At 39.1% G+C, this 110,543-nt stretch overlaps 8 protein-coding genes across 8 annotated transcripts; 7 read left to right on the top strand and 1 right to left on the bottom strand.

The window, feature by feature from the left end:
• Nucleotides 1-21,519: 21,519 nt before the first annotated feature.
• On the bottom strand, nucleotides 21,520-25,587 carry OR52B6 (olfactory receptor family 52 subfamily B member 6; the record flags this gene model as incomplete). Its single annotated transcript, XM_081280358.1, has 2 exons — nucleotides 21,520-22,514; nucleotides 25,572-25,587. The coding sequence occupies 2 exons, from the start codon at nucleotides 25,585-25,587 to the stop codon at nucleotides 21,520-21,522; spliced, it is 1,011 nt and encodes a 336-aa protein (XP_081136484.1).
• A 12,396-nt stretch (nucleotides 25,588-37,983) lies between these two features.
• LOC308641746 (olfactory receptor 52H1-like) lies at nucleotides 37,984-38,928 on the top strand (the record flags this gene model as incomplete). The annotated part of the gene is made up of 1 exon (XM_081280357.1): nucleotides 37,984-38,928. The coding sequence occupies one exon, from the start codon at nucleotides 37,984-37,986 to the stop codon at nucleotides 38,926-38,928; it is 945 nt and encodes a 314-aa protein (XP_081136483.1).
• A 7,335-nt stretch (nucleotides 38,929-46,263) lies between these two features.
• LOC308642026 (olfactory receptor 52H1) lies at nucleotides 46,264-47,335 on the top strand (the record flags this gene model as incomplete). Its single annotated transcript, XM_081280627.1, has 1 exon — nucleotides 46,264-47,335. The coding sequence occupies exon 1, from the start codon at nucleotides 46,388-46,390 to the stop codon at nucleotides 47,333-47,335; it is 948 nt and encodes a 315-aa protein (XP_081136753.1). The 5' UTR covers nucleotides 46,264-46,387.
• Nucleotides 47,336-59,734: 12,399 nt separating this feature from the next.
• LOC308641745 (olfactory receptor 52D1-like) lies at nucleotides 59,735-60,823 on the top strand (the record flags this gene model as incomplete). The annotated part of the gene is made up of 1 exon (XM_081280356.1): nucleotides 59,735-60,823. One exon carries the CDS (start codon nucleotides 59,735-59,737, stop codon nucleotides 60,821-60,823), a length of 1,089 nt encoding a protein of 362 aa, XP_081136482.1.
• Nucleotides 60,824-66,357: 5,534 nt separating this feature from the next.
• Nucleotides 66,358-72,938, top strand: LOC308641744 (olfactomedin-4-like; the record flags this gene model as incomplete). The annotated part of the gene is made up of 6 exons (XM_081280355.1): nucleotides 66,358-66,426; nucleotides 68,357-68,509; nucleotides 69,365-69,589; nucleotides 69,784-69,949; nucleotides 70,322-70,481; nucleotides 72,218-72,938. The coding sequence occupies 6 exons, from the start codon at nucleotides 66,358-66,360 to the stop codon at nucleotides 72,936-72,938; spliced, it is 1,494 nt and encodes a 497-aa protein (XP_081136481.1).
• A 2,416-nt stretch (nucleotides 72,939-75,354) lies between these two features.
• UBQLNL (ubiquilin like) lies at nucleotides 75,355-77,154 on the top strand (the record flags this gene model as incomplete). The annotated part of the gene is made up of 1 exon (XM_081280611.1): nucleotides 75,355-77,154. One exon carries the CDS (start codon nucleotides 75,355-75,357, stop codon nucleotides 77,152-77,154), a length of 1,800 nt encoding a protein of 599 aa, XP_081136737.1.
• A 6,371-nt stretch (nucleotides 77,155-83,525) lies between these two features.
• On the top strand, nucleotides 83,526-85,554 carry UBQLN3 (ubiquilin 3; the record flags this gene model as incomplete). Its single annotated transcript, XM_081280625.1, has 1 exon — nucleotides 83,526-85,554. Exon 1 carries the CDS (start codon nucleotides 83,587-83,589, stop codon nucleotides 85,552-85,554), a length of 1,968 nt encoding a protein of 655 aa, XP_081136751.1. The 5' UTR covers nucleotides 83,526-83,586.
• Nucleotides 85,555-98,793: 13,239 nt separating this feature from the next.
• Nucleotides 98,794-100,341, top strand: LOC308641743 (ubiquilin-1-like; the record flags this gene model as incomplete). Its single annotated transcript, XM_081280354.1, has 1 exon — nucleotides 98,794-100,341. One exon carries the CDS (start codon nucleotides 98,794-98,796, stop codon nucleotides 100,339-100,341), a length of 1,548 nt encoding a protein of 515 aa, XP_081136480.1.
• Between the last annotated feature and the right edge of the window lie 10,202 nt (nucleotides 100,342-110,543).

The following is a 110,543-nucleotide window of genomic DNA, read 5'->3' as shown; positions in this document are numbered from 1 at the left end:
AACAAAGATGTATGTCCACCGAGAACTAAAAAATAAATTTTAAAAAAAAAGCTCTCTCCCTCTCCCTCTTAAAAAAAGAAAAACAACAATAAAACATTTAAATGGGTGTTATAGAGAAAGAGATTCACATAGATTTGTGAAACAATTGTTTTCTTCTCCACACAATTGATGCCAATGTGTAGATGGGAACTAGGAATAAGTAACTTTATTATTCAGGAAGTGTAGTACATCAAGTATTCTCTTGACATCTTTGTGTGTGTGTGTGTGGCGCTGGGGATTGAACCCAGAGCCTTGTGCATAAGAGGTAAGCACTCTACCGACTGAGCTACACCCCACAGCCCTCCTCTTGCATCTTAATGACGGACATTAAGAAGAATAGGTAAGTGAATTGAGACCAACGGTGTCAAGTAAGAAACCTGTTGTGACATTTAGGGGAGCACACTGAAGGGACATATTTACAGGGACAGAGCAGAGGGCCAAAGAAAAGCTCAAAGGAGCACTGATGTTAAAGGCAGAGGTATGGTCTGGAAGAAAGATGTGAAGGAAGGGTGATATCTAGCACAGAAATTGGTTCAAACTCTTACTGCATCAAAACTCTTTTGGGGACTAGGGATGTGGCTGAGTTGTAGAGCACTTGCCCAGCATGCATCAGACTAAAATTTTTTAAAAATCAAAAATCAAAAAAAAAAAAACCAAGAGAGATGAATAAATCAAAAAGTTGGTGAATGATGTCAATGAATATAGCTTAAATTTTTATTTTAACTTATAATTCTTCTGAGACTAGTTACTTCAAAATTCAAGTTAAAGATCCTACCGTACCTGCTGTTTTGAGCATCTTTTTTTTTTAAGAAAGTTTGAGTTCTACTAACAAGTATTCCTTGAGAGAACTTATTCCCTTGACATCACCCCACAAGGTTGAAAAACCCCATCTTAAAAACAAAACAATCTAGCAGCCCTAACTTTTAAATATGCTTTAAAAAAAATTTGTACTTAAAATGCAGCTTGTCACAGAGAAGATAAGGAAAGAAATTTGCTTTACAAAGAAACTCCCACAAGCTCAATTTGCATTTGTTTGCCTAAAGTTAAATTTCAGATTAGGTACTAAATAGGTACTGTCCTGCAATGTGTCTGCTAACCTACTTTTTAGGCAATACATATATATTCGGTGGGGTTTGATTTTATTTTTTTATAGGCTGTGGAAAGTACAATTGTTTGAACTTCGGAGAGATCTCTTGGGTGGCTGAGTAGAGGGGATTTGGAGGCACAAAATTCTGAAGTCAGAGAGAACAGTGGGTACACTATTGAACCAGTGATGAGAATATGCAGCCAAAATAGGCTGTTGATGTGGAATGATTATGCACAGTGACAGCTGCATATAGAAGGAGGAAAAGGAAGAATCTAAGAGAGATTCTTGTTAATTTACTGGGAGAATGATGAGGTCCTTCATTAATATGGGGATTTATGGAAAATTAGCAATTTAATGGCGAAAATATATATTTATTCTTTTTAAAATTTTTTTAATGTGGTGCTGAGGATCAAACCCAGTGCCCCACACATGTCAGGGAAGCACACTACCGCTTGAGCCACATCCCCAGCCCTATGTTTGCTCTTTAAAAAAAATCAAGTTAGCCTTTCCTGTTTATCTCCCAAGTGAAATTAATAAATTCTGAAGTCCAAGTAAAGTCTAGCCACAAGTATAGCTTTTAAGTCATAACATGTTATAACTTATGTAAGTTATAATACTTGAGGGTTAAAGTCACAGTAGGAGAATGTATCGAGCATTAGGAAACAAGGGTTGGAGAATAAGCACACAACACTCTTAAGTCAGAGATCATTTCTATATTCATTGTGTATAAGGACTTAGTACAATATAGAGAATATACTAGTTATGAAAGAAAGGAAGGAAATTATTTCCTTTTTAGGATTCAGATGCATCTAAAGAAGTAAAGTAGTCAATCTCCCCTGTGCCCTGGTGAATCTCAGCTTTTAGATGCTGGAGATCTTATTTTAAATTTATTTTTAAAATCTTTTTTATGACCTTTGTTATTCTCTGGATCATCTGCTTAGAACCAAAGCTGTTTTTATGATCTAAATCCTAAGACTTTCTGAAAGTTATCAGTATTTTGTGATTTCTGAACTTAACTTTTTTTTTTTTTCTTTTCTCCTACAGGAAGTGCATATTGTCCTTAAAAGGAATACATTCATGGGTGGGACTGGCATGAGGAGTGAGTCATTATGCCTGTGAGGTATGGTATAGCCCTTGCAAGAATCACTGAGCAGGACAGATGGGATATTGAGCAGCTAGTAGATAAGGGTCAATGACCTTGGTATTAAGGATTTATGATCAGCACAAATGAGCAGGTATCTATGGCAAGAGAATTTGGTGGGTTCTCAAGGACACCAAGTGTGGAATGAAAGAAATCTTAGTATTGGTGATTCTTCCAGATCTAACTTGGTTATTGGGGTATATACTTCATTGTCAGTCATACTCTGTCTGCTGGTCTCAGCATTAGGAGTTCTCTGACCAATTTGTTTCTTCAAATTCCAAATTGATTCTGGTATTTATAGCTCCCTAACCCTTATTTTCAATCATTGTTAAAGGAACACCTAGGATTTTGCTCTCAGGTCATATGTACCTGAGATAATAGGTTTTCTTTCTCTTTCTTTCTCTTTTTTTTTTTTTTTTTTTTTTAGATTTTATATAAATTTAATAGTTTTTTTAAACCATAACTTTGTACAAATCAGAAATAACTCAGGTTTATGCATTACAGTCTGTTCATGTAGATAATAGATTTTCTATAGTTTTTTTTTTTTTTTTATGCTTTCTCCTGTGGGATTGAGGGTATTTTAGTTAAAAACTGTTTTCTGACTGCTTCTAGCTCTTCCCTTAATCAAGGCGATTTGTCTTCTATGAAACCTTGACTTTAGTTCAAGATGCAAAGATTCTGAGTTTCTCTGGCCTATAGCAGATATTCAAAAGCTATTTTAAATCTAGAACACTGAACACTGCTTTGCTCCCTGGAGTGGAACCACTTCTGCAAGGGGCTTTGTACTGATTGTATGCAAACACTTCAAAAAAATCAAAGCAGAACAGAATGACTAAAATTTTTTAAAAATCAAAAAAAAAAAAAAAAAAAAAACAAGAGGGATGATGGGCTTTTATTAGGGGTATGAGCTGTCTGCAAAGTCTGACCAAGGGAATGGTAAAGAAAAGGTAAGGTAGAAGGTAGGACCAGGAGCTACATTGTCTCTTAAGCAGTGAATAACCTCCTTCCTTTAGTTTCCCAGCACCTCTATCAGAGACCTAAAAACCTGGGGCAAGGACAGGAAGATGGAGATTTCTGTTCTCTTTTGTACTGAGCATTTGCTGAGCAAACGTCTAGTCTGGTGAGGACTTGGAAAGCCCACTCCTCTGAACAAACTTTCTATTGGTTTTCTTTCTTGACATTTGTATGATACTTAGATTTCACCACAGTCTTTCAAACCATGATTCAATTTCTATGACAAGCCCTGGAAGATAAATTAGGCAAGATTTACTATCTTCTTTAAGAAAGGAGGAAGATGAATTTCAAAGAAATTAAGTTACTTACTGAAGTTTGTGGAGCATGTAAATCACAGCACTGGACCTCTGGCTGCAAAGTCAGTGCTCTTCCCCTCTCCAGAGGTGAGGCTTCTAGCTCAGGAGGAGTATGAGTTGGTAAAAGGCAAACAATAGTGAGCATCACAGCATCAGAGAGGGCAGAGGCATTAGGATCTGTCATCATAAAAGGGAGACCCTCATCTTGAAGCATCCAGATATTTGGACAGAGCTCCAAGGTGCACGATGAAGTTATGAGGATGATGCTGAAGATGCTAGAAGGTGAGGAGATGCCAAAGGGCAGAGAGGGAATGTGAGGGATATGGGTGGAATATATAAGAGGTAGCATCATGGAGTGGTGATTAGAGAGGAACTTGTTCAGAGAGGGAAGATCCAGTAATGCAAATGGGAAAATGCTCAGGTGTGTCTTTTATATCCATTAAATCAGAGTTGCCTGGCTGTACATTTAGATTTAGGAAAGTTTGAATGAGTATAAATTAAGGAGGCATTGGAGGAAGCAAAATGGAACTTACCATAATGGACCTCATGTCTATCTAGAGTTTTAAACTAATTAAATGATTTACAAGATTCCAGAAACATCATTATCAATAAAAGTGGCACGTGAAAAAAAAAAAAAGTGGCATGACCTAATCATTAGATTAGAAGAACTACCCATTTGGGAACAGTGTCAAAATTTGCTGGAGAGTCACCTAAATCCAATCCAAACATTAACCTTTTTTTTTTTTTTTTTTTTTGTTGTTGTTGTTGTTTAAATAGAATAAAAGAGGCATGATGAGAAACTAATGAGACCCTGTCATAGGGATTAAGAATAAAAATATGTCTTGATGGTAGAAATTATCAGATTTGAGACAAGAATCTATAAATAACTTCAAAAACAAATATTTGTAGTTTTCACTGTATAGATCTTTCACTTCTTTTGTTAGATTGAGTCTGAGTTGTTTTTTTCCCCCCCTGAGGCTATCGTAAATGGAGTAGTTTTCCTAATTTCTCTTTCAGTAGATTCATTGCTGATGTATAGGAATGAGTATAGGTATTGATTTCATACCTTGCCACATTGCTGAATTCATTTATTCTAGAAGTTTTATGATGGAAATTTTTGATCTTCTAGGTATAGAATCATGTCATCATCAACAAATAGTGATAATTTTAGTTCTTCTTTACCTATTTGTATTCCTTTAGTTTCTTTCTCCTGTCTAATTGCTCTGGCTAGAGTTTCAAGGATGATGTTGAATAGAAGTGGTGAAAGAGGACATCCTTGTCTTGTTCCAGTTTTTAGTGGGAATGCTTTCAATTTTTCTCCATTTAGGATGATGCTGGCTTGGGTCTAGCATATATAGCTTTTACAATGTTCAGGTATGTTCCTACTGTCTCTAGTGTTTCTAGTGTTCTGAACATGAAGGTGTGTTGTATTTTGTCAAATGCTTTTTCTGCATCTATTGAGATAATCATATGATTCTTGTTTTTAAGTCTATTAATATGATAATTATGTTTATTGATTTCCATGTATGGAAACAACCCTGCATCCTTGGGATGAATCCCGCTTGATTGTGATGCACTATATTTTTAATATATTTTTGTATGCGATTTTCCAGAATTTTATTGAGAATTTTTGCATCTCTGTTCATCCCCTGATGGTTTGAAGTTTTCTTTACTTGATGTATCTTTGTCATGGATAGGCAGAATTAATATTGTCCAAAAAAAACCCACATACTACCAGAAGCGTTATACAGATTTAATGAAATTCCTATTAAAATACGAATGACATTCTTCATAGAAATAGAAAAAGCAATCATGAAATTTACTTGGAAAAATAAGAGAGCCAGAATAGCTAATGCAATCCTTAGCAAGAAAAGTGAAGCAGGAGCCTCCATAATACCAGACCTTAAATTATACTACAGAGCTACAGTAACAAAGACTGCATGGTATTGGCACCAAAATAGGCTTGTAGACCAATGGTACAGAATAGAAGACACAGAGACAAACCCACGTAAATATGGTTGCCTCATACTAGACAAAGTTGCAAAAAAACATTCACTGGAGAAAAGATATACTATTCAACAAATGGTGCTGGCAAAACTGGAAATCCATATGTAGCAAAATGAAATTAAACCTCCATCTCTTCCCCTGCACAAAAATCAACTTAAAATGGATCAAAGATTTAGGCACTAGAACAGAGACTCTGTGCCTAGTATAAGAAAAAGTAGGACCAAATCTCCACTGTGTTGGCCTAGGATCTGACTTCCTTAACAAGACTCCTAAAGTACAAGAAGTAAAATCAAGAATCAATAAAGGTTAGAAATGATGGTGGAATGTGATGGACATTTTTATCCAAAGTACATATGAAGACACGTATTGGTGTGAATATACTTTGTATACAACCAAAGATATGAAAAATTGTGCTCTATATGTGTAATAAGAATTGTAACACATTCTGCTGTCAAATATAAATAAAAATAATTAATTAAAAATAAAGAATCAAGGGGATGGATTCAAATTAAACAGCTTCTTCTCAGCAAAGGAAACAATAATGTGAGGAGACAGCCTACAGATTGGGAGAAAATATTTACCACATGCACCTCTAATAAAGCATTAATCTCTAGGACGTATAAAGAACTCAAAAAACTTAACACGCACACACACACACACACACACACAAATTAACCCAATCAATAAATGGGCTAAGGAACTAAACATAAGCTTCACAGAAGAAGAAATACAATTGACCAACAAATACATGAAAAAGTGTTCAACATCTGTAGCAATTAGAGAAATGTAAATCAAAACTAGTCTGAGATTTTATCTCACTCCTGTCAGAATGGCAATCATCAAGAAGAGGCAACAATAAATGTTGGCGAGGATGTGGTGAAAAAAGTACACTCATACATCGCTGGTGGGACTACAAATTGGTGCAACCACTATCAAAAGCAGTATGGAGATTCCTCAGAAAACTGGGAATGGAACCACCATTTGACCCAGCTATTCCACTCTTTGGTTTATACCCCAAAGACTTAATCAGCATACTATAGTGACACAGCTACATCAGTGTTTATAGCAGCTCAATTCATAATAGCTAGACTATGGAACCAACTTGGGTGTCCCTCAATAGATGAATGGATAGAGAAAATATGGTATATATACTCAATAGAATATTACTTAGCTTTAAAGAAGAGTGAAATTATGACATTTCTCAGTAAATGGTCGGAGTTAGAGAATATCATGCTAAGCGAAATAAGCCAATCGCACAAAACCAAAGGCTGAATACTTTCTCTAATATGCGGATGCTAATTCACAATAAGGTGGGGTGCACTAGAGAAGAATAGCATTACCTTATATTGGGTAGAGGGAAATGATGGGAGGGGAGAGGAGGCAAAGGTATGTGGGGTTAGGAAAGATAGTAGAATAAAACAGACATTATTATTGTATGTATATATGTGACTACATGACCAATATGATTCTGCAACTTGTAAACTCAGAAAAATGAGAAATTACATCCCACCTATGTATGATATGTCAAAGTGCATAAATGCATTCTACTGTCATGTATAACTAATTAAAACAAATAAAACATAAAAAAACCAAAATTTGAATATGTAAATGAGAATAATAATAATAATTTGTCAAGTGGAGCAGCCCATTCCAAATTCCATAATCATGTTCTAATAAATCTATTCCCTCTCCCCAGAAAAATTCTTTCTGTTTTTCTATTTCTATGACTGCTCATCTCTTAAGTTGCTCTGATCTCTGGAATCCTTTTCCCAGAGCCACACACAAACATTTAGAAACAGGTTTTCCTACTTCATGGTTCTCACCCTGCCTTTACAGACTTCAAACATGGTTCCTGGGACCAAGGCTAACTAAGTCAAAGACAAACCCAACTGGAGTAGTCCAAGAATGGCCTTCCTATTGTGTGATCTGAATAATGCCTTAGGACAGCATGGTATTTTGGATGTCTTAAACTTTTTTCCCCAAAGTAACACATATGTTTATTGGATTCTTTTTTTTTTTTTTAAAGAGAGAGGGGTAGAGAGAGGTAGAGAAAGAGAGAATTTTAATATTTATTTTTTAGTTATTGGCGGGCACAACATCTTTGTTTGTATGTGGTGCTGAGGATCGAACCCGGGCCGCACGCATGCCAGGCAAGCGCGCTACCGCTTGAGCCACATCCCCAGCCCATGTTTATTGGATTCTTTGTTAAGTTGATTAAAAGAAAATAAATCTTCAGCATTTAAGTTTTGATTCTCAGGGTTTTCAATGCTGTCAACTCCACAAAGGATATGCAGGGCTTGGAAAAATCTTTTCCACTTTCCCTTAGGATGTGACCCATAGACGCAGAAAGGATGAGTTTCAGTCATTTGCTTTCTCCTCGATAATTGATGGAAGAGTATTATTTAATCCTACCTGCAGCAGTACCCAGGCTAACCCAGGACTTGGCTTGCCCTCGTCTCTAATCAGCTCATCCAGCTCCCTGTACAGTTGGATCAGTTGGGCGACAGCTGCTGTAAGGGTCCAGCGGAGAAAGAGACCACACAAGAGACTGGCTCCATGCAATTGGCAAAAGGGGATTTATTGGGGATCCATTCCAGCGCGCTGGGGCTCCGTGCTCACTCAAGAAGGGAGAGCAGCCCAGAGCCCAGAGCAGAGGTCAAGCAGAGCTTAAGTACACTTTTTGGAGAGGGTGGGGGGCTTTGCATGCATCAGAACAAATCATCATGAGGCGCGGGAAAATTGAACAACAACTCTGATACATGATTAGCACATTCATTGGCGGGAACAGCTTGGGCAGGGGTGATTGGTCACTTCTAAGTGGGGTACACATTTAAACTGATTGGTTCTGGAGCCTAGATGCTTACATGCCATGCTACTTGGAGCCCTTAGCTATTGAACAACCAGGGGACCAGAAGAAATATTTACTGGGCAGTTCAGGTATTGTCCTAACAGCTACAGAGATTACAGGTTCCGGGGGTAGCAGAGGAGTTGTAACAATGCCTTGTCTTTTACTTTTTAGTCCAGGCCTCGCCATTTAGAGACTTTACAATGCCCGGTCTTTTACACTTTAACTCAGACTTTTGCAGCTTAGAATCAGCTTAGAAATTTTACCTTTACACTGCCTCCAGAATTCTCAGACTCTCTACTCTTCCTACAACCACCTCTGCTCCTTCTTGTTTAAACGGTGTCTGGAACAAATTATGAAAGATCTATCGTCCCACAGTTTTTGCCAGATTCTGCAGTCAGCCTGAGGGAGAAGATATATTGGTCAAGGAGGAGAGGATTCATACCCTGGAGAGGTTTACAGAAGAAGTCTCTCCTCTGTAATCTGCTCTCCTTTCACCTTCTCACTTTACCCATGTGTCTCTAAAATTTCCTTCTGTACCATTTCTCTATGGTTAAGCTGGACATTCAGCTCAGGAAGGGGAGGGTAGAGGTCGATTCTAGAATGACCTTAGTTTCTGTACCAGCAAGTCCTGAGTATAAGTTTTTCTCTATATTGTGCTTACTTCTCAATTCTGAGTCTCAGGAAGTCCTAAGTCAATGCCTATTGCATCCTTCTCACCTCCTACCTACAGAGTCTTCATGGCTCTAAATGTGAGTTCTTTAGATAGAAGCAAAAATCCGGAAAGCAGGAACTGTCACTGTTCAAGGTTTCTTCTTATGTCTTTCTTAAATCCCTTGTTTGATGAGGATCCTTTCTCACCATATAGTTTCCCCAAAAGACAGAAAAGAAGAATAAGGATGGATGGTCTAATAAGGCAGGGGAATTCAAAGCATGGCTTGCTGAGCAGCTGCTGAGCAGTAACAAATTGTTACTCCTAAATAATGAATTAAGGAGCTTGTGCTTGAATGTAAATCAACAACATATCCAAATTTAACTTCGTTGTCTGTTTGTAATTTTTTTTTTGTAGCAACACTTTTTTAGTAAAGAAAATATAGAACTAATTTTCACTGGGTGGGAGCTCCAAATACCATTTGAAAGGGCATCTTGATAGCATCGATCTCTAAAAAGTCAGCATATTAACCCTTTGTCTTATATACTTTGAAATCAGACAGAATTGGATTCCACAACTCTCTGAAACTATTTCAAGAACCTACTTTAGAATGCCTTCTTCTTTATCATAGCAACCTTCAACTTCTGAATTCATTCTCTGTTCTGTCCTCTACTGTTCCAAAGCTGCCTGGAGGTTTTTCTGCAGGGAACAGTTATGTCAGTGTTCATTCAGGATTTAGTTCTATTGCTTACATATATTCCAGGATGGTTTGAATGAGGTGGGCCTTAGAATTAGATCTTTTTTTTTTTTTTTTTTACATGAGATCTTAGAAGAAACACTTAGCTTTTGCCCCAGAGAGTGAAATACCCAGCATTAACTCCACTGTGCCTGGGATCATGGGGAAAACAGGTTCTTACAGATAGAATGTCACCCATTTTTCCCATTGCCTTTCTCACCATGACATGCTCTCTGGACCCATAGGGCCATCCTTTGCTCAGAAAGCCCTGAAAAGTTTCAACCTTGATAGAATTCTTTATGTATGCGGGACTCAAGTAGTGAATAGCGTATTCCATAGGGACCACATATATTCCCTGATGCTTGCAGGATCTCATACAAGCTGAGCAAAGACTGTATTGTCTCCTCACATAACATTTATATTTCTTAGACTGGGTGTGTGGCTCAGTGGTAGAGTGCTCATCTAGCACTGGGTTCAATCCTCAGCACCACATAAAAATAAATAAAGATATGTGTCCACCTGAAACTAAAAAAGTATTTTAAAAAATTATATTTCTTTTCTATGTCCCTTTAGAACTGTCTGAGGTGTCTTCCCCTGTAAGTTTTTCACCATTGTTGATGAGGTTTCACTTTTAGAGTTACTCTGTTTTGGGACTCTCATTTAAACATATCAGAGGAGTCAAGAAGCAAAAGGAAGTCATTGAAAAATACACAAAAGGAGGGGCACTGGCTGCCCAAGAAAAGTACAAACCAACAGACAACAACAAAGGAGAGACTGAGGCAAGGCATTAGAAAGGAAATTAAAGGAAACTCCCCTTTCTATTCTTACATTTACCTTAACCACACTGCTGACATCAAAGTCCATCTTTTCCACACCAAACTTTTTCCTCTAAAGTAAGAAACTCCCATGGGCAACATTCTGCACCATCTATTCTTTCCTATCTGCCCCCCATACATTTAGGTTCTATGCAAATCTTGTGTAGGTAATAGATCATTCTTCCTGACTTACTCTCATTTTGCCCTCAGAATAGTTTAGCGTTTCTGGAATCAGACTGTGGGAAGCACAACATCTTCAGTGGAGAACTGTATTTGTCCAATAGAAGTTGAATAGTTCATCCTCTTAGACAAAGCACCTTGGTCCACTCAGTCTGCTTTGCCAAAATACCCCAACCTGGTGGCTTATGAACAACAGAAATTCACTTCTTACATACCAGAGACTGAGAAGACCAAGGTGAATGAATGTGCAGGCAGATTGGGCATCTGTGAGGACCTGTTCCTCTAGTGGTTACTCTGATTGCTTTTTAACCTGAGACTCTTCATAAACTATGAATCTTACTTAGGACCCTGCCCTCATGATCTAATCACCTACCAAGAGTCACACCTCTTGACTGACACCATTTTTTAGGGGGGTAGGGTTTCAACATATGAATTTGGGGAATTTGAATAACTAGTCCAAATATACTATACCTACATTTTAACAAAAGAAAAATTTTATCCATGTATTAGAAAAATGAAGACTGAAATTATGAAACAAGTTGTTCAAAATTTTATTCTAAATTGCCAGGTGCAATGGTACATTCCTGTAATCCCATAGGCTCTAGAGGCTGAGGCAAGCCTTGGCAACTTAGTGAGACCCTGTCTCAAATTAAATGTTTTTTTTTAAAAAGAGTTGCAGATGTGGCTCAGGGTTTAAATGGCCCTTGGTTTAATCACTGGTTAAAAAAAAATACACACACACACACACACACACACACACACACACACACACATATATATATATATATATATATATATATATATATATATACTAATTTAACGGCAAGTCTAGAACTGAATCTAAAATCCAACTCAAACTTGCAGTTTTAAATTGCTTTAATTCAAAGGTAAACAATAATTAGTGCACAGTACTGGGGGTAGGTACAGCGAGCAGATATACATTAAATCATACAAATAAATTAAGTTTCTAAATCATATGGTCATAACTATATTTGGTAAGTGATATCATAAGCATAATCTCCGGGTTAGAGAATGTCTTTTTTGGGAGGTGACATATAAGAAGAATATAAGGAATGAACAGGACTTTCCTGTGTGCAGGAGAGAAGGAACAGAATGTACCAAGATTTGTGGTGGGAAAAAATTCTATTCTGTGTTAGTAAGGGCTGACAGTGCCTGGTGTGTGAGGCAGGTGTGACACAGACTAGACATAGAAGTCACAACAGTCTTTGCCTTCATGGTAAGAATGATAAATAATTGGAAGCTTTTATTTTTTTAGAAGAGAGAGAGAGAATTTTTAATATCTATTTTTTAGTGTTGGCAGACACAACATCTTTGTTTGTATGTGGTGCTGAGGATTGAACCCGGGCCGCATGCACGCCAGGCAAGCATGCTACCACTTGAGCCACATCCCCAGCCCCTAATTGGAAGCTTTTCAAGGAGTGATGGTTTTAGATAGGCATTCTTTTTTTTTTTTTTTTTTTTTTTTTTTTGTACTGGGAATTGAACTCAGGGGCACTTGACCACTGAGCCACATCCCCTGCCTCATTTTGTATTTTATTTAGAGACAGGGTCTCACTGAGTTGCTAAGCACCTTACCATTGCTGAGACTGGCTTTGAACTCAAGATGTAGGAACTCCGCCTCCCTGGCACTAGGAATACTGGTGTGAGCCACAGAGACCGGCTTAGATTTGTATTTTGAAAGCCAAATCAGATAGTAGTCAAGGAAATTTGGAAAAGACCTGAGGGGAGAAAATTTAGAAATGAAGGGATCACTGAGGAAGTATATTCACCCAAACCTTAAGAATATAAGATATATTGGGGACAAGGAAAATGTTACAAGGAAAATGGAAAATGTAACAAGGAAAATGGAAAGCTAGGATGACTTCTGGCATCAGAATTGAATGTGCAAAAAATAAAAAATAAAAAAATAAAATAAAAATAAATAAATAAATAAATAAATAAATAAAACCAGAAAGGTACACAAGATTTAGTTATCATCATTGAAAGACTTTGATGGCTAACAAGAGAAGAACCAACTAATTGTTATAGTTAGCTTTCAGATTTAAAAAGATACATTGAGCACACAGAGAACTTATCCTGAACTTAATGATTTTGAGCATGTTTTCTAGGGGGATATGTCTCACAGAGTCATGAAGCATTTATAAAAGATAGCCAAAGAAACCTGGTCTGGAAAATACAAGGAAGAGATGCTTAATGACATGAATACCACGAATGTACAAGAAACCTGAGTGCACAAAGTTTGGACTTGTTTTTGATGTGACTGCCTTAGTCAAGGTTCTTCAGAGAAATAGAACCAGAAGATTACAAATATATATAGAAAGAGATTTATTTTAAGGTAGTGAATCCTGTGATTATGGAGACTGGCAAGTTTAAAACTGGTGGCATGGGCCAGCAGGCTGCGGACCCAGGAAGAGGTGATGCTGCAGTTTTCATTCAAAGGCGTTTGCTAGCAGAATTCCCTCTCCCTGGTGGGAGGTCAGTCTTTTGTTCTATTCAGACCTCAGAATAAGGTCCACCCACATTACAGACTGCAGTCAGCTTCACTCAAATCCCTCCTATTTAAATGCTGATATCATCTAAAATGCCCTCACCGGAAGATCCAGAATTGGCCACACACATAACTGGGTGCTCTGGGCAAGTTGACCCATACAATTCATCATCATAGTGATTAAAAACAACAGAAACCTTTTAAGCAATTATTTAATTTCCCTTTCCAATTCGGAGAGGGAGCCTGGAGGCTATGTATTGGGACCTGAGAAAGCAGGACTTGGCCTTGGCTACAGGAGAAATAAAACAGAAGTCTTATGCACCCACCACCCTAACTGAATTGGATTTATGTTAACATATTTTCTCCATTACTCCAATCTTTCCAACATTAAATGTATACTTCCATTTCCAGGGGTTTGAATGAGGGCCAACTGGGAGCTGGAAAGAAATTGAGTTTATCATTGTTAGCTGTTTAGGGAAATGCAAATCAAAACCAAAATGAGGCCTGGGGATGCGGCTCAAGCGGTAGCACGCTCGCCTGGCATGCGTGCGGCCAGGGTTCAATCCTCAGCACTACATACAAAGTGTTATGCTCGAATTCAGGACCCCCAAAGACCACCAGAGACCCAAGATCAAGACCACCAGAGACCCAAGATCGATGTAAGCAGCAAAGAGGTGTTTATTGCGAGCTAGCTCGGTCCTCCACGCGCACATACAGCAACTGGTGACGCTGAGAGGCCCCGAGCCCAGGGTTTGCAGCATTTTTATACATTTTTTTTGGAGAGGGCAGGGACTTCACATACATCATAGCAAATCATCACACACCGCGGGAAAATCAAATAACAACTCTAAAACATGATTAGCACATTCACTGGCGGGAACAAGTAGGGTAGGGGTGATTGGTCAGAGCAAAAGGGGTATTGGTTTGAACTGATTGGTTTGAGCCAAGAGGGGTGTACGTGCTGAACTACATGGTTTCCCAATATGTTATCAACCACCATAAACTCCTGGGAGGGTCATCTGGCATCCCAGGTATTTCCCTGTCTCATGCTGATTGGTGGCTGCTAGGGGGTTGCTATGGGTCCCCACCTAGCCTGACTGAGTCAGGGACACCTGGGGCAGCAGATCTCTCCTATTATTTGTAGATAAACAACTGAGCAGGGTGGGAATGTGCCTAGGAGTGCTCTGTGGGTTTTTCCAAGGACAAAGGTCATGTCCCTTTCTTGGACAGGCTTTGTTCTGAGGTAGAGGCTGGTTTTTCAAAAGAAAGATGTTGTGTCCACCGAAAACTAAAAAATATATATTAAAAATTCTCTCTCTCTTAAAAAAAAAAACAAAATGAGATACCAATTTATATCCACTAAGAAGGCTAGAATCAAAAAGACGGATAATAATAAGATTGGAAGAGGGAGTGGAAAAATTGAGATCTTCACACCTTCTAGTGGAAAGTTAATATGGTGTAATCACTTTGAAAAACAGCCTGGCAGATCCTTAAAAGTGGAAACATAGTTACTGTACTACTCATCAATTTCACTTCTTGGTTATTCTCTCATAACCAAGAGAAATGAAAACAATTCCACACAAAAAATTTGTAAACAAATGTTCATAGCAGCATAATAGAAATAATCGAAATGTGTACCAGTTAACATATGGATACATGGTAATACTAAAAGGATATCATCTGTGGGGTCGGGTAATGATAATGCTCTAAAATTGATGGTGTCAATGGTGGCACAGCTCTGTAAATAAAAATGGAATTGTATGTATTTAAAAAGTGAGTTGTATACTATGTAAATTATATCTGGAGAAAAGCTCTTATGTAGAAGAAAAGAAAGAAATCGCTCTCATCTCCTGGAGCAGAAAGGGAAGGGGTAATGTGGGCTGCTGGTCTGAATCCATCCTGGTCTAAGGGAATCCTCCTAATCCAAGGATTCAGTGCCTCCTCTCTCATCTCATTTAGCTTCCTGCAGCAGGCTCTGCTGGGCACTAGCCTTTTAACAGCCACCTCATGGTCCAAGATCAGTTCTCCTGTGCTGCCTCCCCAAGCTTGGGTCACACTTTAAACTGTCCATATTCTTACATTTCTTCACCAAACACCAGCAAATTCCTGAGGTTAGGTAGAGGAATCGAAACTCTCAGTAAAGAATGTGAGAGGTGCCCGGTTTCCATAGCTTTTGATGGTTGTGCAGATCTGGATGGGACAAGGAAAGATCCTAGGGTGGGGGAGGGGAAAGGAGACAGATGGGATGCAGAAGGGTCTTGAAGGGATTTAGGGGCCAGAAAAGCCTGCCCAGAGGGCCAAGTTCAAGTAGATCCAGTCATTCCCAGTTGTGCTTTGTTCAGGGATGCTGCAACACCCATCCTAGAGTGGTGGGAGGTTGAAGAAACAATTACCAAAGCAAGGAAAAGCTAGAGTTCAGTGGATGCCGGCGTTGGGGTTTTAACGTCAGTAGTGTTTGCTTTTCTCCCACAATTTAAAGCAAATAAACACAAATAATATATACATACACATACCCACATTAATAATTAGCAAGGAAAGTGAACTGAAGTATAACAATATGCTTACTAAATAGTAAGCGTTCACTAATTTTGGTTTTAAAACATCCCATCATTCCATGAGGTCAGTATATTATTGTTTTAAGGATTTAAATATTTTTATAAGTCCCGAAACCCTATCATTGTGTGCTTAAGGGGAAGAAAAGGCCTAGGGAGTACTTGACTATGCTCTGAAGAACAGAGAAGCTTCTTTTTTACCCAAAAGGAAAGAGGAATGTTGGGGGATGCCCCAGGAATCAGGAGAACACTTTCCTGCTCCGGAGAATACCAGCTCCCACCACTATGCCCCAACCTCCCCAGCCTTAGCATTTCCATCAGCTGCAGCAAAAAGCAGTGGATTCTCCTGCCACTCTGCTCATACCTCCCTCCAGATGATACTGCCACTCACTGCTTTGAGACCACAGGGAACCCTGAAATTATGCAGTTTATCTCTATTAAGTTACAGGAAGCTCAAGATTCAAAGGCATTGCTCGGATCTCCATCCACAAGGCTCTGTGTATCCCTATATTCAATTCCATATGCCATTCCTCTGCCACCTTTGATTTTCTTTACTGACTTAGCTATCAACAAAATTCCCTGTATGGCCAAAATCTTCTTGGAATTTTCCTTTTCCTTTCTTGGTCTAACTGACTTCTTGCTTTCCACAGGACAATTCTTTATTTCCCCCCACACTTCTTATAATGTCTTGTCCTGGAGTTGGGGTTAATTGTTCTCCCTGTAATATACCACTGATTTCCTCCCTTCTCTTAAAACAAAACATACCCTCCCCCCATATCTTTATTTCAATTCTTTATTTAACAGCTTTCACTAATTGTCTTTAGGCCAATTATCTGCTCATGGTTGACATTCCCCTTCTTTCCTTAGCAGTTTCTGTTCTGATTCTTAGTCTCTCTTTCCATAATTCTTTTATCATGATTCTTGATGACTTTGGGACTCTTGCTTATTCTGTCACTTCTAGTCATCATTTTCTCTAAAATGAATGTGTCTTTCATCCTCCTTTCAGTCTTTAACTCCAACAGTCATGCACCACCCCTATTATCACCAGTAATTACAACCTGCCAGTAATGTTAATTTCATATAGTTTACTATGTTTCTTTATCCGTTAAACTTCCCTCTGTACTATCATCACTCCAATGTTCTTCTAACCTGTGAGGATTTATAATCTACTGGCTCCTGTCACCTTCTCCTGTCCACAGCACCTCCACGGTGTCCACACTTGCTCCTGTTTGCTCAATTTAACTTTCAGTACTATAACCACTCTTTGCCATATGTATTCAAACACCCTATCATTCTCCATCTTCATTGGATTTTCCTTGCAAAATGTCAAGATTATTTAAATTGGGTATTTAAATTTCTCTCTTGTCATTCAACCCAGGTTGGAGACACATACACAGACACTTTTTCTTTTTTTTTGACACTTTTTCTTTTTACTTTAAATTCATAATCACAAACCTCAGGTGAGTCTGCATTGCTACTTAGTATCCTCTCTCCACTTCCTTATCTTCTCTCTCTTGTTAATTTAAAACCAAGATAAAATCATCTTAATGAGGAAACCATATTAGAATAAAATCATCTTAATGAGGAAACCATATTAGAATCAGCTCAAGTAAAAATGTGACTTCAAGACTAAAAAATTAAATCGTCTACCTCTCACATTAAAAAAAACAATCAAACAAAAAAACTTACTATCCCACTGATTTGTCAAGATGATTTCATAAAGCTCTTGAATAAGAAGATGTAACTTTCTAATAACTTTATTATTCAACCCATAAATACATTTAAGTGAGCACAACTTGTTCAATTCTTCAACAGATAGCAACAAATAATAGTTTATTCCTCAGAAAATTTTAAGCACCCTATTTAAATGTTCTTTGCTGTTTTCATCAACTCTAAACTGTTATCTTTATTAATCCTAATCAAGCCCTTGAATTGAAAGAACCATTTTAAACAAGACTTCAAATTTTTATAAATATTTCAACTTTGGCTTCCTTCTTTTGAAGACTGTATCTTACTCTGTTAAGATTAAACTCTGCTTTGTCTTTATTTTTATATGATTTATTTATTTATTGGTATCAGGTGCTTAAGCACTGAGCCACATCCCCAGCCCATTTTATTTTTTATTTTGAGACAAGGTCTTAGTTGCTAAGTTGCTGAGGCTGGCCTTGAATTTGTGATCTTCCTGCATCAGCCTCAGGAGAAACTGGGATTACGGGTGTGTACCATGGTTCCTGGCTGAAACTGAGGTTTAAAAAGGTTAAAAATATTCTACTGGGACAAACAGCTACCTAGTATGTAGTGAATATGGGTACTAAAATACTAACCCAAGTCTGTGTGCCAACAAAGCTTTTGAGTACCTGGGTAAAATTACCAAATTCTTACATTTCTAGTAAGCATTAACATGTAAATTTGGAATCCAGAAATTCAGACTCCATTTTCGATGTCTTATATATTTTTAATGCTACAAAATTTTACCATAATGACTAACTTTGTGAACATGATACTTTGTACATGTGGAGACATATCTGAAATATAATTTCCAATAAATGTGATTTGTAAGTTAAAGGAACAATGTATAAGAATTTTGTGAAATATTTCCAAATTGAAGAGAAATACAATCATATGTTCCAGCCATAAGCAAAGTATGAGAAGACCTGATTTCTGACATTATGGGCAACAGAAGGTTAATGCTTTTCATCTTTGCCAATCTGACAGGCAAGGAATGACATCTTGGTTGATTTTCTCTAATTGATGATAAGTTAGGATTGTTTACATTATGTCTTTTCCCTTTTTGTTCATCGAACTTTTGATTACTTTTTCCCTCTATGTTTTAAGGACCTCTTCTACAGTAGGACAAATGAGTCTTTCATTTGTAACATAATCTGAAAATGAGTCTTCCTAGTTTGTCATTGACTTTTGTTTCTTTGCTTATAATGCTTTTACATTTATTTTATTTTTTGTCATGAAAAAAAGGGAAACATTTGTTGTTTTTACTGGGAGATTGTAAAGATGTTTCTGTGGAAGAAACATATAAACAGAGAGCTGAATGGAAGAAGGGAGCTGTGTGTGTGTGGGGGGGAATCCTGTGAAGCTATGTCTCAGGCGACAAGAATAACAAGTATGAGCCTGAAGGGGAAAGGAGCTTGGCATGCTTGCAAAACAGCAGGAAAGCCTGTGTGTCTTGAGTGGCATGGCTGTATTTAAAGCAATGTCTGCCATTTAAAAAAATATGCTTAATTTTTACATATTAAAATAATATTTGACTGAATTCGGTTATTATAAACAATGAAGTAAAAAACATTTTTTCTGTTTTTTTAAATTATTTTCTTTTTCCTGTTTCTCCTTCTAGAAATGAAATCAGAATATTAGACCAGATAATCCATCTGCTTAACTGTGAGTCAGCAAATGAGCCCTTGATTAACAATAATTGAAACAACAATACAAATAAAGCTATCATTTATTTGTAGAGCATTTATATACCTGCCAAGAATTGTTTCAGGAAAATGTATATATTAATTTCTCTCTCATTAAGTCATTAAGAGAAAGGTACTATTAATTGCTTGCCTTTTAAAGATAAGAAGGTTGAGACAGAGAGGTGAAGCAGCTTGTCCAGAGTCATACAGTTAGTAAATGCAAGAGATAGAGTCTCTAAAAAGATTTAGAACTTAAAAACTGGCCACTACTCCTGTAGAGTTTTCTCATTCACACAGTAAGAATGCTAATATCTGTTCTTTCTAATTTTCATTATCATCATTATAAAGATGTGGAAAGAGCTTTGTGGGAAGAAAGAAGAAAAACTATACTGAACATTTATTGAATGCTTACTAAACAATAGGTATACAATGATGTATCATTCTCATCTCCTTTACAGATGCGTAGAAAAGTAAATTCACTGATGTACAAACTTTTAAGCTCATTGACCATGTTACTAGTATATCTGGGTTTTAAATTCACATCTTCTGGCACCTAGCACTGTTCTTTTGTCTATGTTACACTGAATCCCAGGACTTAGTATTCTCTCAAAGAAGAATGAATGGAGAGAAGAAATGTGACATTAAAAATTTTAATAAGAATTCTGTATACATACACACACATTGTGTTTCATGAGTAGTTTGTCCTGCTTTGGGCCATGGCAATAATAATATTGCAAAATAATATTTTCTCCTAAAGCATACACAGTTTAGACACAGGGACTTTTTTTTTTTTCAAAGAAAGAGTGAGAGAGACAGAGAGAGAGAGAGAGAATTTTTTTAATATTTATTTTTTAGTTTTTTTTTTGGCATACACAACATCTTTGTTTGTATGTGGTGCTGAGGATCGAACCCAGGCCGCACACATGCCAGGCGAGCACACTACCGCTTGAGCCACATCCCCAGCCCTGACACAGGGACTTAAGATACATTCATGAAAAGATTTCTAATAAAACAAGGAAGAATATAGTCATGACCAACAGAATAGTGATTTAGATGAAAGGTGGTGCAAAATCTCAAAAGGTGGATCTTTCACTATGTGAGGGAGTGGGAACAGTTGAGATATGAACTGTTTTCAAGGATGAGTTGATCTTAGGCTGAAATTCAGGCTAATCTGCTTTTTTTAAAAAAAAAAAAAGATAGAGTAGAGAGAGGAGAGAGAGAATTTTTTAATATTTATTTTTTAGTTATCGGCGGACACAATATCTTTGTTTGTATGTGGTGCTGAGGATCGAACCCGGGCCACACGCATGCCAGGCGAGCACGCTACCACTTGAGCCACATCCCCAGCCCCATAATCTGCTTTTCTTAACCTCAGAGAACAGCTGCTTAGGTAGAATCCTGGTGTTAAAAATTAGTGAATGTGAACTAGTTATTATATTACATATGAATGTTTATTGTTTCCTTAACTATTCCTTAAAGCATGCAGAAATCTGTAGCTATCATATTTGAGTAGGTATTTTGACTTCTAATTTTAATGATGAATATAATTTTTAAATACAAAGCATATTTGGATGGAAAAGAGTACTCGTTTCCTATTATCTAGACTCTGTCAGGTCACACCAGTTCAGGAAAACAGGTCACACTAATACAGGCTCTATGAGAGTTTTTGAAATTATATGTTGTGCTTAAAGTGATAAGCAGGTATGTCTATCTATGCATGCTGTTGTGTGTTGGTATTTTTGAATTGGGGAAGGGGGATTGTGGTGTCAGGGAGATGGTAAGAAACACAAATATCCTGTGAAACTATGTAAGCTTTTAGATATGACAGTTCTCAGGGGTTACCATGAGGAAGATTTTAAACTGATAAATAAATGTGAAAATTGTATGCAAGAAATTAAGAACATATTAGAGAATTACTGCAAGTTGATGCCATGAAAAGTCCTATTTGCATGGTAAATTTGTTGTAAGTTATTACATTAACCCTGGTTTGCTAGTTCTTATTGAAGTGATGGAAGATAAGAATGCATTTGAATATTAGAAGATAGTGGGATGAGTATTAAAATAGGCTTCTAAGAAAGGAAATCTGGTTTGCCTAGATAACATATTTAAATAAGTTGGGACATGGATTAGAATAACATGGCGATAATTGGAAACTGTAGAGATGAGGATGTAGTGAAAACAGGAGAAATGATACGTATTGAAAGGGATTAAGGTGAAGCCAAGTTTATAGCATTTATTTAAATTCCTTGGCAAGATTTGAAAACATCTGCTTAGCCCCTTCCAGAATTTGCTTGGTCCTCACTCCATAAATGATGGGATTCAGCATAGGTGGGATGACCACATAGAGGTTGGCCAGCAGGATGTGGACATAACGTGGGATATGTTTCCCACCAAACCTGTAGGCAAAGACAGAAAACAGTGCAGGGATATAGAAGAGCAGAATGACACAGATGTGGGATCCACAAGTGCTCAGGGCCTTGGACCGAGCTTCTTGAGAAGAGAGGTGGAAGACAGCTAGGAGGATGCGGATATAGGAAATAGCAATGAGAATGATGTCCAGGCCTGTGGAGAGAAGAGCAGCTGCCAGTCCATACCAGACATTGATGGAGATATCAGAACAGGACAGACGGGCAATGCCCATGTGTTCACAGAAGGTGTGTGCAATGACGTTGATCCGGCAGTAGTGCAGGCGCTTGAGGAGAAAGACGGATGGAAACATAATGATGAAACTGCGGGTCAAGGTGGCAGCAACGATCTGCCCAATGACCTTCCTCGTGAGGATTGTGGCATATCGCAGAGGGGAGCAGATCGCCACATAGCGGTCAAAGGCCATGGCCAGTAAGATAGCGGAGTCAGCCACGAAGAGGAAGTGGATGAAGAACATCTGGGTGAGGCAGCCATCAAAGGAAATGTGGCTAGAACCCAACCAGAAGTTGGCCAGTGCCTTGGGCATGGTGGAAGTCGAGAGTAGGACATCAGCACTGGCCAGCAGGGACAGGAATATGTACATGGGCTCATGCAGGCTTGGCTGGGAGAAGATGATGCAAATTAGAATGCCATTGCCTGCCAGGGCAGCTATGTACATGGTGCAGAAGGGCACTGAGAGCCAGATGTGTAGGTGCTCCAGTCCAGGGATGCCAGTGAGGAGGCAGCCTGCCACACGAGTGTCAGAGAGGTTCACAGCCGCTATGCCGGTAGCAGATGAAAAAGCCACGATTGTTCTGCAGACTGTATCACAGGGGAAAAACAGCTTCAGACATTGAATATACTAACAGAGCTCCTGTCAAACTTGCAAACAACCACAAGGTCTGCACATACTCACAGGCCCACAGCACTTAAGTGCTTAGCACAAAGGCATACTTTCTATAGACAGTCACACCCTGGCTCTGCACAAAGTACACAATCATAGGTCCTTCCCACAGATAGGTTCTGCATCCTTATTCAGGAGCTCTCTACACAGCTGTAAGAGGGAAATCTACAGAGTTCAAATACATCACAGACTCTGCACAGTGCCCCAGTTCTGAAAAACACTGACATCTATTGCAATAAAAACAATCTCTAGGGCTGGGGCTGTAGCTCAGTGGTAAAGTGCTTGCTTCGCTTGTGTGAGGCACTGGGTTGATCCTCAGTCCCACATAAAATAAAGATAAAGATACTGTGTGTTCATCTACAGCATATATATATATATATATATATATATATATATATATATGGCTGATGATGTAGCTTAGTGGTAAAGCACTTGCCTCACATGCAGAAGGCCCTGGGTTGAATTCCCAGCACATCAAAAAGCAAAAACAGGGCTGGGATTGTAGCGGGAGAGTGCTTGCCTACCATGGGCATGACCCTGGTTCATTCCCCAGCACCACATTAAAAAAAATAAAATAAATAAAAGCATTGTGTTAAAAAAAAAGCAAAAACAAACAAATAAACAAAGGAATACAATCTCTGTGAGTGCAGACTGTAATAAGCTTTGCAATAGCCTCAGGCTCTACACAGAGGACTGTGGTCCTACAACAGAGGACAATAGCCTCTGCAGATGTTGTGGAAGAATAGAAAAATAGGGTTGAGGGTGGTGGGCATTGCAGATCCTGCACTCTTTCCCCCCAGGCACAGATGCTCTGATGAGTGGAGGCAGTGAAAACAGCTATGGCAGTTAGAAAGGACCCGGGGAGCTTGTAAAAAAAAGCCTAGTCAGAGATCTGCTTCCTCAGTTATTAACTGTGGCTATCGACAGTGTGTTCTTGGACAAGTCACTATATTCTCTGAGTAACAATTTTCTAGTATTTAAAATGAGCATAATTTTTATCCTGTTAGTATATTAAATTAAATTTTTGTCTGTGGAAGTCTTACTAAACTGTGCGATGTTTTCTGAGAACCCAAGTCTAGTGAAATGTGGTCTTGTGAAATGTGGTCTGGAGTGGGAAGGAAAATGCTTCTTAAGTATGGCTCTGAGACTAATATCATCAACATCCCCAGGGAACTTGTGAATTCTACAAACCAACTAAATTAAAAAATCTGGGCTGGAGAACTGCAACTGGTGTTTAAGCAAGACCCCACTCCCTATGATTCAGATTGATTCTAATGTTTCTGAACCAGCGATAGAAACTTTAACTTTCTTCTCTATCCCTAGCAGTTGTTCATTGCTTCTGCCAGGATCATAAACTTCTCAGTCTCTGTGGGTTTCTGCTGTGTTACCCCTGAATGTGTTCAGGCTTCAACTCAGTCTAATTAGTGCTCTCTTCAGCTCACATGGTCAGGATGCAATGGAGATGATGTATGAGGGCACTTAACACTGCCCTCCCCAGTTTGATTAAATTATTCTCACAACAAATATGCTATTCTTATCACTGTCCAAATCCTGTTTCTCAATTGAACTTTTCTCCTATATAGCAGACTTCAAAACTAAACAGGAGTCAACTCATATGATCATTCTCCTCCTATAAATTATTTAATCTCTGTATCCATTTTTCAGTTTGAAAGAAAGTGGTGTTAATGTCTCTCTGCTATTCAATGTTTCCTTTGTCACATTGTAATATATTTTATTTTACCTAGATATAAGATCCTTAAGGGTTTTGTGGGTTTTTTTTTTTGTTGTTGTTGTTGTTTTTGTAGTTCTAGGGATCAAATCCAAGGCCTTATGCATTCTAGGCAAATGGTCTACCTCTCAGCTATGTCCCCACACAACACAGGCCTTCTCTCTCTCTCTCTCTCTCTCTCTCTCTCTCTCTCACACACACACACACACACACACACACACACACCAGGGATTGGACCCAGGGGTGCTTAACTACAGAGTCAGTGAGCCACATCCAGAGCCCTTTTTAAAAACATTTTATTTAGAGACAGAGTCGTGCTGAGTTGCTTAGGGCCTCACTAAATTGCTGAAACTATCATTGAACTTGTGATCCTCCTGCCTCAGCCTCTGAACCCCTGGGATTACAGGCATGTGCCATTGTGCCTGACTGTCTATTTTTTAATTAGACCCTTATAGTTATACATAGCAGTTGGGTTCATACCAATAAACTCATAGATGCATAGAATTTGATTTCAGTTTATGATCCCCCTTTTCTTTCCCCCTTTCCCTCCTCTTCCCACCCCTCCCCCCTTCTCCTTCCTCTACTCTGCTAGACTTCCTTTCACTCATCTATTTATTTATTTGATTGATTCTTTTTCCTTATGCATAAAGGCGAAATTATCTGTGGTATATATATACTTATAACATGATTTTTAAAAAAAATAATTCTGCATTGACAACCTTTCTTAAGTTATTTTAAACACACACACACACACACACACACACACACACACAATTGCAAATCTAGGCAGTTTTCCCTGGAACCCCTCTGTTATCCTTTGACTCATTCCTTAGTGGTTTCTTAACCCATGATATTGTCTCTAAGGCTTCTCTTCTCTCTCTCTTCCAAGCTCCAGTACAACAAATCTATACTGGGTTGTTCTGGTTTATCTCTGCCAGAAGAAATCCAGATCTTCAAACACAAACTCCTTTCTTTCTTTCTTCTCTAGATGTCCTTTTCTGTCTTTTAATTTTCTTCTTTCTAGTGGATAAATTATCCATTTTACTATTCTAGTATATTCCCATCACCTGTTTTTGAATTCTTTACTGGACTTCTCTGTCAAGGAGCTTGACCCTTGTGTCCTTTGCACACGGTTCCCATGCACAGGAGTTAGACTTTTCCTTCTTCCCTTCCTCAATGTTTGGGGATAGGACCCAAGTGTAATTTATGAATCATGCACACTCCTTAGGAGCCAACAATCAATTACCCACCAATATCTCCATCCTTACCTGGAAAATGACCTCCTAAGCTGCGCTTCTCCCACTCCACTCCCCAGGAAAACACAGTGACTCCAGCTACCCCAGCCCATTCTTCTCTTCAGCCACCCGCCCCTCCGTGAACACTGCCACAGAGCTGTGCACTCATTTGGTATCCTTTTCTCACCTCTCCTTTGTATTAATACCTCTTTTCCATCCTCAAAAGTATCTGACTCAGATTTATCTCTCTGATGCCACCTTCTCAGACTCTGATTTTCTCAATTCAATATTTCACAGGGAGCACAGGCTTCCTTAATATAAAGAACAGAATCTCAGGTCTTGCCTCAATGTTTATTAAAATCTCTTCTCCTCTGGGAGCTGAGATTCTCTTGCCTCTGTGTAACATTTCCTTTCTCAGTCCCAATTCCCTCCAGCAGTGTTTGGGTCAATGTGACCCATGTTTAACACAGTGACAAAAGGCACACAGGTACATGCTTGGGCACAGAGCTAAATGGAAGGGCTCTATTGACAGACATTCTGGGTCATCTGGGGGGCAGGGCAGGGCTCAGCAACAACTCAGAGGCTCTCAGCCTGAGTTGCTTTTCATTTCCTGTTCCAATACTTGTTCTCTCCTATGCCTTCAATCCCACATTTTTTTTTCTCTTCCCATTGCTCTTCTTGAAAGCATTTTCCTTGTGGGCTTTATTTCATTCATTACCTTTCTAGTGTCTGCCTTCAAACCCACATTTCTTTTTACTTTAGCCTTCTCTTCACCCCTCCACTACTCATAAGTATCTCTTACATTCTTTGTCATCCTAAAGAAAAGGATGCATAGGGATTATTCTGTCTCGCTCATTTATACATTTAACAAAGCTTAATCGATCCCTTCTGCAGTCAGCATTCGAGGTCAATAGACCACCAGTGATTGTAATACTTGTGATTAAAACATGCTATGGGAGCCCAGAGTGAAGGGGGATAATTCTACGTGCTATGGTTAGGGAGCCTTCACAGAGTGTCATATTGTGGCTGGGACTGAAAATTGTGTATATGTGTGTATGTGTGTCTAAGATTATTGTGCCACTGAGGCAAGGAATATGAAAAGATATTGTAAATAAAATATATGGTGATACTAATTAGTGCTTTGGAGAATTCAGATGAAGGGTTATCAGGGGAACTAGAGCAGCAGAAAGAAAGCAGAAATATTAAAGGGTAGTATTTAGGAAGACAGGAAATAGGGTACATCTGTCTCAGCATCTTCCAAATTTAGGATGACTGCCATTTTGGGGCTAGATTTTTCTTAGTCTTTTAAAAAATTGAGGTACAATTCACTTACCATAAAATTAACCCTTTTAGGGTATGAAATTAATTTACTTTTAGTGTACTTACTAGATGGTGCACCATCTAGTAAGAACTTTGTTTTATACCTCACAAAGAATCTATCCATCATCAGTCACATTTCATACCTCACTTTTCTTTCTTTTTTTTTAAAGAGAGAGAGAGAAAGAGAGAGAGAGAGAGAGAGAGAGAATTTTAATATATATATATATATATATTTTAGTTATTGGCAGACACAACATCTTTGTTTGTATGTGGTGCTGAGGATCGAACCCTGGCCGCAATGCATGCCAGGCGAGCGTGCTACCACTTGAGCCACATCCCCGGCCCCTTTATACCTTACTTTTCTGAGCCCCTAAAAATGACTAATTTTTCTTCTGTCTTTAGGGATGTACTCATTTTGGACATTTTATATAAACAGAATCATAGGATTATCTGGCCTCTGTGACTGGCTTCTTTAATTTAGCAATAACAGCTTTTAGTGTTCATCCATGTTGTCGTGTGTGACATTATTTCATTCCTTTGTGTAGGCACATTTTTTTAATCTTTTTTTTTATTGGTTGTTCACAACATTACAAACCTCTTGACATATCATATTTCATACATTAGATTGAAGTGGGTTATGAACCCCCAATTTTACCCCAAATGCAGATTGCAGAATCACGTCGGTTACACATCCACAATTTTACATAATGTGTGTAGGCACATTTTTAAGGCTTAAAAATCATAATTATTAATACACATTAACTGTAGGAATGAATGGGATTCACAATGATATTTTCATATGTATAGATTATATATTGATTATGTCATTCACCATTCATCTGCCCTCTCTGCCTTTCATTTTTTCTTCTGCTCACCCACATAGCCAAATATTTTAATGCATGGACACAGTGCATTTCATTTATCCACTTTTTTGTCATTTGGGGGCTACTGTGTTTGTGGTTTTTAGTTTTTTGCAGTACTAGGGCTTGAACTCAGGCCCTTGTACATGTTAGGCAAGTGTTCTACCACAGAGATACATCCCTAGCCCTTTGGAAGCTGTTATGAATAGTGCTGCTATAAATATTTGTGTTCAGGCTTCTGTGTGGATATGTTGTTTTTTTTTTTCTCCTAAGTATAACTAAAAGTGAAATTGCTGGGTTGTATGGTAACTCTATGCTTAATTGTTTGAGGAATTGTCAGGCTGTTTCCAAGTGGCTGTATCATTTTATACACCCACCAGGAATATATAAGGATTAGTTTTCCCCATCTTCATCGAAGCTTGATGCTACCTGAAAGTTTGTCTAAAGTTTCTAGACACTTTAGAATGTGAGCTGGTGATCTAATTTTGATTTTGATATGCATTTCTCTGATGAGTGTGTGGTCATCTGTGCCCGTGCTCAGTGGTCATTTGTGTATCTGCTTTGGAGGATATCTATTCAGGTCTTTTGCTCATTTTTATAGTTTGGACATTTGAGTTTTTATTATTGAATTGTAAGTATTCTTTATTTCTGCTAGATACAAGATGTTTATCAGACACATGATTTGTAAGTATTTTCTTTCATTCTGAGGGTTGTTTTTATTTATTTATTTATTTATTTATTTATTTATTTATTTATTTATTTTTGGTACCAGGGTGTGAAACCAGGTGTGCTTTATGACTGAGTCACCTATCCAGACCTTTTTATGTTTCATTTTGAGACAGGGTCTTGATAAGTTGCTTAGGGTCTCCCTCAGTTGCTGAGGCTGGCTTTGAACTTGTGATCCTCCTGTCATGGCCTCCTGAGATGCTGGAATTACAGATGTGTAGCACTGTGCCTGACTGTTTATTCACTTTCTTGATGGTGTGTTTTGAAACCTTTTTTTTAAAAAAATTTGATCAAGTTGAATTTATCTACATTTTCTTTTATCACTCAAGCTTTTTGTGTCACATGTAACAGTATGTTGCCAAATTCAGGATCATGAAGATCTGCTCTTATACTTTCTTTTAGAAGCTTCATAAATTTTATTTTTGCGCCCCCTGCCCGCCCTTTTCTTTAGGTACTGCAAATTGAACCCAGTGGTGCTACATCCTTAGCCCTTTTTATATTCTTTGCTTTCTATACTGGTTTGGGGTACTATATATCGATTTCCTGTTCGCTGCTGCTTTTTTTCTGCTTGCACCAATTTGTCTGTGAGCTCCTGTAGTGAACCTTTATTTTAGTTATGGTACATGTTTAACATAAGAATTTCTACTTGGTTTCTTTTTACAAGTTCTATCTTTTTCTTTTCTTTTTTTTTTTTTAAGAGAGAGTGAGAGAGGAGAGAGAGAGAGAGAGAGAGAGAGAGAGAGAGAGAGAGAGAGAGAATTTTTAATATTTTTATTTTTTAGTTCTCGGCGGACACAATATCTTTGTTGGTATGTGGTGCTGAGGATCGAACCCGGGCCGCACGCATGCCAGGCAAGTGCGCTACCGCTTGAGCCACATCCCCAGCCCCTCTATCTTTTTCTTGATATTTCATATTTGGTGTGATATTTTCCTTTTCTAGGCATGCTTTCCTTTACTTCTATGAACATATTTTAACTAGTTTATTTAATTTTTGTTGTTGTTGTTCTTATTGTTTTGTTTTTGTATTAACATCTGGGCTCTTTCAGGGATAGGTTTGGTTGATTTTTCTTTTTCTGTGATGGTCCATATGTTTTATGTCTTTCCTTTTTTGCTTGTTTATATAAAATAAAAGCTGGAAAACTTAAACAATGCAATGTGGTAACACTGGAAATTAGAGTCTTTCCCACTTTCCAGGATTCACTGTTATTGCTAATTGTTTTAAAAGTGACTTTTGGAAATATTTCTTGTAAAGTTTGCATTCTTTTTTTTTATGTGTCACTACTGAATTCTTTATTCAGTTATCTTAGTGATCATTTAATGAATAAACAGAGATTTTCTTAAATCCCCAGAAAAAAGTAAATCTTCCAGTCTTTCCTGAGGGGCTCTGTTAGCATTTTTGGACACATACAACACTCAGCCTTTTAGTTTATAACCAACCTTCTAAGCCTTCACTTCCTGGCTTTTGCAGTCTTTAAGGTCAGCAAGAGGTGAAAATCTGGGGCTCCCACAGCTCTGCTTACACCTCACTCTATATTCCTAGAGATTTTTAAGTCCTTTTCAAAGCTCCTCTGGATAACTCAGTTTCCTGCTTTGTGTATTAAGCTTTTTGGTTAGTTTACTATTCATCACAGTGTTTATCCATGGTCTCAGGAAGCCATAAAGTTAAAACACAAGCCACTCCCCCACACATTGGCTAAAAGATTTTAGCACCAGCAGACTCTCAATCAGCATTTGAGTCTTCTAGGAATTTAGTCTAGTAGTTTCTGGCACAGTAAAAAGATATTATAAAGGTTTCCCTTTAATTAGTAATAAAATACTATAAATATCTTACATTAGTGGGGCATATTTGTTATAATCAGTGAAACAAATTATTATATTACTATTAATTAATGTCAGTATAGATTAACTACAGTCCATGTATATTTCTAAAATGCATATATAATTCTGGAAGATTTATTACAGTGTATTGTGAATTTTGCAATGGAAATAATGCATCTGAGACTAACCCATAAAAGGCATTAAAACTACCTTTTTTTTTCTTCTACTGTGAATGAAGTCAGACTCCCTGTTCTAAGGACACTTCAATAAATAAAACATGATATAAATAGAGGTGTTAATAATGCTGTTACTACTACTATATTAATAACACTAATTGAAAACACAAATTTCATGCCCACTCTGAACAACCATGGAAATTCAGCGCTGGACTGAGGGTGAGATCTGTGTAACTCATATTCTGAAAGCAGAAACTGACAGCCAAACAAGTAATTACAAGACATTTTGATAAGTGCCAGCTTATCAGGCAGTGAACACAGGGGTCAGGCAGAAAAGAACAGGAAGAGTTAACATATGCAAGGAGACTGTGCTTGAGAAATTATAATGCAATTGGGGCTCTGAATAGATTCTAATCTATTTAAAGTTAATCTAGAATTTATGGCATACCTCAGGGTAGAATGGCAAGAGGACATAGAGTCTGAAATTGCTAGACCTCATTTGTTTTGCTAATGAAGATTTGCTTTACCCTAAACACTTCTGTAAACTGCAGAAACAATACTCATATTTCTCTCTTAGGAAGATTACTATGGCTTTGGAGGAGAGTATGGGATTGAAATCTTTAGATTAATCAGAGCCCAATAGCAGAAATGACAAGGGATAGAACAATGACTGAAGAAAGAAAGTGATTTTAAAGTTATCTGAATTGACAGGATTGTATGTGACAGTACATATAAAGAGTTTTCTAGGAAAGTTCCACTGTTTGATCAATACCGATTTGTGATAACCATGGTATTCTCCAAATCATCTTTAATTTGAACCAGAAAGAAACTGTATTTCTCCTCTCATCTACCCATTTGCATTCACATATTAAAATGAATAAATGATTGGATATTTACAACATTAATAAAATAGTACATGGAGAAGTTGTGGGCATAATTCAGTGGTAAAGCACATGCTTGACATGTGTGAGGACCTGGATTTTATCCTCAGTACCACAAACAAACAAACAAAAAAGCCACTTAGAGAAATTCAGATTCAGATTCCTTCAAATATACACATACTATAAACACTCAGATTTCCCAGTAGATCGTTCTAGCAACAGTGTAGAGAGCACAGAGCACTTGGAATATTTAAAGCCTCTGAGAATTCTTCTTTCTCAAGACACTACTTGTCTGGGAAGATCTGAGCCAGCAGGGACTCAGCTCACCATAGCTCTTGGGACCTCTGTGCTTTAGGAGCTGGACGCTTGGGGAATGTTTCAGTGTGCAATCCACAATTCATTGACTGGGTTTATGTTCATGGATCCTCAGGGGACTGCAGGCTCTGAGTGCCCTCTCTGAAAATCAAGGAAGAGGAATAAGAGGAATTCTTCTTAAGAGTGCCATTTCTTTTCATCCCTCAGTCCCCATCGGGGTTCAGGGGTTTGGTAAGTGTTGGCAGCCAGCATTGGGAAGTCAAGGGCAGGCTCAGGTTCTGAAAGGCACAAAGATCAAGGGGAGGCTAAGAGAAGACAACTTAGACTAGTTTTCTCTGTGAAATAAAACCTGCAGCTCAGAGAATGGAATGACTATAGTTAAATGGGCAAAGTAGAACTGAGGCTATATATGGAGGACACAATCTGACAGCCCAGACCAAAGGATTTGAACTTGGATCTAGAAGAATATACTCCAACTCTCTGGTTTCTGTGTGATCTGCAACTTTGTCCTCTTGTGGGTTTTTGCATCAGTAGGTACATGCATATGTTTGTAACAATGACATTACATACTAGTTGCTATTTATGAATGGTTTGATATTTTTCAAGTACCAAGTTGAGAATCTTTTTTTTAACTTTTTTTCTTTTTTTTAGTTTTAGGTGGACACAATATCTTTATTTTACATTTACGTGGTGCTGAGGATTGAATCCAGTGCCTCATGTATACTAGGTGAGCACTCTACCACTGAGCCACATCCTCAGCCCCATCCAAGCTAAGAATTTTTTCATATAATCCCCACATAACATCTATAAGGAAACAGTCATTTTAGAGAAATAAATTACCTTATCCAGTATAAAACAAATAAGAAACACAATCAAACACAAGTTCAAAATACTCAAAATTGGTTTTTAAGCAGTTATCTAATCTGTGACTGTAGATTTTGTGAATCTGTATGTGCCTGGGTATATTTTTAATGGTATTATGTTTTTATTCACTCACTTATTCATCTTTTAATTATTTTAGCTCTTCATTCATTAAGCTTAACTTTAGTTGAATACAGAAAAATAGAAGGAGACTACAGGTGAGCTATGTTCCATATCAAACAGAAGCTTGTAAGCCATGATTTAAACATCATTCATTTATTCAGTAAAATTAAGTGTTTTAAGATGAGAAGATAAGGCTATGAATGTGAAAATGTCTAATCTCAAGAAAGATAGAAGATTTACAGATAAATGCAATAAACTACTAAGTGCTGCTACAGGGGATGAGTATATATGGCATTGTGAGTGTGTTCAACAGAGATACCTAATTCAGTCTTGGGAGTTAAAACAATTTTTCAAAAAATTTTCTCCTAACCAATATAAAAAGGACAGGCAAAAGTAAGAAATCCCTAAAACGGCCTTATATTGCTAATGAAGTTTTTATGAACAGTGTTAATAAAAAGATAGTTATTATCTCATTTTTAACTTTAAAAGTAATTATTTTAGCATCTTCTTGGCTTGGCATATTAGTGGCTATCAGTTTGCATGGGCTTATTTTGTTTTATTTATAAAATAATCCATACTTAATAAATTAAAATATATTTTTAGAGGTACTGAGACAATGTAAATGTTCATTTTTGTCTGGACTCATTAGTGATATTCAATTTTGAAGTTTTATTGAGTGGCATCTCTATATAGTCACTGAGTACATTATCAAAACAAAATATGAACAAAAGTGACATGCTGTTTGACTTTGAAGAGATTGTAGTCGAGCCAGAAGAAAATAAATATTAAACAATTAGTTGTAAGTATGATGAATTTCATAAAAAAGGAGATATAATTTCTAATATAAAGAGATTTAGAAACTGTTCCTAGAGGAGTATCATATAAATATCATTAAACTGAATGAAAGGGGGCTTGTCTGAGACTTAACTGATACATAGAACTTAGTTTTGCTTTAAAGCAGGAGAAGGAATGGAAACAATTATTCTAAATCAAGGGGAGAAATCTGCAGATAGCCTCATGGTCTGGAGACTTTGGCTCCAATAGAACACGTGTTACCTCACAAATATTTGGAATAACACACCTTGTGTTTAGATTTATTTTTTTATAACAATTGTTAAGAAGGAGCCACATTCAGTGTATGATCAATCAAGGCATGGGTCCCAGTTCAGAATGCCTTACAGTATAACAGCTCAAACTAAAGGAAGGACAGTGGCCTTATGCTTCATCACATAGGTTTCTTCTATTTGTGGCTTCGTTTCTGATCATTTCAGAGAAAATATAAGCACCTTAGTGAAAACTTCAGTGAAAATGTAAGAGTAAATAACTACATACTTAGAATGTGGGGAATAAAATGATAGGTAAATTTATCACGATGCTTATTTTTTTAATTGTTCTTTTTTTAAAAAAATATTTTTTACTTGTCAATGGAAGTTTATTTTATTTATTTATATGTAGTGTTGAGAATTGAATCCAGTGCTTCACACTTGTTGAGCAAGCACTCTATCACTGAGCCACAACCCCAGCCCCACGATGCTTTTTTAATGGAAATTTTTTTAAAACATTGATTTCTAGAAAATTCAAGATGTTTCTAGAAACATTTTTGGAATGGCTCAAAAGATGAAGCAAGAACAGATTTTGAGGCCTTTTTAGTTTTGTTAAGGATTTAAAATTTTTATTAAAAAAAGATTGGCTCAATATATTTCATTGCACATGGGTCCTTTAAATATAGGCTGGTATAAATGTTGAATTTGAAGTTTCTGCTTTGGGTCATTGAGTGGATAACACTAGTATGCTCTGACATATTGGACAAAGCCAGGAAAAGCAGGCTTTGAGGAAGTATGAGTACTGAATTTTTTGAAAAAATAATCTCCAGGTACTTATGAGACATCCAAAAGAGGGTATCCAGGGAGACATTGGATCTATGTGTCTTGCAAGATCTAAATGAGAGGTAAAGAATTGGAACATGTCAATTGTAACTATTAATTGGGAACTTAGGAGCTAATGATATAGATCAGAAAAAGTGTGGAGAGAATAAAAAGGGACTTAGGCAAAGCCTTGAGAAATATCAGGATATAAGAGATACAGAATAGGAAGAACAGCAAAGGATGAGAAAAGATGCCGGAGAAGTTGAAGAAAGTCTCAGAGTGTTGTAACACAACCTCAAGGTAAGAGACTGCATCAGGATGGAGAGAGATGATCAACAGTGTCAAGTGCTGCTGAGAAGTCAAACAAAGGCTACCAAGGTGGGGCACTTATGCCATTGGTGTCCTGAGTGAAAGCAGCTTCAGTGGACTAGTGGGAACCAGATAAGCAGGGGATGAGGAAATAAGGATAAATAATGCAGACAACTACATATCCACCTATGAATGAGAAAGTGCCCTTGGTTTTCAGTTGTTTAAACTAGAAGAAAATGTTTCCGCACATTTAAATTGTTTAAATGCTAAATGAACAAATTTTAAAAGGGCCATGTTGAAGACAAAGGACAGAAGGAGAATGAATGACAATGAAAGATACTTGGCAAGGAGGGAAAACTTGAAATAGAAGGTACAGATTTGATTTTGGCCTCAGATATGCAAGGGGCATTTTTTTTCCCCAACTATAACAAGAAAATAAGGGTAGAGAAAAGATGCCAATGCAAATGTGAGGCCTCAGTCATATATGATTTCACATCTACTGACTTCTAATTTCTCTTTGAAATAAAATGAAAAGTTGCTGTCTAAAGATGTAGTTGGAGGGAGATGGGGAAGTTGGATGGAGATGGGATTGAGGAAAGTAGAGAAAAAAGTTATGGAAGGAGATGGATTTGAACATGGATGGATCATTGGGCAGCATCAAGAGTGAAGTTGAAGGTTAATTGTCATGAAGTTATGGGGATGCATATAGGCCTCCTTAAAAAGTTAGCAAGTTTGTTTTCCATGACCTAGAGAAATTACTAGGTTAATTAATCTAGGAATCAAGTTTTGCCACACATACATGATGGAAGGTCAGTGGAGCAAGGGCAAGCAAAATATTGGTAAGAGAGTAATTGAAATGATGAATCAGAATTTCACCTGGTTAGAGAAGAATGAAAATATGCCTAGAGTCTAAATGAGTAGAAGTGAGAAAGTCAATATCTTAGAGGTTTTCAAAGACCAAAGTTTTGATAACTGAATCACATTACTGAGTAGATCCAAAGTGGAATGTCTTAATGTTTTATTTATGGGGCTGATCAATGGTACTGAGTTATGGTATAGCATTGGAATTGGGTGATTATACTTCAATAACATATAAAACCATCCTGTGAGAACAACATTTTGGATAGGTGAGCCACATAGGAATTCCAAACTTACTCTAGTTAATGTCTAGACATGTCTTAAACAATTAAAAAGAATTTCAAGGAGAATTGTGTAAGATCATTAAAACATAGAAAAAGTGAGCAAATGAAGTTGCTAGGAAACAACTATCTCAAATAAGAGTTCTAAGAAGAATTGTCTGCCACTGGCATGACTTACATCTTCATCAAGGAGCATTCTTTATATTATACTTAATGCTTTATGAATGAAATTTTACTTTTTCTGATTTCCATTTTGGTAAATTTTCTTCCTTTACATTTAAATTTTTCTGAATTATACGTTTTCCTTATAATTTATCCTTTTTGGGTCATTTTGTTTTAGGTCTTACATGAGTAACATATAATTGTATTTTTAAAAAAAATAGCTCTGCTTTTTTAATAGGGGAGTTTAAATAATCTATATTTATTATAAGTTTGATTTTATGATGTTAACTTGTTTTAGACTTTTAATTTACTAACTTTATATGAGTTAGTTTTGGGTCTTTTGTAAGACTGATATCATATATACTCTCTATAGTCTACTGGTTCTATAGAGAAGTTTGGTGTTATATATGGGAATTTAGGAAAAGTCTCCTTTAGTTTGAATCAGATTTATCATTTCATTCTTCCCCTTTATTTTTGTGGTACTGGGAATTGAATCCAGATGAAATCCAACACTGAGCTATATTTCCAGCACTTTTTACTTTTTATTTTGAGTCAGGCTGTCACTGAAGTTACCCAAGCTGGCCTCCAATCTTTGGTGTCCCTGCTTCATACTCCAGAATCTCTGGGATTATAGGTGTGTGACACCAAGCCCAGTTTATAATTTCCTTCTTGTGTGGCTATTGATACAAGATCCTTCTCTCTTCTTCATTTTCTGCATTCAGGAAGAGTAGATAATATTAATACCTATCTCATAGGATTGTTAATAGTATTAAAAATTGATTTCATATGAAGATTTTTCAATTTTTGTTGTACATTCAAAATTCTTAAAAAGTATCAGCCCTTGTTCTAAAGTTTGCTTATTTGCTTTTATCATGATCCAGAATTCAGAATATATAAATTCTATTTTTTTTTCCACTAGAGGTCACCTCTGTATTATAAAAACCACAGTAGAACTGATTTTTTTCTTAATTCTTACACAAGATTTCCTCCTCCTTTCCTTAGAGTGGACTGGAGATTGAGCCTCACATCTTTTCTGGTAACATTCTCCATGTGAGGGATTAAACATGACAGTCTAAGAGGACATTCCAGACTGCAAGTCCTAAGGACTTTCAAGACAGTCATTAAAACGTGGGTAGCATTGGTGTGCTGGACAAATTGTGGTTCCAGTGATGGACTTCACACTTTTCTCTACACTCCCATGCCCTTTGTGAATTCCAGGCATCTGACAATATGTAAAAGTGTCACCTGGCATGAGACAGTGGCCTGAAAGGTGTTGGCTGTGGAAACTAATGATCTAGATGCTGCAAGTTACTAAAGATGAGATCATTTTTGGTCAGATTATTTCTCAAAATTTCAGTTTCTATAAAAAATAAAAATAAAAAACTGAAGGGGTTAAAAATCCATGTTCCCAAAGGCTGTTCTAAGAAAGATAATATTTGTATAAGAACCTGGTGTATAGTAGGAGTCTATAATTGATAATGACCTTATTTTCCTAATTGTGACCCATTTCTCTTAGTTTGTATTCTTGCATGTAGTTAGATTATTTTTCTCACCACACATACCTATACAGCAACACAGAATATATTGACTTAGGGTAAACTTGTAATTTAAGTGGGAATAGCATTTTATGTATTTTAAGGTTCCAGAGGAACTTGTTGATGAAGGCCAGGAGTACTGGGGTCTAAGGATTATTTCTTAAAATGATGAGCACTGTTCTTAAAAACAATGGAATTTCTTTCTTCAAATATAGGAAAGAGGAGAACTGGATCTGAGGAAGAGATGGAGAAATAATAACCATACAATTTTCTCATCTTCATTATAACAATTCATTTTTAGGACACAGAAGTATGCATTGGATTTCAACAGCCATGTACAATCTGAGTAGCTACAACACAGGCCCCTTCACCCTTTCAGGCATCCCTGGACTTGAGCAGTACCACGTCTGGATCAGCATCCCTTTCTGCTTTATTTATTTTGTGGCCATCGTGTGCAATAGTATTCTTGTCTATCTCATTGTGGTGGAGCACAGTCTTCACACACCCATGTTCTTTTTCCTTTCTATGCTGGCCTTGACAGATCTCATATTGTCTACCACGTGTGTTCCCAAAACCCTTAGCATCTTCTGGTTTGGTCCACAGAAAATCAGTTTTCCTGGCTGTCTCACCCAATTATTCTTTTTGCACTACACTTTTGTCCTAGACTCAGCTATACTGCTGGCCATGGCATTTGACCGCTATGTGGCCATCTGCTCTCCTTTGAGATACACCACTATTCTGACCCCCAAAGCCATTGTCAAAATTGCTGTGGGAATCTCTTTACGAAGTTTCTGTGTTTTTGTCCCATGTGTTTTCCTGGTGAATCGCCTACCTTTCTGTAAGACACACATCATTGCTCACACATACTGTGAGCACATAGGTGTTGCCCGGCTTGCCTGTGCGGACATCTCCATCAACATCTGGTATGGTTTTTCTGTCCCCATCATGACAGTGATTATAGACGTGATCCTAATTGCTGTCTCCTACACTCTCATCCTCGGTGCTGTTTTTCGCCTTCCCTCCCGAGATGCACGCCTGAAGGCCCTTGGCACCTGTGGGTCCCATATCTGTGTCATCCTCATGTTCTATATTCCAGCATTCTTCTCCATCCTTGCCCATCGCTTTGGACATAATGTCCCTCGTACCTTTCATATCATGTTTGCCAACCTCTACGTGATTATTCCACCTGCACTCAACCCTATTGTCTATGGAGTAAAGACCAAGCAGATCCGGGACAAAGTCATTCTTCTGCTCTTTCCCAAGAGGTCCCAGTTATAGATGCTTGTATTCTGGGGGATCAGGGGAAAGTTCCTAAGTATGTTAGTTCCTTTGTTGTTTTAGGGAGAAGTCTGTTCAGTCATTCCAGATATAGGAAAATAAATTGTGAGTCTAGAAAATAATAAATATTTATTTTACTTGTGGAAAAAAAATCTTTGCAATTTCTTATGGTTATTATAAGGTAATATAAAAATTTTCATGAAACAATAAAATAACTAGTATTGTACTTTCATAGTAAAGGTATCTCTAAGGAATCAGAATTTTTTTTTTCAGATTTATGGATCATATTATTTCTTTATAATCATAGTAGGGTAGGGAGTTATGGCTGTGGTGACTCTGTCAGGACCTGGATTTCATTTCTATTCAGCATCCCATGTATGTCCTGGCACATACTAGGTGAATAAGCAATGTTTATCAAATAAATGGCAAATAATCATCAAATTATTAAACTAAGAATACAGATTTTTTTCCCTTAGGCAAAGGAAGAAAACAATGCTAAAACATGAAACTGATTTTTCACTCAGTATGAGAGAAAAATAAACAAAAATAAAAGGAGGGAGCTAAGTTCCCATAGCCTCTGAAATGGAAAAATATGCTCAAACTAAAATGAGTGTTGAAGACTGGACCACTTGGAAGCCCTGGTGCTCCCAAATCTCTTTTTCAAGTTTGAACTTCAATAGAAATGTAGTCCCAAGTAAAATATATATATATATATAAAACTATCTCTTCAAATCCAGTATATTTAATTTGGCAGAGTGGGAGAGGGATGATTCAGAAAGAGGAATTAGTGTATGTAAAGACACAGAGCTGAGAAGAGATAACAGCAAAGGTAAGATTGTAGACCATGGAAGAATTCAGATCATTTTTAGGAGTTTTTTTAGTAGTCTAAGAATAAATGGAAGCCCTGGAGATTGTAGGCAAAATGGCAACAAAGTCCAATTTTGTATTTTAAAATGTTACTCATAAATCTATTGCTTTGCTACAGTTGATTGATGTGGCACATGGGTTCAGCAGCCACCCTAAACTGCCCTTTCACTTTGATTTCCTTGTTGGGAGGCTGGGCAGCTTCTTGTGCCCAAGAAAAATCTATCCTTTCTACTATCCTGAAGGAAAGACAAACTCAGCTTCAATTAGAAATGAACTATTAGATTAAGTAAGTGTCTGTGGGACTGAGTTCTGGTAAAATAACAGACTCTGTGTGGTTAAAAATAACTCAGTGGGAGTTCAAATGACTAGACAAGAGTCACAATTAACATGTATAAAATATTAAAATAGATACAAAAATTTACCATCTTAATCATATACTCAATTAATCCTTAAAAAACATTGACAAGATTTACATGTAAGTAACTGAATTGTGGAAACTTCCATTTTGAAATATTTAATTTGAACTCATTCATGAAAACCAGATAGCAGCTGAGCATTAAGGCATCACTCTTAGATCAGGCTAATAGAACTGTGATATTTATGTGTGAAATAATACTTTTTTTAAAAAGTGAGATGAAGGGTAGAAGATATATCTTTAATTTTTTTTTTTTTTTTTTTTTTTTGCAGAGTTGGGGATCAAACTCAGGGCCTTTCATATTACTAGGCAAGTGCTCTACCACTGAGCTACCAATGCAGACAAATTCATAATTTAAACATGTAAATCATAGACCAAGAAGGCCAGGCATCAGAGCATATTTCTATTTCAGTTCAATGGGAATAATTCACCATAAAATAATTTCTATTAGACTAGGGTTCTTATAACAACATTAAACCCATGTACTAGGTATTCATGTAAAATTCACATAAATTACCCAGGACACAATTTCTTTTCCATGCAATGGACAAAGAAAGATAAATTATTTCATAAAGAGCAGAAAGTATAGCAAAGGTAAGAATTGTAAATTTCCGTGTCTTAAAGCCTGCCTGCTCTTCCAATAAAAATGATTGTCCCCCTGGCCAAAAACCAACAACAACAACAACAACAACAACAACAACAAAAAAAACCTTAGGTTTTATACTAAGCAAAACAGTGGTGTGCCCTTAATAGGCATTTCCCCCACCCCCAGGGATTGAACCCAGGGGTGCTTAACCACTGAGATACATCCTCAGTCCTTTTTATTTTGTGATAGGGTCTTGCTAAGTTGCTTAGGGCCTCTCTAAGTTGCCGAAGCTGGCCTTGAATTTGTGATCCTGCTGCCTCAGCTTCCCAAGCTGCTGGGATTACAGATGAGTGCCGCCGCTCCTGGCAAGTAGGCATTTTAAATAAGTTGTGGATCTTGAAATATTTGGCATAAAGAGGTGGCCAGTGAAAATCGAGTTATTCATATTATTCTTTCCACTCAGAAGTAAATTGCCTATGGATGAGACAGAAGCAAAAAAAATCTGCAGCTGTGGACCCTACCTCTTAGGGTTATGGGTGAAAATTTTTGTGGACACAACAGCCTTAGACACAGGAGTTACCACATTCAGGGAAGTTGAGTTGGCTGTTTGATTTGTGGGATAAAAGCTTCTTAGGTGAAAAGTAAGATTTGAATCTCCAGAAATTCTTAACAGTACCAACAGGGAGTTCTTTCTTTTTGAAGGAATACATTTTGTTTACTTATATCATTTTTACTAATGGAAAATATATAATGAGGTTTTAATTTTTGTTTTATCTCTAATAGTAAAAATGTAGCAATCACTCAAAGATCTAGATGAAGATAAATAAAGGTAGAAGAAATAGCAAATGCTAGAAATCTGAGGTGGGAACAAAATTAGATTTAAGCTAAGAAACAACAATCAGATATTTACGTGGGAAAGAACTTCTGTCTGTAGTGACAAAAATACATTGAGGAAGACAAAAAATGGAAATAAGATGATCTTGTAAGATGTGATCAAAGTAATTTAGGCAAGAAATGAAGGTAGCTGTGCAATGGAAACAGAGAAAGCATGGATTTAGAAGATATTTAAGAGGAAACAGCCATAGAGTTTGGCAAAACAACAACAACAAAATCCATGAGTAGTAAGGCATTGAAAGGAACAGGTAAGGCAGACAGGAGAGTTTTTAAGCCAAAGATATTTTGGAAAAGTCACTATTCAGTGTCCATCAGGAGCAGCCTCAGACAGGAAGCAGTGCCCAAGACTTGTTTTACTTCTGCCCCAATAGATAGAGTTAGTTCCAACTGACTTTCCTGCCTTCCAACTTTTCTGCTCACACCCACATATATCCTGGTCACCCAGAGAAAAATAAAGTGTGCACAAATTTATTGTACTGCTTTCTAAATAGAGATTAGAGAACATCCTCTCTGAGAAATAGCTTAGAATACTTTGAAGTGGGCCTTTTAATTTTCATTTTAACCTGTATCTGGCCTATCGATCTATATTATGAGTTTGCCACTCTGCATTTGCCTCTAGATATTTTCACATACATGACCTTAATCTGTAATTTCTATGCAATATTCAATCTTGAGGAGTAGGTACTAATATTACTACTAATAGTGTTGCCTTTACATGGAGATTAAGTAACTTGTCAAGGTACTTTCTCTGGTGAGGACATGAACTTGATAATAGTTAAGCACATACATATATGACCTTCCACCCACATGCATATCAATTTACATACAAAGGCAAGTGCAAAATAAATAAAGAAAAAGCATCTTGCACCTTGAAGCAGTGGTGTGGGTTAATAGAACTTCTTCATTTTCTTCCCTTGAGGGTGAGAAGATAGGGAACCTGCACCCTCTGGGTTTTGATGATCTCTTTCCCTGATTGAGCAGTGATCAGAGAAAATAAATGCGGGAGGAAGCAACCTTTCCACCAGTTCCTTCCCTTCCACTCATTTCCTTGGTTGGCTTATTTGCCCTTGAAGATTTTCTGTGAGTCTGCACCATATTTTTCTTCTTTCCCTTTGGCCTAATCCTCAATATTAGGTGAGTATTGGCTGTTTAAGTGGGTTTGACTGGAACTTGGATTTGGAGAGAAAGAATGAGTGAATGAAAAGCTCAACCCTCCATTTCTTTGCAGCTGTGGACTGGGAACTACAACTTTCTTCCCTGAGTAATTCCCAGTTATAAACTAAGTTCATGGTCTGCAATCCTTGTATTTATGCTCTATCAAATGGGCATCAAAATACTAGAGTGGATGGACAGTTAAACAACTGTCCATTACTGTTTGGACAGTTACACAACTGTATTAAGTATGACCATGGTTAGTGTTGTTCAGAATTTTTCTGTGTCAGGCACGAGACAAGGACCCATAACTATAACTTAAAATGTAGAATTGAGTGTGTTAGTTTGTATGTGTGTGTTCCCAGGGATACTCTTGTTAGTTTTCCTGCATTGTTTCTGTTTTCTTCTTCATGTGTTCTCACTGCTCATGACAATACTAACAATGTGAAACACAATCTAATAAGGGGAAGTGAACTTGTTGCATGTTTACTATGTTCCAGGCACTGCACTAAAGACTATTTTCTTGTGTGTCTCTTTTTGTCATAATAATAACTGCAAAAAGTAGATATATTAGTTTATTTTAAAAAGCAAGGAACACAAGGATCATGTGGTTCAAACAACTTGCTAAATTCACTTGGCTAGTAGGTTGTGGAATAAGATTAAATTAAATTGTGCAACACAGCTGGCTCCAGAGCACATACTCTGCACCAATATTTTACCAGGACATTGTAGACACCCACATGTGTGTCTCTCATAGTACTCTAATCCTACCCAATAAAGCTAACACCAATTCCTTTATATTATCAAACCCATGGTTCACATCTAAATTTTCCTTCTTTTTAAGTTCCACATATAAGAGAGATCATGCAGTATTGGTCTTTTTGTGCTCGTCTTATTTAATTTAGCATAATGTTACCCAGTTTCATCCATGTTGTTACAAATGATAGAATTTGTTCATTCAGGAAAAATGAGCTTTAGTGATCTGTGGAGAGAATTGTCACTATAATAAACAATAGTGCATTGGGTATTTCAAAGTAACTGAAAGAACAGATTCAAAATTTTTCAGCACAATAAAAAATGTGAGTATGTGAGGTAATAGATTTGTTTATTAGTCTAACAATCATTTTACATTGTAAGCACATATAAAACATATTTCCCCATTAAATATGCATGTAATTATTAATTTTCAATTAAAAATGAAACAACTTATCTGTTATTAATTACATTCTATACCTAGTTTATTTAAAAAGAATCCAATCAAGAATCACATTGCATTTGGTTGTTTAGTTTTTTACATTATTTGTCAGAAATGTGCTCTTCCTATCTGACTCCTCTGACCTGTTAATTGCATTGACTTGTTGGAAAAACAACAAAACCCAGCAAACTGTCTTGGATTGCTGCATACTGTGGATTTGTCTGATTGTAGAATGACAAGCCTGGTAATTAACTTTCTATCTGTGTGTCCATGTGTGCTTGTGAATGCTTTTATGAACATCTCTTATATTTGAGTTGATGAAAATATAAAAAACTAGAGAAGACCTTTTCCGAGTATGTACGCCTAAGGGATGACCTTAGACAATCTTGGACAGCTGTGATTCAAGGCATATGTTTGAATGCTGATGTCATGTGTTGTTCAAGTATGTGAGAAATGTGAAAAGTGGGATTTCAGCATTAAGACTGAACAATCTAGGCAAGTATGTAGTATAAATAGGTGAACTCTAGCCCCTGGAGATGGGAGTCACAATGAAGTTGACTCAATAAGAGAGATAAAGGCAAATAATCCAGAGAACAGGGATCCCCAGCAGATGGGGGCTGGACTACGACCCACACTCCAAACTCTGAATTGTGTTCTCAGAACCTAGAATTTAGGAATTGTGAAGATACTGTAGAGAAGGTCTGGGTTGCTTTAAGAAAGATGCTTTTACTTACATATGAGGAATGATCAGAAACGGAGAAATAAAGACAGAGAGAGAGAAAGAGAGAGAGAGAGAGGGAGAGAATATTCCATTTCTTCTTTGTCTAAAGCAGAAGAGTGGGTAATCTAAGCCTTGGTCTGGGGGATAGAAGGAGGTAAAAAGTGGAGAGAGGGATAAGCTGAACCTAAGTTTTGGCCTTGCCAGATTAGGAACATGAAGCACACAACTATCACAAGCCTCTTAGTGCTGATCTTAGTGCTGGTCTTGGGAGTCCCTGGCACTGTTGCGCACTTGGTGACCTTTAGAGTATAAGTAGACTTTCCAGGTAAAGGCAAAGGGCAGGGGAGGCATTATTAGAGAAGGAAGAAGATATAGAACCTAATCTTTAAAAGATAATTTCAAGGACTGGGGATATTTCTTGGTTGGTAGAGTGCTTGCCTTGAATGCACAATGCCCTGGGTTCAATCCCTAGCACAATGATGATAATAATAATAATAATAATAATAATAATAATAATAATTAATAATTCCAGAGGAATGTTCTCTGGGATGTACAAAGCAGAGCAGGTGGCAGTGCAAAAATCCATGAAATAATTTGTTTAGTCTCTTTGGGGTGTGTGTGTGTGTGCGAGTGCGAGTGTGTGTGTGTGTGTGTGTGTGTGTGTGTGGACGTGGAGTTCATAACTGAAAGAGTAAATGTGAGTGAATGTATGATGATAAAATGTATGAGATCGTGTGAGTATGGTTTGGGGTATGTCTGAGAATGTGAGTGTTGAGTGTCTGTGTGTGATTGAGAGAGCATGTGTCTTGGGGCTATAAGTCTCATACAGAATTTGTGTTCACAATGAAACAATCCTTCTTATGACTGACGGTGTTACTAAATCTAAGGTCTTGTGCAGTGTACAGTGTGTCGGTAAATCTTTTTTTTTTCTTTTCTCCTCCTCCCCTTCTTCTGCCTTCTTTATTTTTTGTTTTATTTTGTATAGAAAAGGCTCCTGAGCTTCAGCTATAAGAGAGAATTTTTCAACTTAAATGTGAGTCACACATGTTAACCAGCATAGTGTCAGAGTGCAGCTAGTGTTTACTGAACTGAATTTGATTACTGCTTGTCAATAAAGGGTGTTAACTTCACAAATCTAAGAACTACAGTCATCAGGTAGCAAGTAGCTGTTTTAGGGCAGAGATCATTGTGCTACAATGATATAGCAAGAAGACCTTAACCAATGGTGCCCATAAAGTGACACAGACTGCAATCTACTAGCCCCAAAAAACCTATGTCCTCTAACTTGTTAACTTGTATCCAAGACAATGTGTAATGAAAAGAGTATACAAGTCTAGAGGGATTTTTGGAAAAATTTATGCAAACTTGGGTGCTGAAAAGAAGGGATATTCTCTTTAGAAAGAATAAACATACATCTTCAATTGTCTGGGACAATCCTGGTTTATGCATGTTGCTGCCGTCATTATTAATGTTAACCTTTTTTCACTTCAGAGAGGTTCCTTTGCATGATAGATTACATGGTCACTCTAATTTCAGGAGTCAATAATGATTGTTTGGAAGTAAGAGTGACTAACTCTCCTTTATCATCCCCTGGCCTCAGGACTGAGATTTGTGCCATCCTCGTCTGCCATGATCATTTTCAACTTGAGCAGTTATAACCCAGGACCCTTCATTTTGGTGGGGATCCCAGGCCTGGAGCAATTCCATGTGTGGATTGGAATTCCTTTCTGTATGATCTACATTGTAGCTGTAATGGGAAACTGTATCCTTCTCTATCTCATCACTGTGGAACGCAGCCTTCATGAACCCATGTTCTTCTTTCTCTCCATGCTGGCCATGACTGATCTTATCCTGTCCACAGCAGGTGTGCCCAAAACACTCAGCATCTTTTGGCTGGGAGCTCAAGAAATCACATTTCCAGGGTGCCTGACACAGATGTTCTTCCTCCACTATAGCTTTGTCCTGGATTCAGCTATCCTGATGGCCATGGCATTTGATCGTTATGTGGCCATCTGTTCCCCTTTGAGATACACCACTATCTTGACTCCCAAGACCATCATCAAGATTGTTGTGGTCATCTCCTTTCGGAGCTTCTGCATCATCCTGCCAGATGTATTCTTGCTGACCCGCCTACCTTTCTGCAGGACACGCATCATACCCCACACATACTGTGAGCACATAGGTGTTGCCCGGCTTGCTTGTGCTGATATCTCCATCAACATCTGGTATGGCTTTTGTGTTCCCATCATGACCGTCATCTCAGATGTGATCCTAATTGCTGTCTCCTACTCCCTGATCCTCTGTGCTGTTTTTCGCCTCCCCTCCCAAGATGCACGCCAGAAGGCCCTTGGCACCTGTGGGTCCCATGTCTGTGTCATCCTCATGTTCTATACACCTGCCTTTTTCTCAATCCTTGCCCATCGTTTTGGACACAATGTTTCTCTCACATTTCACATCATGTTTGCCAACCTCTACATTGTTGTCCCACCTGCACTCAACCCCATTGTCTATGGAGTGAAGACCAAGCAGATCAGAGATAAGGTCATACATTTGTTTTCCACTAAAAGCACAGAATGATGTTGCACCAGGCAGTGAAACATCACCTTTGCCAGGATAAGTGAATACTTTATATAAATGTAGTAAGAATAAAAAGCAAATGCTATTTAAAATCAGGACTGCTTGTAGCTGTTTTGTATACCATGACACATGTGAGAACGTCCTATGCATAAAAAAAAAAAAAAAAAAAAAAACTTTGATGACCTAATTACCTAGGTAACAGAATTGTACAGGACATGATCAGGAAGGAGGTGAAAACAGAGTTGAGTTACTGTAAATGAAAAAGGCAATAAAAAATTGGAAATTGAGATTTGCAGTGATAATGATTGAGAAATGGGTTAAAGCAGACACTGAAGAAGACAAAAAGCAGAAAGATCAGTGAGAAAGTTCTCATTTAAGAGATTCGCAGAAGGATACTTAGGACATTTATGATAATATTTTAACTATTGTGTATTTTGTGCTTCACTGTAATACCCTTTTCATCTCACTCCACCACCTTCCCCACAAAGCCCTTCAGCCGGAGTCTGCTATTAATGAGTTCTATCAGCAGCACTGTCCAGGGAATGAGGTAAATAGCATACATATGAATGCCAGGGCCCGGGAGGTGGTGTTGGCAGAGGAGAGGAGCTTCCAGGTGCGAAGGCACATTGAAAAAGGTGAATTGTTGAACTAGCGCCAGGAGAGCACAGCCCCTGAAAATAGCTAGAGATCTGAAGAAAGGGTTGGACTTCCCCAGTCCATAGACCTTAACCCAGTTCTAGACACTAAAGGAAAAATTTAACCTTGCTGTTTGAAGGGTTTTGTAGAGATTTATTTTATAGACTGTGGGTGAAAGAAAAAAATCAACTATGAGAGGCAGTTTAATTTTGAGGAGGGAGACTGATGAAGGGGACCGAACCATACAGTAATATTTTTAGTAAGCTGCATTCAAATTCCTCAGAAATTATAGTTTAGAAAATGCTATTTGTTGTGATCAAAAGGGATCTGAGGAGCATACTCAAAGACCATTAGGCAATGTAGAGTTGACTGATCCCTCCCCTAAGGATCTGGGCTCTAAGAGGTTGCTCTAGGGCATCTTGAGGCTCATGGGTATGGGGAGGTGTTTCTTATCTTCTTTCTCTACACCACAGCAGAAGATCCTCCATTATCTAGTTTTTAGATTATCTGCCATCATCGAGTGCTTAGTTAAGAATCTATTTGAAAAATAGAATTTTTGCAATAAATCTTGTTTTGAAAATCATCCATTTTGTTAGGAAATATTTGTCAGTGCCTACTTTGGTCTAGCTATTACTCTAAGCATAAAGGATTTGGAGGGTTGACAATGCAAAGGATGCTCTGCTTTGCTTCCTCGGAACTTATATTCTAGGGACAGTGACAACTAAGCAAGAAAACAAAATAAAAAAATCATTGCTTTAAAATAAGGACAAAAAAATGTAAAGTAAAGCTGAACATGGGCAAGGAGAACAATGGTAGAGAAGAGAGCAAATACAGTCACTCTGGACTGGAAATGGCTTGACATGAATTGAGGACATAAACAAGGTCATAGCCCAGTGAGCTTGGGGAGGGTACAGGAGAGGAGTGAGGAAGAAGAACAGGACTACACCTGTTGGAACTGGCATTATCCAAACCTTGTTCTCACAAGAGAACACCTAGGCACACGGAGACTTTTCCAAGGCACACAGCAAGAAAGTTATTAATGTAAAACTAGGATAAATTCTTCTATCTCCTCTTTCGGTGATAATCCCAATGAATATCCATAAACCTCATGCTTATGGAAATAGACTTCAAAGGAAAGAAAAAAAATTTACAAATATCACAACCTGTTTTTTTTCTTTAAATTGTTGCTTTTAGTTGTAGTTGGACACAATGCCTTTATTTTATTTATTTATTTTGATGTGGTGGTGAGGATAGAACCCACTTGCCCTAGTCAGGCGTTCTACCACTAAACCACAACCCCAGCCCCCCACATGTTGTTGTCATAAAGTGTAGTTATCTTTTTAAAATTCAGTTTTTGAAGTTATTTTTAATTTTAATTGTGAAATAATTGTGTGTACATATATATATGTGTATACATATATAATAAAATAAAATATTGTATTATTATGCATGCACGCATTGTGGAATGATTAAATCAGGATTCACATGCTTATCTTTTCTTTGTGATAGGAACATTTAAAATCTATTCTTTCAGCAGTTATGAAGTATACAATAGCTTATTATTAACCATAGTCACCATGCTGTGTGATAAATCACCAGAACTTATTTCTCCCGTGGAACTAAAACTTTGTACCCTTTGTGTAACATCTCCTCTTTCCCTGCCACTTGCTGCTCCAGCCTCTGGTAACCACCATTCCACTCTACTTCTATGTGATTTCTGGCTATCCTAAATTAGGCCACATCAGACTGTGTGAGGATTCTGTGCCAGCTTGCTAAAAATGTTCACAGTTACTAGAATATTTTCTAGTGTTCTCTTATTCTTTTCTGGTAATTTCCACCTTGCTGAGAACATGGATTAGCTAAGAGCTGCTTTTTCTTTAAAGCTTATATAAATAATAGATTCTGATCTGAGATAATTTGAAAGTATACACTCTATTCATCTCAGGAAGATCTCAAACACAAGATTATTCATCAACATGCATGAATAATGGATGAAAGAATAATGGGCTAAAATCAAACCAAATCAAAACAAAGAAACCATTGCCCATACCAGCTTTATTTCCTCCTCCCATTTTTTTATGTCTTGCCCAATTGTTTGCTATCATTTTCCTACTCTTCTTCCCAGGACCATTCATGTTTCTGTATCTATATGGCCTCTTTGCTGGTACTTTCTATATATTTTATTTTTTTATTTTTTAATTTTTTTAATATTTATTTTTTAGTTTTCGGTGGACACAACATCTTTTTTTGTATGTGGTGCTGAGGATCGAACCCAGGCCGCACGCATGCCAGGCAAGCGCACTACCACTTGAGCCACATCCCCAGCCCATATATATTTTAATTTGTGTTTTTTCATGGTACTGGGGATGGAACCTAAGGCCTTGTGCATGCTAGCCAAATCACTGAGCCATGCCCTCAGCCCTTAGTTCTTAGTCTTAATATTTCATTTTCTTAATAATTTTAGTGTTTGCTTTGTATCTCCAGGTTCACTAGTAAATGGAAAACGTAGATGATTGTATTTTTCAAATTATAAGATGTTTTTCTAATATTAGCTGCTATGTCATTATCTATAATAATTACTACTCCATTTTTACCTTAATTCCACCATGTTTAAAACTAAACATATCATTTTTTTTTTCATTTAAAATCCTTCTCCTCTTTACTGTTCATGGGAGGAGAAAGCTGATAGGCCTATCCTCTTCTTCCTGCTCCAAGTTCAGACTCATGATTACTTGTCATGGCTTTTCTGTGGAGGTTGGTTGCTGATCTCCTGGTCATCATCAGATCACAAATGAAATAACAATAAGTGAAATGAGAATAATTATACAAGCACTAGCAGGTAACTTTCCTATACACAAATTGTCTAATCCTATATGTATTTTCTTTGTGCAAATTTTTCTTATAATAGAGACTATACCAACGGGGAATTTTGACTTGTTTTATCTTCCCATGCTCAGAACTTTGTATAGTTTTCTACAAATAATGGGGATCAGCAAATGTGTCCCTCCCACTCTTTATTCCAGATTTTCTACATTAACCACATTTTGGGTCTTTGTTATTTCATTTTTGTCACCTTTGGGATTTTATTTCTACTCATCTTGTTACCCTGTCCCATTGTTCTAGCTTAAACCAGATACTTCCAATTTATACCTAGACCAAATATTGCATATATGCTCTATGTCCTAATCAATGTCAACTAGATGTAGTTTCTGTGTTCAGAAGAATGATTTGGCTTATTTTAAATGAGTAATAGAAAAGATTTATAGTGTTTACCTTATAATAAAGGAGGCAGTTGATGATTTTTATGTCTTGTGTCTACATTTTGAACCTAGATTATTAGAATAAATCTACAGATAATTTTTCTGTCATAATTTCAGTCCAACAATATTCATAAAGTATTTATTTATTGCATGAAAGAAAATATGTGCAAGCTGAGTAGATAAATGGAGCCAGTGAACACTCTCCTTGCAGCTAAGAAGCTTATAACTTAGTGAGATGAGTAAACAGCATCTGCTGATAACCTACCTAGGTAATATCACTTTTCATACTGCAATGATTGGAGATTGGATGTTAGGGAAGCAAAAAGGAAGCATACTCTATTTCTTGGAGTCAAGGAATCCTTTCTGGAAGATCCCATTTCTATGATGCATCTTGAAGAATACAAAGAAGTTGAGCCTCAAAATAAAGCAGATGGGACCTGACAGCCAGAAGGAATTGCCTGAGCTCTGGTGGAAAGCCATGTACTTTAGAGATCTGCCCATCATGGGTAATGGAAGCATTGTCCCTATCAATAATGGCATTGCTTGAGGGGTTGAGCGGTCAGAAATGTGGTGCTCATAAGCAAAGTTCTTAGTGAATATTGGCAACTGAGCAGAAGATCAGCAGAAGAGGTTTGTAAAACATCCTGTAGTTTAATGGCATCATTGGTATATGAAGGTTAATGATTAAACTCTCATCTTTTTTTGTTCTCTCTTTCAATTAGTTTGTTCATATGTTTCGTTTGGTTAGATTTTGCTTTGCTATTATTAAGAATTGGGATCCTGTCTCACAAAGATCTATGGATAGTGATGAAAGAAATGATTTTTTAAAAAAATTCTATCATTTTGAGGACTTTTAAGAAATATTTTATCCAAAAAGAGTCAATAAATTCCATATTTTCATTATTTACCCTCAATGTTTCTTAGTGGCCAGTTCCAACAATTTATTTTGTATATTTTTAGTTAACTTTAATTGACTTTAATGAAATAGATTCCAAATTCTTAAATTTCCTGTTTTTTTCTTTTTGATGAAAAATAAAAACAAAACATTCTACTAAATTGGTAGGTTGTTCAGTGATAACTTTTTTTTGCAGATATGCAATATATAACATATCAGTTATTTTATTGAAAATTAATAGAGTATTTTTGTCAATCTAAAAAGCAAGATGCAAGCTCATTTGGCACATTATCTAAATATTGATATATGTGGTACTCCATCAAAAGATGCATCTAGGCTTTTAATATGGGGTTTTCATTGTTTTACTCATCAATTTTTGTTTAACTATTGTTATTTTATAAAATATGTCAGATTATTTTGTAGAACTTCTTATATTTCAAACTTCTAACTTCTATATTTTCCTCTAAAACAATCCTGTTGAACATGTTATATGACAGTAGTAAAAAAATTAAGAATCTCAAAAGTAGCCAAATAATAAAATCCAGCTATCCAAGTTACATTCTTAAAATTTGGGGCCAGTTTTCTTACAAACACTAAAAATTCAGTTCACAGGTTTAACTTCTCAGTAGTAATCTTCCCTTCAACAACCAACATTCCTTATCAGATACTAACTTTTTTTTTATAATCAGTTTCCATGTTATCACACAATAAAGGGAATAATCTTGAAATTAACACATAAAGCTTTATATGATTCCCCACTTTGGTTATAGCATTAAATACATTATTAAGTTTCGTTGACTTATTTTTTTATATTAGAGTTTTTTATTACATTCTGGTGCAAATTCTTCAATTTTGCTAGTTAACCAGTGAAGAATATTTACCTGTGCCTGTCATTGTTCCATCAGAACAAATAACCCTATCAAATTTAAATATTACATTTGTTGACAGTGCATAATTCCTAATTTTTTCCTAATTTTACATATGGCTTGGCAAGTGAGTTGAAAAACTAACTTCTCCTTTTTTTTTTTTTTTGGTACCAGGAATTGAGCCCAGAGGTGCTTAATCACTGAGTCACATCCCCAGCCCCTTTTGATTTAGAGAGAGGATCTCACTGAGTTGCTTAGGGCCCTGCTAAGTTGCTGAGACTGGCTTTGAACTCGAAATCCTCCTGCCTCAGGAGGATTATTAGTGTCTCCTTCATTAGTGTCTTGTTCAAATCACATATGTAATAAAATAATAATTATATTAACAGTATTAACAAATTGCAATGAAAAATGCTTTATGGACTTTATTCGTTCTGTGAGTTTGACTTCCATAGCATGAACTAATTCCTAGATATGTGAAAAAAAGTTATATTGTCATTAGAAGAAAGGCAGCCTAGAAGTAACAATAAGAAGTTGTGCAGTTCTCCCCTACCTGTTTCTTTTCCTCTAGAAGATGTTTTCCACAGTGTCATTTCTAGCAGTAAAATTAGAGGACATTGGCTGAATACATTGTCACATTCACACAGTGAAATAATATTGGCCACTGAAGCTATATTATAGAAAATATTGATTATGTTATTCAATAAAATTCTTAGCAGTTATTGATATCCACTCCTCCCACCCCCGCAAAAAAAAAAAAAGTTGCTCAGGCTGGATTCTTCATTGAGGACCTCAGGACTAAATCAATAGATACACATAGTGGGCTTGCTGCTTATAATCCCTGGGATCTACCGGAATAATTACTTCCCTAGATTATAATGTGTACACACACACACACACACACACACACACACACACACACACACTTCACAAGGATAAGGCCCAACAGGAGAGGGGATTATTGTGCCATTCTGGAATATCAAAACACATGGCCATAATTACATAAGAATATTTACTGTGGCACACCTCTGTAATCCTAGCTTCTTGGGAAGCCAAGTCAAGAGGATCATAAATTTGAGGTCAGCCTCAGCAACTTAGCAAGACCATGCCTCAAAATAAAAAATAAAAATGACTGGGGATGTAGCTCAGTGGTAAAGTGCCCCTGGGTTCAATCTCCAGTACCAAAAAAGAACAGTTTTATTGTTGATAAATTGTGAATTTCTTCTGTGAGTGTATGTGAAAACAGAATTTTACTCAAGCTAGGGACTAAAAACAGATATAAACTGTGGGTTACTCATTTTAAAAGCTATTAAGTTGCTCTAAATGGGAGGGTTGGGAGGTACTGTGTAACTAATGTGTCTATTATTAAGGTACAGAAGTTTTTCTGTGTGGCTGCAGCAGGCACATTGGATAGGCAGCATATCTTTAAGCTGACTCTCCCCAAATTACATGTAATGTTGTGTTAATTCTCCTGCTAATTCTCAGGCACTGGTACTTCTGAACATCTGTGTTGGACTCAGTGTGGAATAAATCCAGGTAGAGGCTGGAGGGTACCTATTCAGGAGTCTCAAACTGTATCTTGGGTAACTATATCAAGGCACTCTTTTGGGTGCATGGTACATTAATTTTTACAACTACTTTTTTTTTCAAACTTGCAATTTTTTATTTGTTCTTTTTAGTTATACATACCAATAAAATATATTTTGGTAGATTATACATTCATAGAATGTAACTTATTCTATTTAGGATTCCTATCTTGTGGTTGTACATGATGTGGAGCTACCCTGATTGTGTATTCAAATATAAGGCCAAGAAAGTTATGAATGATTAATTCTACTGTCTTTCCTATTCCCCTCTCCTTTCCCTTTCCTCCATTTTCTTTTGTCTAACCCAATGGTTTTATTCCCTTCCCCAACCTCCCTTGTTTTGGTTTACAACTACTTTTTTTGGGAAGATAAACTAATCTTCATTGTACAGAGAAAACTAAGCTCCCAAGGATTAAGGAGAATACCTAAGGCTACATAGTAGTGAATCTTTATTCAAAAGGCTTGCCTCTTTTCACCAAGGGTCTTTGACTTCTTATAGGGTTAAGAGGTGGAAACAATATTAAAGAATGGTAGCTGTCAGTTTTCAGATGGTAACTGGGTTTGTCATTTGGTGTAGAGCAAAGCCAGTCTCTGTCTGCTTTTGCTGCTACACTATCCAGTGGTTCTGCAGAGACCTCCCTGTCTGGTATCTACCTTTCTCCAGGCCCTGAGCATGCCAGGCACATAAAGCTGGGCCTCAGGAAAGCCCACAGAGATAATTTTGGATTTCTGCTCAGTTCTCCTTTACAGTTCAGCTGAGACTAGTTAGGTTCTTAGTCCAGTAGGTGCTCAGTCCTTGGAGGGGCTCAGGTCCATGATCCTTAAGGTACTCACAAAAGAAGCCCATAAATTCCATTTTTCCATACCTGCTTTCTCCCAAGCTTGCCACAGGAGCTACTTTGGAGTCTCCTAGGTCCCAGGTGTACAACTAGCTCAATGTTTAAGCTCGAGGAGCAAGGTCTGGAGAAGGATTGGTTGCAGAGAGACAGCATGCTCACTCCTCATCTTTAATCCCACCTCTACAGCATAGAAGTGGGATGTCCTTGTCACATTGGTAGTAGTAATTCCTTCACAAATATCAGTCACACCCCAGACACAGTTTGGGGACTCCTGAAAAAGTGTCTCCTAACCCCTACCTGGGTTTACTCCACACTGAGCCCAACACAGGTGGTCAAAAATGCCAGTACTGGTTGGGCACGGTGGCGCATCCCAACGGCTCCGGAGGCCAAGACAGGAGGATTGTGAGTTCAAAGCCAGGCTCAGCAACAGTGAGGTACTAAGCAACTCTGTGAGACCCTGTCTCTAAGTAAAATACAAAACAGGGCTGGGGGTGGGGCTCAGTGGTTGAGTGCACCGAGTTCAATCCCCAATACTAAAAAAAGCAAAAAACAAACCAAATAAGTGCCAGTACTGGAGAAGATGCTCTCTTTGAATTGATAAAATGAGTTGTTCATACTTTTTTTCAAGGAACAACTAAAGCAGAGAACATTGAATAAAATTCCACTATTGGGTCACCTTGAACACTCTCCTCAGCCTGTCTGAGCTCAGGTTTACATTCACAGTGGAGAGTAGGAGGTGGAAGGCTGATGTGCCATTGCCTGTAAGGACTGAGGCTGAGTCACCTGGCTTCCTTTCTCTGTATCATTGTCTCAGGTTGGAGTGAGGAGGAAATGTGAGGTGTGGAGCCACCACCATATTCCCCATCTTATTTAGAAATAGTCTTATAATCAGTGTAATTCCTCAACTCTATTTGCAAAGGAAATATTTTCTTTAATGCAATCTGATTTAATCAGAATCTTTCATTTTTCCTTTAGTCCCATTTAAAAAAAAATTACATTCAAGATCATTCTACTTCCAAACAAATGTACATCAGTACTCAACTCATATTTTTTTTAAATTTAAGATATATTAAAGGTCTGTTCATCGGATTATGGGTGGATTCAGGGAATAATAAAAATCCAAATTATAACAATAACAACATTTAACATGTGTTGGGCATTTACTGTATTGCAGGCACTATTGAGTCCCACATATTACTTTAATATGTCATTTTGTTTAATTCTTGAAATTTTCCATGTAAAGTAGATGCATTTATTAGTATCCCCAGTTTAGATATGAGAAAACTTTTGCCCAGAGAATTTGGGGATTATATCCAAAGTCACACAGCTTTTATGTGGCAGAGCTAGGATTTGAGCCTAGATAATCTGGCTTTAGATTCTACTATGGATTTTATAACTGTGCTAAAATAAGAATAAACAAGAACAAAAAAATATAGCTTCATGCTGTTTTCATCAGTACCCTACCTATTCTGAAATCAAGGTGAGACTATGTCTTCTGACTAAATCATGGTTCCAAGTGATTAATTGATACATCCCAAATTCATTTTACGCATTCTTTTTCTGTTCCTTCTTTTCTCCTAGTGTAACTAGCTGCATTTACTATATGTTCTTTGATGTTCTACTCTAACCTGGAGGGAATACCTTTTCCCTCAAGCCTTCTAGACAGGACTCAGTATATGAGCCACTCTGAGTAGAATGTCTCCAAGGAGAAAAACTCATTCTGCGAAGGATAAACTGGAGAAAGGTAAGATAGATGGTGACCTCACTGTGTGCTCTGGCCTTGAACCCTGTGGGGAAGAGGTAACAGATGGTCAGGGACAAGTCTCAGTCTGCATGGGCTCTTAGAGGTCTGTCTACCGTCAATGCTCCAAGGACCGAGGCTGGTAAAAAGGAGTTCATGTGTGAGCAGAGTTAGAACAAAAAGACACCCTTAGAGTAGGAATGGAAACCCAGAGGCATATGGCAATTTAGTGTCTGTGTGAGTGGCACAAGCATCTGCTTCTGAAGAAGAAAGATGCTGTCACATGAGGACGGAGGCAAAGAACCTGGGAGAAAGAACAGTCCTGGACTGGAATTCAAGAAATCTTGTTCTTGGTCATAGCTCTATGTGACTCTGTCTTTTTTGTGCATGGGTTTTTTGACCCTGGGAAGAAGCACAAGATAACATAACACATCTGTAGCAACATTACCATGATGGAGAAGATCCAAGACCCTGAGCCACAGCCCACAGCCAGTCCTGTGCCCTGCAGCTCAGAGAGAGTGGAGATGCCTCTTTACTTCTCCTGCAACATGCCCCTGTCTGAACTGTGACTTGCAGAGGATGCTGGGCTGGTAAGGTCTGGACACAGTGAGGGGGTAGGAGGCAGGAGAACAGAGCAGGCAGGTAGAAGATGAGGAGGATGCAGCTGTGCCTGCAGAGAACCAGATAGGGAGCAGAGTGGAGGCTGGAGGGTGTGAGGAGGGTCCCCCCCCCCCCTTCCCTCTCCCCACTTCCCTCAGGCTATGGGAGGAAATTTAAAGAAATGTATGCTACAGACATGGAGGAACTAGGGTAATCATCTGTGGAATTTTGCCAATGGGAAGTGTGCTAGTAGATCCACAACCTAGGTATAGGGCTTTCTTAAGAGGCCCTTGTTTGGGTGCAGGTTGTGCTTGCCCTGTGATTTTGGAAGAGGCATTCCCAGCTGCTGAGGGAGTTGATTCCTCTTTCACTTTTAAAGACTGGGCCTGCCCTGTGGTAGGCTGGGCCATGGCAGGATATTTCCAGGGTCTAGAGAGGACAGAAGGGCCCTGTCTTGAGCAAGTCAGGGCCAGGGCCCCTGACTGGACAAAGCCTCACCCTTTGTAAGGAACCTCAGGTACCTAAACCAATATGACTCCCCCATGGGAAGTCTAGTCTGCTTGGAGGTGTCTCTGCAGGAGTCAGGGTGTGGGGATGTGGATGCGGCACAGGAAGCAGTGCTGCAGGGCGGGCTCTGAGGGGAGCTTAGTTCCTCACCCATTCTCTGCTCACCTGCCCCAGGTTCCTCAGTCTCAAGAAATTCAAAGACAAATCTGTGGTCCTCAGATAGAGCATGGAAACCCCATCTTACCTCAGATCCTTCTCCAGCCTGTTTTATTTATCCACTTAAACCAGGTCAGTAAAGTCTGCCCTCCCTCCCACAATCACATTTTAACCTGACCGCCAATGGCACTGTCACTGTGGCATCTGATCTCTGTCCCTTCCTCTGCAGCCCAGACTTGATACTCTGTATCCTTGGTGGGCATCAAATTTTCCCAGGCTTATTTTTGTAGAACCAGAAGTATCTTCCCATGGGCAAAGAGCAGAGGAAAAGGGAGCCATGAAACTGAGTCAGAGGGTGGATGTCTATATTGGTCAAAGAAGGGATTAAGTTTCATGAAGCAGGTACCTACAGCTAGAGGGAGGGGTGTCATGGGCAACTGGAAAATGTCGTGGACAAACTGGGAGGGACATAATGTTTGGGAGAGTGGTTTCTGAGCTAAAACAAACAAATAACAAACACACAAAACCTTCCAAAAATGGATCATGGAATCATGAAACAAGAGTTTTGTCTGAGCATCTGTCAGTGAATGGATTGAAAAATAGCCATAGCTTATTTCCTTCCCCCTGACTTACATGTCCCTTAGGGTGCAGGGAACACAGGTGCTGTGCTACCATTGCATGGATTAGACTTAGATAACATGAATGACTTCCCATGTGTCTAGGTTGATGTGGGGACATTTCATCCTGAAAAAAGGACTTTCATAAGATAGTCTCCCCTGTGAGGCCATGACAAAATGTTTCCAGGACTAGAGGAGCCAGTATGGCCCTGTGGTAAGCAGGGCAGGGCCAGGCCCCATGACTAGGTAAAACCTCACACTTCAGAAGGAAGCTCAGGTTCCTAAACCAATAAGACTCTCTGGTGGGAAAGTCTAGTCTGTGCTTGGATGTGCCTCATCTCTGCAGGAGTCAGGATGTGGGGATGTGAGTGAGGCAGGATGTTTAGTCAGACGAGGTTTGGCTCAAATCCTAGCTCTCTTATTTTCTACCTGTGTGACTGGGAGTATGTCAACATCTCAGAATCCAAATTCTTTCATGAATCATACAAGAATGTTAGCAAACCCACAAAATTGCTAGGAAATCGTTGTTCAGTGTATGACAAATCCCACAACAGTGCCTGATTTGGAGTTCAGAAAATGCTACAGCATCTTAATCCCTCATCCTTGCCCCTACCTCACTATAATCTCAGTAACACTGGCAATTGCCTCTCACATGCCCCATTTGTGCCCTGCAGGTACAGAGCCTGATGAAACCAGGAAATGGAGCTGGATCCTGCCCTGCCTGCTGTCAATCAGACTGTGCTAGTCTCTGCCCCTGGACCCTTTGTCCTGCTGGGCGTGCCGGGACTGGAGGCCTTGCATGCATGGCTGTCTGTGCCTGTGTGCCTGCTGTATATGGCAGCTTTGGTAGGGAATGCCCTTCTACTGGGACTGGTGGCAGTGGACAAGGCACTCCGGGCTCCCATGTACCAACTGCTGGGGCTTCTGGCAGCTGCTGACTTGATTCTGGCCACATCCACAGTGCCCAAAGCCCTGGCTGTGCTCTGGGGTTTGTCAGGTGAGATCTCCTTTGGGGCCTGTCTAGCTCAGCTCTTTGTTGCCCATGTGGCCTTCATTGCTGAATCCTCAGTGTTGCTGGCCATGGCTGTGGACCGCTATGTGGCCATTTGCCAGCCTCTGCGCTATGGGGCCTTGCTGACCCAGCGTGTGGTAGGCATAGTGGCTATAGCTGCAGTGGCTCGCGGCACCTGTGTCATGGTGCCCCCTGTGGTTCTGCTTCAAAGACTGCCTTACTGTGGGCAGCGGGCCCTGCCTCACACCTACTGTGAGCATATGGGTGTGGCTCGCCTGGCATGTGGTGACACACGCCCCAACATCTGGTATGGCCTGGCCACCACACTGCTCTCCCCGTGCCTGGACCTAGGGCTCATAGGTGCTTCCTATGTCCTTATTCTCCGTGCTGTCTGCCGCCTGCCATCCCATGGTGCCCGCTACAAGGCCCTGGGTACCTGTGGGGCACATGCCAGTGTCATTGTTCTTTTCTACACACCTGCCCTCTTCTCTTTCCTGGCTCACCGTTTTGGCCACCACACAGTGCCTGGCCACATCCACATCCTACTTGCTAATCTCTACGTGGTGGTTCCCCCAGCCCTTAACCCTGTAGTCTATGGAGTACGGACCCAGCAGATTGCTCAGAGGCTTAGGCACTTGCTTCAGCTCTTCTGGGCAGGGGCAGTGAGGAAGGTGGACCCCGAGAGAGGGTATCCCCACAGGAATGAAGGTGCTCTCTCAGATGGCCAAACAGTGTATCCTCAGATGGCCAAACAGTGCTACAGGACTCATCTCTGACCAAGGCGTCTCCACCTTCTGCCCCTAGGTGGCCCTTTACTTGTGCCAATCCCATTACCCCATTTTCACCTCCCAGGCATGAGTACACCGGACTAACCTCTGCAGGCTTGGCTCTACCTGAAGTCTACTTCCACTTTTTATGACTCTATTCACCTCCATAGATAGATCCCAAACGTATAGAAGAAGTCAGGCCTGAACTGTGACAGACAAGGAGGCTCAGCCTGTGGTGGAGGATCTTGCCTTTCTCCATTATTCTACCCAAACAGAGCCAGAATAGTGCGAAGCAATTCAAGTGGGGCCTTTGTACAGTGTGTGGAACTAAATGGGAATTCCATGCTTGCTGATGGAATGAAGATGAGAGGGGCTGGAGAAATGGTACAATCTGAATAAAATGGAACACAAAAAACTCACTTGGTTTCTGACCTGATTGCCACCTAGGGCTCTGTATATCTGGGAAGAGAGTAGACACTACTGTGGCTATCTCCCTAAGCTGTCTCCCATCTTTGATCAGAGACTGAGGCTATTCCTGTTTTGTGCCACGGACTAGTTGTAGTTGGTAATAAATGGGAAGATGACTCCGACACCTGATGTCATGCTCCATGCTCTATCTATTCTCCTTCTTTTCCTTCCTACCATCTCTTCCTCCATAAGGTGCCACAGATATAGTCACACCTGCCTGGACACTGATGGACAGGTTTCCTACTCTGTACACTTTAGGTTTTCCAACCCACTGTCTGTCTTCCTGGGCTAGAAGAATTGATGGAAAATGAATCTCTGGCCTTGGGCTGGGATTCAGAGGATGAGAATCTGTAAAGCAAGATGGAAATATCTCTCACCAAGGATTTCCAAGAAGAGCCCTGAGTCTGTCTTCCTGTGGTCTTATATTCACCTAAGCTTTTCAATTCTTTCCCAGAAAGGGAAGTATGGGATCCATATGCCTTTTTTTTTTCCTACTAATCATATGCCAGGGAGGTAATCTCAAATGATGATGTGAATAAGCAGAGGACATTTGTGCTAAGTGGCTATAGTATCTGAAGTTGGGGTTACTATGAAAAGAAGAGAAGCAACAAATAGCATAGCAGAGCTATAGAAACTATATTCCCCAACAGAAAACAGGGATGAGCTAGGTGCAGTGGCCTGTAATCCTAGTGGCTCAGGAGGTGAGGGAGGAGAATTGCGAGTTCAAAACCACCTTCATCAAATTAGCAAGATCCTAAGCAACTTAGTGAGATCCTGTCTCTAAGTTAAAAAGAAAATTATATATATAAGACTGGTGAGGCACTCTTTACGTCTGGAACCTCTGGAGTAGGCGTTTCTGGCCATTCATAACTCTTAGTTGGTGGGTCTTCGCTTGTCTAATATTGTGCACTATCGAACCAAGGGGGTAACAGCGCCGCTAGGATGAAGCTCGTGAGATTTTTGATGAAATTGAGTCATGAAACTGTAACCACTGAATTGAAGAATGGAACACAGGTCCATGGAACAATTACAGGTGTAGATGTCAGCATGAATACACATCTTAAAGCTGTGAAAATGACCCTGAAGAACAGAGAACCTGTACAGCTGGAAACATTGAGTATTCAGGGAAATAACATTCGATACTTTATTCTGCCAGACAGCTTACCACTGGATACACTACTTGTGGATGTTGAACCTAAGGTGAAATCTAAGAAAAGGGAAGCTGTTGCAGGAAGGGGCCGAGGCCGAGGAAGAGGAAGAGGGGGCCCTAGGTGATAATGTGTCTCTTGATTACTGTTTGAAAGTGATAAATGACTTTGAGATTTTTTTGTACAGGTTTTGTTTGTTTGTCAGTTTTTAATAAACATAAGTGTGAGACAGAGTTGTCTGTTGACTATATCAAATTAAAATTCCAGTTGTTTCCTGTACATTCATGAAATTAACAGTGAAAACTAGGCAATTTCATTTTTAAATGATTAGTCTTTAAATTAGTTTGTTTTTGTGGTGCTAGAGAATCAATCCCAGGGCTTTACACACATTAAATAAGTGCTCTACCACTTAGCTACATCTGCAGCCCCAGTCTTTAATTTTTTTTTAGTCTTTAATTTTTTAACTAAAATTTTTTTCACAGTGTATATACATGGAATATATATCTATATTTAACATGTATTGAATATGCCTTTTATTGTTTTACTCTAATTTTATTGCATGAAGCCTATCTATTGGTCAAATAAGTTATTCATGGCATTTAAGAAAGTCCTTATGAAATGGGGATCTAAAATTATTTTTCCTCTCCTCCGCTGATAGTCATGTAATTCAAAAGTCATTGATTTTGTTGTCATTGGTTTCTTGAGTTAAAATTCCAGCTAATGTTCCTTAGATTTGTGAGCAGTGTTGAATCTGTCAGTGTGGAATGTCAGTATCTTATATAACTCCTTTATCAAGTAGTTTTATAAGGCATCCTTGAAGAACAAAAGGAAAAGTAACTTTTTGATAGTAAAATCTAGTTTTTTTAAGAATTTAAACTTTATTTGTTTTTATGTGGTGCTGAGGATTGAACCCAGTGCCTCACCCATGTTAGGCAAGTGCTCTACCACTGAACTACAGCCCCAGCCCTCTCCAATTGTTAATAAAGATTGTAAATAATTGTTTTAATTGAGTAAACTTAGAGAGAAATATGACTCGGTAGATAACAGTTCCTTGTAAAGCTTACTATGATTTGTTCATATGCTAAGGAAAAAACTTACATTGAGGATGGCAGGGGGCTAAACTTTTTTTATTATTTTTGATATATATCAGGGTTTTAATATTTTAAATAAGGAAATTTTCTACAAAGATATTACTTAACATAGCCACTTTGAACGGTTACATGAATTGAGAGTAAAAGTGAGGTGTTTGTGTGTGTAAGAAGTTGGTATAAAACTTGTGGAAATCTATTTTTTCTCCTCCCATCAAATAAATTCAAATACTTCTTGATTATTCCCATTATTTCCATCTATTGTTTGTCAGTCACTGAGGTTACCATATCATTTTATCATAACTCCAGCTGTGGTCAGATAGCTTTACACAAATTCATGATGATTAAGACCACTGAAACTGGGTATGGAGGCTCATTCCTGGAATGCCAGCTACTCTGGAGGCTGTGCCAGGAGGATTACAAGTTAAAAGCCAGCCTTGACAACTTGTTGAGATCCTGTCTCAAAAAGGGGGCCAAGGTTGTAGCTCAGTCGTAGAGCGCTTCCCTCACGTGTGTGGGGCACTGGTTTTGATCCCCAGTACCAGATAAAAAATAAAGGCATTGTGTCCATCTAAAACTAATATATATATATATATATATATATATATATATATATATATATATATATATGTAGAGAGAGAGCTGAGTGCTAAGTAGTCCCTGTGTTTTCAATGGCCAATACTGCAAAAAAAAAAAAAAAAAAAAAAGGATCTTTTTTTTTTTGTGTGTGTGTGTGGTGCCATAGGTTGAACCCAAGGCCTCATGCATTTGGGGCAAGAGCTATATCTCTGGGCCACATCCCAGCCCTACAATCATATTAATTTCAGTAGTAATAAATATGGTTGACCCTCCATATCCATGGGTTCTATATCTGGGTATTCAATCAACCCAGGATCAAAAATAATTGGAAAGAAATTGTGTCTTTTTTTTTTCTTTGTCATCCCCTAACAGGGTATAGCAACTATTTAGCATTTAAATTTTATTATATATAAGTAGTGAAGAGATGATTTAAAGTATATGAGTGGTTGGGATGAGTAGCTCAGTTGTGGAGCATGTTTCTATCATACATTGGGCCCTGGGTTCAATCCCCAGCACACCAATAAATATAGTATGTCTGCAGGGGATCCTGGAACCAATTCAAGGGACAACTGTATTAACATTGAACCAGTGTGATAAAATAGAACCTTTATTTTTTTTTTGGTAAATTAAACTGGGCTGGATGTGGTGCATGTTTGCAATTCTGATTCTGGAAGCTGAGGCAGAAGGATTGCAAGTTTGAGGGCAGTTTCCACAACTTAGTGAGACCCTGACTCAAAACAAATAAGAGGCTAGGGATGTGGCTCAGTGGTAAAGTACACCTGGATTCAATCCCTGAACCACATACATAAAAAAAAAAAAAAACCTGGGAGAACAAATACCTAGATGTCATTCTTTACCATCTGATCTGGCGGTGCTCCTATTGATTGTATCCAAGCAGATGGCAAGGGAATGGAGAAAAGATTTGAAAGGGTCAAATAAAAAAGACTCTTGCCTTTGTGGAGATTATGGTCTCAAAGGGAAGCATATATTAAATACAAGTTAATAAAAAGTTGGAAACTGACCAAAAAGTATTTTATATTGTACCCACTTAAAAAGTATATCTTGGGCTAGGGTTGTGGCTCAGCAGTAGAGCGCTCGCCAGCATGTGCGATGCCCTGGGTTTGATACTCAGCACCACTTAAAAATAAATAAATAAAGGTATCGTGTCCAACTACAACTAAAAAATAAATAAAAAATTATGTCTTGGCAAAAAAGAAAAAAAAGATTGGTGATGTGGCTCAGTGGTTAAAAGCCTCTGAATATAATCCCCAGTACCATAAAAAATAAAGAAAGAAAAAAGAAAAGAAAACTGGGATGATATACATACACTCTTCATAGGAAATACCTACTTTCATAGGAAATCTGGCATCCCCACTGCACGTCTCAGTGCCAAAGAGGTATTCATGTGAGATGGTAGAGGATGAGAGAGTAATTTAGGGCAATCATCACTAAGAAAACTGACCCATGATACCTTGTCCAGGTGTTAGGAGCCACACTCTTGCTTTTCTTTAGAGATATCCAGAGGACTTGGAGGCCAGATGACTTGAGGCTCAATAACTTCCTGCAGCAGATTAGAAAATATTTTGGGGATTTTCTTGGGGGACAGACAGTAGAGGCTGAAAGCATCAAGACTAAGGGAACTAGGGAAGTATCTGAATAATGAAGTGGGATGGAAAATTTAGAGTACCTAGGAGAATGGAGGAGGCAAATTACTAGAGGTGATGGAGGGTATATGACAGAGCATTCCAGCACAGCATTGCTGAAGCAACCCCTCCCACCCCAGGTCTTCCTTTGGCCCTCCACTTTGGCACTGATACAAGGGCACAAAGTTAAGTAAATGGTTTTTGTTCTCAAGATTGAACAGGTAGAGTTGCATTTCCTTTTAGAGTCTTTAAAGTTGAGGGAAAGATCACAATCCCTCCTGAAAAGGACCCATGCCAGGCACCCCCCGGGATGTCTCAGGTTTTTCTTAATCTGTTTGGAGAAGAGGGCCTGGCAGGGTGGGAACAGAGCTCAGCCAGGGGATGAACAAGGAAGGCCCCATTTGGAGTGGGGATCCTATTTCCTCTCATGTTTGGAGGAGGTACCAGTCTGTCATAATCCTCTTCTCAACCAATCCAGCCTCCCTGTATCTTCTTAGTGCTCAGCACTTTCAGATGTCGAAATCTTTGTCCCCTCCTCCTGAGGTTATTCATTTTCACTGGTGATAAATCCGAGGGGGGGCCCCAAGGACTTACTGCACTTCTGCAGGAGGAGCAAGATGCAGCCTGTCCTAATTCTTCTGCCCACTTTACTGCTGCTGCCCCTAGTGCTCCTAGGACAGCCTCAGGTACAGGCAGAGGGTAGAGGGATCTCAAGCAGGTAGGGAGATGGTTCTGTACTTTGGGCTGGCTTCCTTCTCTATTGTGATTCTGCTCAAGAATCCCTTAATCCTTGGAGAGAGTGAAAGTAGAGAGAATTAGGGGGGAAAAGGAGGCTGGGACATCATTTTGTTTTGATTTTCCCGTGGCTTGTATGGGCATAGGATGTAAGAGAGAAGAGAATGGCAAAGGAAATAGAGAACTAACATGCTATCTAACATGCCAAATTATGAGGCTTCATTCTCTTCTTCCTGTGCTAAGGGTACTGGAGCTAATGGTGGCTAGATCAGGTATAGCAAACTATGCAATATTTGTTTCATTATCCCAACAAAGCTCAACTATTGGGTTGGAATTTGCAAGCTGAATATGTAACCAGAGTAGGTTTATAGGACCAGAAAAGCTATGTGTGGGTCTTCTTTGAGAAGTATAGAGGCCACATATTTAATTCTAGAAGATTTGGTAAGAAACCCCAGCTAGTGCCACAGGTCTAATTTAAAAATTGGGAAGGAGTCTTTAATCTAGTGCTTGCTCATCCAGTTTCAAAATGGGTGTGAAAAATTGGACCTTGAGAATTATAATAAAATAAGGACTCTATCATTTGCAGGTAAGCACTATTCCAAGTGTTTTACAAAAATTTTATCTATCTATCTATCAAACATTCTTAAAGTAAAACTATAAGACAAATGACATAATTTCTACCATTGTACACCCCCAAACACTGGGACCCCCAAAATAAGTAGCCAACCCAACATCAAGAGCTAAAATTATAATTTAGGAATTCTAGTTATAGAATTAATGGGTTTGGGATTTATGTGAGTATGAAAGTGATATGAGAGGCAAGAAGACTTCCAAATAATGCATATCTTAGCTCTAGAACATTCTTCTTTGTTCTACTGATCTGAGACAAGGGAATCTGACTCCCACCCTCACTCTTTTGGCCTGTACTACATACTCACCTCGATATAGCTCAGAGCTCTTTAGCTTCCCTAGGTGTAAGAGCACAGGATCTTGAATAAACATGAAACCTAAGGGCAGATTGCATCCTCAATCTTATTAATCATGTGGCTTCATAAGGTATTTTTAAAGTCTCAGACTCCTCTCACTTTTTAAATACAAAATATGTTTTGCAGTTCACTTCATGTCACATTTCTGTGAATGTTAATCGAGAATATTAGTCAAGAATCTGATGATTCATGGTGTTATTACTGATGATTCCCTTCGTTGATGATTAGGAACTCTCTTTACCTGGTGTCTTTAAGACAAGGTGAAGTTGTGGGAAGTGGTCAAATACCTAGAGTGGCAATATTTTGAGACAGGATTAAGCTTCTTAAACCTCTCCCCCTAACATTTCTCTGAAAGCTAGCTTTGCTGTCTTGTATACAGCCTTAAGGAAAATTGACTTCCAGCTATGCAAACTGCAGCTAGATCCAGCCAGTACGGAGGTAGGGTGAGGATGGCTCAACCAATAGGAGCTAGAAGAGTACTGAAGCTTCAATTATGGGAAATTAAAAGATGAAGACTAGGCCAGGTGTGGTGACTCACACCTATTATCTCAGCTACTTGAGAAACTAAGTGTGGAGGATCACAAATTCAAGGCCAGCCTGGGAAAGTTAATGAGATCCTTTCTCATAAATAAATAAATAAATAAATAAATGTCAGTGATAATATAGTTTAGTGATAGGGCACTCCTGGGTTCAACCTCAGTCCCCCCCCAAAATACTCAAACCCCTGATAGAGGTATATCCATAAGTCAAGAAGAACCCCCCAAGTGAAGAGAGAACTCTTCTCTGGCACTCCAGAGTAGGTTCAGTTTCTTCTCCTGCCTCAGGTTTGTAAACAGCATGTTGTAGTCCAATATACTTTATTCCACTTAGTGTGCCCATGCCTATGCTTTTGCAGCTGGTGAGAAATTTGTCAAACTCTATGAGTGAGAGTGGCACATGCCATTGTGTGGTTCACCTGCCCAACAGCTCGGTCCTTCTGCAGCAGCTGGAGCAACTACAAAGTATGGCAAAGGAGCTCATTGGCGAGTACGAACAGCAGCTGCTCTGGGTGAGTGCTGAAGCTATGTGCCTGGGATGGAGCTTGGACTTATCCAAACACAGCCTCCTTTGGATCCAGCATGGGGTTGCGTCCTGGCAGTAGAGAAGAAACTGGAAGAAACACAGTCCTTATCTTTGAAATGAATCCTTAGATTAAATGTAAAATTAGGAACTTTTCTTGAGATTTCCCAACAGCAGAAACAGTATAGAAAGGTTTATGTAGGGGTGCCTCTTACATCAATGAGTGAATTAATACATATGGGTACCTGGAAGATGAGCAGGGGAAAATCTGGGCACAAGTATAGACTAGTCAAAGGTGTCAAGTGAAATAAGCAATGCAAAGGAACCAAGGACAAGTTGAGTTGAAGAGTTGAAATGAGAACACTGGGTGGAAGGACTTTTGGGTTGGACTGGCAAGCTTAGGGTTGTTTTTATAACAAGGATGAGTGAACAGAAGTGCTGTGTCAGCAGTGTTATATGGTCAGTTACTTAGTGTATCTTCAGTTGCTGAGTTTCTGGGGAAGCTTGAGAGATGCGGCCAACTGGAAGTTGGGAGTCCTTCCATTCATTCTTTCACTCACCAAACCAGTTCTCAGGGGTGGCTGTAACCAGGGTAGGGGAAAAAAAAAATAAACCTGGTGTGGGGTAAGAAGTCTTTTTTTGCAGGGAAAAGAATATGAGTGTCCTTAGCTGTGAAACAGGGGTAATGCTAATTGCCCACCTAAAGGACTGAATAGGAGCAAGTAAGATGATACACATGAGAGTGATTTGTAAGCTGTATGGCTCTGGGAGGAGGTGAATGGATGGGAAGAGACCTGGGGAGTTGACCTTTGGAAGAACTACCTGTCCATCTCCGCATGTTCAGGCCAGCAAGTATGCACGTGCCATTGAAGAGCAAGAAAACCAGGCACTGGAAGTGAGCCAAACACAGGAGATCAGGAATCCCAAAACCATTACCTCCCTCTATGAGACACCGTCCTTCAATCTGCTGCTCCTGGAGCTAGAGGGAGCACAAGCGTTGACAGCTGAGCTCAAGACCAAGGCAGGAGCTAGTAGGGCTGCAGACCTTCTTCACCAACTCCAGGAGCAGGTATGTATAGATTAATGAACCCTCCCTTCCTTTCACAGCCCCCTGTTTTTTGAACCTCACATATTTGAAATTTTCCAAAATTGATTCTTGTTTGAGGAGAAAAAATAAATCTCAGAGCTGAAAAATAGGAGAGTCTGAATTCAGTTCTTAAGTTCAGATCTATTATCCACATTCCTGGTGTCTCATTTCCTCAGGTGACAAATGCCAGTCTCTCACTCAAGCTTCTGGCTGACTCTGACCAGCGCAGCTTCAGAGCTCTCCAACAGGAGGTGGATGTACTTCAAGGCCGGCTAAATGAGTGTGAGAGGGAAAAGGAACAAGAGCAGGCCTCCAGACACCCTGGTCCACCCCTGCCCCCTGGTGAGTACACAAACTCAATTTCTCAAGATTTTGTTTCCCCAGCAATAAGTGCTGAGAGTGCAGAGTTGCAATAGAGATGTAGATGGGAACTAAATCTTTAATTTCCTTTTTTCCCCCTCTTTGGTGACACTGGTAGATGCAGAACACAAACTAGTATACTTTTACCCAAGGATGATACAAAACATATGAACACCTCATAATTAGACATACACACTGATCTCTATTTATGCAAAATTGACCTGTTTCTGTACCTGCCTATGCACTGGGGTATAGGCACACCGTATATGTAGACATGGTCATTATTTTTACATTCTCCTCTCTCTGGATTGTATACTTTGCACATAGCTCAGACCTTTCCTGCCTTACCTCTAGGTTCTTGTGCCCATGGAGGACTCCAGAAAGTCGGTAGACCCCTTGTGTTGCAGCTCAATTGGAGAGGCATCTCACACAAGGCAGGTGCTTGGGGCCGAGATTCAGCTCCCAGTCCAGACTCTCCCCTTTACTGGGTGGCCCCTCTGCGTACAGATGGCAGGTGAGTCCTGGATGACAGTTTGCTGCAACCAGGTTCATTCTACATGTTCCCTCCCCTTTCCTTTGCAGGTTTCTTTGTAGAACCAGTCCAGCTTCCTCAATTTTAGGTGTGTTCCTGGAAATATCTGTTCTAGACCTAAGAAGTCACTTCTTAACATTCTTCTTAAGAGATAAGTTTGGCCCAGACTTCCATGAGCTTCCTTCAAAAAATTCACTATCTGAAATTTTAAAAATCTTATTATGACCCAAAGATGATTCCATTATGTAGTCTGATCCTATCTCAAGGACAAATTATTCTATTCTTGACCTTAGAATCCCAACTTCCTGCTTAGAAGAAATTTACAGAATGATCCTGACCAACCTTAAGACTTAGAGTTAAGCTGGTCTGAATTTAATTCTCAGCACTGCTACTTAAGCTAAGTGGTCTTGGAGAAATGGACTTTTTTCATCATTTTTAAAATGAGGATAATATGTGAGAACATTATATGGATTGATGAATATTTGTTGGATAAAAGAAAGGCTAAATGAATAGATGAAGGAGCCCTTCAATATGTCAGTCTGATTAGGGAGGTAGGCACAACTCACTGAGAGTTTGAAGTCAGTACATGCGGATATGTGGTGTGGAATCAATTGGGTAGAAGCTCATAGGAAGTAGAGATAAATGTGGGTTGAACCAGTCATTGAAGAGTCCAGTTGCATCTTATCTCAGAAGGATTAGCCTTAGTGATAATAATGCTCCTCAAGTCCTATAAACATTTGGTAGCATATTAAATACATCAATATGCCTTTGCTCTTTGAATCTTCTTTTTTTTTAAATATTTATTTATTTTTAAGTTTTAGGTAGACACAATATCTTTATTTTACATTTATGTGGTGCTGAGGATCGAACCCAGTGCCTAGTGCATGCTAGGCGAGCACTCTACCGCTGAGCCACAACCCCAGCCCCTCTTTGAATCTTCTGAAAATTCTAGTTAAGTCCTACTGTCCAGTGTTAAGAAATAAGATATTCAAAACTTGAATAATTTAAGGAATTTTCCAGAGTGATCTTCTGAATACAGCTTCAGAACTGTCCTGTTACAGTATACCTGCATCTCAAAGGCAGGTGAAAGGCAGTGGAGTCTAGGTACAGAAAAATGTCCATAAGAAGAATACAGTAATATCTTATCATTGGTTAAATGCCTGCCATGAGATACTGTACTATTGTTTTTCCTTTGCATTATTCCTATGCCTTCCATCAATCAGTGAAGTAGATTCTTTTGTTATTTCTTTTACAGATATAAGTAATAAGCTAGGGGCAGAGGGTGTAGCTCAGTGACACAGCACTTGTCTATTATGTGTGAAGCCCCAGGTAGAATCCCCAGCACTGCAAAAACAAACAAAAAAAAAAAAAGAAAATTTATAATTTGTGTCAACTTGAGCAAAGTTGACTTAGCCCCCTACTATGAAAGGATAAAATCTACCTTACAGTGTCTTTATTATAATTAAACAAGATAATGCATATTCAATGATTAACAGGCACTGTAGCTGTTGTTTTTATTACTGTTATTTTTACAGTTATTTATTTTGTCATGGTATATAAGAAGTAAAAGAAGATGAATTAAAACTCAATTCTATTTGGCTCCTAAGTCCCTATTCTTAATTGGTCCACTAACCTGCCCATTTTTATAGCACTTTATTATCCTGTTCATTGCTGTCACCTAATGGTCTGATGTGTGTGTTGGGGGGTACTTGGCCTAGGTACTTTGACTACTATCGGCTGCACAAGTCCTATGATGACCTGGTGATGCTAAAGAACTATGAGCAGTGGAAGATGGGCTATGGTGATGGCAGTGGCAATACTGTGTACAAGAACTTCATGTACTTTAACTACTATGGCACAAATGACATAGCCAAAGTGGACCTTTCCTCCAACACCCTCGTGCTGCAGCGCCCATTGCCTGGTGCTACCTACAATAACCGTTTTTCCTATGCTAGTGTGCCTTGGAAGGACTTAGATTTTGCTGGTGATGAGAAGGGGCTGTGGGTGCTCTATGCCACTGAGGAGAGCAAGAGCAACCTGGTTGTGAGTCGTCTCAATGCCAGCACCCTAGAAGTAGAGGAATCCTGGCGCACCAGCCAGTTCAAGCCAGCCCTGTCGGGGGCCTTCATGGCCTGTGGTGTTCTCTATGCCTTACGCTCACTGAGCACTCGCCAAGAGGAGATCTTTTATGCTTTTGATACCACCAATGGGCAGGAGCGCCACCTCAGCATCCTGTTGGACAAGATGCTGGAAACGCTGCATGGCATCAATTACTCCCCCTCGGACCACAGGCTCTATGTCTACAATGATGGTTACCTAATGTATTATGACCTCACCTTCCTGACACTGAAGCACACAGTATCTAGACCAGCAGCCAAAATGCCCTCTGGGGATCGTGCTTCACCCAGACTTGACAAATCCAAGCCTTCTGGGTCCTGAGACCTCAGACTAGGCAGGGCATTGGAAGAAGTGTATCCTTTTTCTCAGCTCTAGAAGGACCACCCTCCAAAATGGTCATAGACTCTAAGTGATTAAGAAACCTGATTCTATGTAGCTAATTCTTTATGTAATTCATATTTCAATCAATACATTAAGGTTCCATTTAATAATAGTCTTTGAAGTTTTGCTTGAGAAACAAGTAGTAGAGAATATATTTAGCAGGCACTGGACCCTGGGTTCAATCTCAATAATGATGGTAAGTGAGAAATAGTCTTTTCAATCCCTAGCACGTGAGTCGTGAGTACACACACACACACACACACACACACACACACACATACTTAGCTAGGAAAATGACACCCACTCATTCTGATAGTTTGGTATCTCTTGTTCTGTGTTTTAAAACTCTGAACCCAGATCCTAAAAATTCTAGGTTATATGACTTAGAATTCCCAGTGTCAATTGAGAACATCTGAATCCAGTGTAGAAGATCCATGGAAGCTGGTCATTAGAGTAGGATATTGAAGTTACCATTCTTATCCTTTTTGTGGTTCCTAGGGAAAAATGAGGCAGGGTCTTGGTCTTGAAGACTAATATTTTTTAATGTCATAAATCAATCTCACTTTTACATATATAGCTGAAAAAGAGGCTTAAGCCTGGGTCCCACTCTAGGAAGTTAGCAATTGGAAACTGTACTGGATCTGACATGGATTGGGCTGTGGGTCCAGACATTCTCAATAAAGAATTCTAGGTGTGACTGCAGGAAGTCTCCTAGCCAATAAACTGGATTGTTTTGCTTGTCTTTGTTACAAGTGAGAACATATGGATTTGGACTCTGCATTTCCCTTATCCATCTGCATAGTGCTCTGCCTTCTCCAGGCAGGTGGATGGAATGCTTAAGGATTCAGACCCTGAAGTCTTCCCAGTCAACAAAGTATGAATTCACTTTCACACCACATATATCCACAAATATACATCCAGTAAGACATACGAATCTCACTCGATTACAATAACTCCATCTATACCCAAACATCAACATAGACATTTTAGCATATCCACTAATAGTTAATTCATCAACTACCCAAATAAAAATCAAACACTATATCCAAAATTGAGAATCTGACTTTTCAGTTGCCTAAACCTGTCTGTCCTCATAGGAATTACACTAGTGACCACTTCCACTCTCACCTTTTGATTTCAGATGTCTCTCCCCCTTAATGCTTTGTCACAAAGACAAGCATTTAAAATCAAACAAGGCCCTTGAAATAAATCATCCTAAAAGTTCTGCTATGATGGTATGTAAAAAAGCCACCTATGAACTATGTGAAGAAATCTTTTTTTTTTTTAAAGAGAGAGTGAGAGAGAATTTTTAATATTTATTTTTTAGTTCTCGGCAGACACAACATATTTGTTGGTATGTGGTGCTGAGGATCGAACCCGGGCCGCACGCATGCCAGGCGAGCGCGCTACCGCTTGAGCCACATCCCCAGCCCCAATGTGAAGAAATCTTGTGCTGCAAGTGGTGGCTCACTCACCTTTAGCTTGCAATACTCCTATAGCTAGCTACCCGGGTAGCATTATTCCTGCTTCTTAGAAAAGAGGAAAGGTTTTACCCACCATATGAGACACTCTGAAGTTTAGAATAGCAAAATCTGGACCCCAGAGAAGAACATGATCTCCTTTTCCATATAATATCTTTGTTCTTGTTCTAATTTCTTTTCTAAGGCCCACCTTTTGCAGACCACTAGTAAAATTAACAAGTTCCTTCTGGTGGCATAGTCTCCATTCTTGTTTTTAGGAATGTGATTTTGTCAATGGCTTCAGTAGATCCCATATTTTATATAACACGCCTGATGTTTTTACAAAGGACCTATATGTAATGCCACACATGAGACACACATCACACACACAAAACATCTGTGTATATGTATGTTTTTTTAAATCTTTTTTTGTTGGGGAATTTTGTCTGTGTTCTTCTGGAAAATTGTCTTATTTTATAATAGAGATTTGGACCCTATCCCCAAATACATCCATTTTCCCCAGCTAGTCTTGACATACTATGAGGCTTAAGTTGACATCACAATATCCCTTTTCTGAGGAGTTCATGGCCTTTGTGGGTGGGGCAGGAGGAGGGGCAACTATGAGGGGAGTTATCACCACTTAGTCCACCTTATGCCAATATGAATTAATAGCCACACCAGGCCTCAGCTGGGCCAATCTGGAGATCTGGGGTGAGGGTACAACATCAAAAATTTTGGTCTCAGTCCAGTCACTCATCTATTTTTGGACAGCAAGAAAGCTAGCCTGTGGCTTGAGAACAGAACACCCACAGCGAAGGTCAGCAGAAACATTTGCCTGCCCTCACCCCTCTGCCCCTGCTTCTACTCACTCCCCATCTGCCCACCCACTAAGTTCCATGACGCATGTCATCTCTCGAACACCCAAAATGCCCCAGAGAGGGCGTTCTTCAGGTCTGCCTGCAGACAGGACCATCTCCAGTGTTACTCGAGTGATAGTGAAGACACCAGGCAACCTGAAAGACTTTATAGTAGCTGATGACACCTCAGTGAGGCAGTTCAAGGAGAAGCTATCGGCTCACTTCAAATGTCAAATGGATCAACTAGTGCTGGTCTTCATGGGCCGCCTTCTCAAAGACCATGACACACTGAGCCAGAGGGGCATCGTAGATGGCCACACCATCCATCTGGTCATCAAGTCCAAGCACGGTTCCAGATCCCTGGCCCATTCCTCCAGGAACCTGCCAGTCAGCGAGCCCTGCCATGGGGACAGAAACACCAAAGGAAATAGCAGTGGGGTATGCAAATCTGCCAGCATGAGTCAAACACCCACGGAATCAGACCTCTTTGTGAAGACTGATGCACCCAAAGTGCGTACGCAGGACTTGAAAGTAGACATTTCGGAGTGTATAGCACGGATACTGGAGAATCCTAATATCCAACGGCTTCAGTCCAACATGGAGTATATGCGGCAGTTCATCTCCGAACACCCAGACATGCAACAATTGATGCAGCAGAATCCAGAAGTCTCCCATCTCCTTGACAATTCTGAGATCCTATATCAGACTCTGGAGTTAGCCAGGAATCTTGCCGTCATTCAAGAGATAATGCAGACCCAGCAGCCTGCACAGAACCCTGAGCATCCACTGAATACACTGGGTTTTGAGACAGTTCCAGGTGGGAATAATGCCTTGAGTCAGAGCTACACTGATTTCAATGACCGAATGCTCAACAATTCGAAAGATCCTTTTGGGGGCAACCCTTTCACAGCTCTCCTGGCAGGACAAGCACCAGAACAGCTACAGACTTCACCCACAATTCCACCACCATCTCAGGAATGGCATGACCAGCTCCCACAGCTCCCTACAACCAAAGTCATCTATACTAGTTCCCGTGGTTTTTCCTCCATCTCAACCAATGCCACCCCAAACAGAGTCAACCATACTTCCACGATCTCGACCAACGACCAAAGCCCTGTCCGTGACACTGAGATAGCAGCCTTGCCTAGTAAAGAAGTTATCCAAAAGTCTCAAGAGGAAGACCAGGATGCCACTATCTCTATAGATAGTCCTGAACAGAAGTTGGAGGAAGATCCCCAGTTGTCAGATGAGCAGAATAGTTCTCAGATCGCAGGAGGCATGATGCAGTTACTTATGAATAATCCCCACTTGGCAGCTCAGATGGTGTTCATGGGTATGCCCCAGCTGAATGACCAGTGGAAACAGCAGCTGCCCGCATTCCTGCAGCAGTCACAACTCTCTGACCTTCTTTTAGCCCTTACTAACCCTAAAGCGTCACAAGCAATATTGCAGATCGAGCAGGGACTCCAGCTGTTGGCCACAGAGGCTCCTGTTCTTCTGCCCTGGGTTGCACCTTACTCATGGGGCCTAGGTTGTCTTTCTGCCCCCAACTGCAACTATCCTGACCCAGTGCACTGGGCCTGGAATATGCCGGATATACCTGAGTCCAAGAGATCCGAGTGCTGCCACGTACCTGGAACAGTCCTGCAGAAGCTACAATCCCTAGCTGGAGATCCTTCCCACTTTCTACAAGCCCCTGAGATTCGTTTCAGCAAGCAGATGAAATCTCTTCAGGCCATGGGATTTGGGAATCACCATGCAAATCTACAGGCACTCATTGCTACTGAAGGGGACACCGATGCGGCTATTCGCAAGCTCATGAGATCCCAGGGATTCTAAATACCACATCTACCTGTCTGCTTTCTACCTGTCTGCTGACTCATGATCACCTCATCTGCCTTTTGTTTTCTTTTTTAAAAAACCTCTTCTGATGCTTCCAACCAGGAGTAGTCCTGGAAAAGGAGAAAGCAACCAATGCTTTCTTTACTGAGTATTAGACCATTGGTGATGGCTGCAAGATCTGTCAATAAAATGGCTGCACCTACATGCCCTCATCTGAGGTTTGGTTTTGTTTATTTTGCAGAAAAGTGACTAAATATATTTGATATCCCTATCTTTCCTCACATACGCGCGCATGTGCGTGCATACACGCACCCCACATGCACATATTAATAAAGATCTGAAAAGAACCACAGTTGCACCTATGCTCAAATAATCAAAACATGCATATATAGCCTAACACAGGTGCAAACACACACAGATACACATAGATACCTAGAGACATGTAAAGAGACCCACATGTAGGGGAAGAGAAACATGAAATGCTCCTACAGAAAGGGAAAACTTACATAGACCCAGATACTTATTCATAAAAACTGATATTTAGTTATAACATTTTTTAAAAATCTACATTGTTCATTTTTGCAAATGAAAGAATGGCCTGACAGGTCAGTGTAGGAAGAATTTACATATTGGCCAGGCCTGGATGAGTACTTAAAATTGTGCCTCTAACTAACTGCCAGTGATAGAACTTGGATGGGTTGTTGCTATTGTTTCTTTAGCACACACAGGTGCAACTGCTGCCATTTTCACGGAATACAGTCACTAAACCCAGTCTTTTATGGGATGCAGCATCTTCCAGGATGTTCACACCCTCCAGTATATCGTTTGTACCTTGTGCTTCCCACAGTTGTTGGAGGCTCACTTTCCCTTCCTGTCTCACCTGGGATGTTCCAGATTGGCAGGATATGCAACCAACTCTGGTTCAATTATTCAATTGTTCTATAAGTTAATAAGCTTTTAATTTAGTAAGTCAACATGGTTTTAGGCATTGGACAAACAGCAGTGACATAACAAAAGATCATTTGTGGAGCTTACTTTCTTTTGTGAAGATACAGACAATAAATATCAAGATTATTTTATAAATGTATTAAGTTGTGGAAAGTGCTACAAAGAAAAATGAACTAAAGTCAGTCATTGTGTTGTGTACCTATAATCCCAGCGGCTGGGATTATCGTATTCAATTTTTCCCCTCATCACCAATTCTACATTTCCACATTTCAACTGCACTGTATAATTCAGACCTTTGCAACAGAAAAACACTCATGTGTGCAATGTTCTTTCTAAAGGTTTCCTTATCTTTTTGCTATAACATGTCTGTCCAGTGCCTTGCCAGCTTAGCAACGGCAAGACACTAAGCAACTCAGTGAGACCCTGTGTCTTAATAAAATACAAAATAGGGCTGGGGATGTAGCTCAGTGGTCAAGTGCCCCTGAATTCAATCCTTGGTAGTCCCCCCTACTTCCCCCAAAAAAGAAAGAAAAAGAAATGAAAAATTAATTAGGATTAGCTACTCTAAACAGAGTAATCAGGAAAGGCCGATCTGAGATGACATTCAGGTTGAAGGAAATGGAAACAAGATGCAATTCCCAGGAGAAGAATGATCCAAGGAGAGAAGGTTGTATGAAAATAAAAGCATTGACATAGGGTATTCCTGTTGTGCTTGAAGAATAACAAGGAGGTTTATGCAGCAAGGCAAGGCGGGGTGAACAAAAAACCCACTTATCCAACCAACCAAACAAACCAAAACCCCAGGGGGCAGGGTCAGAAGTATTGTGAAAATCTTTGAAGAACTGGTGAGCATTTTGCATTTTATTTACCATGAATGTAATAAAAGCCACTGGTGGGCACATTTATTAATTGTAGACATTAAAATATATCACAAGATTCTTCCAAAATGAAATTTAAACCCAAGTGTTAATTATTCTCCACTGTGATTCCTTCAACCACACTCTGATTGTGCCAGAAATTTCTCATTTTTCATCTTAATTTTCATAGAGACCAACACTGTTTTTCTTTAACATGCTTCTTTGCTGATCTGAATATCTTTTAATTTAGATTAAAGTTCTGGCATACTTTTGGAGTCTAATAGATAATTTTATTTATAATTGCTTCTCTGTTGTATTTTAAAAGAAGAATGAAATGAGCAAGTTGTGAACTAAAGTTGTGTCTTAAAATTGTGAATGTCACAAATAATCCATTCTAAAAAAGAGAAGTTGCTATTGAATTTTTGAGCAAAGGGAAGGTACCATGATGCAATGCATCTGTTTGGCTGCTGAGTCGAGGATAGACTGTTACAGGAAAACTAAGGAAGCAAGGAATCCAAGTAGGGGGCTTTTGCAATAGAGTAGGTAAGAGATAATATTGTCTTGGGCTAGGGTGGGAACTAGCAGAGACAGTGAGAATATAGATAGATCCTGAACTCTAAGTGGACTCAGAAATTTGTGGGATTCTCACAGATTATCTCTCCCTAGCCTTGACAGTACCATCTGTGAGAATGAAGGACAGGCCCATGAAGTTCCCAGTGTCTGGCAAGTGCACTACAAAAAACTATACTACTGTCTACCAAAAAAGCTAAGTTTTGAGAAAGAAATGTTACCTAACATAGATTGTATTTCTCCATTAAGATATCTCTTTTAATCTGTTTGTCCTCATTTATTTTAAAAAAGCCTAGGCCTGGGGATATAGCTCAGTTGGTAGAGTACTTTCCTCGCATGCACAAGGTCCTGGGTTCAATCACCAGCACCACCAAAAAAAAAAAAAAAAAAAAAAAAAAGTCCAAGCTCCCAAGTCATCTTTCTAATTTCATCCCAATTTGCTATGAAAAAAATTCCTTATCATATTCAATTTTCCCCTAATCACCAATTCTCTAAAAATTTCCACACTTCAACTGCACTCTGTAATTTAGACCTTTGCAACAGAAAAAACTCATGTGTGCAACTTTCTTTCTAAAGGTTCCCTTATCTTTTTTGCTATGTCTGTCCACTGAAATTACTGCTTCTCCAGAGGAAAACTAGGAAAGCTAGTACTTAGGGTAATATACTTAGGGTAATGATGTCCATCACCTACTTCTTTCATTCTCAATGGACCTAGAATTGGGCAGGGTCATTCCTGCACTTATTACTGCTTCTTCACCTTAATTCTCTAGCTTCAAGGCTACACAGTCCATCAGTATGACCATTCTGGCATAGTAATCACCTATTAAACTCATACTTAGCCTAATCTCTGTATAGGTAGAGAAAGGAACACAACCTTGTTGACAAGTTAGATTTAAATTTATTGCCAAAGGACTTAATCCTAACTGATCATTTCCAGTCAATGATTCTCACTAGAATCTGCATCTGAATCACCTGGTGGGTGTGTCAAAGCTTAGTTTTCTGAGCTACACTACAAGGGTTTCTCCCCCCTTCCCCCGCCTTATTTATTTATTTATTTATTTATTTATTTATTTATTTATTTATTTATTTATACATAACAGCGGAATGCATTATAATTCTTATTACATATATGGAATATTTTTTCATATCTCTGTATACATAGTATACTCACACCGATTTGTATCTTCATACATGTACTTTGGATAGGACTAGAATGGGGCTCCACATTGTCCTTCCTAAATTTCCAAGTGCTGCTGGTCTGAAGACCACACACGGAGATCCATTTGTCTAGTCAATTCATTATCTTATCCTTTTAGATGCCTATTTCATATCTTTTCTGCTTTTCTAAAATCTTCAATGTCCACTTATATTCCAAATCTCAGCTGATATTTTGCCTATTTTTAACAAGAAGACAAAAGAGATCAATCAAAAGGCACCTCTACCATGTCCACTGCCAAATGACCAACTAACTTACACCTGTATCTTGCACATTCTGTCTCCTGTTCTGTTATCATGAATAAATTGTCCATGTCCCTAAACCAAACTCTCTATGTGGATACTTTCTCCCAATTGCTGTAACCTATCTATTTAAATGATTTACTCTTATGATTGCTTTATTTTTCTCCTGCATTATTTTCCCTTCATTATTGGATGTTCCCATCAAAATAAAAATATCATGCACTATTCTTACCTTCAGGAAAAACAAAACAAGAAACACTAAAAAGCTTTTAAACCCCACATTCCCACTAGTCTTCATCCCCTTTGCTAATTTATAATACCCTTGTTGGATCTTCATTTGCTCCTAATCACAAGCTGTCTGCCCCACCTCTGTTTTCAAAACTGATCTCATGTGGCCTTCAGCTTTTTTTTTTTAAATCAGATTTAGTGATCAATTCTCAGTCCTCATCCTACTGAACTACCAGCATCATTTTGATATATTGAATTACTCTCTCCTCTTTGAAATTCTTCACTTGAAAATTCTTTTTACTTTCTTAAATTTTCTTGGTTAGTTTTAGTTACACATGATAGTAGAATCCATTTTGATATAATTTTATGAACATGGAATATATCTTATTCTAGTTAAGAGTCCCATTTTTTTTACATTAATTTTTTAAATTTATATATGACAGAAGAATGCATTACAATTCTTATTACACATATAGAGCACAATTTTTCATCTCTGTATAGAGAGATGAAAAATTGTGTATACAAAGTATATTCACACCAATTTGTGTCTTCATACATGTACTTAGGGTAATGATGTCCATCACATTCCACCATCATTTCTAACCTCATGAACACTCACTTCCCCTCCCACCCCTATGCCCTATCTAGAGTTTGTGTATTCCTCCCATGCTCTCTCTCCCTACCCCAGTATGAATCAGCCTCCTTATATCAGAGAAAATATTTGGCATTTGGCTTTTTGGGATTGGCTACCTTCACTTAGCAATTTCTTCTTTAACTCCATCCATTTACCTGCAAATGCCATGATTTTATTTTCTTTTATTGCTGAGTAATATTCCATTGTGTATATATGCCACTTTTTTTTATCCATTCATCTATTGAAGGGAATCTAGGTTGGTTCCACAGTTTAGCTATTGAAGAGTCCCATTTTTATGGATGTACATGATGGTGGGATTCACTTTGTTGTTTTCATATATATATATATACATGGGAAAATTATGTCAGATTATCAGATTCATTCTTTCCTTTGCCTTTTTTTCCTCCCTTCTCTCCCACATTACTGTTATATTATTTCTCCTCCTCCTCTTCCTCCTCCTCCTCCTCCTCCTCCTCCTCCTGTCCTCCTCCTCCTCCTCCTCCTCCTCCCCCTCCTCCTCCTCCTCCTCCTCCTCCTCCTCCTCCTCCTTCTTCTTCTGGTGAATTCTTCAGAATTCTGAATTGGTGTAGAGCCACAGGAATGCATTTAAAAAATCTCTATAGTTTTTATTCTATAATCATTAACTAATTGGCTCTATAAATGCTTATGAACTCTAGACTTAAAAATATTTAGCTATCTTCCTACATTTCAATTTAGCTACAATAGAGACATAATATATATACACACACACATGCACACGTATGTTTTACAGCATGTTGCTTTTCTGCTTAACAGCATGCTTATTTTTATTTTATCTTAATAAATATCATTTGTTCTTGAGTTTCCCTGGGAGATATTAAAAAACAAAACAAAACAACAAAAACCTCAAGTCATCCTTGACACCTCTCTCATAATTCCAATTTTACCCCTCAGCAAATCAATTCTTTGAAAATATAGAAAGAATTCATGGTTAATACTGAATTAGACAGAAAACAGGGATATAAGATGCCAGGAAGAAGGCCTTTATATAGAAAGAAGATGAATTTGGTTGAACTGAAGAAATTTGTACAATTGCCCAATCCCAGTTCGAGTTTCCATACAACACATATGAGATTGTGTGGAAGCAGGGCTCTTGACCTCGGAGGGATTGATCAGTACAGGGACCTCACTATGAAAAGCACAAATGGGATAAAGAAAATAAAAGAGATAAGGAGGGTGTTAGAAGTTCCCAGTGATCGAGAGCACCTTGGAGGAATCTCCAGAATCCATTGTATGAGGTTATGATGTCAGTCCTGAGGTCACAGAGGTGACCTGATGGAGTAGGTTCCGGCCCAGAAGGCCTCAGGGGTGGCTGTGAAGCAAGATGAGGGCGGTTTGGAGCCCTGCATAAGAAGAAGGACGGGGCCACAGCTGATTGGTATGTGTTCCCCAGACTGGGCCCTTCTTCCTCTCTTCGCCCCATCATTCATCAACTGATGGCCTTTTCCCAGGGCCCCAGATTTACCTTCCCTGATCCCAACATCTCTTAGTCTCATATTCCTCCAAAAATGTCCATTCCCAGAGACTTCATGGCCCCTTCTATGTACACCCTGCAGCTTCCCCTTCCCCGAGGCCCAAGACCCTCTTCATCCTCACCTTTCCTACTTAACATCATGGCCTGAAAGGATGATCTTGGTCTTCCATCTCCATTCCCTCAGCTGTGTCCCCACAGACCTGGGACTCCTGCTGCCAACCATGGCCAAAAGTGGAGAGGCTCTGCCACAGGGCAGCCCAGCGCCAGTCCAGGACCCCCACCTCATCAAGGTGACAGTGAAGACGCCCAAGGACAAGGAGGATTTCTCAGTTACAGACACATGTACCATCCAGCAGTTGAAGGAAGAGATATCTCAGCGCTTTAAGGCCCACCCTGATCAGCTGGTCCTAATATTTGCTGGCAAAATCCTTAAGGACCCTGATTCATTGGCACAGTGTGGAGTGCGAGATGGCCTCACTGTTCACCTGGTCATCAAGATGCAGCGCCGTGCCATGGGCCCTGAGTGCCCGGCTGCCTCAGTCCCTACTCCAGGCCCAAGTCCTGGATCACTCCCTCAGCCAAGCTCCATTTATCCCACAGATGGGCCACCTGCCTTCAGTTTAGGTGTCCTCGCAGGCCTCAATGGGCTGGGTCTGACCTCTGGTAGCTTCCCTGACCAGCCAAACTCACTGATGTGGCAGCATGTATCAGTGCCTGAATTTGTGGCTCAGCTAATTGATGACCCCTTCATCCAGGGTCTGCTGTCCAATACGGGCCTGGTGCGCCAGCTGGTTCTTGACAATCCTCATATGCAGCAGCTAATCCAGCACAACCCTGAGATTGGGCATATTCTCAACAACCCTGAAATCATGCGGCAGACGCTGGAGTTTCTACGTAACCCTGCCATGATGCAAGAGATGATGCGTAGCCAGGATAGGGCTCTCAGTAACCTGGAGAGCATCCCTGGTGGCTACAATGTGCTTCGCACCATGTACACAGATATTATGGACCCAATGCTTAATGCGGTACAGGAGCAGTTTGGTGGAAACCCTTTTGCCACAACCACAACTACTAATTCCACCAGCAGCAGCAACCAACCTTCAAGGACAGAGAATTGTGACCCTCTCCCCAACCCCTGGACTTCCACATATGGAGGTTCAGGGGCCAGGCGAGGAAGGCAGTCTGGGGATCAGGATGCATCTGAAATTAGAAGTAGGGTCCCAAACTTTCTGGGTAACATAGGACTCTATGATTATCTCCAGCAATTACATGAGACCCCCCAGTCCCTGGGAACGTATCTTCAGGGAACTGCATTCACTCTAAACCCAAGGCAGGAACCTCCATCACCAGGAAACAGAATTCCCCCAACTTCATCCTCATCCCAGGAACCTGGATCAGGTCAGCCTCTCCCCAAGGAGTCAGTAACAATCAAGGGAAAGTCCTCCTGTCCAGCTTTCCTGAGATATCCCTCAGAGAGTAGTACTGGACAAGGTAGAGGCCAAGACGGTACAGGGAAGGATTCTACTAACCACAACACCAGCATGCCTGATCTTGTGTCTGGGCTTGGCGATTCTGCCAACAGGGCTCCATTTGGTCCTTCACCACCTTCCCCTATGACAACCACTGCTGGAGTCCCTGAGCCTCCCTGGATGCCACCACCAGGATATCCAAGATTTCTGAGGCCTGCTGGCTTGAATCATGCCCCCCATTTGCAGGATGAGATACATCAGCAGCTACCTTTATTGCTGCATCTTCAGGCAGCCATGGCAAACCCTCGTGCCATGCAAGCCCTGCTGCAGATTGAGCAAGGTCTGCAGATCCTGGCAACTGAAGCACCTCGTCTCCTGCTCTGGTTCATGCCTTGCCTATCGGGGCTGGGCGGTGTGGCAGGAGGGACAGAGTCTAGAGAAGGTGGCTTTATGTCTGAGGATCCCCGTCCAGCTCCAGCCCCACAGGTTTCCCCAGCACAGGGTTCTTCAGAATTAGGCTTCCATTCCACTCCCTTTCTCCAGATGTTGCAAGCCTTAGCTAATACCAGTCCCCAACAGCTACAGCCTGAGGCTCACTTCCAGGCACAACTGGAGCAACTTCGGGCCATGGGCTTTCTGAACCCTGAAGCCAATCTTCAGGCCCTCATTGCCACAGGGGGTGATGTAGATGCTGCTGTGGAGAAGCTGAGGCAGTCGTAGCAGCCTTAGTTGTTCAAACCATATCTTTTCCTCTGTGCCTTTTCCCCATATCCTATTACCCTAGCTCTCCCATTCTTGAATACAACTGCACTATAAACCAAATTTACTATGATGCCCTTTACTGTGGAGACATTGTTGTTCCAGAGTTGATGAGGAAGAATAAGAGCCAGAAATAGGGTGGGGGAACTATGTGTGATCCAGCTACCCCCAACACTGGACTACCATGGGGCCCCCATCTGAGCTCGGTGTATGCCTGTCTTGAGATGCAATTACATCCAATCTCCAGTGTTAGCCACCGTTTGAGTCTGATTCTTGTGGGAGATGAAAAAAGGGGATAATATGGGAGAAAAGCTAGCAATAAGTGCTATCTCTATGAATGGAAGGACTTAGAGAGGAAAGAAAGCACAATGTTTGGATTTAGAAGAGTCAGGCATGGCATGGAGTCAGAGGAGGGAATATTGCTGCAGCCCTATGAAGACTGAGTCCTGAGACTTTCCAGGTGTCTTTCCAGAAGCCTTACAGATTATATGTCCTGTAGTAGCTACCATTGAGTTACCTGCATTTTAGGGCTCCCTATCACCACCTGGCTGATGAATCAACATGGTTTGTTCCCAGTCCCTGAAGACTATCCCCCAGATGGCTGGCTGTCATTTTCAGGAGTTAATTCTGATCCCTGAGTGCATAGACGTAGAGCATGAGAAATCAGGCTGAATTCTCTAGTGAATCTCAACTAGTTTATAATGTCCCTTGCAGTCAGATTCAGAGACTTGATTTCTTGCAAAAAAAAAAAAAAATCTAATACATACCAAGTACATAGTATCTGCTAGCTGTTAGGAATTCACTGTGCATAAAAGGGACACAATCCTGCCCTCATGAGTTTATGAGATTGTGGCAGGAGCTGTTCTAACTGAATATATGAATACTCATCATTCATAATTATGGATTTTGACAAGGAGCTGTGAAATAGCATTGACGGACTTGTTGTTAGTTTAGTCTGGGGGCTACACTGAGTGTATACTCAGGGCTAACCCTTGACAAGTGGTAAGGGGGAAGTAGGAAAACTTGGAAGGGGGACTGAAGAGAAGAACCATATGTACTAAGTAGGAGGCACATAACACAGGAGGTGCCTCTGGCACCTAAATTATTTTTCATATTCAGAAATATTTCCCATTGCCCAAGTACTTCTATGTTAAAGTATTATAACTCCTAAAACAATCAAGTGAACAATATTTTACACATAATATGCCAGAGAACACAAATTACTAAGAAATGCACAAATGTGCTTTTTAAAAAAAGAGTATATATCTCTTTAAATATGTTTTCATATGAGCATATTTTATACACACTTTTACACACATGTATAAGAAAAAAACCCGAGAGTCTGATAGATTTAAAACAGAGTGTAAGAATAAGAAGTACTCATGCTATGTTATAGAAGAAAAAGGGTCCTTGATGGGAGGGTACCATTATAGTAAAAGTGTCTGGGGGTATGTTTAAGTATCAGAGTCCCATTGTGTCACCCTTCCATAAACTGAAAAGAGCAATCTCCCCTTGGAGCCCAGGGTATTTAGACAAGCCTGTCTACCTTTGAGATTCTGGCATGTGGCTTAAAGAAAATGAGACAAACTTTTGGGACAAATTTATCCCAATGACTTAGGTTTCAATCTCTTGGTGAGGCATGAATCTTTAAGGTCTCCATTTCTTACTCTGCTCCCCATCAAAGTGGAAATTCTTGTCCTAATCAAAAGCACTGATTCTTGGGGAAAAGAAGAGGAAAACCTTCTTTTTCCTCTGGGGCTGTGTCTAAATGGGGAAGATATACAATGCCACCCATACTTTTCATCATTTGGAGGGCCAAGTAGATCTGAGAAACTTCATGGAAAGAAATTTTATTGTTCTTACCTGACTTCCATTTGGGCCAGCAACCTGAAGTCTCATACGACCTTAAACTCAGCTTTCCAGGATGGTCTGCAGGTAGGCTAGGTCTGAAAGACCTGGCAGGGAGGAGAGTGTTATTTTAGTAGATTTTTCTCTTGTTATATATATCCTCTTTAAAAATACTAACACATATTAAGTGTACATATTAATGGAGTTCAGTGAAATATTTCCATACCTGAAAACAGTGTGAGCTGATCAAATCCAACCATCCTTTTTTGCTCCCCTTATCCCCATAGACATCCATGTGGTTGGGGAGATTGGGTAAATAGGACCAGAATTTGTGGCTGGAAGAATAAAGACTGTTGGAATTTTGAGGAGAAGGCATCCCTGCATGCTGATATTACTCAAAGTGCCAGTCACCTGGGACTTCTCATCTGCTCTAACTCTAGCACTCTGTCGGCAGAAGTCTAAGACCAAGTATCTGTTCTTGGCATGGGAGTAGTGTAGGTGGAGAAGACAGTCTCAGAGAGCTTTGGTCATACTGGGCATAGTGCCTGGCTCCTCCCAAAGAAATCTTACCCTTTTTCTGACCAAGAAATTTGCTAGAAAGCAAACAAACGAGTGCACATGTGCATGCATACACACACACATAAACACACAAACACACAAACACATACACACACCAAAGAGACTGATTCAATCTACATTGTTAATCTGCATCACAAGTAGCTAGAGAGGTGGACTGCAGTTTAAGAGGAAGGTATTATTCAGATAATGGGAAATGTGTGTACGCATTCATATTCTTTCCTTTTAAAACATGTTCTAATATTTCCATCATAAATATGTACACATATTTTCTAGATGTTTTAAGTTCTTACTACTTAAGTTGTATTTTAATAGCAGCTAGCAGATATTTAGAGTTTATTTTATGTCAGGCCCTATTAAACTCTCTAAGTCAGATTTCATATAACAGTCCTTTAGTGCAGTTAATATTATTATGCTCAATTTACAGAGAGGAAAGCTGAGGCATATGATGAAGGGAAATACTTTGCTTAAAGTTGTAAAGATTTTTCATATTAGAGCCAGGACTTAAAATTTCCAAAGCTTGTGTTGTTTACAATGGTACCAAAACAAATTAGTCTGTACTTCAATCCATATTCCCCCAAAAGTGGATCAGGAGAGGATTTGTAGCATTTAATTGGAATTTTTGGACACTTGACTCCTGCAAATACCATATCCTACATATGTATGTATGTGTATTTCTGCTTCTTTGCTTTTTATTTTATCTATTAGTACTATACTTCAATTATTTTAACATTAAAATATTTAATTTACAAAGGCCCAGTGCTTAAGTCATTATTCTTCTGTGAAATACCATTGATTAATTTTGTCTTTATTTTTCCAAATTTTCTTTATAGCAGATATCAGATTTCAGAAAAGATCAAATGAGATTTTGATTGGCTTTCCTACACATATAAATTAGAAGAAAATTGAGAAATTTACAATAGACAGTCTTTCCTTTCAGAGTAGAGAATGTTTCCATCAATTCAGGTTTTATTTGTTCTCTATAAAGCATTGTAGCTTCTTCATTGAATTCTGTCATATTTGGGTTTATTTAAGCACACATTATAATTCTTATTTTGAGTAGAGTTTTTTCCACTGTATTCTGCATGGTATTACTGCTGTGGTGAAATTGTCCTGTCTCCAGTTACAGTATGAATTCTTTGTGTAGACAGACATTGTGCTGATTTGTATGCAAGTAATGAATGCATCTTTGATAAAGGTTTAGTCTCTACTCTTCTAATTATTTATGTAAATGTCAATTGTAGATAAAATACATAAGTAAAATAAGATATTATAAAAAATAATTTCACTACCAGACAACACTATTAAAACAATGATGTTTGGTCTTCCACATAGTTTAATAAATCTGCCCTTTTAACTTGATAATGCATCATGAAACTTTCTAAGTTATTAAGCAGCCTTTTTCAATTCATTACTTAATTATTTTCTGAATACTTTTTATATGCCATAAACTGTGCTTGGTGTTAGGAATACAATGGTAAGCAGAGAGATATTCTCTAAGAAATTTACAATTTAAGGGAATTGATAGATCTCAGAAGTAACAGTTAACTCTTATAGAGTGCTCACTTAAGAACTAGGCACTATTGTACCACCTTTACAATATTAACTCATTTAATTCTTATTGTAACTCTATAAAGCAGGCACTATTATTATATGTATTTTACAGATGAGTAGCTAATGCAGGGCAATGGTAAGGGTCTAGACCACGATTACATAGCTAGTAACTGATGGAGCTGGAGTCAGGATTTGAACCAATCTTTCTAGAGATTACTTTTTTTTTTTTTTTGAGACAGGGTCTTACTATGTTGCCCAGACTGGTCTCAACTCAAATTCCTGGGCTCAAGTGATCTTTTTGCTTCTGTCTCCCAAGTAGCTGGGATTACAGGTATGCACCACCATGCCTGGCTGAGATCGTACTCTTTTCTTTTGGGTACTGGGGATTGAGCTCAGAGTCACTCGACCACTAAGCCACATACCCAGCCCTATTTTGTACTTTCTTCAGAGACAGGGTCTCACTGAGTTGTTTAGCACCTCACTTTTGCTGAGGCTAGCTTTGAACTGGGGATCATCCTGCCTCAGCCTCCCAAGCCCCCCCAGATTACAGGCATGCTTCATCGCACTTGGTTAGATCATACTCTTATTCCTTATTCTTTTTGATTTTCTATTACATAAAGAATTATTGAATTGCAATTAGGGTAAATTTTGTGCAGAGAATAAAGCATTTTGCTACTGCATATAGTAAAAGGAGAGAGCTACACTTTTTAGAAGGGTGTTCAGAATGTCTTTCTGGAGGTATTTATGCCTAGACTTGAAGGGTCTGGGAAGGCAAGGCACTCGAAGAGCCAGGGGAAGCATGTTTCATACAAAAGAAAAGTATAAAACGAATTGACTTCCTTAATAAGACTTCTATAGTGCAAGAATTAAAATTAAAATAAATGGGATGGATTCAAACTAAAAAGCTTCTTTTCAGCAAAAGAAACAATCAGTGAGGTGAATAGAGAGCCTACAACTTGGGAACAAATTTTTACCACACGCACATCAGATAGAGCACTAATCTTTAGGGTATATAAAGAACTCAAAAACCTTAACACCAAAAAACCAAGTTACCCAATCAATAAATTGGCCAAGGACCTGAATAGAAACTTCTCAAAAGATGATATACAATCAATCAACAAATATATGAAAAAATATTAGACATCTCTAGCAATTAGAAAAATGCAAATCAAAACTACTCTAAGATTTCATCTCACTCAGAATGGCAGATAAAGATGACAATAAGTATTGGCAAGGATGTGGGGGGAAAGGCACATTCATACATTGCTGGTAACTGCAACTTGGTGCAGCCAATATGGAAAGCAACATGGAGACTCCTTGGAAAACTTGGAGTGGAACCACCATTTGACCCAGCTATCCCACTCCTTAGTCTATACCCAAAGGACTTAAAAACAGCATATAATCAATGTTTATAGCAGCACAATTCACAATAGCTAAACTGTGGAATCAACTTAGATGCCCTTCAATAGATGAATAGATTTAAAAAATGTGGTATATATACACAATGGAATACTATTCAGCATTAAAAGAGAATAAAATTTATGGAATTTGCAGGTAAATGGATAGAGTTGGAGAATATAATGCTAAGTGAAGTTAGCCAATCCCAAAAAGCCAAATGCTAAAAGTTTTCTCTGATATAAGGAGGCTGATTCATAATGGGACTAGTGGGGGAGCATGGGAGAATTAGATGAACTCTAGATAGAGCAAAGGGGAGGGAGAGGAAGGGAAGGAAAGGGATAGAATATGGGGGTAGGAAAGGTGGTGGAATGAGATGGACATCATCACCCCAAGTATATGTATAAAGACACGAATGGTGACTCTACTGTGAATACAACCAGAGATATGAAAAATTGTGCTCTATGTATAATATGAATTGTAATGCATTCTGCTGTCATATATAACAAATTAGAATTAAAAAAAATTTAAAAAAGAAACCCTGAGTTTAGCTAGAGGTGGATATGTTTGAAAAATTATTAAAAAAAATACCAGTGTATCTACCATGCAGAGGGTTTGGAAGAGTGCTTCAAGGTGAAATGTGAATGCAAAACCAGGAAGGCTGTGTTACTAATGGATGTGGCAGTCATTCTGATCTCAGGTGGAGAATGCAGAGCAGGTGTCAAGTCAGAAGATCCCAGCAGACTTTCAGGAGAAATGTAGACTTAGGTTGGCTTAGTCTAAGGTTCTCAACAAGAGAAGTAGACTAGAAGTGGGCAATTAAGAGTATATTATGAAAATAGGATTTCTGAATTTTTTTATAAAATTGGATGTGTAAGATTAAGGAAAGGGAGAAACTGATTATGCATTTATACATCTAGCTAATATTAATTGAATATCCTTGCTATAGCAAGGCCTTTCCTTGATGCTGGGAGATAGAAATGTTCTAGACCACTTTCATCAAATCCAGAAATATGGGACAGGCAACCCATTAATTAAATAATATACCTTCAAGCAAAGAAGGGGCTACAAAGACACACAAGGTAAGGAAGCAGAAATTGACAGGTGGACTCTTCATGGTGGTAATTAGGAAGAACTAAAGGGAAGAGTATTTAAACTGAAATGTGATGAATAAAGGGAGTTAGCTGAGTGAAGTTCAGGAGCAAAAGTTCTCAGACATTGATTAACAAGTGGGAATGAACTCACTCAGAAACTTGAGAATCCTGTTGTGACTGGAACAGGGAGCTTGGGAGATGGGGTCATGGAGAGGCAAGGCCAAATCATGAGGACACTTAAACTTGGTAAGAAATTTAGATTTAATTTAAGTAAAATCAGAAAACCTTTATGGTTTAGAGTAAAGAGGTGAGGTGAATTGATTTAAAAGATTACATTGGCTTTTGTAGGAAGTAATGACTAATGGAACAAGAGAAGAAGTAGGGGAAAAAGCCTTGCAGGCTATTGCTGTATTGACAGCACCCACCATATTGAAATGGTTAGATATGGGGCATTTTAGACTTGCTGATAAATTAGATGTAAGAAGCACAGTTTTATAATTTGATGCAATTGGAAATCCAATATTTTCATATATTAAAGAACTTATATAATGAAAAACAGAAAAAGGCACTTTTTGTGCCTCTCCAACATAGGTTCCAAGTTAACTTTGACAAGTGATAAAATGCAAAAGCTGAGAAACATCAAACTGGATTTGAATTAGAGTTATATCTGGGATTCTATCAAACGTAAACCTTGTAAGTGGGTAACTAAATATAAAATAGAGGAAAAAAGAAGGATGCCTCTGTTTTAGTCACCTTTTTCATTGCTGACAAGAGACATGACAAGAACAATTTCAGAGGAGAAAGAACAGTCAGAGGAAGATGGCAGAAAGATAAGGTTGTTTTCCAAGTGCTTCATGGTGTGAGACCTGGAAAGTAGATAAATACCTTCTCAGTGGTGGATGAAAAGAGGGATTTTACTGGGATTTATTTTATTTTTTGTGCTTCTGGGGATTGAGCTCAGCACTTAGCCACTGAGTCACATCCCCAGCCCTATTTTGTATTTTATTTAGAGACAGGGTCTCACCGAGTTGCTTAGCACCTCGCCATTGCTGAGGCTGGCTTTGAACTCATGGTCCTCCTGTCTGAGCCTCCCAAGCCGATGAGATTATAATCATGTGCCACCATGCTTGGATTTACTGAGATTTACTGCTCGATTCTCAGAAGAGCTAGAGGATTCAGGAGTTTGGATGGAATAAGAGAAGAAAACATTTTACTCTGCCAGTGCCAGAGGTCACCAGAGCTGATCCACAATGGGGAAATCAGAGAGTGGGACTAAGAGAACCCACATTTCAGTTGGCACCATGGTATGTCATGGTATGAAGAAATCAGAGATCATGGACACTGTTGGACTAATTCAGAAGGTGAGCTACACTATATTCTCAAGAATGTAAAGACAGAGTCTACAGAATGGGAGAAAAATCTTTGCCACCTGCACCTCAGACAGAGCATTAATCTCCAGAATATACTAAGAACTCAAAAACCTTAACACCACAAAAACAAATAACACAATCAAGAAATGGGCAAAGGAACTAAACAGACACTTCTTGAAAGAAGAAATATGAACAATCAACAACTATATAAAAATATGTTCAACATCTCTATCAATTAGAGGAATGCAAATTAAAACTACACAGAGATTTTACCTCACTCCAGTCAGAATGGTAATTATTGAGAATACAAGTAACAATAAAAGTTGGTGAGGATATGGAGAAAAGGGTACACTCATACATTGCTGGTGAGACTGCAAATTTGTACAACAACTCTGGAAAGCAGTATGGAGATAACTCAAAGACCTAGAAATGGAACCATCATTTGACCCAGTTATCCCACTCCTCAGTATATATCCAAAGGAGTTAAAATCAGCATACTATAGTGATGTAGCCACATCAATATTTATAGCAGCACAATTCACAATAATAGATAAGCTATGGAACCAATCTAGGTGTGCACCAACAAGTGAATAGAGAAAATGTTGTTTATATACATAATGGAATATTAATCGGCCATAAAGAAGAATGACTTTACGACAATTGCTGGTAAATGGATGGATCTGGAGATGATCTTGCTAAGTGAAATAAGACAATCCCCCCAAAACAACGGTTAAGAGTTCTTTTTGATACATGGATGCTAATATATGATAAGGATAGGGGGTTGAAGAAGAATAGAAATTCAGTAGATATGACAAAGGGTAATGAAGGAAAGGGAGAGGAAATAGAAATAGGAAAGACAGTGGAATGATTCTGATATAACTTTCTTATGTACATATATGAATAAACCACAATGAATCTCAACATCGTGTTTATCCACAAGACAGTGATCCTAATCAGAATAAGATATACACCATGTTTGTATAAATATGTCAAAACAGATTATACTGCCATGTATAACTAAAAAGAATGAATAATTTTTTTAAAAAAAATCAGAGGGCAATTATTGTTTGAATAATCCTGAAAGATTAGAGGCTCCGATGAGGGAAAAATTTGAAATGGCCACATTTGGTACCAGGTGTTTGAGTAAAGGATGTTATTTGTCTTGAGATGTAATTGGTGTTAGCTACACAATAAAGAGGTTTAAACTTAAAAAAAAATAGAGGACAAAGTTTATGTGGAGCTCACATTTCAGAAGTCTCAGTCCATAGATAGTCACTTTCTTTGCTTTGGCTTGGAAGTGAGGCAGAACATCAAAGTGAAAGGGTGTGGCAGAGAGAAGCAGCTCAAGATAAGGCAACTAGGAAGCAGAGAGAGCTCTGCTCACCATGAATAAAATCTGATCCAAAGACATTCTCCCACTGACCCACCTCCTTCAATCACATGTGCCTGTTTATAGTTACTACTCAGTTAAGCCATTTAAATGGATTAATTCACTGATTAAGTTAAGGCTTTCATAACCCAATCATTTCATTTCTAAACTTCCTTGCGTTGTCTTACACATGAGTTTTAGGAGACACTTCATCCAAACCATAACAGCCTCACTTCAACTCTTGTCTTAATTTTCTATTCTTATAATACCCATTGCCCCCATATATTATATATTGTGCATTGACAGTCTAAAATAATAAATAATAAAAATAAAATAAGCCTCAATACTTACAAATTGGGCTTGATAAGATGAAACCCCATGAATCCTCAGTTAGAATAATTAATTTGACTCAATGTAAACTAAAAAAGGGACTTCAAGGAATAAAACATTAAAAAACCTAACTAATGAAGGGGTGATCATGTGCATTGCTTCTCCATTGGACAGACAATTTTTTACCTATTCCTTTTAATGTTTTTATTGGTGCATTATAACTATACTTTATAGCAGGGTTCATTTTGACACAATCATACATGCATGGAGCATAATTTGCTTAATTTCCATCCCCATTACTTCTTCTCCTTTGTCCCCCATTGTCCTTCCTATATTTTATTGCCTGTTCTTAATTCTGGAAAATATTAATGAGTGCCTTATGATTGATTACTATAACCATAATTTTGGTCCTTGTATCTATACATGAAGGCTCCCTTACCCAATATCTAATGTTATTAACACTATAAATTTTATTCAGTCACTAATCAGCAAATATTTTACATTTAGATATGACTAACATGTTCTTTTCAGTTCTTTTTTTAAAAAAATATTTTTTAGTTGTAAATGGATTTTTAAATTTTATTTATTTTATATGCGGTGCTGAGGGTTGAACCCAGGGCCTCACACATGCCAGGCAAGTGCTCTACCACTGAGCAACAACTTCAGCCCTCTTTTCAGTTCTTAATACTTTGTTTTATTAGTTATTGATTATTATACCTATGTAAATAATTTGTAAATTTATTATGCATGTATATTAAAATATATATGTATGCATTGTTTATTTAACTTTAATTTTCTCTCCCTGCTTAGAAGTCAGAATCAATAAATAATATATCATGCTTGTTACACCTCAAGTACCTGCTAGGGATATATTAGGCAGTTGCCTCAACCACAAGATAATCTTTCTCCTTCTTCAATTTTAAAGAATCCCTTAAGGCTGCTGATCTGACACGGGACACACTTGAGCCTAAACTTACAAAGAAAGTTGTTATGGTCTGCATCTTAAGTGTCCCCCATGGCTCTGTATTGAAGGATTGGTCCTGAGCCAATGGTGCTCTTGAGAGCTGGTGAAACATTTAAGAGGTAGGACCTGATAGAAGGAAGTGGGGATGTGCCCTTGCGGGGGATATTGGGACTCTGACCCTGTTTTCCTTTTCTCTTTTTACTTCTCGGTCACCAAGAGGTAAGCAACTTGGCTTCACCTCATGCTCCCTACTATGATGTTCTTCTTTGCCACAGGCTCAAAAGTGATGGAATCAGCTGACTGTGGACTAAAACTTCTAAAACCATGAGACAAAATTAAGTTTTTCTTTCTTATAAGTCATCTCGGGTATTTGTCTCAGTGACAGAAAGCTGACTTAACACACAACTGCTAGTTGCAAGGCTCCTAGGGACTAAATTTCTAGCATGGAGTTCAACTATTGCATACAGTTCTGCATTCATAAGAAAAGATTGTTAAATCATTTTGACCTAAATCTTAAATTCTTCCTATAAAAAATTGGCCTTGATGCCTCTCTAGCACTTTAAATTGTTGCATAAACTTAAAACTTTGATATTTTTTGACCCAAGAGTAATTCCATTTCTGTAAATTTACCCAGTGAAACCAAGTAGTCATGCATGTGGATCAGTTCTGGGCTTCACATGTTTTTTTTTCTGTCTACACAGTCAGTGTAGATGGGCTGGTCCCATGGTTTCCAATAACACCCATACATACTGAGGAACAGCAGGTCTGTATCTCCAGCTTTGATGTATGGCAACTCTAGATCTCTAACAGGGACCTGAAACTAAATTTGGGTCAAAAGAGTATTCTTGATTTCCCTCAGAAAACTTGCTCCTGGCTATTCTTCAAACCCTGATAATAGAGCCCATAGAAGAGGAGAGCAAGGGTTGGTTAACCTCAGGTCCATGAGGGGAAAAGCCCCTAGAAACACCAGATATGAAAAGGTGATTCTTGATACTTTAACCCCAGCTGCACATTAATGTGTTTCCTAAGAGAGAGTCAGAACCATTAATTAAAATACCTGCTTCTGCTGGGGGCAACCAGAACAGAATCCTCAAAGGAACTGGGTGTGCTTCTAATACTTGGCATGCTAGAAGCTGTTTGGAGGTCTGGGAATTATCAGGAGAGGCCCAGTAGTCTGGCTGGGTGTCAGTGAGTCATGAGGCACTAAGAAAGTTCTTGAGTGGGTAGTTGTTTGAAACTCAGAACTTACAACTTACCTCATCTTGATATTGATTGGACAATGGAAATGCCGATTCCAACAAATCAGTGTTTGTCTGCAGTACGTACCTGTCATCCTAGTGACTCTGGAGACTAAGGCAGGAGGATCACAAGTTTGACACCAGCCTCAGCAACTTAGCGAGACTGGCCCAAAATTAAAAAAAAAAATAAAAGTGTGTGTGTGGGGTGCTGAGGATTTAGCTCAGTGGTAAAGTGCCCCTGAGTTCAATTCCCAGTATCAAAACAAACAAACAAAAACAAATAATTGTTTAAGAATATATATATCAATATATGATAAATGATGAGATTGTAGAAGGATCTAAATGCTCATGTTCCCCACACCCAGCAAGATATTTTGCAGGTAGTATTCTAGGCAGCCAAAATTTGATTTTATCGTCCCTGAAAATTTCAGATTCAGGAAAAGGGTTAAGTATATAATAGTGAGAGCTAATGCTATGAACCTAAGATAACGTGATGCATTCATCTTCACTGTCATCAATAGTCGCTGCAGGAATTAGACTTCACTTTGCCTGGAGTGATCCAAACAGTGCCTCAGAGACTCACTGTTTTCTGCTTTTACAGTTGAAATATGTCTTCTCCCAATTGACAAGTATCCTTTGTAGTAAATATGTTACCTTAAATCTAATAATTGTTAAGTCATATCACCCAGATACTGTTATTTTCCCATGATTTCTCTTGTCTCAGTCTTGATCCTCTGAGTTGGGATTACAATTTGTTTCTCCAAAAGCAATTTTGCTTACAAGTTTTTGGGGAACATGGAGGTGTCGTTAGAAACATGTAGATGGATTCCTTCATCCCTGAAGGGCCTCAGGGTGCAAGCTAGCTACTGATCTCTGTGAGGCTCTGTGGGATAATGATACATATTGCCATTCCATTCATACAGAAACAAGGACTTGAGACCTTGGCTGGGCCATGATCAGTTGATAGTAACTTAGTGACTAGAATTAGTACTTCCTAAGCTAATGCTTAGATCAGTGACTTTCCTATTCAGCCATATTCACCAAATGCCACGGGTAGAATATCCAATAGTGAAACAGGATGGTGTGAAACATACTTCTAGAAAGGACACTTAATTATTTTTCTATTGCTGTTAAAATCAAATCAATAAAGAGAGCCTAACCTTAAGCAGGTTGTAGAGACCTCTGCCCTTCCCCCATTCATGCCTGCCTTTCAACTGTGACCTCATCACTGACACCATATCCCCAAAGGCTGGTCCAGGAGTGGAGTAACCGCCCCCTCTAAGGGAGCCAGGTGGCTGCAGGGCTACACTGGGGAGGTGGCCTCTGCAGGACGTGGGTGAAAGGACATCACTGGACATCTACTGATCCCAGCACCCACGTGTACTCAGTGCCACATCTAGGCTTCTACAGGTCTGTGCCCCACAGTATCCTTAGGTGGCCTAGCATTCTGTCTCAAGGAAATATGGCACGGGCTAGGAAAGAAGCAGGGGACAGCCAGCTGGTGTCTGGTAGGGAGCCGTCATCACGTATCATCCGAGTGTCTGTCAAGACCCCACGGGACTGCCAGGAATTTTTGCTGGCAGAAGATAGTAGTGTTCGTCACTTTAAAAAGCAGATCGCTGAACGCCGTCACTGTGACATTGATCGATTGGTACTCATCTTCACTGGAAAAATCCTTAGGGATCAAGATATACTGAGCCAGCGGGGCATCCTGGATGGCACTACAGTCCACTTGGTGGTGAGGACTCATTTGAAAGGGTTAGCCATCCCTGGAGCTATGCCAGGCACCACAGGCCACAGCACCCATCGTTCTGAACCACTAGCCTCCAAGGGGGCTTCGATGCTCACTAGGCTTGGTCGGCTGGCCCGGAGCTCACCTGATCTGGCTGACTTCTTTAGCCAGCTGACTCAACTCTTGATGACTGCACCAGAGTCTGTGGTGCAGTTCTTGGAAGACCCTTTAATTCAAGGTCTGGACAATGAGAAACAAGCAAACCACGTTCCTGGCAACCACGTTCCTGAATCCTCAAGGCCAGTACAGAAACATGACCCAGCTCTCAAGACTCTGGAAACCTTGCAGAAGCGAGCCCAGCAGCAGGAGCTCCTGGAGGCAGGGAAACAGAGGCTGGAGGCCTTGAAGGCCGTGCCAGGTGGTGACAATGCCATGCATCCAATCTGCTCTGATCTCCAGCAGCTCATGCTCTCCACTCTGGCCCTATTAGTTGTCTCTAAAGGCCACATCTCAGGTTCAGAGTCTTGCAAAGGAGAAACCAATGCTCATGGCAATTCTGATACTCCCACCACCATTCCTACTGCTTCTGTGCCTGCTAGGCCATTGGAACAAGAGGTCAGTACAGGAGTGGTTACCCAGGTCAGGGGCATGGCCTCAAATCAGGCCAGTTCAGGGCATAGGACTGGTATTCAAGACATACATTCAGGCCAAGAGCCTCCCTCTCAGGATAGCCAGCAGTCCATAGAGAAAAATTCTCTACCCAATCAGCTGAGACCTTCACCCTCTATTTTGCGTGGACTCTTGTATGCCCTACAGCAGAATCCAAGTCTGCTACACCAGATGACAACTGGCAGTCCCATGCATCATCAGATACCAATACTTTCCATTCTCACCAACCCGCGAGCACTTCAGGCACTGATACAGATAGAACAAGGCCTACAAATACTGTCCAGGGAGGTGCCTGCACTAGGTCCATTCTTACGGGACCCAGCTAGGCCACGTGGGGCTAGAGGAGTCACAGAAAATAGGGGTCATAGAGAAAACTCTGTGCAACCCACCTTGGCCGTTCTTCAGTTCCTTCATGAATTGGTCCATGCCTGTTCACAGTCTACCCAGTCCTCATTATCCTCATACCTTATCACCGAAGGTCGCTACCATCAAGAACTTGAGCAGCTGAAGGCCTTGGGTTTTGCTAATCATGACGCCAACCTGCAGGCCCTGATGGCCACAGATGGAGACATCTACGCTGCCATTGAGAGACTGTTAGGAATGCCATAGGCCCAGGACCTTCCAGCTGATGCCCACTCTGCACCACCCTAGATAGAGGGAAGAAAAGGAGAGGGAAGGGAAGGGGGAGGGAAGTCACTTATTTTGGGAATTCCTCCTGCTTGTGTTGTGAGCATACTTGGACAGCTCTTGTCTCACTGCCCAAGCCTGTTCTACATTAAAAAGATTGCTTGGATCTTGCGTGTGATGTAAATTGAAGGGTAGGTGGGCAAAGGGAGCATTATCTGGAAAAGTATGGGTCATGTTTTAAGATTTTGGGAACTTCATCTATTCTCCAACCTCAGAGTCTTTTTAAATTTTGAACATGAGGTGGGGACATTCTGAGTCATCTCTATTCCACTCCAGAATAACTTGGAATTCTAGCCTTTGCTATCCCAAGAAGCCATGAATTTCCTTACGGTCTCTTGAAACTGTTTATTCTTTTATCTTTGTTTTCCTTGTCCCAAGGTACAGTCTGTCAATATTTCAGAATACGTGTAACTTACCTCTTTGCTAAAGTTCTTCCTTTGGCATCTGCCTATGCCAGAAATATGCTCTACTTTTGAAGCACCATTCTATCTTTCTATGCAGGCTTCTTCTTTTTTAACCTGCAAAATGCTCAAATTTGCTATCTTATCAGTTATTGAAAATGATCTCAGTTTTTTGCCCCTGAATTTCTTGTACAAAGAAGCATCCCTTTCAATGCTGATGTTTCACCATCTATTCCAGTAAGAGACTTAAAGTGCAGAAATGTTTCCATTTTTCCACATTACAAAAATGTTTTACAGAATTTGATCTATGGACTTGTTTCCTGAAGATGCTTCCTTTAATGTATTTTTAATCCATTTCCTTACAGAATGGTGTTTCCTGAGAGTATATTATTAACAATTCTTTCTTTATTCCTCTTTCAGAGAATTTGTCCACTTTCATAGTCAACTCTGACTCTTCTATAATAATGATTCCTAAATCTCTTAGTTTAATATTGGTACTTTTCCCAGTGTACCAGCTTTCTCTCTGAGTATCTCAGGTGAATTTCTGGCTTAGCACTTCCAAATCTATTTCAGGATTTCCCAGTCCATCCTTATTCTAAATTCTTTGTTTCTTACACCTCAGTGAATGTCATCAATTCCCCAATCCACCTTTACTGAAAAATGTTGATCCATTAGTGCTGTGACTCATCATTCTTCAGAGTACCAGTGAATAAAGGTAAACATGTAGAAGGATAAAAATTAATGGAAATATGGGAGAGAGGAAGCATATTTGGAAAGTTAAGAGGAAACGAAAGACTAAAAATTTAGGGCGTACTTCAGGAGACAGTCAAGTCTGGGTTGAACAACTGAGTCTCATGTCCTTGGGGCTGGGGAGGATGCACATCTTTGAGGTAGGCTCTGTGACTCAATTGTGTTGTGATGCCCCATGAGTCTAAAGGACTATACCCCAAATATCTCTGGGGTCTCACTTCCTAGTACATGGGTTATTCAAATTTGTTGGTCTAAATTTCTGAGATCAGTTACCTATGTTTTTCCTTAGGGAAGAACGAGTCCCTGGGACAGAGTGAGGATGATAGAAAGGAAGTATTTTGGGATCCTAGAAGTAGGCTTCTTCCTCCTCCATCATCATGTAGGTCCCAGTGGTTAGATCCCTGAGTAGGGTGGAAGACATTATTGGCATTATTGTTAGCAGAATTACTTGGTACTGTGCCCTGCTATATCTTAATGGAGAGCAGTTTACTGATGTCCATAAATCATTCTCTTCCCCATTAAGTTTATTGCATTGTAGCTTCAGGATGATAAAGGAATCCAAACCAGAAGTTTAAGGAGTAGACTTTGATGACAAAGCTGCATAATCCTCTCAGCTGTGGTGAATGAAAGCTTGGATTTTGGTCTCCAAGAAGAAACCATGGAGAAGATCTGTCCTGTGCCATATCCAAGGGTGCCAGTCCAGAGTAGAGGCTGCAGATCCCTCAAGGTATTAGCAACTGTGTAGGCCCTGCATACCTGATTAGCTCTCTAGCAGGACAAAACTAGGTGAGAAACTGTGGGGAAAACTACATTTGAAGATAAGAGTCGGTGGTATCTACTAAAATAAATCCTTTCTGCAATACAAGTGTTGGGGTAGGATTAAAATACTAGAAAAGGGGAAGGACACTGGGCAGAATATGTTAATTGAACCTACAATCCTCACATTAGTAGTCATCAACCTGTATTATCAGGCACTGTGAAACAAAACAAAACACAGTCACTGAGACACATTGTGGCATCATAAACTACAGTAAAAGTAGATATCATGAAGGATATAAAACAGGACTCCAGAGAGTTGTAATACTGTAGAAAATAAACTTTGATAGCCATTTGCATAAGTTTCCATAGTCATAAGTCATAAGTTTCCACAATTAGAGGCACAGAGAATTATCTCTACTCAACAGTAGAAGTGCCAGCTATAGCTTCATAACACAAAACTACATGCAAATTCAATCATGGACAAAAGTCTGCACACAGACATTTAATCATAGAAATGTAAAAATAAAAGAAAATCACAAAATATCATGATAAAATTACTTCTCAGATTTTTTTAAAGGAAAAAAATTTGACTTTTTTTTCCACAATATGATATCCTTAGAAACTTAAATGTTAGCTATTATGGGAATAGAAAAATGAGAAATTCAGAAAGTGGTTCTTAAAATATATTCCATTATGAGACATTTGAAGAAAAGCCCAGGAGCAGGGAAATAACAATCCTAGCAAACTTTTTTAAAATAACTAGAACCTGTTCACTTTGGGGATATTATAGTTACCCTTGTAAAGTGCCTGTTAGATGTAGGGTGTTGTTTTCATTTTCCACCCAAGTGTGTGTATAGTTCTTCCAGTCCCAGCATTATCCTCCTGTCCTCCTCTGTGTGCTCAGATCAACAGTGTGTGGGATGCAGAACAAGTGATCAGGATCCGATCATATCAGAATGGCCTGGATTTGAAAGAGTTGATGGAAAACCTTAAACTTTTGCCTTTTGGAGTGCGGAACTACTGCATCAGAGGTGGGAGTCTATTGGAGTAATTGTTTCAAATAAGTCACAAGGTAGAGAGAGTGAGGGCTAAATAGAAAGCAAGTATGCCAAAAGGATGCTGTAAAAGGTTGAGATTTCCTATGGTGAATGCCTGGTCCATTATGTCCATTCTATCCAAATCTGATAAGCTACTCAAAAGAACAAGAAACAGGTGTCTGCTAAATTCATTTAAAAGTTTGTAGATATAGAAGTGAAGGAGTATAGCCAAGAATCAAAGTATAGTGACTAAAACACTAAGACAAATCTAACAACCTGAGGTCTACATCTACCTGCCCTATGTAGAAAACAATGCATAATCATACCCCTTTCAACTGGGAACTTTATGTTTAAAAAGTATATTACAGTTACGGTAAAGGAGAGACAATGTAAGAAGAGCTGTTCTTTAATAGATAATTAAATCAAATGGAAGCAGCTGTGAAGCATTTTTAGCACTACATATAGAGAAAACGTGCTTCGATAGTGGAATTGGGTGCTGCTTAGTTTGTTCCTTGAAGTAGCAGTTACAGTGCTGGCTGACAGAAAGGTGGGGTTCCAGACAGTCTTTAATGTCACTAGTGATGGTCTCTCTGAAACTTTCGATATCACAAAGGTCTCAGGGTAGGAGCCTTGCTGTGTCTGGACTGTCATTCTTTCTTGTGTCATGTATCTTGTTGCACTGTTTGGAATACTGCCCTCATCCTTGTCATTGTGATGGACAGTGCCCTTCATGCACCGATGGATGTACCTCTTTCTTTGCCTTCTCTTGTTGTAGGGACAGACAAAGCAAGGCACTGAAGATAGCAGGAAACAGTTTTATTTGGCTGCAGCCGGGTTTAGAGGGCACAGCTTTTGTTGTAATCAATCCCCTGAACCCCTAGTTCAGGTAGTTTCAGAATTTTATTTTATTTTTTAAAATTTGTTTTAATTAGTCACACATGACAGTACAATGACCTTGACAATCATACATTTGAATCAGATGGGACATAATATCTAATTTTTCTGAGTATACAGTTTGCAGAATCACATTGATCATGCATTCACATATATACACACAGAATAATAATGTCTGCTTCATTATACACACGCAATAATTATACCCAGCATGTAAGGGGAGGGGCTCAGAAGTTCACAGTCTGCAGAAGTTCACATAAAAGCAGCTTTTTCTTTCACTGTTCTGGGGCAAGTTAACCCTTCCAGGACCTGAGAAGGGGAAAATTTCTTGTCCCCTTTCTTTCCTCCTTCTGCTAGCAGTTACCATGGAGCCCAATTGGTAACTTATCTTAGAAATGTAGACATCTCTGTGAAGCCCCAGCTCAAGGCTAGAGGCCTTGTTTACAAATTTCTACAAACTATATACTGGATACATATTTGTGGAACACTAGTAAGGGGCTGTCCAGCCCCTGGAATGCTGATTTCTTCCCGGCCAGTGGCCAAGTAAAATAGGGCAACACAAAAATAGGAAGTTTATCTACATTGAACTCTTTTGTAGAGACTCTTCTGTTGACAGTCCTAAAACCAGCCATGGTAAAAATTTCTGGAGAAGCCCACTTAAGACTATTCTGTGGAGAAAGGGGGGTGCCACTACATCCTCTCTCACTGATCTGGCTTTCAGCTCCACCACAGGGCCCCAAATGCTGGACATTTTGTGGCTCCATGCAGTTGAGATTTCCTTTGGTGGATCCCTGGATCAGATGGTTTGTGTCCATTTTATCTTGTGCTCCAAAGTACTTGGTTCTCCTGGCCACGGCCTTTGATAGATACATGGTTATCAATTGAGATAAACAACCCATGGAGATATACAACCATTCTCAACTACACTGCCATAGGCAGAATTGGATTTTGGGGTATATTCTACACTATATCTGTTGTCTTATCCTTAATCTTCCCTACTGTGGCTACCATGATATGCCTTACATGTACTGTGAGCATATCTATGAGCATTGCCTGTGCCAGCATCACTATCAATATGGCCTATGGGCTGACTGTGGCTCTGTTGGCCATGGGTCTGGAGTCCATCCTCATTGCCATCTCCTATGGCTTTATATCCTCCATGCTGTCTTTCACCTTCCATCTTAAGATGTCAGACTCAAGGTTCTGAGTACCTGTGGCTTCCACCTTGGTGTCACCCTCATTTTCTACATTCCTGCCTTCTTCTCCTTCCTCACTTCCACTCACCATCTAGCATGTATACAACTTTCTGACTAACCTGGCATCGTGACTTCTGTGCTCAATTTTGTCATCTATGGGACTAAAACCAAGGAGATTTGTAGTCAACTATCCTTCTGGGATTGCTTCACTTTGGGGATGATGTGGTCTTGACCCATCAGTTGAGATAATGAGAGTAGTATAGAAACTGTGGTGGATGGCTGATAGATTTGTGGGTGTAAGGGAAGAGTATTATTACAAACCATGGGACTTGCTTTCTAATACTGGACACATCATTTGGCCAATCATGAACTCATTTCTTTCCCAGTATCTCAAGTCTCTGACAGTTTTGCAGTCTGTTGAATATAGTGCCCAAAAGTGGACCCATTTTAAATATGGCTATGGAATCCTGGAATATGTATGGAATCCTGACACCTGACTGTTTCTATCACTAACTTTTTGGGTAGTGCTGATGCTTACTTTTGTTCAGAAGTAACATGGACTTTAGAGAGCAGACATGGTACTCACAGACATGTATTTTAGGAGCAGAACAACAGTTGCAAAGGCATTGAGCAATTGTTCTCACTCCTACTTTCAGCATTTTTGTATGTTTTTCTAATTCAGTCCCGAGAACTTCTCTTTCTCCTTAAAAATCATGCTTCTGTCCCTTTAGCATTTATTACTTCAAGAAACAGATGGACTTCACTTTTGTCACTGGGTGTTTTTATAGGCTACTATTCATAAAAGAACTCATCTTATTTGTTCATTAATTCACTAACTTACTCAATTCAATACTCATAGCTAGGGTTAGTCCCAAGCATAGTCAGATCACAAACAAGGGAATAAAAGAGATTTTTCTTGAGATTATCAATAAAGACTTCATAAAGGAAGGTAATGTTCAACCAATGTCTTAAAAGATGGGTAAGCATTTGCCAGGTGAATAAGCCAGAAAGACATTCCAGGTAGAGGAAAGTGTATAAATAAAGGCATGGAGATCTGAGGGTTTGGGGTACAGTTGGGATGTCATGAAGGCTGTTCTTTATCTACCAGTCCTTACATAGGATTACTGTAAGTGAATCTCCTAGCAGGAGATACTTGAAACATAGTAAAGGCTAATAAGTGTCAGTTACTAAAATGTCTCAGACTTTCTGAGTCTGTTTCCTCATGTTTAAAATGAAGGTAATTCCATCTATTGGGTATTAGCAAAGATTTCTGTTAAGTTAAACAGAAATGATATATATCGCAGTGCTTGTCATATATGCATTCATAAAAAGGCAGTTATTTACTCCTTTCTCTGCTCCAAAAGCTTTCCTATCCCCACCTCAGGTTTGATGGGCAGGTAACAATGACTGAGGTCTGTGATGCTCAGTGCATGCTTTAATTTTCCATAACATATCTTCAGGCCTGCTCCTTACAACAGTGAGATTGGCTTTCATAAGACCTGGCCCAAAACAAAACAAAACAAAAAACCCAATTTCATTTACAATATCTCCCAACATGCAAAGGGGAGAGGAAAGTGGGACCATTCTTGAAGAAAACTGAAGGTCCTTTGTTTGTTGTTGCTGCCACCCTCCTGAGTCCCTAGGTGTCTTCTTGCTGCTTATTCTGTCAGAATGGGCTCCTAGTCCTGGGAACCAAGGGCATTCCTTTCTTGAAAGTTTTAGGACCTAGAACTTTATTGGGGCAGTACTGGGCACCATGATGAGAGATGTGTAATGTGCTCAGCCCACATGAAGCCCCAGCGATGCTGTACTAGCCTCGAGGTAGTCTGTGTAGCAAGCAGAGGTGCACAGTGGTTGTTGCCCCTTGCTATCATTAAGTAAACAAAACCATCTTTGCCCTGGCTTCCTTCTCTACAGGACATTCCTTCTTCCTGGAATCAGTTTTAGTAATGTTTTTATACACACTCTATCTCTAATTCCTCTCAATTTTGGATTTGCCCTCCCATTCCAGGGAAACCACCTTAAGTTCAGCTATGGCTGAACTAATTGACAAACCCAGCAGCTATTTATCCTTTGTTTTTGTTTTTTAATAAGAGAAAAATGAACACATTTATTAACATGTTTATTTCACCTTTATATTGGAAGCATCCAGAGAGAATGTAGTTCTCAAATTCTGCCTTATACAGCATCTTCAACAAAGATCTGTAAATTTTTTTTCAGAAGGATCATGACAGAGAAAAAAGACTTTGAGTCTTTACAAACAGCAGCTTGAGGCAAGGCAAAAAAAAACTGGCAGATAAATGTGAGTTAGGAAAGCTTGTTAACAAAGATTCCTCTGTTTTCAATTTGCATTGCATTTCCTGTGTGATCTCATATGTTTTTCTTTTTTCCTGGATTATCAATACTACAATATCTCTCTTTCTCCATTCTTTTTTTTTTTTTTAAAGAGAGAGGTGTGTGTGTGTGTGTGTGTGTGTGTGTGTGTGTGTGAGAGAGAGAGAGAGAGAGAGAGAGAGAGAGAGAGAGAATTTTTAATATTTATTTTTTTAGTTTTCAGCAGACACAACATCTTTGTTTGTATGTGGTGCTGAGGATGGAACCCGGGCCGCACACATGCCAGGCGAGCGCGCTACCGCTTGAGCCACATCCCCAGCCCTCCATTCTTTTTTCAAAATATGTTTTTTAAGTCGTTGTTGGATCTTTACTTTATTTGTCTATATGCGGTGCTGAGTCGAACCCAGTGTCTCACATATGCTAGGCAAGCGCCCTACCACTGATGCCACAACACCAGCCCCTCCTATTCTGCTTTTAAAATTTGATTCTTTTTGGTTATAAATAACCTTAGAATTCATTTTGACCTAATTATAAAAGCATGGAATATAATTTGTTCTAATTCAGTCCCCAGAACTTCTCTTTCCCTTCCCTACTCCTTTCCCCTATTCCCTTCCCTCTACTCTACTGATCTTTCTGCTATTTACTTATAGTTTTTTTCTTTTTAATTAGTGTCTTGTGGATGTACATGATGGTGAGATTCACTGTGGTATATTCGTATTAGCCTGAAGACTGTACTTTCCCTTTCAGTGAGAAAGAGACATCAACATAGAACACCCAAAAGTTCCTATCTCCACATCTACCTACTTATGTTCTTTTGTGTTAACGTATTGCCTGTTTTCTTGTTGCTGAGAATAGAATTACTAATAAATTCAGCTTTTGTACAAAAATACTAGATTCCTTTCTTTCTTACCTTATCCAAGGACAGTATCCCTTTCCTTCCTTCTCCATCAGCTTTTCCTTTTCTAATGGTTAATTCCCCAATATATGTTCCATCATTTTCCAATCTTGAACATATTACCAATAATAAGAAAAAAAGTCCTGTATTCACTTATCACTTTACTATTCTATTTTTCTGCTCACCTCTATGCTAAGAGAAACTACCAAAAAGTGTTGTCAATATCCACCAACACCACCTTCTCTCCTTTTTTTTTTAGACCTACTATAATTGTTTGCCCATATTATTCTAAAGTTTGTAACTGTTTTTTTCAGGGTAACCAAATTCATAGCTGAATCCAATGGTCATTCTTCAGTCACCGACCTACTAGCCTCAGTCCTGTTGACACAGTAGTAGGTCACAGACATTCTTTGAAACACTTTGCATTATATTTTTGGTCTTCACACTGTATCAGGCAAGTATTCTTCTATATCTTCTATATAACCAGATATAGTTGTGTGTAGCTACAATTTGGAGTGTCCTTGGCAAAAATTTTGTTCACAAGCAAATGTGTGTAAGAGGTCTTTCAGGGAATCTACAGTAGTGCTGATGTCTATCCCTCCTAACCTCCTCTTAACCTCCTATCCGATTGGGTTTGCTCTAGGTGATGCCATCTTGATATTGATAACTTTTACATTGTCATTAGAATAGCATTATATTCTTCTTGCTACCATTCTTGCCTCCCATCTTTTTCTCTATTCTTGACATAGCAGCCACATTTGTCCTTTCAAACACTAAGACAAATTATCTAAATTTATAAAGTTGAAGAAGCAGGTGTAGAAAAAGTTCATAGTTTCCTGAAGATCATACAATTTGTGATTGATATAGATGTAGGAACCTCAGCTCTTGGATTCCAGAGTGTGTTCTTAGCCTTATGTTTTTCCATAGTCAGATTCAATCACTTTGCCTGAAATCAGTGAACAGAAAGTATGTCATATCATGCCCTGGCACAGAGGAAGAGAAAAATTACATTTCCAACTCCTTGGGAGTTTAGAATCTCATTTAGAGAGAAGAAGCTCAGAGAAAAGAAAAAAAATTCTATGTTTGTAATAAAAAAACAAATAGAATTTCCCTTTGCTGCTGAAAATCATCAATAGCATGTAAAAACAAAATAGAATAATGTTGATGTGGAGTGGGAGGAAGTGAGGGCAGAATTGGGGGAGTTTCCTTAGGGATCAGAGGGAAGGATTTGTTTTTCTTTTAAAATTCTCTCTGTATAAGAAATTGTGTGCATATGGGGCCATGTGTAACTGTGTGCTTCTATGTATGTTTTTTTCCAAAAAGGGACAGATAGATTTGGGAGTAGTGGGGTGTGCTGAATTCTGGCTATGAGATGGGCTATAGAACTGGGAAGAACTTCATAGGAAAACATCAGTGCCTTACTGGGGCCAAATTTCTTAGAACTGAGTTCTAGAGTCTCCTTCAGTACAAACTGAAAGACTAAGAATTACAGCAAAAATAAATAAGCATATTCAATAAAGCAAGATTCCAAGGTTGGGATTATTATAAGGAGATTTCACTATATGCAAAACCATGCATACACATTTCATAGTGGTCCAAGAGAGGGGCTACATAAGGCCCTGGTAGGGCCAGTTCACACGCATCAGGCTGAGTCACTGGCACATGCTCTAGGACTGGTGACCATTGTCTATCCTCAAAAGATGAATTGTTTTGGGGGGTGCTCACATAACAACATACCATGCTTCTGTAGGGAAGGATGATGTAAATATGGGTTTTCATGGTCAGGGGAAGAGTCACCTTGGGAAACCTTGCCTCCCCTCATTAAACACCAGCTTCATGTTACTTCAGACTTCAATTA

This window comes from Spermophilus citellus (assembly GCF_964194105.1).
Source record: "Spermophilus citellus genome assembly, chromosome: 2".
Classification (NCBI taxonomy): Eukaryota; Metazoa; Chordata; class Mammalia; order Rodentia; family Sciuridae; genus Spermophilus; species Spermophilus citellus.
This window is presented reverse-complemented; position numbering and strand designations above follow the sequence as displayed.